The sequence below is a fragment of the Ptychodera flava genome, chromosome 2 (assembly GCF_041260155.1).
Source record: "Ptychodera flava strain L36383 chromosome 2, AS_Pfla_20210202, whole genome shotgun sequence".
Classification (NCBI taxonomy): domain Eukaryota; kingdom Metazoa; phylum Hemichordata; class Enteropneusta; family Ptychoderidae; genus Ptychodera; species Ptychodera flava.
Genome location: NC_091929.1, coordinates 13,725,470 through 13,834,485, shown reverse-complemented (window position 1 = coordinate 13,834,485; position 109,016 = coordinate 13,725,470). Strand labels below are relative to the sequence as shown.

Below are 109,016 nucleotides of genomic sequence, written 5' to 3'. Positions count from 1 at the left end.
ATATCAAGTTCATTGTGATCCAAGATGATTATCATATCTGTATGTACCTTACAGTTGATTTTTTGTATGCCTCAAAGTCATCAGGACAAGAAATCTTATCGCTGAGTATATCAAAAGATTTTGAGCTCTAATTGTGTAAGGCACTGTTAATACATTTCAATTTCATGCAGGGTAACGATGGTATTGTGTAGATTTTTTAACGGAAAACATAGATATATTCACTACTTTACAAGTATCACCATTTACAGGGAATTTTTAATTTTTATGACAGGACTAATTCTTTTGACATTTCCATTGAACTTGTAAGCAAAAAGTGACACAAGCTATTTTATGAGATTAAATGAACTGAAAAGTGGCTCAAAAGTAGAGCTTTTTGTATCAGGAAAATATTTAGTAAAACAAAAAGGTTAGGTTTACACGGTATAATTTGTGTGTGTGTGACAGAAACCACTTTAATAGTATTAGAATTACACACATGTTCTCGATTACAGTAGTGTATACAATTTTCTACATCTATGTTTGCACTTTGGCCAAATTACCTGCACGCAAAGTAGTATGTGCCTTGAAAGCCAAAGACTTCAACTTTTTTCTGAAACTTTTCTCAATTAGACATTAAACCATTCTCCTACCAAATCAAGAATAAAAAATCAGGAGTCCCTCTGCAAGTTTAAGATATAACATTTACTGACACTTGAAATTCAAAATGGCCACCATCCCTGAGAAAACTCTAGGGGAAAAAATTGTATTTTCGATTTTGCAAAAATAAGCTGGTGAAAACTTTCTTCACTTCATGAGCTTTAAAATGGGTCCCTACAAATGGTAGGCAAAAGCTGTTTTGGAAAAGTTTGAAAGTCTGAATATCAGTCCTTGAGGTGCATTCTACCCTAAATATATAAAATGCCACTGCAGAACTACTGAAGTTGGAAAACATGGTGTACTACTGTATATAGGAAAATATTAAAATTGTGGCAAGGCATATCATATTGTTTGCCAGAATATAATCGAACTACTTCTTTACAGTTACACAGTATGTTTGAAGTTGACTGTTAACACAGAATAACAAAATACATATCTTTAGCAAGTGGAAGTTTGAAAATGTCAAACTCATCAGCTATACTTCTCTGCTTCCAAGCCAGCAAAAGGAAGTCACAGTGGTTTGAAAAAAGGGAGTAAGATTCTTCTACTTGAAGTATTTACAAATTACAACAATTATTTATCAATAATGCATATTTCATGATATTTAGATAATATTGCTCTTCTCTGCCATGCAAAATGGACTTTGTGATCTGATGAGCAAGAAGCTCATTGTGTCCATTCCATCATCACATTTTATCAACATATTGCCGTTAAAATGCATATGTAATTTGATCCAAAAAACTAATTTATTCAAACATTTTGAGTAAGAGAATATTTTTTGTATATTTCTACATGCTTGAATGGTATGATATTGGTGAAATTATATCAATGTATCTTAATCTTGCCTAATATTTTATAGCTAAACAATGACATAAACCTATCTTGATATTGGTATCATTATACTCATTTTATCTCTCTTTCACATCAGCCAAGGAAGTCGCACCATCATGTATCAGATTCCCTCAAATAAATACTTTGTATCTATTTTCAAATGATTTTTACCACCTATAACACTTTAACTTTCAGTCAAACAAAGATAAGTCTAGTCCACTGGAAGACTAAAATTTTGTCGATTTTAGGATAGCATATGAATATGTTCACTTTCCCTTTCCTTTTGTAAATATTTTTCTCAAGGTTTCTTTCCTTTTTACCATTGAATTTAATTTCAGACAGATTTTTTACTTTCTGTCTAAAAACTTCAGCAACAGAATGCAACATTTGAATGTTTTTAAACTGTGACAGTTTTATAGTGTTATATTTACCACAACAGGACACTGTCAGTTTTCTAGCGAGATTATTTTGAATTTTAGTTTCGGCCTTTGTGTATGGATTCCACTGTAAATTGTTCATTCTGTCATATATGAAAATCCACAGGAAGACATCGGTTGGTTGAGAGAAAGTCTTGTACTTCTGCACAGTCACAAAAGTGGCATGTCTGAAGATTGGTTGACACAGAGGTTTGGAGATGCACTAGTGAGCATTTTCCTAGGGGGTCTCTATGTAGTGTCCGTACGACTCCCAAGTTATGAACAAAGGGCCAGTGGCTGTAACTTTAGATTTATTTTCACTGATTTTTTGTATTTCAACTACAATTTTTGTTCTACATCCCAAAGCACGTTGAGATACACAGTATTCAGCTTGTAAACTCAGCATGTACATGTACTGGTACGGTATAGACTGCATTGTTATTGTTGACAAATTTATTCTCTTCTCAACTAGAATTCAAATACAAAAAAAACAACTTTGCCTTTTACATGTATAGGCACTGTGTTTACAAGCTAAATAGTAGGCGTTTTAACATGTTTGGGGTGTAGAACACAAACTTAAAACTGACATAGAAAACAAACATTGTACAAAGTCATCAGAAGCTTCAGTCACCAGCCTTCTGATGCAAAACACTGCCTATATGTCAACCAACCTTGACCTGTGCTATGTAGGCTAACAGAGTAGAAGGTGTACGATAGATCAATTGTGTTTTTTATTATCATTCTATTTACAGTCATATTTCTAAAAAATTTACCTGCAGTACTACTTAGCAATAGTAGAGTAACTGCCAAGCTTTTGAGCCTCACCGTTGAATTTCATGTTATGAATTTATGTATTTGAAACTAATTTCTGATAAGAATGGCCCACTTATTCATGAACATAGGTGAACTTACAAGTTATATTTGATGTTATGTTGTATTGAAAGTTGAACTTTTTTGTGCGAGAAAAATTCAAGTATACTCCCCAAAAAGCGGTATAATTGCCAATTAGCTCAGGATTCTGTGTTGACAGCTTGCTCTGGGGGGTTCATGTGATCTAATTATTCATATGGAAGGTCACATTGGGGTCAAATATGTTACCAGGGGGTTGATATTTTATGATTGTCTGGGCTTACAAAAAGACAAGACTGCTAATCTTGAACATGTATACAAGCAAGCAGCCCATTGGTCAATATCATGGCCAATCAGTTTTTATGATCACTGGGGGTATAACAGATTGAGTGTTTTAAGTAGTCGCGAATGAATTTTTAATCAAGTCTATGTTAATTCGGAATGTTAATTCATTATAATACTGGGTTATACTTCTTTCTTCTCTTTTGTAAAAAACTCCACAATGACAAAGTTTTTGCTGTGCAATAAATTACTGAAATATATAACTAACGATTTGTGTTAAGTCTCTTTCATGTTCAGAGCATATCCATCAGTTGATTGCTGTGGAGTTCAACCTCACAAGGTGTTTATACTGTGGCATGCAAAACTATAGTGAGTACGGCATACATCACTTGCATCTGAGGTAATACGTAGGCATGTTGCTCACATTAGTGTAGAATGCGTCTCAGGGACTATTTCAGACTCAAATTTTTACACTAGTTTTTGATGACCTCTTGTGGAGGCTCATATAGAAACTTATGGAGTAATAAAATTTTCAATCTCATTTTTTGTGAAAATCGAAATATTCATTTTTCCCTCAGAATTAACACAGGGATAGTGGCCACTTTCAATTTCAAGTGTGTGAAAATATTGGATAATTTATGTCTAGTACCAAAACTTGCAGAGTGACCCCTGATTTTCATTCTTGGTTGTTGAAAAGGCTTGAAGTTTAAAGTACTGTGATTGATGTAATCTCTTATCAATGTTACAGCTATCGTCCCTTTAATTATATGTTAATTTTTCTTAAATTCTACTTTTGCTTGAAGGAGGTAAAGTCATCTACAGCAAATTAAGGTAGTACAGGGGTATGTACCTCAAAAGTGAAAGCTCACAGTTTCTTCAATGAAACTTAACTATACTCTCACCAAATCAAGAATAAAAATCAGGGGTCACCATGCAAAATTTGGTACGAGCAACACAAATTGCCAAACATTTGACATTTAAAATGGCTGCCAGGCCATAATTTTCAATTTTCGAAAATTAAAATGCATAATTTTTTTTTTTACACCAAGAGTTTAAATGAGCCCCAGCAAGTGGTAGACCAGAAAAGTATTGAAAAAAGTTGAGAGCTTGAATATCTGTCCCCGAGGCACATTCTACCTTATACATGTAGCATTCGTTCCGGAATGACACAAACTCCTTGAGGTAACTTTTTCAACTATAATTTATTTACAAAAATAAAAATTACAGGTCCAGGACAACCCCCATAGTAGCATTTTCCAGTGGGCAGTGAAAAACATCAATTTTTCTAAAAGAATGCCATCAGATATCAAACTTGTCAATACAGTTTCCCTGGCCATGTTCAGATATCAAACTTGTCCATACAGATTCCCTGGCCATGTTCAGATATCAAACTTGTCCATACAGTTTCCCTGGCCATGTTCAGATATCAAACTTGTCCATACAGATTCCCTGGCCATGTTCATCATATTCCTTCCTTGTAACACAGTAATCACTTTCAAAGTTGTCCAACTTGGATAGAATTCCTCCTCCTTGCCAAGCATGTGTTATGGGACTGGGAAAAAAGGACAAAAAAGATAATTTCAATTTTGAAAGAGTACAAATTTGACATTTCCATTCATCAAACAGTGTTTTGTAATCAGTGCTATAGAATCAAGTCTTCTGTTGCTCCCCTGTCATTTTAGACTAGTTAATGAGAAATACTGCCAGATGTTTGTTGCAAAGGGATTTTCAGGGGAGGGGGTGTGATAAAAGAAGTGAAATATTTTTATTATGTAGCTTTCATTTCACGACTTTTGTGTACCTGCCGAACAACATCTTCTCGTGAAGGTTGACTTGTTATTTCATTGCTATCATAATTTTTTAATGACAAACATATCTGAGCCAATGAAAAATTTGAAACCGACCAATTTACAGCATTTCTTTAACCCTTTCACCCCAGTTCCCTGTATATAGGTCCAACTTTACCATAGAAAAGAATGGATTTGGGACAAACCATGGTGGTGAAAGGGGTAAAGGAATATTGTACATGCATGAAAGCTACATGCATCCAAGACTACACACGATGTATGTTGGTACTTACTTGGTTGGCAGTGAAACGTTGACTTCATATTCCTGTGGTGCTAGGGATCTAACATCATCCAAGATTCTCTTCCGGTATCCGGGAAGCAGTGAATTTCCGCCAGTGAGGATGATGTTGTTGTATAAATGAGGATGCATCTCTGAGAAACAGGAGAGACAATTGAGAATTCAGTCAAAACATTAAGGTAGAATTAGCTGTGAATACACGGCAGTGCTGTGGCAAATCAATTGCACTTGGGTCAGGGGTCATTGCCACAGAAACGCTGCATATTCACAGCTAAGTTAGAATGTGCCTGGAGACAGATATTCCGACTCTCAAATTTTTATTCTTTTCTGATCTACCACTTGTGGGGGCTCATTTTAAAGCTCTTTGAGTAAGAAAAATTTTCACAATCTTAGTTTTTCCCCCTGGAGTTAACACAGAGATGGTGGCGATTTTAAATTTTAAATATCAGTAAATTTTAGGTAATTTATTTCTCTAGTACCAAACTTTGCGCGTTGACCCCTTATTTTTTATTACTGATTTGGTGAGAGAATGGTTGACAGTTTCACAAGGAAAGTTTGAGTAGTTTAAATATTTTACTTTCCAGGCACATACTATCTTAATTTTGCCGATGACATCACAGAAACATAAAGGTCAGTTTGGAGAGAAAGATTTTGGCTCCAAAAATACTCCTGACCATCAAAACAGATTGCAAAATTCATAAAGTCAATAATCTCAGACAAACAGACCTAATTAATATTATAAACTCCAATGGCAAACCTTAAGGGATAATTGTGAATTGCTTCTGCTGCAAAATCTATACTTAAAAGAGTTTAGAGGGGTAATATTTAAACTTGCCGACAAATAGCCTGTTGATGAAAATGTGAAGCTACAATGTGCTGAGGGTTCAAGTTGAGCGCCCTCTAGTGTTAAGTCTTTCAGAAACGTTTGTTTTTTAATTACTATTACCACACTTCCATATTTCTTTGTCATTATTCCATGCTACTGTGAGTGACACTGTTTGAATAGTAAGAGTACGATAATAAGTACCTGTCGATCTTTTATCTTTCAAAGCTGTTTACCATATTATCTCTCACAGCTTACCTTCCGGTGTGGCTTCTATTGCATTGACAATTGCTTCCGGTATTCCCATCTCTTGGATACCAATGTCCGATGGATGGAATAAAATCTCCGGAACAGAAAACCTCTCATTATTCATTCTGATTACCTAGAAGAAAACAGTAAACAATTACATATTCATGTATACACTTACAATGGAGTTCTATAAATTGTTGATGCACATAAAGACAGAAGAAAAAGTTTAATGTCCACAATAGACCCTGAGCAGTCCCAGAGATAATTAGTTATTAAGGTCTGTGTCAGCAAAGACGGCACAAGACCTGTCAAAACATTGTTCAATATACACAGAGAAATAAACATATGTTTGAGGTGGGCAGAATTTTCGCATGTGCAAGTGCCTATTTTACATGGCCATATAGAGACTTGTGCAGAATGGACAAGCACAGACTCTGGTAATTTTTCATGGCTATACAAGCATTCTCTTTACTTTATATATGGTAAGTTTTTATAATCACTAGTGAAAGAATAATTTAAGAACTCCTTTTTTTTTGGAAAGACTTGATCAGTTTTCTGTCATTTCTGTACCTGTTCATGTTGCTTTGGTTTTTGGAATGCCTCCTCTTTGACGTAACCTTTCTTGATTTGTGAGAAGTCAGGCAGGACGTAATCCCTGACGATGGTGTTTTCTTTTCCTTTCAGTCTGAAAATAGATGCAATGAAGATTTGTTGGTAACCGTGAAGGTGTCACTAAATAACATTGGTTCATGATGATGAAATTAGCATACTAGTACTCCAATATATTGAAGTACACTTTTCCCATTTGAAAAGGTTTTCACTGAGTTTTTATACTCACCTGTTAGGACAATAAATGTAGCAAATGTAGCAAATGTTCTTTGCTAGGTCTGCTTGTGGGCTGGACAGCCAGTAAGGAAAATCAACCGGAAGTATCATCTTTAAAGGTGAGTATAAATGGTCTAGCAAAAATGTTCTACATTATATATTTTAAATCTATGTATTTTGTGATATATGTAGAAGTAATTTAACAAGTAGCATATGGATATTAACTATGCCTGATCAAATTAATTGTAGGATTCTGGTTTCTTCACAAAGCTATTGGATCCATTGGCTTCACAAAGCTACAGGAGGTCCCCTAAGATAACCAAATTGTCTTCACGCCAATGACTGGGCCCAGCATTCTACAGGTGTACTTACTTGCTTTAAGATTACACAAGAGTCAAGACATATAACTTACTTGGCAATATCCATGTCTTTGTAGAACTGATTGGATACGTAACATAACTCTTCTTTGACTAGGTTGATGACGTATGTCTCGTCCATCACATGCAGTTGTCGGTATGACAGAATCTCTTTAAGATGATTGGTCAGTAGCTTCCCACCAATGTTCATTCTGAAATGGAAAACGTCAGCAGAAAAGTCACTAAATACTCTTTACATATCATAAGTATGGTTAGCTAGATTATTTACGGTAAATGAGAGACCCATTATTATCAGTATCATGTCAGCCTGGGAATATGAAGAAATACTGTGTGATGAGTATTTTCATGGTCGAATTCCAAAATAATTACCTACAAATTTATACTTACTAACTGTAAAATATATGTCACATACCAAAATAGCATTTAAGGTAATAATTGTGAATTGTCCTCTAGATAACAACCCAATCCTTTGAGTTTCCTGCCCAGGTATTGTGACAATTATCAACGCAATACAAACAGATCATTTCATCTTTCCTATACCTATGGATATCAAATTGAAAGAATCAAAATCAGGAAAGTCAGTCAGATTTGGTAAAATCTAGTGATGTTTCTAGGACACAGCAAATAATGCATTTGGAAAGCTCTCATAGAAAATAAAATTACACATTACAGCCAAAGGCATACACCGTTCCCCTGTGAAACACAGAGCATTTTTGTTTGTTTGCAGCCACTAGTACCTACCTTCTAATGCCTTCCTCTACTTTCTTCTGGTTATAAAACGGTGCTATGTATGTAAATGAATAGCCACTGTCTACTATAAGACAACACAACTGTTTTGGGTTGTCTTGTTTACTTGTGTGAGCACTCAGTTCCCCAGCTGAAAATAAAACAAAAAAAATATACTACAACCAATACTGGTATCTGATATTTCAGTATATCAATACTTTCTATTCATCCATTTGCCTCTTGTATATTTTCCCCAATCCATCTACTTTTTTCCTATCATTCAAGTTACTCTGTGCTAAATATCTGTACAATGGTGTCTCTCTACAGTTTTGTCCATTTGTCTCCAATCATAGCACATTCTTTGTCTAAGAGTTTTCAAGTTAAGGTAGAAGAATGACGATATTAGGAGAACTAAGTTTTTAACGATTCTTTTTAGTCTACTGATTGTTGGGGCTCATTTCGAAACTCTTGAAGACAGTAACGTTTTCACAGCCTAAATTTTATGAAAATCAAAAATTAAATTTTTCCCCATAAAGTTACCACAGGGATGGCAGCCATTTTGAATATGACGTGTCAGCAAATGATATGTAATTTGTCAGTACCGAAGTTTGCACATTGACCCCTGATTTTCAAAACGTCCAAAAAAAGTTTCCTAAATAAACAAAGTTGCAGGTTCAGAGTATGTTTAACATACATACCATTTATCCTGCAAATGGATTTGAACTGATACTCTTCGAAGAAGACTTCATTCATAGCTTCTTGTATCGTTGAAAAGTTGAAGTATGGTTCTGCTATTATGATAGGATGGTCACTGCAGTCAATACCAAGCACATCTTTGCTGAAGATATGTTCCCATACTTGTCTTTGGACATCCCAATTTACCAAGTAACCCTAGAATGAAAATGAGAAGCCATAACCCATGTCAAGGTTCATTGCACAGGTCCAAAGCTTTGGATGTAGAGCAAAGGGTGTATCCAACTCTAACAATCGTCAAAGCAATTTCAGTACCAAAACCTCAATGTTTCTGTAAATACTGGTACTGACAAATGACCTGAGTACATTGAGTTACTCTTGCTGCCAATTTCTACAAAGCTTAACAATAAGATCAGTGTTTCATCTAGGTTGTTTAGTGAGGAGAATGTGCGCCCTTGCCAAAATAACTGAGGATTGCAGATACATACACCTGCCATCCAACAGCCTATATGAAACGCTGTATATAATACATGTATCTTCCTTATTCACTGGGATTAAAGCAGGTTTGCTCACTCCTATGACTGGTATAAGCAGAAATGTCACTTATTTCCATGGTGTACCCTTCAAAGCATATCTATCCTTGCTACAAAAGCTGACAAGGCTCAAGGGGTACTTACCTTTTGAAATGGTAAAATGTAAAACAACCCTGACAGATCCTTACATTCATCAATTTGGTTTCCAACAAATTGTTTCCGCCTTTCACTCTTGGCTTTCATGATACAATTTGGAATAATCCTAATAAAGAAAAAACATGATACGGTACATTAATTAGACACAACCATGAGACAATTACAACACTAGATGAATTTATACACCATTTTACTGCTGTCCATCAGTTTACCTTTTGTCTATGATTTCTTTAACTCGTTAAAATGATTTGACAAGTAGGTACAGTTATATATACCTTTCAAAAATGATTGTGAACACCATTTTAAGTGTTTTGTCTACACTTTGAAAGACAATACACTTTGTATATGACTTCACATAATAATAGTAATCGTGGTGCAATAATAATATTATTGAATGTTTGGCCAGTCAACAGATGGTCTATCAGTTCACGTCAGCCAATCGGTTCAGCCATAGAAATTCTGCGGCTTATAGTAAGGCCTTCCGGGTAAAACTAAATTATAATGGGACAACAAGAATTTTACTGTATGAATCAACAAACTCCCAGGGGATCAGGCTCTTCATAAAGCTAGGGCAGTAAAGCTATGGAACTCCGAAGGGGAAAAAAGTAATTTTGGTGGATGGCAAAAAATCACGAAGTTAATCCATGGAGATCTTTCCTTCACACATGTACATGTGTCTCCATGTCCATGTTGAAAAAAAACTGTTAGTTATTTGATCCTGGAGGGACCGTGGTTGTTAATCACAACACTTATTTTACAATTACATATTCATTCATTCTCATTCATTTTATTAATTCATTCACGATTTTCAACAACGACAGCCATCAGCCTTTGATTGACTGTTTTTTAATCTGAAATTTTCTACATAATTATTTCGACCATATAAGACACTTCAACTGCTTATGTGCAAGCATGTGACAACACCCTTGGTTATGCTATGCAACCCTTTTATCATTGCACTGCATTGCATTGTTGACATCGAGCATGCCGACATTGCCCGTGTCACAGTTGCAGCAATGCAACAGCCTGCATGAATACTCAGATGGTCGAACTCTTCATGAAATACCCCGACTCAAATGGAGATATGAATGTTGAAGTACTTTACAGTGGTTGACACAAGAACTTTCCCTACCTTGGCTCGCTATCGTCAGCAAAACCTACTTTTGCGGTGCACGCTCCGGTGTCCAGTGTGATGGCCGCCATCTTCGTATGGTAGAGTTGTCAGTGCGTTAGGGTAGCATGGGCTCTACAAAGTTAGAAAGGTTGGAAATTAAAATTACGTCAACATAAAACTTCCCTGTATCCAACATATTAAAGCTAATAATTCCGAAACTGTGCTATCAAAGGATATAAGAAAAACGTTACGTCCAAATCTCAAGATGTTTCTTGACATTTTCATATCCCATTGATCTAAAACATAGTGCCCCACCTTCAATATAATCGACTTGTCCAAACTCCGCGAATACGTAGTTTTGTTTCAATATGGACACCTTTGTATTGATTGAGACATCTTTAATACCGCAATATTTGATTTTTCAACAGAAAATGAAAACATTGAAGTAATGTATATGTTGCAAAGATAATGAAATGCAAGTCTGGCATAAATCGTGAGATAAATCTTTGAATCCCTACAGGGGATAAACAGTAAGTTAAGGAGCTCAAATCATGTTAAATTTACATCCGTGCACGGTTACAATATGACCTGATCTGCAGTTGTAAATGAGCGTAGATCACGCTATTATATCACCTGATTTCTGGAGGTCTCGTCCCAGAAATCGCTTCATCGTGTAACGAATAGACTCCCGCGCCTTTTAAAGTTTTATCTCGACAGCAGTTTGATTTCTGATAAATTCTGCAAGGTTTGTTTGTTTTGTGTCACCTCACGTCGACGTTCGTCTCTTGTTTACTGCACGGTAAGGCCTGCCTGGACCGTCACTTGTTGCAGACTACAAAACGAGCAACCGGAAGGAGTACGACAGAACCGGTGCAAACGTCGATTTTGAGAAAGATTTTAGGTAAGCAAGTTTCTAAGTGAGACGGCTCACTCATTTTTGCATGAAAATGCAAAAATAATCATAGTCCAAAATTTTAAAATTTCGTGAAGCCTCGCCTACGGGATCCACATAGAAGCTCGAACAGTGTGAAGGAAATAATATTCATAGAAAACGTCCCGGACCCGGACGCCCCTTTATGGCGGGATCCGGTATTTACAATAACATTGTATTGAACATGACACGGTAGCTAGTCTCTAGCTTCTGCCGTTTAAGTACAAAATATTTAACTTTTTTGGGGTTGTTTCTGTCAACTGTGAACCGTTGCTTCTCTGCCCAATAGTATATTCATAGTTTTTCACATCCATATGTATGTTCCACACCGCACTGTCATCTGCAGTGACAGTTTGCCGGAGATCCCGGTACAAGCCCTACCACTCCCAATTGACTGTCAAGTGCTGTGTTGACGTTGGGACACAACCCCTGGGGGCACAACCAATCAAGGCGTAGGGATGGGCAGCGGATTTACAAAATGCATACAACATAGCATTGTCACAGGAATTGGACCATAGTGAGCAAATGTTTTGTTTTGCATTCTTTGCTAACAGGCGTAACGTAATATTATCTTTTGCGATAATGGTGCATTCTTTGGAATAACACAAGTGTCATACTCAAAGTACAGTCAGTTATTTGTCTGTTGTTGTATGTAACTTGTCGTGTCTAAAAACAGCAAAGATGTACCTCTGCTTTACATGTAAGTGCATTGGCTTTTGTGTACACATTTCATCCTTTATCCATTTGTGATGGGAATGCATTTAGGGAAGATGAAGCGATCACGTTTCTAAAAGAATTTTAATCCAAAATTTCTTGTATTGTCCCCATCAAAACGTATTTTGAGAGTGATTAACCCTTTGAGTGCCAAAGTGAGTTTTTGTTGTCTTTATAGAATATAACGCAACCACTTTTTTCAGATCTGGACACTTCTTCAGGTTTTTCCCAAAATTTTGATCAAAAACTGTAGTCTTTGGAAAGATATGTCCATTTGATCCAAACTATCAAAAAAAAATACTGAGAAATTCATATAAATTGGTAAAATGTTGCACTTAAATTTTGGTGGGAAAAATTACAGCTCTCAAGGTGTTAACACCAGAGAATGCCCCAGAACAGTTAATACCCACGTGTTACATATGTAAAAGCACTGATGTATAAAGGCTATGAGGAAATAAACCCATTCTCAGTACATGTACACTTATTTACATTCCATGTTGTATTACATGCACATTTGGTTGAATCTGTACAGGTTCTCATTATACAAAATAATTTAAAACGTAAAAAAATTTTCTCTCTTTAGAAGCACTGCGGGCACATTCATTGTTCATTGTACAGTATGTGCTGATTCACGGAGCATACATATAACTGTATGATGGTTTTTCTATTCCATCTTTACAATGATAGAACACCAATGTTCTCCTTGAGTGAACAAAATTTATAAAGGAAATCGGACTACAGATCATTGCAGAATTTGGCCGTAAATTACAGTGCTGTAAATTAAATCGGTACTGTCCTTGGAGTGGATGAAATGTTTATGACATGGGGGTCAAAGTTTCTTTGGCAGGTAGACCATAGGTTACAAGAAATTCATTCACCCCTACGCGTCCCTTTTTCAATTTGCCTGTGCAGTATGTATCTACCATATCCCTCTATTGAAGGGGAAAAGAAGAGCATTTGATGAATTTAAAATAATTGAATTTGAAGTATTTGAATCAAACAAGATTGATGCTGTGCTTTACACATTACTGACATTAAGCCCTCATGGTAGGAACAACAAATTGAAAGAAAGATTGGAGGTGACTGATATGAAGTGTTTATACAAAGTGTTATACAATGGAGACTACTAGCTGTGCAATAATCTTAATTGAAATTAGAAAAGCACAAGACATGAAATTCTTCACTCCCTAGCAAAACCTGAACATTGTACTTTCACAAATACCAGACAATAAAACTACTATCTTATGAATACTTCATATGCATAATATAGAGTTGATATTTCTTTTTTTTCATAATTTTTCTTTAAATTTCCTTTTCTTTAAATTTTGCAGATGTATATTATATGTCAATGAATGATGGAAAATAGTTGCCTTATAAACACCACTTTGGCATAGTAAATATAACAATATTATTGTATAATGGAAAACTCTATAAGGAGAAGATTAGGACTTCTGTAGAGTAATACTATCAGCAGGAAAAGGCAAATAGCTTGTTTAAGTGTTATTAAATCAAGGCAGTTCTCTGAGGAATAGTGCATTGGTTAATCAGTTAAAAGCTCTCTAATACGGCCTGTACTGTGTAAGTCAAGAGAAATCAATATATTAGGAAAACATGTTCAATGCAAACTTGTCATTATTCACGTCCTTAACAAAATTCATCATGGCCGAAATGCAAATTCGGCGTATACAGCCTGTACAAAGGTGAATATTCCAATATTTCCATTATATAAATGATTTAATGATTTTACACATTCACAAAGCTTTGCGCGGTATATAGCTGAATATTGAAGGAAAAGACCATATTCTTTTTTCCAACACAAAAATAATTTAAAATATAAAAAATTACTGCTGTTATCCAAGCTTTACTGGTCATGTACCATTACACATACCGGGTATTTCAAAATCCAAACTCTCAAATAACCCATTTATATGTACATACCAGGGTCAAGCTTGACATTCAATTTAAAAAATGCCCAGCAAATTCCTTTTTTTTGCTAGTATTTATTCAGTGAGACTAGCAGGTACCTGTAACTCTGCATAATACCAATTTCCATGCATTTACTGTGATTCAGAGGAAATCTTACTTCCTGGAAAGTGAAGTAATAGACTCTGACAACCACAGCAGGGGACTTTCCATGTAAATTCTGCTGGTGCAGTCAACAGGAAAACGTTAATCAACGTATTCAGCCATTATTCAGTCTCTTAATCTGTTCCCCTAGAAACCTGATATTAATGGACATCCTTAGTTAAGATTGACTTGTAACCCTTGACAGTTACCAGGGGCTTTTGTAAGAATCCTTGTGTGACTGTGAATATCTTTTCTTTCTAATGTTCTGAATTGAAAAAATACTCTAGGCTGTGGAAATTATGTGACTACTGGTACTTGAATGCAAAAGTAAACGAATAATATTTTTGTGGTGAGCATTCTTGTGAAAATAATAATATTGTCAGACAATATTACAAACAAATGTGAATCTTTTTTTTCACCCACCAGATATTTTGTATGTTTTAGGGATTAAAATATGAAAATTTTGATCAAATATGTTAAATATGAAGTGATACTTTCTTTAATGTAAGAAACAACAGAAATGTGAATTACTGAAGATGATAGGATGAATTAAAATAGTGCTGGTCATTCCTCATACTAAGACTTTTTAGTATTGATTAACCTTTGACCCCAACGATGCATATTGCCATGACGATTGGTGCTTCACACAGATAACGATAACATCCTGGTACCTGTCTCTTTCAATTCACGTCATTTTCACTGTTTCTCTCAGATCTATGCATTGGCATAGTGTTGATGCTGAAACTCCTGCTCGATAAGATGTCGACCAAGAAAAAGGGAAGTTTGGTGTCGGCCAGCAGCTTGTCTCAGGATGGAGATGAACCCAAAACTGAGAAGAAAGTGAAGTTCACAGTTTCCCCGGATACCTCTCCCAATATTTCTCCCTCACCGTCTTGTGAATCTCTGCCAGGAGGGACAACAAACTGCAATGATCAAGGAGCAAGCACCAGTGATGGAACAGCAACTAGTTCTAGTGGTTTCAACCCAGCTGTATCTAAAGTTAGGTAAGTCTCTCTGACAATAATTTGTATGACTTCTTCAAAAGCTTCACAACTTCTGTACTGCTATTGCATTCTTGAATTGGCGCTTTTTGAATAATATCGACATTATTTTTGTAAAATAAGTATTCAAAGGACTGATATAGTAGATTACCAGGAAAAACATTTACTGTATTTAGGATTTTGTCATAATGTGGAAAAATCCTCTTGAAATCCTCATCTTGCATCAAAAACACTGTATTTATGCGGACATACACTACTATGATCATAGTAGTGTATGTCCGCATAAATACAGTGTTTTTGTTAAAGGCAGTAGACTAGTAAATTTTTCCAGGCTCCTCCAGTCACAGAACTTTTTCCAGTATATTACTGCAATCCTATGAAGGATAACAGTGTTGTACTTAGCTTCCTAAACTTTTTACCGGATTTGCCAAAGCGGAGCAAAACACCGTATTATCTTATCCCTACTTTACCCAAATAAATTGAATTGAACGACAAACATATAATATTGTACTGTACAATTGAACTAATTAATTAGTTCTATGACCTTTGAACCTTGATACAAGTGACTTTGAAAGGTCACTTAGCCAGCCTCCATGGCCAATTGATATAATAATTAATTATGGCATGGTCTAGAGACACAGATTAGATCATCCAATCTCCATTGATAAAAATAGTGTTTCTTCAATTTGATTCAGATTATTGCTGTATTGTAATCCGTTATTTGGAAGTATCTCTTATTTTTATTTGGATGCTGTTCAAATATATGGTACTAGCAATTGTGGTATAGTACATCAATGATAAGATACAAAAAATACTCAAAAGTTGAATATTAACAACAAGAATAATGGCAACAATGGATATCAATGTCCATCCTATGGTGAAAAAAGAGAGAAACATGAGATTTTGCCATATATGTGCCTCTATACATTTGGCCTTTTCTGAATCACAAATATTATCCCAACTGCATGTACCTGGTAACAACACCTAGTACTCAGGGTTGCTACTTTATAGTTTGTAAAGAAGTTTGTACATCTGTTGCAAAATACAAATTCCATTATTGTTAAATGGTCACACAGTTTACACCTGTTCCATGTACATTTATTTTGGAGTTCATCTCATTTGCACTGATGATACAGTGACTTGCAAACGTGTATCAAAATTGTGTCTGAACAAAGTTTTCAGCAGCATGTTTTCAAGAGGTGTTGGTACACCACGCATGAATCCTGACATTTGGCATCGGCATAATTTCAAACTTATGTGAACAGATCTTCTTGCCAAATGTAACCTTTTACTTAGTGACATACACATTACAAGTATTGCAATTTGGGAAGTAGACAACAGAAATATTGTGATATGATTGGAAGAAGGACCTTTTGGTACTTTTCATTGAGACCCAATGTGGCACAGATGCCAAGCCTCACAAACTTGCATGTTCATCGAAAACTGGACTTACACTTTGTACTTTTTTGTTACCTTGTAAATACCACTTTGGGCTTTCATTTTATGCTATTATTTGCAGACATACATGAAAAGTCTTGCACAGAATATGACATCCCTGAATCTGTCTTCATGGTTAAAGAATTCAAGTTGTTTTCAAATCCAAATTGACCCATATAATGTGAAAAGCTGTCATAGAATGTTGCAAGTAGTGTCCAGCCATAATTCAAATTTCTTTGACTCACTGTCTTGTGCAATTTTCAAAGCTTGCAGCTGTGATATATCAAATAGACTTGTTTGCAGTTGCATAATGTTTGCAGTTTCCTACTCAAATTCTTATGCAACTATGTTACTCTGCAGTATTTCAAAGATGTGCTTGCATCCGGAGATTTAATGCAGACTGTCATATCATCAACTACCTTTTAGTATTAATATAAACCTTATTCCTATGCACCCTGTCTGAGTGAAAATCTGCTAGTGTGTCTGCTACCAGAGGTCAAAGTTCAAATGGTTGTGCCTGTTACCAGAGGGTCAGAGTTCAAAATTAACATTCATTTTCATGCAGAATTCCAATGCTATGATCACTCATTCACCACCATGGTGTTGCTCAAACCCATTGTATCAATGAGTCTGGGAAATCGGCAATTAACAGAGTAATGTGTGTTTAATATGTGTTTGTTATAACTCTTCTCTGTTTGTATGTTTACATTCACACTTTTTATCAACATTTTCATTATATGTGCAGAATTTGCATATTTATTAGGTCACACCTGGTGATCACCCATACACGTTAATATTGCTCTTTATTACAGAAAGCTGCATACCTGTAAAAAACAAAGCTGCAAGTATACTTGGTACCGATAGTTTTTCTATATTTTAAAGGGACAAAGTCGGCCATTTCTCATGAATTTTGTTTGATACGAGATACTACTTATATTGTTTGACATGTTGAAAGATACTGAATAAATGGATGACCATGCATATATTCGACCCCGGTTTTAGACACGATAAATGAAACCATCGCGAAAATGAATTAATGGTCATGACCATTAATTCATTTTCGCGATGGTTTCATTTAATTTGTCTAAAACCGGGGTCGAATATATGCATGGTCACCCATTTATTCAGTATCTTTCAACATGACAATATAAGAAGTATCTTGCATCGAACAAAATTCATGAAAATTGGCCAACTTTGTCCCTTTAAGTAGTTACCATATTAATTCTGAATTCTCTTGCACACAGAGTGGTGGGACAGCAAAAGATTGACTTTTCTGTTCAACAATTTTTCTCTCAAATATATAAAAGTTGAGAAGGGAATGAAAAAAAATTGTTTTATATTTCAGACAGGTATTTACAGTTGCTTGGTAGCTTCCACATGTAGAGGTTCAGAATTGTCCTTCTCTCAGTCAAAAGCTCAAATTTTAAATTTCATGTTAATTTATTTTAAAAAATATGGAACTTCAAGGATTTGTGGTTAAATGTGAATTTTCAGAATGGAAACTGTTTGCATTTCATATCATTTCTATTTCATTAGCTAAGATACACTGTATGATGAAATTATTGGCAAACTTGTTCTCAAATCAAAAATACATTATGTGTCTGATGTCAAGTTATTTCAAATTATTCAGGTAATAAGAAGCTTTTCTAGAAGAAATTAACATCCTGTCAAGCCATTTGTCATCATCTGTTTTGAGGAAACAACAGAAACAATCACTCAAAGAAAATTTATGAAATGAAAAAAATTTGAACAGAATTCAAGATAGATTGATAATTGATCAGTTATGTTTTGTTGCAGAAAAATTTTGGATAATACTAAATTTATATAGAAATCGATCAGGCCACGTATTCGTCAAATTCAAATATTAATTTATGCTGGTATGCCCTCTCTTTCCTTTTTCTGGTTTTAAAGCTTTTTAAAAGTTCAGTTCATTATACCAGGTTATATTCATATTTGTTTCCAGCGATACATTTTCTGTGGATAAAGATTTTGTGATATTTTGCACCAGTCATTTGCAGGCAAGCCCTGTGATACTTTTTATGATACACACAAACAATTATGCTTTTTCAATTTCAGTGACAGGAAAAATTATTGCATGACTCAACCATCCCATATAGAGTTTCAACCTTTCACCACTATTGGTCCAAAACACATTGTCATCAATGATGACTGTGTACCTGTTGACCAGTATGGGGTATTAAAACTGTCCATCACTCTTGTGCAGAGAGTTCAGAACTCTGCATGAAAATCTTTTAGTTTTGCCTATAGAGGGCAGTAGTCAGCGTTCCTGTGAATGCAAGCAAAAGTTTCTCTCATTGCACTCGACTTGCCCTCTCACCTCTGGGGTCATTGGAAATGACAATTACATCTGTGAAATCTTGATAGACCTTCTAAAACAAATTTTTAATCATAACAACATCATAGTTGCCCATTTTCTCTTTAAATTATATGATTTATTGAAATTCAGTAGTTTTGCCTGATACGACTACAATTTTCAACTCTGTTAGTGGTTATGTAAATATTACGGCGTAATAAATCTTGATTAATTTAATATTGCATTTAGATGTTCATAGGTTTCAAACGAGGAATGCTCTAGTATAATGGATAAATTTTTATGTTATTTTCAGTATTGCCTAGGGTGCTATCTGGCAAATTCTACTGGGTTGGCTAGTTACGCTGTTGAGATTCTCTCTTTGTATATCAATGATACAATTATATGAGGGAACATTGGAAATGGTGCATAGGTGCCAAATTGTTTATCTATGTACCAATCCTCAGTGAGCAAACACTGTATTCAGAAAATTTACTGCGTTTTACTTTCACTGAAATTGTGCTTGATAAATGAGTTATTAAAGTTTAAGGCAGTACGCAAGTCAAAAGTGATAGACTTAACTTTTGCTAAAACTTTCCTCAATGAAAATTGAAACCATTCTCTTACCAACTCAAGAATAAAAATCGGGGTCACTTAACTAAGAAACATTTACACTGGTATGCAGATAAGAATGGACAGTGAAATTGATCTAAATGTTGCCACACTTGTGATATCAGTTTGTAAAGTTGTTCCAAAACTTGCCATAGAAGTTGCACTGACTTGTTATAACTGCGGTGAAAATCAGAGAGCTTTTATGGACCCATAATAAACACACACCAGGGAGTACACTTTGCAGTGCACTTCACATACACAGACTCATATTACATTCCTCATATACCGCTGTTTTGAGTTACATTGTATCACAGCCAAGTCAGAGTCTAGTTGTCATTAGACTCTCGTTGCCTTTGCATTGTATGAAGTTCTTTGGCAAAAAAAATCACGATCACAGGAAAAGAGGTGTACATACACCAGAAGTAGTAAGTGAGAAAGTTGTCGAAATGTACGGGGATAGAAAGTCAGGAAATCTTTACCCTTCACACACAGACACTAATCAGTGTCTACTTTATTCCTTTATATCAACAATTACAGCAGAAGCCTACTGTGAAACAACACTATCATCCGTCTTTAGTTTGCCGCAACTCAACTAAAGTTACCGATCCTGTAGTAAATTTTGAAACAACTTTACAAACCAATTACACAAGTGTGATAACATTTAGATCAATTTCACTGTCCATTCTTATCTGCATATGAAAGATTTAGAGATATTTGAAATTTAAAATGGCTGCCATCTGGATGTTAACTCTACGGGGGAAAAATAAAATTTTCGATTTGAAAACTAAGGGAGTTTTCTTACTCCAAAGCTTTAAAATACGCCTCCACATGTGGTAGGTCAGAGAAGTATTGGAAAAATTTGAGAGTCCAAATATCTGTCCCCGCGGCACATTCTCACTTTAATAAGTGACTTGAATAGTGCATGTAATAAAGCAGAACAGAAATAAAAATTTGTTAGAAGGCAGGCATTGACATATTGTTCCCATGGGAAAAGGTGAACTAAATTGAATTAAAATTTATTGATCATTAAAATCTAAACAGTAATAATCACAGAATGAAGTGTTAGAGGGAAAAGTCATAAAGCAGTCATGAAAGTGCGTGCTACTTAGGATATAGTGTAGTACTGTGTTTATCCAGATTATTTGAACTCTTGCTGTCACAGGAAGGTAAAGCAAATGTAATCAGAAGCTGAGCTGTGTAATATATTCTCACCGGGTTTGTGAAATATCATGCTACTGCTAGCAACAGAACTCGTATCTACAGTAGCGGTGAGTATTGAACTATGGAAAATGTGAATAGTGGGACTATACTGTACAATAGATTTTTCCTTGAGATACATGAATGCAGAAAGCTGTAATGAAACGTGGTTTAGGCCGAAGATATGTATCAATGTTTCATGCAAGAATTATTGGTTTGGAACAATGCTCTTCAAGAATAGATGCTGCCATGGAGATTGTTCAGTTCATTTCTGTTTTAACCCTTTAAGCACCAAAGTCAATTTTTGTTACCTTTATAAAATAACATCTAGTCAATTTTCTCAGTTTTTTGCCGAAATGTAGATAAAAAACTTTACCCAATGAAATATGATATTCATTTGTTCCTAAATTATCAAAAAACTTCAGAAAAATTCATAAGAATTGGTAAATGTGGCACTTTTTTGGTGGAAAAATTACAGTGCTCAAACAAAGGGTTAGATAAACTCTGAAACATACAGAATCTTAAGTTTTGTCATCTTCTAAAAAACTAAACTTGATTTTCCCCATTGATTTTACCAGTATAATGTTGAATAGCAGCCATTTTCAATCAAATATCAACAAAGGTATTTGCCTCTGATATCTCAGATTCTCAAAATTTCACAGTGACACCGATTTTTATCCTTTGTTGTAAAAGAGAAAGTTTAAGGTGTCCTTGAGCAAGATGTGAGCCAGTGCTATGTTTGCAATTAAACTTTTAATGTTACGACAAATTCTAAACTTATATTGACTTTGAAATACCGACTTTAATAAAGAATTTATATTGATTACTGGTAGTATAGTGGATTTTCTTAGATATCGAGGTCTTACCTGATTTTTTCAGCAGTCGTCCTTCCGATGTTCAAACTCAAGTTCAGCTGTCAGAATATAAGAATTTCGATTTTGAGTTTGTGTTAATGCTTCGTGGTCTTGCTTGTCCAGACTAATTGTATGTAACGCTGTGAAATCTATGATGCTTGCCATACTCTACCAGCACTGCTGGAAAAATTATCAGTGTCAAGTTGCATGCGTAAGTGATACCTCTTGTAGAAGACAAAGTAAGGGCTGTTCCATTTTATATAGGGGAGTATAGGTATCTATATATATGCAAATCCAATATGAAAAAGTAGGCCCAGATGACCATGGTGTTGTAGATGGAATTTACATCGGTTCATATGTGCGGATATGCAAGTTGTAAGTACTCCAAACGTATTTCATGTTTTCTGATCATTTTGTTTGAAGCATCATATTAAGGTATTGAACCTGTACAAAATACTATGCTGAGGTGACAAAGTATGCATTTTAATATGTTTATAATATTGGCTGTCAAGTTGACCATGAAATTCTTCTAGTGCAAATATTTTGCTAGACAAACTGCAAACATAACAAAGTGGAAATGTGTCAACAATATTGAATTTTGTGACATTTAAAAAAGCATATGTTAAGATTTAAAATTCCACAATAGAGCAGTTAGACCATGGTAGGTATGCATGACCTTTCATTGAAAGGAAACTCAAATTTACCTGTTGGTGGCAAGAATCAGTAAAATACAACAGCAACCTACAAGACTTCAGATGACCCCGTCAGGTCTCATTAGCCACTGATATCACGGTGGCCTGTTACCTGACTAATCTGCACAATCAATTGAATAACCAAGGCTATTCCAACAAGAGTTATTGGCGAACCAATGATATATACTGCCACACCGGCTGTGAAATTTGAATGTGAATTGAAATTCGATCCAAGGATAGTCCGTGCAACAGAAAGAATGACGTTAGATGAAAGAGCTTTTGAATGGTTCACTTGAGATCGTACCATTTCTTGTACATGCCAAACGCCGCTCATGCAGGCTTGCCGGTATTTGGTAAGTGCTACCAGTTTCATGAAATGAAATTCATATTTATTGTATAACTGGATGTCATTTCATAATTAGGTTGTGCGAATTATTGCCAATGAATGCAGTAGCTGCCCTAATTTCTTTAAAGAGAGGGATTGTTTTTAGTGTAGAAATTAGGGCAGCTCATGCATTCACTGGCAATGAAATTTGCACTTCCCCCATGATAACACTTGCAACAGAAAAGCAATGTGTATCAAATTTGCACACAAGATGTTCAGCCTGAAGGTCAAAGCAGCATTGAATGACTAAACACAGTCACTGGACAAGTTACAGTGAGTCAAAGGACAACATGTGTGCTTTTTGAAATGAACATGAATGATATCAACAAGTGTTTCATTTAATGTGCTGCATTATTCAGCGAGTAATCAGCTGTCCTTGCAAAATGCTATATCAGACAGTTTATTCTTGCGTGACAAAAATATTGAGATCACTTTGAATAGGATAGGGGTTCATTCAACTTATATCAGTGATGCTACAGGCCCTTTACCAGCATTCTGAAAAAAACCTGTGATTAAGGTCACGGTATAATGCCCTGTGTATCTGTAAGGTACTGAAGAAACTAGATCTTATGTTGCAGTTCACTGCACAACACCTAAATTTCATCCCATTCCAGTCTGAAAACTCAAAGAGTATAGATATTTTTATTTCTGAAAGTTTCACATATAAAATTGTGTTAATCAGATTTTTAGTGACATTAAAATCTTTTTAATGTACCGGTACATGTACTTAGACAGTGCATTCAAAGAGAAAGAAAGTAATAATAATAAAGTAATAGCGATCCAATGTTTAGCATACTAGGAAATGATACTTTACTATTGTAGAATTGGCTCAAACGTACACTTACATTACACCTCAAACAACAGTGAGTGCGTTTTCATACTGTGTAAAATGTCAATTGTAGGTGATATCCTGGGGTGAAAGGGCATTGAAGGCATAGACAGAAGCTTGCTGTTAGTTTTGTTATGATGCATATCATATACAGATGTTATTGTCACTGTTCGTGGCATTTGCTTTACATTGCTTTGCCTAGCTTGTGCTTTCATGGAGGTAAAAAGAATGTCTTTCTTTTTACCTCCATGGTGCTTTGTAATTAACTGCGCTTTTCCACTGAACCAATTTGAAAACTTTAGATTCAGAACTACATGTACATTAGGCCGTTTTGTGTTTATGTTTATAATTCTCACACATTGCTATAAATATGGTCACATCTAAATTATAGGTCAAATTGGAGGTGTTTTAGTCTTACATTTCGATATTTTTTAACTACTTACAAATCCTGATGCCTTGGATCTTGAGTGGACATAACCTTACCAATTTAATATTTGAGTAATCAGTCACAGAAACCATTCAGATTAATATTACAGTTACTGTAATACAACATTTAGATTATAAGTCGATGGTAATACACGACTGTCATACCCCCCTTGGCATTTTTACGCTCCATATATGCATATGTATATATGCAAATGGGAGGTATTCGTATAAGGTGGAAAAATGGCGTCTGTGTGTATGTATGTAAGTATGTATGTATGTCTGTTAGTCCGTCCGAATCAAAAACTCCTAAACCGTAGCACCTACTGTCCTAGTATTTGGTGTACAGGTGCACCTAGGGGTGGAGATGTAAATTTGTTCAAATGAACTTGTCAGTGTCAAAAATATGCAAATGAGGGGGAAAAAAGGAAAAATCCTACAAATGGCTAAAACTCATTAAGCATTGGTCAGATTTGGTTGAAACTTGGTATGCAGATTTCTTTAGGTATTCTAAATTATGTGTGCAAAAATTGGGATGAAATTTGCATGTTTGTATTTTTAGGGTATTTTTTCCGTTTTTAGTCAAAAAATCTTGTTTTCTGAAATCGTTCGTCTGAATGCTATGAAACTTAATATTCATGTTCCTCAGAATGACTTCAGTCATGCTTGTACAAATTGTATTGATATTGTCATATTTGTAATTTTGGGGCAATTTTCCCAAATTTTGATAAAAAATTTTTTAATCCAAAAACTGCTGATTTGATAGCTTTGATACATGTATTTGGTATACAGGTATCTAAGATTAATCTCAATACAATGTATTGAAGGTATGTTGAAACTGGCAATTTTTTATTTATTTTGGGGGCAATTTTTGCCTTTTTTGGTCCAAAAATTTTTCTCCTAAAACTTCTGATCTGGTAGCTTTGATATCTAGTGTACAGGTTCCTAGGGTTTATGTTGATTAGATATATTTAAAATTAGGATGAAATCTGCAATATTGTATTTTTGGGGCAATTTTTCTCATTTTTGGTCAAAAAATTTGTTTCTCAAAATTTACCAGTCTGATTGCTTTGATATTTAGTAAACCGGTCCGTAGGGTTTTTGTTAATAAGATATATTGAAATTAAGTTGAAATCCAGAATTTTGAATTTTTGGGGCAACTTTGCGAAACTTTCAGTTTTACTGGGATATCTTTCATTTTGTATTTTTAAGATTTTTTTTGGTAATTTTATACCTACTGGAACTAAGAGTATATAATGTGGTGATTTAGTAAGCATTTGATATGGTAAACTGTATTTGGTGTTGAATGCGGCAAAAAAATCCTGGCAAATTTTGAAAAAATTCCTAACAAATGCCAATAAAAAAAATTCAGCCAGAGAAGGTTTGACAAAAAGAAAAGGTGAGAGAGTGGGGAAAAAAGAATGTACAATGGATCGGATAAAAAAGATAATGTACAGGTCTCATCGATCTTCCAGACACCATCCCTTATCAAATGGTCCACCCGATGTATTTTTGTGCACAATTAACCATGCAGTGTATTTTAGTTTAAGATGTCAAGTTAGGTAAGGATTTGAAAGGAATAGTCAAGTTCACCACAGTTTAACTTTATCTCTTATGTCATCATCCTTGTGTAATTGGTTAAGTTTGTAAGTTGTTCCAGATGTGGATGTACCAGCTGTTCTGGAAGAAAACAATGTTTACTTTTTCCTGTAGGGTTTCTGAGTTGATGATTGTATGTTGAAATTTCTCCATGTATCTGGTGTATGGGCAAAGTGTAAACATTGGTTGCATGTTATGTATATCAGTCTATGTCAAATATTGTAAATGAAAAATCAAGAACAGTTTACTGTGTGCTTGTAAAAGATAACATATTTGTCAATACATAAACTGCCTTGCAGATTGATTTTCTTAAAGATTATCACAGAAGTAGAAAAGGAAAAGAAACTAATCAAATTGCTGTAACATATTCACCTTCAGTGCCTGTATAGGCCTATACTTAACTATTTTATCATTACATTCAGCTGTATATCTTTATCACTCTCCATGGGCCAAGGCACACTTGGGGTCAATGTCATCACTCTGTGCCAGTCTGTGTATGTCAGTCTGTCTGTATATGTATGTCCATGTTTCATACAATTGTTGACTTGTTTTGATAACTATATGGGAGCGAACAGTGATGTTGTCACTATTTTTTTGCAAGTCATTATCTACAAACTCTCCATATTGAAAGCAAGGGACAAAACAGAGAACTGATAATATTTTCATTATTCTTTTTTCAATAAAAAAAGTAAATTCTCTTCTCCTTCTTAAAGTATATTTAAACAAAAGTATTTGCCACACCACATGATGCATTATGTATGGAATGAAATTGTGCTTGTCTGCAAATGAATTCTTAAATTCAGCTTTCGTTCAGCAATAACACAGGACAATACTATACACACACACAAGTGTGATTTTACCAGCTAAAGAACACAGCATTTCAACATAATTTAATTTTGAGAGAACAAGAATCTGTTTTTTTTCAAACACTAAAAAATAGTGAAAAATAAATTAAAAACTACCACTCATGGAGCATTTACGTTGCAAAAAATTGTAATTTTCATGAAGCAGAGGAATTCCAGTTTTTCTCCAAGGTTGAGTGGGAAAGCATTGCCAGGCTCACAGCAGTATTTGACACATCACTGTCACTGAGAGACATCAAGTAAATTATCTTATGTATTAGATTTACTGGATTTTCCAAGAAAAGTTCAAATCAGGAATTTCAATCCAGCTTTTGTCTGTCTAATGAGATTAATTTTGTTAACTTCAGCTGTAGAGGAGGGTTGCTTATAAAGCATATACATACTGATACATGTATGTAAATGCTTTGCAGCCACATATAGTGCATTAGTATTTGCTTTAAAATTACTGAATTTTGCTTTCTTTTTCACAGTAATTTTCTGTCCCTAAGCTGATTGCTTCGATAGTAGATGTTGGCAATTAGCAAAGCACGCAGATCAAGAATTCAAATTTGTTTAGTTATTGTTTTGTTTTTACAGCATGGCTGGAAAATACATCACGCATCTGGCTTTGTAGTTAAATGCATTCTGCCTATGCATTCTTCGTACATGTTGCTGATTAGAATCGCATGGTAACATTTCTTCACAGTTAATCACATCATCTTTCCATCTTGTCTCCCGAGTTCCTTGTTCCGTCAAATCATTTTCAAATATCAAATTGACTGCACAGTACCAGTATTGATGTATTAAAGGGCCACAATCGTTAGTACTGTTGAAGTTCAAAGGTCATAAGGGTCCCACACCACCAACAATTTACCAAGAATCCTTGAGAGAGGATTTAAAGATATTACAAATGTTAGATATTTCAGAGCTGTTTTGATTTACTCAAACCAAAATATGTTTGTAAACAAGAAAGTTGCCCACGCACAGACCTGGTGACTGTGGGAACAACGGATGACAAGTTGGTGTTTTTGTGTCCATATTAATTTTGATGTATTTTGTTTTCCTTTCTTTCTCACTAGCCATTCCAATCCATTAGGAGCTTCATATCATCATGCTCGCAAAGATCAAGTTCCTGTCACTGAAAAAAGGTTTTCTCAATATTAATCATTAATAAGTATTTTCCATGAAGGCTGATCTCCCTTTATGCATTCCTTATCAGTGTGTCAGAATGAAATAAAAACAACACACCTTTCACATCTCATTATTGATTCAAAGTATACCAAATATCGACGAAGCGCCATAACGGTATAGAGAGTGTAACACTGAATTCAAAATTATAAGTGCAAAAAACTAGCTTGGAATTAATACAACTTCCAGGCAACATGTGTACTGGCAAATTTTAAACTGCAAATCTATGATAGCTGTCAAAAATGAGTGTGCAAGTGCTCAATTTAAGAAAGAAGAGGCACTGTTCTACTGTGACACGTATCACCTCCAATGAAGTTGCCATGTATGATCATGTAGTTGCTGCGTCAGTTTGTACCGGTAGGTCTATCAGTATCAAAAAGTAGGAAGATATAAAGTAAATAAATATTCCCAGTAATATCAGGCTTCCTGAAGGCCATGGTCACTGGTCACATTCAAAAGTACCAAAGGAAACTTTGACTTTTCTTTGCCACATTTATAGCTCATCAGCATCTACAGCTGTTTCCCAATCTGCATTAGAACATGGGCAAAATACATCCTGAACTGGTTGATATAATAAAGGTTTAAAATATTCAAAAGAATATCTCGAAATTTGGGTACTTTTGTTTGTCATTTCTATTCAAAGGTCTGGTATGATTTTAAGTTTTATACCAAAATCCATGATATTGTATCATTGCTGTAAGGGGAGATTTGTCTTCATCTACCCTCTTCACCACCAAACTTTGGTTTAGCCCCATTGTTTTTAATGGTGGAGCTGGACCTGTAAACCAGAATTGGAGGTGATGGGGGTTTCAGTGTTTTTCAACAGATGTGTTAATGTGCTATCATTAAAATTTTATTTTCTCATCCTCCATCATGAATACAACAGCTCGTTTGTGTGCAAAGCGCTGCTATTTCTTGCAGTATAACTGTTGAAAAACTTTTATTTCACGCATTCGTTCTCTTTGCAGCTTGCGCAGCGGCTAAAATACATGTAGAATCATAACCTTTCAATATTTAAGGGACGGGAAAAGGGAAAAAAGTTTGTTAAATTTGTCAACAGATTTCTGTGTTACGCTACACCATACTTCAACATTTTAGCCTTTTGCTTGATGTGCTTGCTGCTATTTAATTCATGTTGAGGCCCCTGGATAATAAAATTTTTTGTTTGCTGTCCTTGAATTTTCCTCAGACCTACCCTCCCGCCAGGTAAAAAAAAACAAACATCGAAATAAAACACAATATAAATACATGAACTAATTTTCTCATATATTTTTGGAATAGGGTAAAGAAAATAGCCATTATTGATTCAAAGTAACTTAAACGTTGTGCTTGTTTTCATCATTTTGAAAGAAAACCTACTTACCCAGGGATGACAAACAAAGAATTTTATTAAATGCGTCTTACCACATTTGATTTTGATAATATTCTCCTTTGCTTCTTGCCAGTTGCTAATGTAACATAGTTACAGACAGTACCAGATATGTTTTCTACAGCCTGCAAACACACTCTCTTATTTGTCCTTCCAAATACATCTGATCAAATTGTCTTTCTATGAATATCCGTACCTTGATATTTTTCTCAAAAAGTTGGTCAGTTGTCGAAGAAACCTGCCAGTTTTTACTTATACTCGTTAAATATCTCTGATTAAATTTCAATAAATGTATCGGTATGTCAGTATTTTCATGTTATTATCACTTTTCGTTTATCACTAGTACTTTGATGTAGCCTATTATGTTGAGATTTCACAGATTTCATTAACTTCTTGAGATCATTTACATTTCAAGTGTTCAGATGTCAAATGCATAGTGTAAATACTAATCATGTATTGAAAAGCTTTATGAACTTGCCTGTTGATATCATGCATTTTCAGTGATTGGTTACTCTTATGAATTATGACAGTTGCAAAGTATTTTGCATTTTAAAAGAATCATACAATTTTTGTCATATTTGTTTTGCATATCAAATAACTTATTTGCATAATTTATGCATGATCTGCACTGCTTATTGGTATTGTGGTATGTTGATAAAGCCGTGTACATCTCTGCTTCCCTGCAGTGCTCAGCTCTAATTGAACAGAAATATTACCACTGTAAGCAAGGACGACAACATGATACCAAGAATAAATCTGGGCTACCCTTTCTAACACTGCTACGCCACATAATCATTCTATTTAAAGATAGTCTAATGCCCCCTAGGAAAACTAGAATGCTTGCCACAAGTCCAATCTGATTGAAATCAGATGTAGAGATGTGCTTCCATAGATGATGTTCTTGCCTTACTAGGCAGGTGAAACCTGAAATGATTACCAACAATCCACACAGAGGAAGAAAACATTAAACCAATCCCTTCACTTTATTTCAAGCAGATTTGTGTAAGGCAGGTTGTGCCTCAACATTCTGAAAGTGCATTCTGAAAGTGTAATGGCTGTATAATATGCTTGTTTGAAAAATTGCCAAATGTTCCTCTATACAAAAGCGTACAAGTATTTCTGTTGATAGCTGATGATGCATCTAGACTTATTTTATCATTTCATGCTCAATTTCTGAAATAGGTATTATTTATTAATGCAAAGTGTATTAATTAGCATTGCTTTCATATATATATATGTGCACTCTACTGGAATATTTTGTGAGATAAATATAACATACTTCAGGTTTAATCTAAAACTTTGCATCGATGACTTTACTTTCCTTGTTCTCTACCTTTCTTTACCACAAAGCCAACTCACATATCAACAGATAAAATAGACTTTTAGACATTTTTTTGTTTACATGTAAAGCATTTTAATTACAAGCAAATCTCAATTTTATTTCAAAGTTTGCAGGCTAGCACTTTGAAATTTCAATAACATACAATTTTGCATTTTACTACATGTACATGTGTCTTTCTCCCTGTGTAAAAGTAAATCTGCCATACTTTATAGTTATTTTGCATTTATTTCGTCTTACATTTAATTGTAGTTCAAACGTGCAACTAACATGAAGTATTTTCTATTTTATTTGATGTAACTTTTTATTGGGTTTAAAGTATTAGAACTGATGTTCTCATAGATTACTTTTTTGCTGATGGATTTGTGATCTCCCTATACCAGTACAGATAGTATTTACAAAAATATGTGTGGTATTTTAATTCTGTGTTTGCCTATTTTTATTGTCATCTTGTTGGCATATATAGATGGATACATATATAGAATTGGTGTTAACATTCAAATGGTCTTATAGATATATTTTCTCAAGTATCAGTAGCTCATCCACAAATATATTGTGACCTTTGCAAGTTCAGATGGAAATTCATGACACTTGATATTCAACCCATGCCCTTTGACCTCTCACATAACATCGATTGACCTCATGACATACGGCATTTCATAGCCTTCAAAACAATTCGCTCGTACCAGTTTCACATTATACCCAGCACTATTGTACGTCTACCACTCTCTCTTCTTGCATGACTTGAATGCCTATCATCTTGTCACTTTCTGCAACCTATTCCTGTTTCATTGAAATGTTTTCACTGTCACCATAACTCATCACAACTAGCAGTCATCATCTACCCTGTTATATTACTGGTACATACATATATTGCTGCCAGGTTGGATAACTCAAAGACTAGATTCAGGTTACCCGTATTTGGTATGTTGTCTCTTAACGCAAATAATGCATCGACCCAAACTCAAAGTAAGGTAATGTGTGCAAAACATTTATCTCCGTCAATGCTTCCATATTTTTTCTTGTTATTTATGTTTATTGTTATCAAATCATTGATTAACTGTCAAATCTTAATTACCACGTACAGAATAAATTTAACCTTATTAACTTAGTGTGTAAAATAAATGAATTACAAGACACTGCTTACTACAACATACTATTAACTGTCTTGCATAATTTCCACTCACTTCGATGTCCATATTTTGTCATCCTTATACATTATGGGCATATATGTAATGGACTCTTGTACACACTGCATGTAAATGGCTTCTCTTGCTGATGATTCCATTTATGTAGCCCGCCATTGCTACAATTTACAGCATGTAAAACTACAAGATATTAAACTTTAATAACACCAATCAAAAAGTTGCAATTAATCTCACTTTAACTGTAAAGTACTTCCCAAATTGTCAGTCAGTCGTTGCGATTGAAAGAATTATGTAAAAATAATACTTTATTGTAAGGGCATCTGATGACGGGATAATGTTTGATCAAGTCTACCATACATGTGTTAAGCAAATCCCATATTGCAGTTTTCAATATCAGTATCAAGATACATGTAAATCCGGCAGCCAAAGTCTGTTTTTGTACTGCTCTTACTCTCTGTTATAGGTTTACTCTAACAGTCATCTATAAGCTGAAATACAAATCCAAAAATTTAAAAAAAGTGTTCTGTGATCCCAGATTTCAGATCACTGACTGTGAAATGATTTGCATATATAGTGGTATTCTCATTATTGATTCAATTTAGGACTGGAGTAAAACTGTTGACATCAGCTCATGCAATATTGGCTTTTTTGACCACATACCATTGTGGTGCAACATTCTAACTGAATACCAGCCTTGTGTCTTTGAGTATCAACTAAGTACAACGCTTTCTTACTACTACTGTACCATATATTATTGGTTTTGGCAGTACAACTGAAATGGGCACAAGTGACTGCTGACAGTACAATCCAAGTTTGCTGTGCACCTGTTTGAAGAACACCACTTACTAAAGTACCAACATTCAGTACTAAAGATAGGTGTTACAGCCGATGGTACTTTTACAGTATTGCTATTGTCAGTACAAGCCACTTGAACATTGTAATCATAACCACAGGGTACTACTACCCTGTCATTGTCAGACTTTGGTCCATTCCTAATTGTTCTAGTCACCAAGGTTGGACCGATACACTTAACAACAGGGTGACAGGGTAGAACAGAGGTACTGGATCTGTTACGTTGCTGGTGACCCTATGTAGCTAAAATAATGGGAAATGATTTTCAAGTTTGTAAAGTAAATTTGAAATGATTTTTACACGTAACATTTTTGAGCTGATTAGGGGTCGGTGGTAATTGAAATGCATGACAAATGAAACTCAATGTGTTTGCGGAGATGTTAGCTCTTTATTTAACATCTGCAAATACTTACTGATGATATGTCACGTTAGGTTTTTGCAGATTTTTGCACTTCCACACTTTTTTTGGCAGGGTCTATGGTTTAGGGACCCCTGCAGGAGGTTGGAAGTCAAACGCGATGGTTGTATTTGCCATGCACACATGTTATGATAATCTGTGGCCCCGTTGTGGATAGCTAATATCTACACTATAGCTGTATTACTGTTGTATTATACTGCCCTCGCAATTTCTAAATTCTCTGTCTTTCGAAAACTGAGTCTGGGAACTATCCTGATGTGATTTCAGACACACCATGTCAGGCTTGAATCTTGTGAAGATAGATGGATCTCAGAGACCGATGAGAAGAAGAGAATCTTTCAAAGATTTCGTCATAGCAACTCCAGAGGAGTATGTCAAAAAGTTTGGAGGAGACAAGGTTATCAATAAGGTGGGTGTAAATATCATCAAATGAACAAAAATGAGACATAATGTAAATATTTTGGTATTGTTAAGAAGTTGATGTTCATTATAAATGTACTTGTTGAATGAGCATGTAGTGTATTCTTTGAATTGCAAAATGAGAAGTGGTTTGGCATTTTGTCTTTATACTGGTGAGTGGTCTGTTATACATGTATGGTCAGTACATATTCATGTATTTCATCAAGGCTGATTTGACACTCGTCATTTTACCATTTATTGTTCAAAAACGAGTCAATATGTACACTGTGTGTTATGGAGATTGGCATACTCGTGAAAAGTATGTGCTAATTTATTATAACAAATGTTATATTTTTCTTCATTATGCTATCAGTATATGTTTATTGAAAGGACTTGATATCCAATAGATGCAATGGCACATTTTTATGGGGTTCACATCTAGGCCCAGGGCCGGCCAGAACTAATCCGGCAGAATGTGAGAAGATAAGCTAATCTTTGTCCGCGTTCACATTACGTTCAACGCTGTCCTAGCCTAGATCATTTGGTAGCGTCTGCAACTGTCCACAACCGAGCCTGCAGCGGGATTTACTGGAGGTCTGCTGCCAATAATCTGGCTAAGTTCTTCGTAAAACATACAGGTCTTTCTTCCCCGACCGATCAGAAACGTTTTTGAATTCATACTTCAAATGTTTCATCTTACGTTTGCATTGATCTGGGCTACGATCAAACCCATGCTCTGACAAACGCTGTGAGATGATATTGTAGGCGATTCGATCCCTTGCGGTCCATCAGATTTTTCACCATATCTTCGTTCCAAATGCCTAAAAGACACTTGATTTCTTCCGTAGCCCAATTGACTACTCGACTTGCCATGTCTAAAATGATACTGAATCGTCGAATAGGTCAAAGACTACACTGCATGTCAACTACAGAGGGCGTCAACTGGGACCTGAGTCGGACAAAACGCGTTCACATACGCTGTTTACTGCTCGGCCAGAGACCTGGGTCGGCCACAAACCACCCCTCTCGACTAGGACAGAAATTGTCGGCCGGCCAGAACCATTCACACCTGTTTTTTTGGTCGGCCACGAACCTGGCTAGGACAAGGGCCGAGTCTTTTTGGCTGATGTGAACGGCCCTTTTCTTACTGTGTAAATAACTTTTGTGCTAATTGCTATGGCTTGTCAATGAAGAGTGTTATAGTGAATAAAATATTGGATCAGAATTTCAAAATTTTTCTGAAAAGCAAAATGTTCTTTTGTCTGTTGAATCACAGGTTTTGATAGCTAACAATGGCATTGCTGCTGTCAAGTGCATGCGTTCCATCAGACGGTGGGCATATGAAGTATTCAAGAAGGAACGCGCCATTCAGTTTGTTGCCATGGTGACACCAGAAGATCTCAAAGCCAACGCTGGTAAGCTCTGACTCTCATGTCTGGTGCTGACTATCCTGAACAGATACTTCTACCTGGGTAGTATCTACTGGTGTATTCGCAGAAATTTATTTGTATGGCTCTCTTTATTGACATTTTTGAGCATGGTGCCTCCAGTGGAGGCACTGTAGGGTAGTGGGAAAGGTAACAGACTCACTACCGTAGGATTGTGAGTTCGAGACCCGGTAAGTCCAGTGTAAAGGACTCACTGTTGGAGGGTGGTGAGTTGGAGACTCTAACACGGTGTTGTAGCAAGGCACTTTATACTCCTCATTGCTCCATTGGGTAGTGCGAAATGCCTGAATACCAGTTCATTAAATTAAATTATAAATTGGAAAAATATTTGCTCAAGTCTTGGTATAAGAAACAGCTTTGGAAGAATGGTTATATTTAAGCTATCCTTTACATGTGTTTGCTATGTGGTACCATGACAAAATCAGTTGAAATTACTTCAAAACAAGTAGCATTTCATCTTGAAAAATCTCTAATAAAGAGTCAATACTTGAAGTTGATGCAGCACCCAAAAGATGTCTTTGGTGATGAGAGACATATATTTGTAAGATATTTGAAAATTATCTTGACAAATTACTTTTAGGGAAAAGTAAAAATTACAGCATTCTTAGTCAAAGTTTGCTGCTTATCAAGTTGTTTTGAGTGGTTTTAAAAATGACAGACTATATTCCACACGGATGCCAGGGAAGGTACATGTGTTGTATTTCTGATTGGTTGATTGAGTGATTGATTGATTGATGTTCTTTTGTCTTTCAGAATACATCAGAATGGCGGATCACTACGTATCAGTGCCAGGTGGTACCAACAACAACAATTATGCAAATGTTGATGTGATTGTGGATGTTGCCAAGCGTATACAAGTACAAGCTGTGTGGGCTGGTTGGGGTCATGCCTCGGAAAATCCCAAACTGCCAGAACTCTTGCACAGGAATAACATTGTCTTCATAGGTTGGTTGCATGATTTTTCTTGTCAACTGTCTGTTGATCTTGAGACTCATGTCAGATATATGAAAGCAATTTGAAATACCACAGTGAAATACTTGTTTGGCTAAAATTGTATTTTGCCTTAATTGTGCAAAAAAGTTAAAAAAGATTTATTATGGTGCTGCGATAATCAAGATTGGAGATGAAAATACAATATGTTCATGATAAGGTAGTATGTGCCTCAAAAGTGAAAGAGTTAAACTTTTGCTCAAACTTTCCTCAATGAAACTTTCAACCATTCTCTTACAAAATCAATAAAAATCAGGAGTCACCATGCAAAGTTTGGTATTAGAGAAACAAATTACCTAAAATTTACCACTATTTAAAATTCAAAATGGCCAGATCCACTTTAAAGAGCTTTAAATTAAATGAACACCCACAAGTGGCAGATCTGAAAGGAGTCAAAAAAGTTTGAGAGTCTGTGTGTAACAGTTAAATATTGCACAGTCTCCACAGACTTGAGTAGAAGTTGACAAGCTATCATCTTGGCATTTATAAATTCATAAGACTGTAATACACAGTGCGTCTAATGAATGATCTGCAGGGTGTTCCATAAGCATGCAATTCTACATACATTCATATATACCGGTAGTCTTCGACCAAGATTAGTTTATAAGCAGCTTATATGATATCTTATTGTGTCACACACTTCTACATGTAGGTCCTCCAGAGAATGCCATGTGGTCACTTGGTGACAAGATTGCATCTTCCATCGTGGCCCAGACTGCTGGAGTGCCCACTCTACCATGGAGTGGCTCTGGATTAAAAGTGGAATGGAATGAAGACAGTGCTGATGATAAGAAGCTAGTCACTGTACCTGATGAGATCTACAGACAAGGCTGTGTTGATTCTATTGAAGATGGCTTACAGGTAGGATGGGATGTGTAGACCTTTAGTTCAGAGGGTCAGACCATTGTTACCTACGGGGGTAGTTCCAATTCAACCTATTTCAAGGGATGTCTCAGATCAGAGAACACATGGGGGTTCTCTTAGAATACACAGTCCACAGAATACTTTTAACAAGTAAACGCTTATTGTATGACTTATTATAGAATCAGAATGTGTATCGGTATAAGCAGTTTGCCTCTAGTTAGTTCCCGCCTCAAAAATGAAAGATTTAAAATTTTGCTGAAACTTTTCTCAACCAAACTTTTGACCATTTTCTGTACAAATCAAGAATAAAAATTGGGGGTCAGTTTTGAAATTTGGTACTAGAGAAACATAGTACCTATACTGATATTTGAAATTCAAAATAGCTACCATCCTTGTGTTATCCTGATTTGCACAAAAGTTTACCAGTGATCACTTTTTACTCAATAAGCTTCAAAATAAGCCCCTACAAGTGGTAGACCAAAAGAATATTCGTAAAAGTTTGAGAGTCTGAATATCTGTCCCCGAGGTTCATTCTGAAGAAGGCACAAATTATTTTACATACATTTTGAAGTGAGACAAGTAAATAATATTGTGTCATTCATACTAGGCTGCCCAGAAAATTGGTTTCCCAGTGATGATCAAGGCGTCTGAAGGTGGTGGAGGGAAAGGAATTCGTAAAGTTGAAAACCAAGAAGACTTTGCAAACTCATTCAGACAAGTACAATCAGAAGTACCTGGTTCCCCCATCTTCATCATGAAACTAGCCAAGAGGTAAGAAACCCTGACTCAACCCATGCCTGTACTGTACGCAGTGTGTTTTATAGTATTATAGCTTTGTCAATGCCAGTGAATTTTGTGACGTCATCCCCCCAGATTATCACTTATAATGTAACTATTATCCAGTATTGTGGCCCAGATGTTTCCTACATCTAAATATTTCCTGGCATTGCCAAAACTATAATAATAATAGCAAGCAAACTTAATGTACTTAGTTTCACCTGTACATTATGTCGTGTAAAGTTTGCTTTCATTTTAAATTAACATTTTGAGTTATGGGCCAGCTATGGAGCAGACGAATACTTTATTACTTTCACTGGGCACAGATACATCATAAGGACAAAAACACTGCACTTACATGTATAGTGGTAAATTTTGTTTACCTGTCCAGCCCACTGAACCATGCTGAAATGTATTGATTGATTGTACCACAGTGTTTCTTGGTATAATGAATTCCTGCATTCAAAAACTTAATTCACTTAAACTTTTGGTACTTACCAGAAACCATAATGTCTGTGTCTTACTATAAACATTAGTCCCAGACAATAGCAGCTTCAAAGAATAAAAGCTGTTGATTTCCACAAAACATATTCCAATAAAACAATCAGCATTGTAATTAGTGAGTATATTAAAATTACACAAAACGTTTTAATGGTTTAACGGTTTGTAGGGTGGTAAATGTGTATGATGTTTTTTCCACCATATTGTCTTCTCAGTGCCCGTCATCTGGAAGTTCAAGTCCTCGCGGACAAATATGGTCAGGCCATTTCTTTATTTGGTCGGGATTGTTCAATTCAGAGAAGACACCAGAAGATCGTAGAGGAAGCACCAGCAACCATAGCTGAATCAGATACTCTCAGGGAAATGGAACAGGTAGAGAAATATCCTGTCTGAAAATAAAAGTTTTAAAACTTACGGTAATGTTATCCTCAATGAATCGCTAAACTTTCCTATTTCATAGACACTAAAATTTGGGGGTGCTGTGTTTTAGGTGAACAAAACAAATTTCGTCCATTTTGTTGCTATAATTTGAAATTCAAAGGGACTGTAAGTCTAACTCCATAGGAAAATGTTTTTGGAGGTTGCAATAAAAACAGGACGATAGAAATCACTTTTCTCAATAACTTTAAAGTGTGTCCTCAGGAAATCTGTCCCTGGGCCACAATTTTCGCAACAAAAGAATTTGATATTAGTATCATTGGTCTTCTTTCCTGATCCAAACTTAACACATGCTCTGACCAGCCAAATCTGACACCATCTCACTCCTGTTTTCCTGCAAAGTGATCCAACTTAAGGTAGTATGCGCATTGAAAATGAAAGACTTCAGATACATGTTAAGAATTTTCAAATCAAGGATAAAAATCAGGAGTCACTGTGAATAGTTTGATACTAGAGCAAAAAAATTTACTGGTATTTAAATTCACAATGGCCGCCATCCCTGTGTTAACTCTATGGAGAAATATAAAATTTTCGAATTTGAAAAATTAAGCTGGTAAAAAGTTTTCATACACCAAGAGCTTTAAAATGAACCTCCACAAGTGGTAGATCAGAAAAGAATTGTAGAAATTTGAGAACCAAAGTCAATTTTTGTTGCCTGTATAAAATATAATCCAAAAATTTTTTATGTCCAAACATTTTTTTTGATTTTTCCAAAAATTTTGACCAAAAACTGAAGTTTATGATAAGTACTGTCCACCTGGTCCAAAATTTTGAAAAGAATTACAAAAAAATTCATAAAATTGGTAAAATGTGTCACTATAATAGGGTAGTAGGAGTAATTGGCAGAAAGGATACCATATCAGTGTCTAATGTCATGATGGATAATTTGAGTTGGATTTGTTCTCTCATAGGCTGCTGTTACTCTGGCAAAGATGGTTGGCTACATCAGTGCAGGCACTGTGGAGTATCTCTACAGTGAATCTGAAGGATTTTACTTCCTGGAACTCAACCCTCGGTTGCAAGTTGAACACCCCTGTACTGAAATGGTAGCTGACGTTAATCTGCCTGCATGTCAACTACAGGTAAGAAGATTCTAAACCATGTTACCAACACTGAGATGAGACCAGTTCAGGGTTGTGCCCTGATCATGTTGACATAATGTACCGGTCAGGTTATTCACAAAATACCAGAGTTTATGTCCGATTACATCATCTAGCGAGGTATTGTCTGAGACATTGTATGAGCATATAAATCCCTGTATTTTTTGACTAACATTATTATTATTATTGACTTTTTTAGACCAACTTTACCAAAAAAAGTCAAAATTATGGTGTTTCTAGTATTCCTGTCATGACGGAACACACTTAGCACATCAGCTAAGCTCACAGAATGAAACTTCAGCCCAAGCAGTGCAGTGCATGTGGTAGATATTTTAGTTCAGCGGCATAATTTCACTCAGATTCTCAGGTTTTGGACTGACCATTATTCACTGCATATGATACTGAATGTTGAGATGTCCATTTTTAGTAAAAAATGTTAAATTTTCTCTTGTCTTTCTGTGAAGGTTTTTTTCGGTAAAAGTCAAATAGTGTGCAATAGCACATACCGGTAAGTTATTGTACTCCATGTCACAATTATTTACTCGACATCCTCTGATACCGAAACTCACTGTACAACAAAACTCCATAGGTCACAGAGGCAGGTGTATGTAATGTACCGGTAGTGTCATTGTAGATTGTACAGCCACACGAAATGATTCGTTTACACTAACTTCTGTTCTAATTTTCAGATTGCAATGGGAATACCTCTTCATCGAATCAAAGACATCCGTAATCTATATGGACAGCAATCCTGGGATGATACTAAGATAGACTTTAACGAGTATGTATGTGTTTCATTTCTAGATTAGAGTTAAAGGGACAATGGCTGTAACTGTTGATAAAATTTTCATTATTATATTATTTTTGTTCTTATTCATCTCCCTGAAATATGTTGAAACACAAAGTATTATCCTAAGAAACACTGTGTATTGTATAATGTTATTATTGACAAATGTGTTCTTGTCTAGACTAAAATTCAGTTGTCAACAATAACACTGGATATTTCACTTATACAGGCTATGTTGACAAATTGAACACCAGGTATTCTGACATGATTCAAGGCGAAAGCAAGTAATTATATTTTGCAACAAAACAAAAATAACAGAAAATACATCTAAAATTTCAGCAAATGGAAGTTTAAGGTAAAAGTATGCCTTAGGGACAGATAATCAGACTCTCAAAGTTTGAAAGTTTCAGTTAAAAGATAAAGTCCATTTTTGGACTACCAAGTAAGCAAGTCCAATTGATGCATTCTTTTCATAGGTTGTTTTTATTTTGCCTATTCAGTCTGAAATTTTTGATTTGCAGTTTTTTTTTCGTTTCAGTCCTAAAATCGAACCAACACCTAGGGGACATGTTATAGCAGCTAGAATTACCAGTGAAAATCCAGATGAAGTAAGAAATCTGTTGTGCGATTTTTGAAATAATGATTTAATCAATCAGTGTAACGTGTTTCAATACAAGTATGAAGAGTCAATATCTTAAGCAATTTATCTCAGAAGTGCTTAAATTTTAATAATGTACATTATATTACCATGCCCTGCCTGTCGCATTTTGATTGGTCGAGCTGAACCACGTGACTGACCACAAATACACAGTAATGGTCTGTTTACATGCCCGTGAATATGAATAATAAGATTAACAACTCAAAGTATCGTAACTTTACAGCTCAAACGTAAATCATAATCAATCACAAAATAAAATGGAGCACTTGTGGACCAAGTTGAGATACTTTTTTCTGAAAATATCTCCGGATTTGCCAATATTTTACAGCGCGCATGACAGTGCGTCACGTATTGCTCAGTTCTGGGGCCCAGTTGTCGTTCGCTCCGAAAATTTTCACAAATTTTGTCGGTTTTCTCTGGTTCGTTGATAATATAATGGAAATAACAGACTCCACTCTGACCATTAAGGTAAAGTGCGACGAATTCGGAAGCGCACGCGCTTTAGAACGTTTCTGCGCAGATTTAACTCCAGCCTGCCGCAATTTGAAGCGCATGTATTTAACATCCCCTGTCATTGTTAAAATTGCACTTTTACCTAATTTTTGACCCAGTCTCTTAGAAATACATGTGACCTATAACCTTGTCATATTTTGACCCCCTAGGAAGCTGGTTTTTATTCAATATGAGCGCAAAATTAACATTTCTCTCCCATTATCATAGCGCATATTACCAATTCACCTGGAGATATTGTAAAAAGTAGCATGGTGACACCCTTTTATTAAAAGTGTAAACTAAATGGTATTATGTTAGGATTTTATTCGCCAAGTTTGGTCAAAATGACACCATTCAAAGCGACAGGAAGAAAGTTAGAAAATTATATAATGATATAATTTCGATATCGTCATTTTGTAATCGATACTTATGTTAAAATTTCTTTACAAACATCATGAAAACTATACATTCGATAGATATTTATTATAATTAACTCATTTGCTAAGCGTTATATAATTGCTTTCTTTAGTTTAAGTGAATTATATCATTTTTATTTATTTCTAACGACGCCATTTTAACGTCCGTTTCCATGGAAACGTGCATGGTGACCCCAATTTTTTATTTCATTTTTGCACTTGCAAAACTTCCAAGAATATTTGTGCAAAGTTTCAAGAAAATGACACCACAACCTAATTTTGACGTAATTCGTAGTACTTCACCTTAATGTTTATTTACGGGCGCGGGCTCAAGGAAAGCCAAATTAACGGGCTCAGCAAGCCTCGCCCGTTAATTTTTGGCTTTCCTCTCGCCCTTGCCCATAAATAAACGTTAATGGTCTGCGCGTCGCCCGTTATTTCTATATTATTTGCCTCCAGGGAAAAAAAGATTATCAATTTATATTTGAAGCTTTTCACAGCAGATGCTTGTCAAATGTCACAAACATACAGATGTGAAATCCAAACTCACAAGCAGTCTCCTACCGGTATATGGCAGTGTTCGCAGTGACTTTTTTCTCCTCGCGTACGGCATACGCATTAGTCTGCTAAAATTGCGTAATGGCTGGATTTGAGTGCGTAATTTCACTTCCGCACTCGATTGATGAAAAAACTGACTGCAAAATACAATGTGCCGTTAAATAAACCTACACTACATATTCGGATTGTACGATGTAACATTATTTTAATGAAAACAGTTTAACGAACAACTTGAACAATGTTGAAACGTAACAGCGAAGGGTATACATGCGACCGTCAAAACACATCGGGCAACCCAAAAGTTAGAGTTATGGCAGCTTATCGAGACACTTCTGCAGTGTTCAAAATTTATCGGGATTCTGACGAGCTCTACCGATGAATCATTTTTTTCACGGACTCGTAGAGCAAAGTTGAAAGAAAACAGATTTGTCTGCTTCGACGCCATGCTGCATGTGTGCTTGATCAAAATTTGGGAACAGCGAGACGCGATGATCGTGCAGGGTTGGCATTTATATAATTTGTCGCAACATTTCTGTCAATCACTCACTTTGTGTCATAAGTTTCAGAAACTATCGCTCGCCTGAAAATAAGCAACGTAATTCATCAGCACATGATAACGTGCCTGTGAACTACGATGCCGATTTTTCAGACAACGCCCAGAGAATCCGAACTTTCCACACAAAGTGAGTGATTGACAGAAATGTGTTGCAACAAATTTTGTCTGGTTGTCGCCTAAGCTCAGTCGTGGGGAGTGCTTTCGGAAACATTTTACTGTTATCCTTTGCGTATAGAAAACATAGAAAACGCACAACAATGAAAAAAATGCGTAGAGAGTCAATTTCAGTGCGTAAATAAGCACGATTTTTACGTAAACACGAACTCTGTATATGGTGTTTTTATTTTATACTTATTTATACAAGGATATGTATTACTGTTTTCTGACAATAAGAGTTTAATGAAATTGTCCCTCAGCACTGTGTTGATTGCTGAACTTCCTAATTCATCAAGACATCTTTTTTTACAGGGTTTCAAACCTAGCTCTGGTACAGTACATGAGTTGAATTTCCGCAGCAGTAAGAACGTATGGGGTTATTTCAGTGTTGCTGCATCTGGTGGCCTGCATGAGTTTGCTGATTCACAGTTTGGGCATTGCTTCTCCTGGGGTGAAAGCAGAGAAGATGCTAGGGAGTAAGTAATTGATGTCCATGTTTCTCAGTGTCTATTGGATCCAGCCATACTTTGATACTGTACGATGTATTCCTGTTGTCTTGATTGAAGACCTTTAATGACTGGTTGAAAAAAGTTGTGCTTCATACCACAAACACTGAAATGTTATTGTAGCATCGGTGAAGTTTGCATAATTCCATACTCACTGACCCCTTGTACAAAGTATTCTAGACAATAACAGGAAAACAAAATTTCTCTTTCAATTTTACTCTAGAAAAATATTATGTAAAGAAATACTTGTACAAACATACTTCATCAAAAAACCTTAATTTACAGACATCCATAAAAAGAAGCATACAGAAATATTCATTAATATTAATATCTACCATGCCAATGTTATCCCATATACCAAAGACAATGTGAAAGCATACATGACCTTGCCATAATTTTTTCCAGCACTCAAAGTATATATAGTCATTCAATATGACACTGGAAATTTCCAGCATCCAAGGAAGTCAAAGGGTTCATGAATATTAATATGACCCATCTCCAGCATTAGATGAGAATATAAAACAAGAATTATTTTTGTTTTGTGCAATTATTAGAAATATGGTTGTTGCACTGAGGGAACTATCGATCATTGGTGACTTCAGAACAACTGTGGAGTATCTGGTGAAGATTTTAGAAACAGAAATGTTCCAGAACAATGAGATTGACACTGGTTGGTTAGATCAGCTGATTGCTGAAAAAGTTCAGGTTAGTAATTATCAGTAAAGATACAGATATGATCAGTATTGCAATGGGCCTGTTTCGCAAGTTCTGTGCTTGTTGGCTTAAGGTAATGTGGGTCTCAAGGACAGATATTTGAACTCTGAAACTTTTACAATTCTTTTCTGATCTACCACTTGTGCGGGCTCGTTTTAAAGCTCTGGTGTGAGAAAAATTTTCACTGTCTTCGCTTTTTGAAAAGTGAAAATTTTGTTTATCTGTATAGAGTTAACACGGATGGCAGCCATTTTTGAATTTCAAGTATCGGTAAATCTTGAGTAATTTGTTTCTCCAGTTATAAAATTTGCATGTTGACCTCCAATTTTATATCTCAACATGGTTTGAGACTTGAAGAAGAAACTAAAGGAAAACAAAGTATAACTAACAACGGTTCTTATTATATAAATTCTAAAATTGTTTTTCTTTTTTCAGGCTGAAAGGCCAGACATTATGTTAGGTCTTATATGTGGATCTGTACACATAGCTGAAAGATCTATCACCAACAGTTACAACAATATATATAATTCCTTAGAAAGGTTGGTACATTTCTATCATACTGTGTGTGCATAATGTTTTTACACTTCCGTGCCATGATTATGTTTATTGTTTCAATTTGTATGTCATTGTAAACAGGGTAGTCTGCAATCCCTGGTTCTCACATAAGTAGTTGTTGATATTGACAGTTTGTGTGATTCAGTCCAGTGTTTTTCTTTGAGTGTTATGCTCAGTTAGTCAATGGGATTTTAATTTGCTGCTAAAAAGAAATTGCTTTCTTTTAGGAGCACTTACAATGAATTTTGCAATTGAGGACGAGAACAAAAAAACTGGTTGCCATTAAAAGCAAACATAGTGAAAAAAACAAACACTTAAAGTTACAGCTATACTGTCCCTTTAATAAACTGACTTGTCAGCAGTGGAATACAACAGTATTGCTATATCAAAGGGTAACATAACATTTCGTTTTGATCTCAGAGGACAGCCGATATCACCAGCTGAGTCAATAGCCCTGAACTACATACGTGACGTGGAACTGATCTATGAGGGCACCAAGTACTTTATACAAGTCTCCAAGCAAGGACCCAACAACTACTTCCTAGTGATGAATGACTCCTCTGTTGAAGCTGATGTACACAAGTGAGCATGCTCAGTTCAATTAAGCTGATGACCAATCAGAAGAGAGGAAAGTTCTGTAAAGTGTGCAGTTGACGAATGAGAAATTTCTGTTTTAGAATGAAATTCAATAAAAATGGTCTGGATCATAATTTCAGTTCTCGTTCCGAAATTTATCAGAAATCTATAGATTGAAAAGTACCTTGGCGAAAGCAAAACGAGGAATAATGTAGTGTTATGTTTGTATCTGTATGCAGTCTTTATCAGAAAGAATGCCAGTGTGTGATAAAACAAAGGGGGCGGGAAGAGGGGTGTACAAAGGGGCTGTGAAAGAGATATCAATATATTATTATCTTGTTGTTTTTCTATTATGATTATTGATACTTTGGATTACATACCATGTCTGTATACAATTCAGAGTAGAGAGAGTACAATATATATTCTGATCACGGAGAAAAAAATACAGGTGCTCGTGGATATATATTCAATACGTACTAGGGTAAGAATGTTAAAAATGTTCTGCAATTGTTTGTCTTTTTTCTCTGTAGACTAACAGATGGCAGTTTGTTGATATCACATGATGGTCATAGTTATGCTACTTACATGAAAGAAGAAGTTGATAGGTGAGTTTGTGTTAACCCTGGAACCATAATGGTCTGGCCCAAAATAATTGTTATTAATGGTGATGATGGACTGATTTACAGGGAATCGGGGATGCATTGGATAATATGAAAACAAACTGCACTCTAAGATATGTATGCAGTGATTTTAGTCTGAGACTGTATGAAACTTTAGTTTGGCGGACAATAATGGTGTTTGGAAGATCACAAAAGAAATATTGCAAGGAGGTATCAGGTGATGTGTAGACAGGTATAATAAATTTTGGTATGTGGTATTGGAAAGCTGTATCTGATGGGACTTTAATGACACCATTCCACTATGCAAAGTTTTTGAATATTTTGTGTAACATGCTCGTTTCTAATATTGAGATTTTTTAAACAAGTGGAGAACACATTTTTCTTTTCCAGTGTTAGTTTGTTGTACCTGCTCACTTGTTTTGAAATGAGAATTGAAGTTTTTATCTTCGGTCTCTTTTTCAGTTTCAGCTCTTTCAATTTCCAACTTTTAACTATTTTGGCAGTTTCCTGTCTTTCATTTCATTCATGCATTTTGGTAGTAAAACTTACTGAATCACATCCCAACTTGACTTCATCTTGCAGATACCGAGTTGTGATTGGTAACAAGACATGCATATTTGAAAAGGAGAATGACCCCTCTGTGCTGAGATCGCCCTCTGCAGGCAGACTTTTGAAATACCTGGTTGACGATGGTGCCCATGTGTTTGCAGGACAAGCCTATGCTGAGATTGAAGTCATGAAAATGGTGATGACTCTGAGTGTTACTGAGAATGGATGGTAAGAACTAGTGTGTACATGGCATCTTACAACCCCTCACCACAGACTTAAGTATTATGTCTCTATTGTTTCAACAGGGTGGTTGGACCTTGGTACTGGGAAATAGGGGTGACAAGGTTATCAACTTTGATATAGTTCCACTAAGCTACCACTGTCTGAAATGAAATATTTTAGGACTAAAATATTAGTGTGATAGGCATATCCTGTACTGGTATTGTAGACATAAATGGTTTCGTTATTTGTACAAAATGCCTACAGAAGCAAATTTCAAGGTTTGGTGTCAGTACACATAAACTTGATAAATTAGATGATAATGACTTGTTTTATTGAGCAAGTTGGCCATTTTTCTGAAGATTACTGTGCGCAATTTTGTGAAAAAGTGATTGTATTTATTATTTAAATTTTGGTCAATTCATCCATACAGTGAAATACTCTACCATTTAAGAAAGAATACTGAACTTTGGGGATTTGGGGATGAGACAAAGTTGTGCAAAATACTAATGCCAAACAATCCTATGGTGTTTCAAAAAGCTACATGTAGAGTGAAAATTTCTATTATTTTTTTGTTTTCAGTGTTATGTATGTGAAACGTCCTGGAGCTGTGTTTGATCAGGGGAGTATTGTGGCAAACTTAAACTTGGATGACCCATCTAGAGTACAGAAGGTAAATGGTGTTTTTCTGTTTCCTGTTTAGTGTACAGTATAAAGTCATCAACATTTTCTGTGATGTTTTGTATCACATTTTCAAATTCACCAACAAAATAAATTGAATATTGTACACTAATGCTCCACACTCTCAAGTTCATGTTTTGTTAGTCCCCACGGACACCGTCCGGGGGACTTATAGGTTTGGTCATGTCCGTGCGTCCGTCCGTGTGTGCGTGCGTCCGTCCGTCCGTTCACCCAGATATCTCAGAGGCGCCTGGAGCGATTTCTTTCAAACTTGGTTCAAGGATAGTACCCTACCTCATACAGATGCACTTCGATTTGGTTTACAATGCGATCAAATTTGGCCGTGTAGAGAACTTTTTAGTTTTCACCTCCATAGACCCCCATGTATAAGGCAGTCCATAGACTCCCATGTATAAGCACAGGCAACCCATAAAGTATTACTGAGATTTTCACACTGGCACAGGCAACCCATAAAGTATTACTGAGATTTTCACACTGTTTTCTCTATCATTTTTAGTCCCCACGGACACCGTCCGGGGGGACTTATAGGTTTGGTCATGTCCGTGCGTGCGTCCGTGCGTGCGTGCGTGCGTCCGTGCGTCCGTCCGTTCACGCAGATATCTCAGAGACGCCTGGAGCGATTTCGTTCAAACTTGGTACAAGGATAGTACCATACCTCATACAGATGCACGTCGATTTGTTTTACAATGCGATCAAATTTGGCCGTGGTAGAGGACTTTTAGTTTTCACCTCCATAGACTCCCATGTATAAGGCAGACCATAGACTCCCATGTATAAGGCAGACCATAGACTCCCATGTATAAGGCAGACCATAGACTCCCATGTATAAGGCAGACCATAGACTCCCATGTATAAGGCAGTCCATAGACTCCCATGTATAAGGCAGACCATAGACTCCCATGTATAAGGCAGTCCATAGACTCCCATGTATAAGGCAGTCCATAGACTCCCATGTATAAGGAAGTCCATAGACTCCCATGTATAAGGCAGTCCATAGACTCCCATGTATAAGGCAGTACATAGGCTCCCAAGATAAATAAAAATTTAGTTTCTCATCGTATTCATATTGCAAAAAGGATGCAGTGACACAGTTTTTAGTCCCCACAGATAAAGTCCAGGGGGCTCATAGATTGGGTCATGTCAGTCCGTGAGTCCATCCGTTCACGCAGATATCTCAGACACTTTGACAAAATGTCATGTGACCTTGGTGACCTTTGACCTCGAATATACATATTTGTCCATAACTCAGTAACCACAAGTGGTAAACCTTTCATATATGGTATGATGGGACACCCTATGACGCCACATATTGTACCTCATTAATTATGTGCATATCTAATTTTGAGCGAGCCAATAGAGCTAGAGGTCAGATTTTTGGTATATATGGATAACTTAGCAATACAATTTTTTTGACAAAATGTCACGTGACCTTGGTGACCTTTAACCTCAAATATACATATTTGTCCATAACTCAGTAATCACTAATGCTACACCCTTCATATTTGGTATGATGGGACACCTTATGACGCCACATATTGTACCTCATTAATTATGTGCATATCTAATTTTGAGCGAGCCAATAGAGCTAGAGGTCTGATTTTGGTATATAGGATAACTTAGCAATACAATTTTTTTGACAAAATGTCAAGTGATGTCAATGACCTTTGACCTCAAATATACATATTTGTCCATAACTCAGTAACCACAAGTGCTACACCCTTCATATATGGTATGACGGGACACCTTATGACGCCACATATTGTACCTCATTAATTATGCACATATCTAATTTTGAGTGAGCGAATAGAGCTAGAGGTCTGATTTTTGGTATATAGGGATACCTTAGCAATACAATTTTTTTGACAAAATGTCACGTGACCTTGGCTCGTTAATTATGCCCATATATAATTGTGGGCAAGCCAATAGAGCTAGAGGTCTGAATTTTGGCATATATGGATTAATTAGCAATACAATTTTTTTTTCAAAATGTCACGTGACCTTGATGACCTTTGACTTTGAATATGTATATATATGCATAACTCAGTAATCACAAGTTCTTTACGCTTCAATTTTGATAGGATAATAGACCTTAAGATGTCACATCTTGTACCTCATTTATTATGCACATATGTATTTCTTGGCTGGCCAATACAGCTAGAGGTTTGATCTTTTTTCCCGATTTAGAACCATAACTTAGACATGCCTCTTGTTTCAAATTGGGAACAATGACATAGACCTATGTGTCCATAGATCTGAACATATACACTTTAGTGATACTTCTTAATGACCTCATTTCCCTGCCCCTCAAGACTAATACTCCTATTACAAGTGGGGACTATGTCATTGTCAGTGACTTGTGTGTTAAAGAAAAATGAAAAAGAAGTGATCTTGACACAATTTTACAAACTCAACAATGCAAATTTATTCACTCTTAGAATCTGATTGGACTGGAAGATCTGTCACACGAGGGCACTGCTTTCGTTTCATTACTTGGGAGTGTAAGGAGCACCCTAAAACACCTGATCTTCCAATCTTCAGTGCGCCGAAATTTTGTTCTCATTTTATCCCATAGGCACAGCCATTCACTGGAGGATTCCCACAAAATCAATCTGAAAATGAAACCCATGGAGCCAAACTGCATCAGATTTTCCAGAAAGCTAGGGAGACTTTAAACAATATCATGGATGGATATTGCCTGCCTGACAAATTCTTCAAAGCCAAGGTAAGTGTTCCAATACAAAGAGATCAACCATCAAGTTCCATATCTTTCATATCACTGAGGAATAAAATGTTGAATGCGGATTCAAAATGATATATAAAATTATCTTTCTTTAACATTTAGATTTCTCCAAGTGAGAGCAGTAAAGCTTGCAAAAATGTTGTACAGAAATCCCTATGATAAATTTAAATAGGAATCTAAGTCAACTCCACTTGCCTAACCTGGAATTTGCTGGACTTTAGTGACACTTTGATTGTAGTACTATTTACGTCCTGTTGTCCTGTCGAAATCCCCAGCAATCCTATGCCGGAAGAATTCCTGGCAATGTGGAAAGAGAAGTGAAAAAGTTGTTGACATCCTATGCCGTTTCATGATAATCCCATAAAATTCCATTTTGTACGGTGTAGTACAGCAGTCTACCGGTATATTACAGAAATTTGGTTCTCTTGGAATATAGAGGAAGTCACTGTACATTTTGAAGCAAGAATGTCATATCATATGCAAGATGATAAATTCATCTGATTATTGTTTTGCTAGCAAATTATTCAGAAATTTAAGATAGAAAATTGTTATATCAACATTAAGCATACCCTTGCAAATACTATAAAACACTCTGAATTAGCTGCCCACTTTTTTAGTGTTTTCAAATTTTCATTGCAATCAGCAGGTTTTTAATTTTGCTGAGAAGACATCCTAACCATGGTAACTATAGGAAAAAGTGTAAATTAGCTGAATCTTAAATTGGCAAATGGACAGATTAACCTGTAGCTAAATTTGCTGAAAATGGATGCTAGTGAAAAAGACATGTTTTACAAGTACATCCAGGACCATTAAACACTCATGATTTTATTTAGTCTTCAATCTATCTTTCTATAGTGTTCTGAGACTGTGGAGACACTGATGAGATCATTGAAGGATCCGTCAATACCACTGCTTGAGATGCAAGAAATGATCTCATGTGTCTCTGGAAGAATTCCTGGTAATGTGGAAAGAGAAGTGAAAAAGTTATTGACATCCTACAACAGCAACATTACATCAGTACTCTGTCAGTTTCCAAGCCAACAGGTAAGGGCAGAAAATTGTACCATCGGTTATCTAAACTGGTTTGAACCATTTTGAATAGGTATACACCAGCTTTCTCGAGTAAGACTTGTATGAAAACCTCAGATTTAACCCTTTGCACCCTGACCCCCTAGTACTCTATGACGTCATAGGACATTTCTGTCCGAGCCGGGTTCAAAGGGTTAACTTGATTTAACCAGTATGTCATCACTTGGTGTGCAGTTACTGTGGTAGTAACATGACATACAAGAACCGTACACCCAGTCAAGTACTGTGAATATGTGATGGTCACAATCTGTAGATTTCTGTATGCATCGCAAACTGCAGTATACGCCTAACACTGATAGTAACTGCTTTGAAATGTTCACTGCCAATAATGTAAACAGGCCCACAGTCACCATTCATAATAATGGGTTTGGGCCAAACATTGTGATAAAAGGGTTAAACTGTTGTTTGTACTTTGCCTTGGCAAACATTTGTTTTCATGTCTTAGTTGAAGGATCACTATGCTAATCGTGGATTGGAGAAGAAGACAACCTCAAATTTACCAGTGTCATGATTTGAATCCCAGGGTTAAGTTTTTCAGAAAAATGTTTTTACTGCCTTGACACAAAATGGTGCACAGGGTACAATTTTTATTGCAATTTTTCAGCAAAAAGGGGAAAATAATAAAAGATTTTAAAGATAAGAAAATTCTTTAAAATTGACTACATCAGTTTCAAACTTGAAGTGAAAGCTGTCAGTGAGACATAGAAAGCTTTGGTTTACTCTTTGATATCTCTTCAGCATTTGATATCCTATTTTTGCTAATATTTTAAATTTCAGATTGCCAATGTGATTGACAAACATGCAGCCACTTTGAACAAGAGAGCAGACCGTGAGATGTTCTTTATGCACACACAGGGTATTGTACAACTTGTTCAGAGGTATGTACACAACTCACATCAAACCTTTACATCATCAACAACAAAAGTAGTTTATCTGACAATTTTAATAAACCAGAGGAATGAATGGTACATTCTACTTGAAGTGTATGTGCTGATCTGTTAGAATATTTCCTTAAAAATTATAGTATTTGAAAAAAAAAATTGAAAAATCTACTCAGCGAACCAAGCTATTTGCGGCAATGCCACATTATTGAAGAAAGCGTATTACAACTGTCTCTTGTAATATGTGTAAACTTGGTTTAAAAATAGCAAATCTATTTCATACATCTGTTTATTCAGAACTTGATTATCTTCTTTAAGCAGGGTTAGCTTGTACACCCCAATTCCCTGTAAACAGGTCTACTCTCACTATTGATAACATAGAGTTTGGGGCCAAACTATAAATATTCGTGGAGGGGTTACCATTAACAGGCAGTCAGGGAAGAGAGGTAGTTGACAGAATGTGCATCCCCTGTTTGTGGATGAGAACTTTGATGGGAAAACAAAATCCCAAAATCAGTGAACAGCTGGTCAGTTTGTTTGATGTCTGGCTAAAATGAATACCAATTTATGCTAACTGGCCACAGAAATTTCACAGATGTTATTCCCAGTGAGGTAAGAATTCATAATAACTAGCTTGATTTCATTTGTAGTCTCTGTAAAGAATCTCATGTAATGAAGTTTTCTATGTCTTTTCATGAACAGATATCGCAATGGAATCCGTGGACACATGAAATCCATAGTACAGGAACTACTACGCATGTATCTCAAGGTGGAGATGCAGTTTCAGCAGGGTCCCTATGATAAATGTGTGATGGCATTACGTGACAAACACAAAGGAGACATGTCCACCGTGGTCACACACATCTACTCCCATTCACAAGTAGCAAAGAAGAATATGCTTGTCATCATGCTTATTGTAAGATATAGTCTGATACTTTTACTCAATCACAATTCTGTCAGGTCATGACCTTTACCCTTTCACCTTTCTAATGATACAGACAAGTGCAATAAATCAGAAAATGAAAACAATCAGTTGAGTTTTCAATTTACAGTATTGTGGCGTCCAGTGAATATTCATAGTTTACATATTTTATGATTACAATATTCTTAGTGATTTTCCTATTCTCTTCATGTAACTCTGCAATGCCTTTAACCCTTCACCCCTATTACCACCGTACTCAGGTCTTTATTTAATACAAGTAAATAACACATCTGAACCAAACAATTGTAGTGAAAAGGGGAATATGAACCCTTAACATGGATATTGTTCAGCATTTATCATTGTGATTATAAAAAAGTTGAATGGCCTGTCGTAAGGTGTTTTGAAACAAAAAAGAAACAAAACATCAAGGTGCAGTGCCTACCTAGTTCAGGTATGGTATATTATGGCAAATAATATTAATTTTGTATATATGTTATCCCAAACAGGATCACATTTGCGGTAAAGAGCCAGGTCTTACAGATGATCTGAGTGGCATTTTAAGTGAACTGACAACATTGAACAAGACTGAGAATGCTAAGGTTGCACTCAGAGCCAGGCAGGTGAGTCTTGCTGTAAGATTAGAGTCATTTTGTCCCTAATAATGAAAGCCAAACTTTCCAGGGCCAGTAATGCTAACTTTTGATGATTTTTGCATTGTTTATATTTTGTGTGCCGATTGCAAATTCTTATTCAACTCCCAATAGAGTGTTGAAACACCCACAATATTTAGCTTATCAACATTGCATCCATATGTGTAAAATGCACTGTGTTTGAATTCTAGTCTGGACTAGAATTCATATGTCAAAAATGGCAACACAGTTTACACATGTAGCCTACAGGCTTTAATAGCTGACCAGTGTCTAGTAAAAATAAAAACACTGATTTCACTAAAATATTTTAACAGAAATAGCAGGCTGAAATTTGTGAATGGCTGTTCAAATAGTTGTGCGTCCAGCTAATAATGGACATACTGCATGAATGAAATTATTTTTGATTGAAAGTACAACCCTGTGAGTGCTGTAATTTTTCCCACCAAAATTTTAGTGCAACATTTTAACAATTTTTATGAATTTTTCTGTAATTTTTTTGATTATTTTAGACCAAATAGACATCACATTTCATTGGCTACAGGTTTTCATCAAAATTTTGGCAAAAATCTGAAAAATTTTACTGGGGTGCATTTTATAAATGTAACAAAAGTTGACTTTTGCGCTCAAAGGGTTAATATAGTGAACAGGCAGTAATTTGCCCTGTATCTTGTAAAAACATGAACACGACTGCACATGATATATTCATGAATTAATGGCCAATAATTACGGTTTATTTTTGCAGGTACTTATTGCTGCACATCAACCGTCATATGAACTACGACGCAACCAGGTGGAGTCCATATTCCTGTCAGCCATTGATATGTATGGGCACCAATTCTGCCCTGATAACCTCAAGAAACTCATCATGTCTGAGACGGCCATCTTTGATGTGCTTCCTGGGTTCTTCTTCCATAGCAACATGGTTGTCAGGATGGCTGCATTGGAGGTATGAAATTACAAACTGTTATTTTCTGTGTGATTTACTATAACCTTTAGCCCTGACTTCTATTTTTGTTTTTGATGGTACCTTTTTATGGAGTAATCGTATGGTGCTATAACGCGAACACATTCTCTGAAGAAAGAATCAAACAACTTCAAATATTGCTGAAATGAATGGTTTGACAAAAATCGTGCTAATCGTAGAATTCAGCAGATTTTGTCTGTTACATTGTTTATGACAATAATCCCTATGCAGGGAAGCTCACCTTATTATATATTAATGTAACTATAGTACTTTGAAGGTTGCAAATTGTACATGAACAGGTTCAGCTTGGTTTGACAGACAGGCTGAATATAGTGAATGGTTGGACATTCAAAGATACATGTAAGCAATGGAGAGTACAGACATATGTTATAATAAAAATCATTCTGCTGGATTTTTATCTTTTCAGCGTAATTCTATCATTCTCAAATGTTCAGGTATGACCTCCTCAGCATCATATAAAATGCAGATCAAATTTTGCTGCCAGAGGCTTTGTTAATTAATTTACCAAAGAGAACTAGATTTCAACAACTTTCCAGTATTTTGTATCTTTGTAGCAAGCCATATGATTTTCTATGCTTTATCACTATCAGGTGTATGTAAGACGTGCCTACATTGCCTATGATTTGAATTGCATCCAACATCATCAACTACAAGATGGCTTGTGTGTTGTGGAGTTCCAGTTTATGTTACCTACCTCACATCCCAACAGGTAAGTCACAGTAATCCATGGTGAACAGAATCACATACCATGCGACCACTACATTGTCACAAACTCTCATTTAATCCAGCAGTCAGTAAATATTGTGATTAGACCCATCAATATGAGGTTGACATTTCTCTGTGTGGAAACTTACTTAGAGCCAAGTTTTATTCACAATTTTTTATAACACAGCCAATGCTGCTTTTGGCTCTACTGAAAACTTAAATATGAAATATGTGTAGTACCCATACAGTTAGATTAAGATCAAGTCCATTTTCTCACAATGTTATTCCCATAAAGACAAAATTTGTCATTTATGACATAGAGGGCGCTACTACAGAAAGACTAAATTGTTCAAGTAATCAGTAAATTTTGCCAACACTACAAAGCCACATGATGTGAATTGATTATGAAATTGGAATTTTTAAAACAAAATCGAGTAAAAGTCACTCAATGAAACATATGCATGTACTTTGCATCAAAAACAATCACAAAAACATACACACTCAGTTTAAGTTATGAAACCCCTGTAAATTGCACACCATATTATGTATTAGACATTATGTACCATAATATGTAAAATACTTCTTTCTTAAACCTTACTGGATTCAAACCTATTTACTAGTTAACTGTTGAATAATGACAAACATTACTAACCATCCTAGAAGTTTAGACAAGCATCTCCATGTATTTTCTAAATTCTGTGTCTTTCATGTCCATAACTGTCTTCACAGCCAAGCTACATTTCCTCGACTAAGGTATGATAAGTTAAGTCTGTAATGGTAACATCTTGATCACATTCAGCACAGCATGGTGTAGACTTTCAAGCTAAACTAAATGGGATACCACTGATAACTTCCTTAGAAAATTCTGAGCGTTTGGCAGACTTTTTAGACAAATTTATTTTTGCATGCGTGGCTGTTGTTGCAGCTTGTAGTCTGAGCCATGAATCAATGTGACTTTTAGTATCCATTGTAACACTAGCAGGTTTTATTTTTGTCATTTTTGCAGAAAATGCAGACAAATATTTATTTTTGCATATCAAAAGAAAAATGACGTCATTTGCAATCAGCGCTATTCTAAACTGTGATAGCAAATTTTAGATCCCAATTTATTTCATCAAGAGATTTGCAATATTTTGTAAGGTTGTGCTCCATGTTGCAAATGAGTTGAGTGTTCCGTTGAAAGCGGGATTAACATCACCTTCATTCTTAGATGTTGTTGTGTTGTGTTTTTTGTTGTTGTATTGTTTTTTTCTGTTCTTGTTCACCCCGTGTTGTCAATGCTGTAATACTAACCCAATGAAATGCAAGTTTCTTACAATACTGTTATCAGTGGTATCCCACACCAAATATCAACTGCTATTGCTTTTAGCCATTGCTAGTTCAGCTGATTGAGAAAATGCACATTTGCACATGATTATCTGATCAGTTAATTATTTATATTATTATTATGATATTTATTTTATATCTCACGGTTAATATTCATTCTTGATTCCATAAATTGATTTGCCCTGTTCTTTTCTATTAGTAATATCCATAACTATATTTTAAGAATTGCTGTAACATTGCATGAAATTCCTGTGAAAATTTATTTCACAGTAGTGACTTGTTTATCAGCCGAATATTGACATGATATTCTTTTTTGTCCTTTTTACATAACGTACATGTATAAAGCTACACTTTTCTGCACAGAAATATAATATGGACTGATGTAAATAAACTTAGATGGTGAAATGGCCATACCAATAAAATTAGTTTAGTTTGGTTACTTTATCAGCAAGCACTACAGCAACAGATATATTTCAGACTGAAACTACCAGTATATACAATTTTAATGTCATTATGTGTCCTAAAAAATTTTGGTCACTCATGTTTTTGATAGCCAATCTGTGATTTCCAGTTCAGGATACAAAAAAGAATGCCACCAAATTTGTATAGTACTTCCAATAATCCATGCATAAACGTGCGGATGTACAGTATGTATATGGTGATGGCGTTAATAAATACCTTGCTATATGTAAAGCTGAGCATGAATATCAGACAAATCATGGAACACATATAAGTACCGGTAGTAATGCTAGAATTCTTGCAGTTAAAATCTTTAGTTTCATAGAACATTTAGATCTCATCCCCTGAATACTATGGATTTTGACATGTGCATGGTCGATGTTGCAATTACATGACTTGTCTATTTTTAGAGAAATATTTGTCCAATATTGTACCCTAGATTTGTCCAACATTATACCCTTCATCACAATATCAGGTTTGTTTAACCTCTATAGATCCTCATAATTTTAGATTTACAAATAAAACTATCTGAGAGTGCATACTTGGAAAAGGTATTTCTTGTCCTGGTTTCCAAAGCAACATTCCTTTTTAGCTCCGCTGTCAGCGACGCGGAGCTTATCAAATAGGTTGATTTTCCGTCATCGTCTGTCGTCCGTCGTCGTCCGTCGTCGTCGTCGTCTGTCGTCCGTCGTCCGTCGTCGTCCGTCAACAATTGCCTTCTCCTCTGAAACCGCAAGTTTAATTGCTTTGAAATTTTATATGCAGTTCACTTAAGGTGACCTCACTTCAGTTTGTTCAAATCGTGGTGAAATTTGCATATTTGTATTTTTGGGGCATTTTTTGGTGTTTTTGGTAAAAAAATCTTCTCTGAAACCGCTCGTCCGATTGCTTTGAAATTTGATATGCAGTTTGCTTAGGGTGACTTCAGTCAGATTTATTCAAATCGTGGCGAAATTTGCATATTTGTATTTTTAAGGCAATTTTTGTCATTTTTGGTAAAAAAATCTTTAAAAATCTTCTTCTTCAAAACTGCCAGTCAGATAGCTTTGATATTTGGTACATAGGTCCCTAGGGATGATCTATTTCAGATTTGTTCAAATTGTGCAGAAATATGCAAATTTGCATTTTTAAGGCAATTTTTGCCATTTTTGGTCAAAACATGTGTTTCTCAAAAAGTACTGGTCTGATAGCTTTGAAATTTGGTATACAGGTTTCTACAGATGAGCTAAGTAATATATATTGAATTTCTGATGAAATCTGTAATTTTGTATTTTTGGGGCAATTTTTGCCATTTTGGTCAAAAAATGTGTATATTCAAAACTACTCATCTGATAGCTTTGAAATTTGGTATACAGGTTTCTACAGATGAGCTAAGTAATATATATTGAATTTCTGATGAAATCTGTAATTTTGTATTTTTGGGGCAATTTTTGCCATTTTTGGTAAAAAAATGTGTATATTCAAAACTGCTCATCTGATAGCTTTGAAATTTGGTATACAGGTTTCTACAGATGAGCTAAGTAATATATATTGAATTTCTGATGAAATCTGTAATTTTGTATTTTTGGGGCAATTTTTGCCATTTTTGGTCAAAAATGTGTATATTCAAAACTACTCATCTGATAGCTTTGAAATTTGGTATACAGGTTTCCATAGATGAACTAAATGATATTTATTGAAATAATGATGAAATCTGCAATTTTGAATTTTTAGGGCAATTTTTCCTATTTTTGGTCAAAAAATGCGTTTCTCAAAAAGTACTTGTCTAACAGCTTTGAAATTTGGTATACAGGTTTCTATAGATGGACTAAATTTGATCTTTTGAAATTATGATGAAATCTGCAATTTTTACTTTTGGGGGCAATTGTTGCCATTTTTGGTCAAAAAATTTATTCTCAAAAACTACTCATCAGATAGCTTTGGTTGACATGTTCTTAGGGATGATCCTATGTGATACATTCAAAGTATGATGAAATCTTCAATTGCATATTTTTGCAGCTTATTTTAGCCACTTTTTTCTGGCCACTGCATGGAGCTATCAAAGATTTCCACCCTTCTTCATCAACATGTGTCTAAAATAGTTATTCTCTACATAAACACAGCGGAGCTATATCGGCCGCTAGGTCGCTTGTTTCCACAATATTGTACGTTCTATGTCAGCATGTTTGATTGCAAGGCATGTAAAGTTCTAGTTACTTTTGCTTTTCAATGATGTCAAAACAAGTTATATAGTTTTGTTTACTTTTCAACACTTTTCTTTGTTTGTGTATTTGTTTGTTTATGCCTTAAGATTGGACAAAACGTCTCTTCTAAGGTCTGTGACCAGTGCAGACCGCCTAACTCATAAAAATTGGTAGGGAACAATCATGTCAGTGTTTGCATGCACAGCTGACATGTAAAATCACCATATTCTACTTTGCCATTTCTTATTATATTTTGGCAATGATTGTTCATATTGCAAGGGCATTCTTTCATGCCACGGGTGGCAAAGTTTTAGTATCATGAAAATCATCAGCTCTGAGTCCTCATGTATTGTTCAGTAATATAGGATTAAATCTCATCATTGCAGCTGCTTATTTCCTCAAGTGGAATGCTGGCTTGAGTGATAATGAATATTTATTTGCTTTTAGGTGATATTGTCATGCCTAAAATCAACATATGCAGCATTTTATTTGGAGCAATTTCAATATGCATGCGGTGCATACATAGGAACATCTTCAAATTCTGATGATATGGTCACAGGAATTAGAATCAGCAACATGAATCAGTTGTCATTTCCATTGATATTTTAGATAACATACTTTATGAGAATGTTACTCTCCAGTTGTGAATACTTGGCATGGCAATAATTTAATCGCATAGAAAGGTGTTTAATCAACTGCAGACTTTCCCTGTAATAGTTTTGTTTCATGACTACCTGGTTATTACCTACATTGTACGCACATTTCATCATAAGTCTTGTTTGATTTCTACTTTTCTCTCTATGTTATCTTGCATGATCACAGTACCTGGTTTATACTTGTACGTGAAAACTTGAAAGAGAGAAAAATGCACGTTGTCGTATAAGGGTCTGACAAATAGGCAGTGGTTGATGACTTAGACACCAGAAGTCAAATTTGTCTGTGTCATGCCCTCATGTGTGCTGTTTTGATTTTTAGACATTTAGTCAAATTTTGTGTTGAAAATCCATCACCAGCATAGCTTTTTGTTTCCCCAAGTTATCTTAGACAGAGCCATCTATTTTTTTTAAATCAACTACCCATGATCAAAAATAGTGGTCTTGATATCAGCCATCTTACTCAATTTGACTTAAAGTGTTAAATCTATCATTGTATCATACCGGTATATTGATGGTGCAAATACAGCAATCTGATTGGTTGAGACATGAAAATAAGTGTGCTTCATGATACAGCACAGTTGGAACAAACATGAGCTCTCAGCTAGAGGAAAAGTCCGTATTGGAAGTTTTGTGCCAGAATTACAATATACTGTTATGATGTAATAGAAATAAACCACCTTAGCAATTGGTATACCTCTAGGTTTTGATAATAACTCCATATTTGCACTTACTAATGCTCATGCATATGTGTTTTGAATCGGTCAAAATCTTGCGGTATACCCTAAAGCTGAAATCCAACAAGAAACAAGTGACCCATAGTTAAGGTCACCATGAATACATTTGCATGCAAAAATTTGCATAAATCAAACTTTGCATGGCAAGCCACCAGCTCAAAACTTCCACACCATCGACTGCATGTCTATGCATACATATACCTTGTTATTCAGTCTCTTTTCTTTCCTTTAAACTTAATGATCTGATTGTATCCTTGATTTCCTACTTTTTTCCAGGATGATCCAGCATCGGCGTCATGAATCTCCGCCACGTGTTGCCAGCATGAGTGACGACATGGTAGATATGGAACATCTACCTCCTCCGTGTCAAAGAATGGGTGTTATGTGTGCCTTTGATTCAGAAGAGGACTTCCAAAAGTAGGAATAAACTTGAATTTATCCGATAAGTCAGAAAAATATCATAATCTGTGGAGTATTGTAAGTTCTAAACAATGGCACCAATATATGATGCATCGTAACCTTTTTACAACTATGGTTCGGTCTGAAACCCATTGTTATCAATGGTGACTATGGACTGGTTTACGGGATTCAGGGGTGAACAGGTTAACAATCTTGTTAATGCTTGCTTATCATGAAAAATGTTCCTAAACAAGACCTGCTTTATTAAATGCGGATGATGTGAATTGGAATTTTACTATAGTCTTGATAGATACGGTAGTTTTCAAAGATCAGTTTTCAAAATTTCCAAAGCTTCACATTACAGCCATAAGTGATGCTCAACAGCTCAGAATTTCTGAAAGACATCCACAAATTCTTGAGAGAGAAATCACTTTATTGTTTTCTATTCCAGACGCTTTGATGAAATTCTAGCAATGTTTACCAACAGTCCTCCAGAAAGTCCAAAGTTAGGGGACTCCAAGAGAGAAAAACTCTTTGAAACACAACAGGTATGTCATCATCTTCTGAAGTGCAACCTTTACACAACCATGCTGAGCTCAAGTGTTGTTTTAATTAAATCAGTGATGCTGAATTTGAGAATGAATCAAGTATAAATAAATGGAACACCATTACAACTGGTTGCCAAGTCTTTTTGCGGGTAACACTTATCAAAATCATCAAAATGAGTGCACCAACATCAAAAGCATACATCTTCTTGGTAGTTTCAGTATGTATTTAGTATTAAATTTGAAAAAAAAGACCATGTCATTTTATTTTATCAAAAGTAAAGGATTTCATCACAATAAACAAAATCAGGTAAAAATAAGGTTAACTTATTAGAAAAATGCAGTACAACATCATTAAAAATCATATTTTTATGGACTCTTTGATAATGTTACATAGTTGCATGTTTGTGCTTTCTTGTTCCGGTAACTTGTAATAACCTGACTCTTTTTAATATGTAGGGTGATCTGTGTGCGTCAGATGAGCCAATACATATCCTGAACATAGCAATGAAACTGGATAAATCAGATGACAGTGAACTAGCTGAACAGTTCCATAAATACTCAGAGTCCAAGGTAAGACAGTTCAATATTGGTTTAGATACTTCTTAATAGGCCAAACCCGGAATTCGAATCGACCACGGTACAAACAAAGCCATGTGCGCAAACGCGCATAGACGTACGTGTATTTCCATACGCGTTAGTACACATGTGGGTTTGTTTGTACCGGCATCACGTGATTATTTGGGCGTACTGAGTCTGTAGAACGCATCACGTCCTTTTTATTCCGGAGTAGAACCTTCTTAATTTGAATTCATCGTGATATGTGAAACATCTACATGCTATATGTTCTCATGGTTATACATAGTTGGAAAAAGAAAATGTTCAACTTTAGCTGATACTCCGTTCAACAAAACTACAGTCTGATAATAAAGAATAAAAGTTAAGGGTCATCACAAATTCTGGAAGGAAACTACGTACATTGTAAGATTTAAAAGTGATTCATGTGTATTAAATTCAAAACAGATATTTTTACACTTTAAGTATAGGTGAAAAGTTGCTGTTTTGTGACCAATCTTAAATAAGTCTGAACAAATTCAATTGTTAAATTTTGACGGCAGAAATGTTTATGACATATATTTTACATTATACCCGATACAATTGATGAAACTTAGGTAATATGGGCCTCAAAAGTGAGAGACTCAAACCTTTGCTCAAAACTTTCATCAATGAAACTTCCAGCCATACATGTACTCTTACCAAATCAAGAATAAAAATCAGGTGTCACCATGCAAAATTTAGTGCTAGAGAGACAAATTACCGACGATTTCCCAATATGCGAAATTCAAAATGGCCACCAACTTTGTGTTAACTCTATGGGGAAAAATAAAATTTTCGATTTTAGAAAAACTAGGAGGGTGAAAACTTTCTTACACCACGAGCTTTAAAATAATCCCCCACAAGAGGTAGATCACAAGAGAAAATTTTAAAGCCCAAATATCTGTCACCATGGTTCATTCTACCGTAAAGATGCCATGCTCAAATTGAATTTGCAGAGAGAACTCTTATTCCAACATGGTATCAGAAGAGTGACCTTCATAGTACTGCAGAAGAAAGAATTCCCCAAATACTTCACCTACAGAGCAAGATTAGATGTGAGTATTATCCTACATTGTATGCCTGTCACCATGTCTGTCGTTTGCCATGTGTATCCATGAGTGAATTTACTCACAACTGGATACTGGGGACATACACTAATCAGATGCTTGCCAATAACTTTATTCAATTTTATAGAATCAGCATGCTGACTATTATCAGGATTACTTCAATTTAAAAAAAAATTTAAAGGGCCAGTAGCTTTAACTTATGGTGATTTTTGCACTAATTTGATTTTGCTTATCAACTGCAAGTTCTTGTTCTATTTCCTATAAAGCATGTTGAAACATCAACTACGTAGCTTGTCAGCACTGCGTTTATATGTGGAAAATACACTGTCAGTTGTGTGTCACAGTTTACATTTGAATCCTAATCCAGACCAGAATTCACTTGACTGTCAACAATAACAATGCAGTGTACACATGTACAGTCTGAGTTGACAAGCCGAATACTGTGTATCTTAACATGCTTTATGGAGTAGAATAAAAACTGTAGTTGATATTAGAAACAAAAATCGTGAAAAACTCTTCAAATGTTAATATCCCTTTTAATCAATATCTGTATATTTTAACCCTTTGCACCCTGACCCCCTGGTACTCTATGACGTCATCGGACATTTCTGTCCGAGCCGGGTTCAAAGGGTTAACAAAATCTTGTCCCCTGCAGATAATAGAGAATTTCATCTTTGAGTTGTATTTTAACCCTTTCAGCCACATTTCTGTATGTACAGTACTGATCTAAGCTTATTGAAAACAATGAGACTGTACCGAAATCTGGCATTGAAAGGTTCAGCCTGTTCAATCACCATTGATAACAGTGATTTGGGCTAAACCATGGTGGTGAAAGGGTTTATATGCATTGAGATTGCTGCAACCATGCCAATAGTTACAACAGACAACAACAAACAGGGAACCTTTCATAATTTTCAACTTGCCAGGATCAACATGAAAACACCTCTTCTTATGGAGTAAACCAACTGCATGCCATAACTGTATTATTTATTTTATCTGTTACTTTCTAGAGTTTGAAGGAGAAATATTCCTATCTCTTCTCTGACACAGAAAATAATGTAGAATCTGAACCCAAGGTACACCTGATAAGTAACATGAACACTCCTTGCATGTATTTTTTCCTACTTTTGGTTGTGGTTTTTCTCTTTTAATACTAATATTTCTGTCAACATTTTCCTATTACAAATTTGCAAATGAAATTCATGTCCACATCACAAATGATGGTTTAAATTTTACAACTTGCAAAATATTATATTGGATACAGAAACTTCATTTTCTCTTGCTGAACCAACTTATTTTGTAGCTGTGGAAAGTTTTAGAGTCGGCATGTTAGAGATAAAACTAGTTAGCAGTATATAGCACGCTTTTGGCATCCAATGAAGAATACTGGGCCAGACCCTCAAGATAGAATACAGTTGTTGTTTGAGGGCGCTGTTGATTAACTCCCACTGACAGAGTCCAGGGGGACTTATGGTTCTGTCTGTACCGGTGCGTCAGTCCATGCGTCTGTTCATGCAGTTTTCTCAGAGCAGACCAGACCGATTTCTTTCAAACTTGGTACAAGGATTACTCCCTTTGTGATACGTAAGCAAGTTGATTTGTTTTGTGATACAATCTGATATGACCATCAATATATGGACTATGTCATTGACAATGACTTCTTACAAACAAATACAGGTATACCCCCTAAGATCACGCTAAGTTGTACTACAGCTTAACACTGGCCCACTGTTCCTCAGTTGTGCCTTGCTGGGCCGATCCATAAAGTACCGGTACACAGCCTTGTCTTTTTCCAGCTGAACCATGGGCTTGTTTGACACTGAGCTGAGCTAGTGAGCACATAACAGAAATTAAATACAGCAAGAGAACAAAGATACCAGAGAGTGTAAGATGGCAGAAAAAACATTGTAAGATTAGAAATCTATCCACTTATAGCAAGTTTTCTTTCGTACTTGTGGCATCCCCAAAAATATGAAAAATTTATGTTCAAAAGAATTACCATAGTCAAATTATTGATGATAATTGACATTGAAGAGATGACTTATCAAAAAGGAATGGAACCTACACGATTGAGTTTAATATCCAAAGTCAAGAAAAATTGAGTATACTTTCAATGAAATCTGCTATCTTAAATGTCAACTCCTTGAAGTGATAGTTTTGTATAGAAGTGGTGTTTGCACATCTGATTACAAGAATGACATTTCATCAGCAATACCTTATTTCAACGCCATAGAAACCATTGAGCAACTGATAAAATTTTTCTCGCAGTGAAATCAAGGATATTCTATACAGTGTCACACACAATTTATTTCAAAAAAATATTTATGTGATACTAAAATGTTGACAAGTGTGTTTTCTTTCTCTACTAACTCTTTGTTAATTTTTCCGTACTAACGTTTCATTTAACATTTTTCTTTGATATTTTCCATTGCCCTACAACTCAGTATATAAGTATATATAGGCTTCACTGAATTGCATTTTCTTAAAATTAAGTTCAAAATGTTTTGCATGTTTCAATTTAATATTTACCTGTCTTTGCTTTATTGATAACTCATTTCTCTGTGGGAATAATCTTCAAATGAACAATTACCCCCAAATATATTCTTCTTTCTGTATATTCCTCACAGCATATGCATATCAAATAATCTATACATTCATATCAAACCAAAAGGGCATATAAAAAGAATAATAATACTATCGTGATTAAATCTGGCATTCTCTCCAAAAATGTAGCTCTACTTTGCCCTGGAGTTCATACACTGAACTACTTATACCAGAAACAAAGAAAAGTGAAAGTTGCTTGAGTCCTTTTGTGAACTCTACAGCGTTTTTGGGTTTTTTGGAGTTTTTTCATTGATAGACACTGGTTTTCATTGAATGACACTGATATTTTCCCCATTGATGGGCACTGACACTACTTGTGTGAAATTTCTGTCTCTCAAGTGTATCACAGATTTGTATATTGGGTAACACAGTCTCTGTCTTGATAATTTGAAATGAAAGTTCTGGCTCATTGTAAACTTTTTGTGCTTTGTCACTGCCAGAAATCATTCCTGTGACATCTACATCACAATGTTTGATCATTGCAGTTAATTCTATTTAAACTTTGTAAATGACCATTTTTGGCAAAACAAGAAATACTGTCGTGTCAAAATATGTAAGATTAGGTTATAATCCCTCTTTTATTTATGCATGGTAAGTATTTGTTGTATGAACAACCATAGACCAAATTGTGCAAACACTCTGTTTGAAATGCAGTGTCCTCATAATTGTTGAATTTGAAATAATTATATCTAGCGAAAATAATCATTATACACTATAAGTTTTGCTCTTGAAAGATGATAATTTTGAACAATTTCACAAGGCATTGTCAAAATATTTTCTGAGAGTCAGCAATAAGAAAGGATGGGAATCCTGAACAAATCCAAACAAACTCATTGTACGGTATCTTACACAAATCAATTAAATACTGAGTTGGTATCATTTGCCAAACATTTAAAAAGCAACCAGTCTTTTTTGCAGTCTTACATTAGAAATGTAATTGTTTTTTCTAGAAATACCAAAGTAAACGTAAGCGTAAGCTTGGCTGTGGTGTGTAAAATAGTATGATAGATTATACACAGCAGCATGATATATCTCTCATCTTTTTGTCACTGCTTTGCAATTAATAGTCAAATTAGCAATGAAACGGAATATTCTACTTGCAACCATATTGTTGTTTTCATAAAGGTATGTACTAATTTTCATTCAGATAATTAGAACAGGAATTTTTGTGTTTAATTATGGATGAGATTTTATCTTTTGTATGTTTCATTACTTGGTGTACAGTTCATGGAAGATCGTATATATCGTCATTTGGAGCCAGCCTTGGCATTTCAACTTGAAATCAACCGGATGAGGAACTTTGACCTGCAAGCCATCCACACTCAAAACCACAGAATGCATCTCTATATCGGCTCTGCTAAGGTAAGGCACACTGGTGTAGTGTCTCCATGGTGTTTGCCATTGCACAATGCAAAATATACCAGTCCTCATAATATTTCATAATAAATGAGCAAGACCCAATATGTCATATTGTTTCAAGTGTGTATGAGATTGGCTAAGCTAAATCTTGTCAGATATTTAAACTAGCCACTCCCCACATGTATATACCGAGGCCATCCACAGCTTCCATTAGCCCAACTGAAGTCAACATTTTTGCAAGTTTTGTAGAAAAAAATCACTCTTGTAAGTGTTCTTTGAAAGATTCTCTTCATACCAACACTGTGTTGATTGCAGTGAGTATAATAAATTGGTGAAATTTTCCTCTCATCATTTTTGTTTGCAGCCAAAGTTGCCTGCTAGTCCAACTAGTTTTAGCAAACATTTTCTCACCCAGCCATCAAGACTGCCAGTCATTTAAATGGGGCAATGAATTTGCTTGCGCCTGGTACAAGCCATGCTGTGGTGTACGCACATATACTGATTTTTTCTATTCCATTAAAACTGCAGTGTACCCATCACAATTGACATTCGGTTTTGCTCATCTTTGTGACATAGGTTGAACAAGGCCAAGAAGTGACTGACTATCGATTCTTTGTACGGGCAATCATCCGTCACTCTGACCTGGTGACCAAGGAGGCATCATTTGAATACATGCAGAATGAAGGAGAAAGAATGTTACTGGAGGCACTGGATGAACTTGAAGTGGCATTCTCACACAGTCTGGTGAGTTGTCAGTGTTAAGCAATGAAGGTGTAGTTTGTATCACTTTTCTGTACGTATGTGCATGTGTAAATTGTAGCTCAGTCCCATTGAATTAATGTCCTGAAGAAAAAATATCCCTTCTGCAAGTAATTCGTCCTGCTGGTTTTCCTATTCGCAGGCCAAGCGTACAGACTGCAATCACATATTTCTGAACTTTGTACCCACCGTCATTATGGACCCAGCCAAGATTGAAGAGAATATCCGTTCCATGGTGTTGAGATACGGTGCTAGATTGTGGAAACTTAGAGTCTTACAAGCTGAACTGAAACTGACTGTCAGGTGTGTTGTGACATCATACAATGAGCGTGAGACAGATGAAGCATTGTTGTCATTCCTACATAGAATTTCCCCATACTTAAATGAAGTGCAATTCACCTCAGGGACAGCTTTTTATAGACAGCCAAATTTTTACATAACTTTTCAGGTTTTCCAATCTGGGTATTGTGTTGACTCATTGGACGTCAGTGGTATAAATGATGTTCACTGTGATGTTTTTGTGGAAACAGAAAGTTAGCGTAACTTTTCCCTGTAGAGCTAACATGGGGATAGCCACCATTTTGAATTTGAAATGTTTGTAATTTATAGTGCTCTGTTTATCCAAATGCAAACTTTAGAATGTAATCCTTGTTTTTTGTTCCTGATCACGAAAAACAATGATTTAAACTCACCATTAGGAAAGTTCTGGCAAAAGTTACAACTTTATGTTTTGAACCATAAGATACCTTATTTCAGTTTGGTCACTCAAATAAAACTTCTCATATCATTAATCAAATAGAAAAGCAACTTTACATTGTTACATTATAACATGTTATTCATCAGTTTCATTGATCCACCCCTTATGCAATATTGATATACTGCTGTATTCAAAATTCAACAGTTTGTGAGAATAATACAAATTCACGCCAGAAAATACTGATAAGTGACAAGCACAATGGTAAGTCAAGACAAAGTCATTTAATATTGTGGGCTTTTCCAGATAGTTCAATTAAATACATAATTTTGGAATTTCTCCAGGCTAACAGCCTCTGGAAAACCGATCCCTATCCGTGTATTCCTGACTAATGAATCTGGATATTATTGGATATTAGTCTTTACAAGGAAGTCACAGACTCCAATACCTCACAGGTAAGAATATGATTTTTTTTCAAGATGCAAAATGATGTCATTATTTATTTATTTATTTATTATTTATTTATTTATTTATTTATTTATTTATTTCAAAGTCCAACATAGATACAGTTTAAAACCATATACATCCACACTAACAAGAGAATTTTGGTAAAAACAGACAAAATGTGGTTACAGAACATTACATCATGAAAGACTAATATGAAAAGAATGAGCAAGTGTAACGTAATATTCATCATCAATTTTATGTTGTAAAACAAAGTACATTTTTCATGGAACATGGTTTCAGGCTGTATACAGCGTGTTAAACAAATTAAAAACCGAGACACTGCTTGCCATGCATCAAAATCTTATTAAACAAGCAGTGTAAAAAGCTTTTCAAATTCCAATAGACAGTTTTATCATATTTTCAAAAATATTGTTTTCTTCTAATAGTCCACAAATGATAATGATGTAGAAGTTTGGAAAAAATATAAAAGCTCTAGTGCATATCCAGTCATGACTGAAAAGGAAATTTTTCACTTTCTGATAATGTTTTCTCAATGATGGTACAGTTATTGGACTCTGTAATATTGAGATTTTTTGTCCAATTATCTGCAGATAATGTTCCATGCATACGGAGCAAAGCAAGGACCTCTCCATGGATTACTGATCAGTACACCATACATGACTAAAGATCATCTACAACTCAAAAGATTTCAAGCCAACAAGGCCATGACAACTTATGTCTATGACTTCCCAGAGATGTTCCGAAGGGTAAGTACAGCGCCCTCTATCATACGTATCCAACTGTGAGACTCTTCGAATAAGCTGCATTTGGGATTTTCATCGCAATCAGCAGGGTCTTAATTTTAATAGTTAAATGACATCCCAACCACAGTACATTTAGGATAGAGTATAAATAAGTGACATCTAAAATTAGCAAAGGGACATACTTAATTAAATTCACTAAAAAGGGTGCATATTTTACACTTTATACAGTAGTTCTCCCATGTTCACATAACAACATTTTACTTCTAGAAGATGTGCACTGTTGTATCTGCTCTTTCTTTATTACAGGATATTTGTTATTTTTTGGCAAATACAACTTATATTGTTTTCATGCAATGATTGGGCATTTAAAAAGAGAACTTTCATTGAAAATATTTCCTAACTTTGTGAACTGTTTTTTGATAGATAGATCATGATGTCATAGGTCAACAAGTGTCAAGGTTCACCCTGGGGTCAAGATTCACTTTGCTGACCACTTTCCCTGCCTTTAGTGTAAAGAAGATAAATCGTTTTCCATAGTTTCTGTACTTAATTAATAGTCCATTGTCTGCTATCTTTTAAGTTTAAATGTCTACTGTACCTGTTATTTACAGGCAATGAAGCAGCTCTGGGATGACTACAACACAAAACATTCTACAGAATTCCTGCCTTCTGAGCTAGTAAGCAATGTGTTATCATTATTATAGATTCTTTGTATTACAAACAGCATCTGAACCTGTATGAGTAATATTACTGTGAATGATTGTACCATTCAAATATATTAGAGTAAATATGAAACTATGAATATTAAGGAATGCTCACCACATTATTTATATTTCCAACATTCCCTCAAAACACTTACAAAATGATTTCTGCCTGCATTGATTCTGTAGGTGAGTTGTATGGAGTTAGTTCTTGACAGTCAAGATGACCTTGCCCCGATGAATCGACTCCAAGGTGAAAATCAGATCGGTATGGTTGCATGGAAGATGACCCTGAGAACACCGGAATATCCAGACGGCCGGGATGTGATCGTCATTGCCAATGATATTACTTTCCTTATTGGGTCATTTGGGCCACAGGAAGACTTACTGTTCAAGGTGTGTACAAGTAGATGTTTTCTGTCAATGAAAAAACAGCCCAAAATCATGCTGTGCTCTTTACGGCAAGACTGCAGCATACTGATATTGGGCTATTAACAATTTTACAAATTATCATTATCCTAGGGGGTCAAGTTGCTTTATAAAGCTATGAGAGGGCACCCTAAAGCAACACTTACCAATAATTACCAATACCAGACCCAGTCTTCAGGTGTGCCCTAATTACATTTCAAAATGTCTCTTTTGAGATATTTGTCTGATTTCCATGGATAAAGTTTACTTGTACAAGAATTATGGCAACTTTGAGTTTTGTTCAACTTGCCACTATCTTTAATCTGTGAGCCTCCTTTATAGGAACAGTGATATAGAGTAACTGCTGCAGTTTATGGACTCCACACAAAAAAAAAAAATCATTATTCACAAAAGAAACATATTTCTGTATTCATGTAAGAAGGGCTTTGTCTATATCAATATCCATTGAACCCCTGGTTTAACGTCGCAACATCTATTATTACATGCCTTGATGTGAGTGCAAATCAGTGCTTTGATTTGAATAGGAACATCCGGGATGTTAGCGGGCCGGTGAACGATGTACTGACCGGTTTCCATGGTTACCCGGTCCAGTGAAGCCTTTCGACGTTTTCGACGTCAAAGTAGACGCTTAACGCTAGATGTAAAATATCCATGCACGCACTGCTATTTTAACTTTTGTTAAAATCTGTTTGATGCTGGTCGATAATGGTAAAATTGTTTGAAAATCCCCTGCATGTAACTAAATGTTATATAGCATTAACTGTGAAGGGCATGTAATAAAAATATTATTGCCTGAATACATGGGCTTATGTGCCCTCGCAGCAGGAGACAATTTGCCCTCCTGGCGTCGGGCAAATTGTCACCTGCTCTCAGGCACATAAACCCATGTATTCAGGCAATAATATATAATATAATGTTTATCCTGAGATATACCCAGTATGCTGTTCTCATATAAATATTTTAACAAACTTTAGGAAGTAAATGAAGTCTTTGTCTTCTTTTTAAACTCAAGATTAAATACATAAAATATGTGGAAAGTGATTTTCTTTCTGTCATTTCTACATAAAGTGCAAGGTTTCTATATATTTATTGTATTTCAGAAAGCATCTGAGATGGCACGACAGCTTGGAATTCCACGTATTTATATAGCTGCCAACAGTGGTGCTAGGATAGGCCTGGCGGAAGAAGTCAAACATCTCTACAAGATAGCCTGGCAAAGCCCTAATGAACCAGATAAGGTAAGTCTCATGTCTCCATGACAACTGCTGCTGTTGGCATGGCATCAGTGCTGGTAGGTTAGGTCAGGCTGAAACAGTCAAAGTTCGCTATAAAATAGCCTAAGAAAATCCTGATAAACTTGATAAGGAGAGTCTCAGGTCTCCATGACAACTGTTGTCATGACAACAAGTGCTAAGATTTTGGTAAATTCAGATACCTGTAAGAGTTGTGTATTTCAGTAGAATGGTGTTCATACATGTAATGTTCATTTAAATTTTATTCTTCATTTCCATGAATAGAAGACCAGTCACTACATGTACCTCTAGAGTCTGTCTTAAAAACTAGCTTATTTACTGAAATTACTTTAGTCTGAACACTGTAAGTTTTGTGGAAATTTTGCCCAGGGCTTCAAGTACCTATATCTAACACCAGCTGACTTCAAGAAACTTAGTGCATCCAACTCAGTACATGCAGAGTTGATTGAAGATGAAGGAGAATCCAGATACAAGATTACTGATATCATTGGTGAGAATGTTACATGTGATCTGATTGGTTAAATACAACCTATTGTCATGTGTGGAAAATGTGATCTTCCATGTGATTGGTTGAAAGTGAAGCAGTATGTTATGGGTGATCCAATTGGTTGTGTATGGAAAATGTCATCTTCTATGTGATTCGTTGACATCAAGGCTTTAAGACATGTGATCTGATTTGTTGAGCATAGCTTATTGTAATGCATGGGTGATGTTATCTACTATGTGATTGGTCAAGAGTTGGGCAGTAATTGCCATGTTACTGATAATCACCAATGGTTATCATATTGGTTTTGACATATCTCAACAGTTGAAGTAATAAGGCTGAAATTGCATAGTATCAGTATGGTTACATCAAGAGAAAGTACTCTGATATATCTGATGCTTGAAAGGCAATATAATTATGGTCATACATGCAAAGTGTATTGTTTAAGCTGCTCACCCCCAATCCCCAGTAAAACAGTCCACACTTACCATTGATTACAGTGGATTTTGACCAAACCACGGTGGTAAAAGGGTAATTCTGCAAATCTGACTCATCATCAAAATTGCATATTCATGTACTTCAGCTCCTGCATTCTGTAGTATCACAGCAATAGATTCCTATAGTGAAAATAATTTGTACACTAATGCTTTACATGTGCATATGTGTTGACTGAGAACTATCTGTTAAAGGTCGTAGTTTGTATATTCTATTCAATCTATTTTGTATGTGATTGGTTGATAAATTTCATTGTATGTCTTACAGGTAAGGAAGATGGCCTTGGTGTTGAGAATTTAAGAGGTAGTGGAATGATAGCTGGGGAGTCCTCATCAGCTTATGAGGAAGTTATTACCATAAGTTTGGTAAGATTTCAATCTTTTAGAGATTAATAAAAATATTAAAAAACTTATTGTACAAGACAGGCTGGTCAGCAGTCAACCAAATTGTATCAGTTTTGTACGTTGAAATTGTTCTAATCTCCATTAATATGTGTGAGCTCTTGGCCAGTATGCTGCATCTATTCATGCAATTATACAATCACAATACAAACTCAAGGCTCACACTAGTCATAAGCAAATACTGATGATTACTGATGATATTGGTGATTTCAACTTTGCATCTTAAAAAATAACTATGATTTTTAAGTGGTGTATGAGACATTGAGCTGTGTGTTTGTGTCTTCCCAGGTTACCTGTAGAGTTGTTGGCATCGGTTCATACCTGGTAAGGCTTGGACAGCGTATCGTTCAAGTTGAAAACTCACCAATTATTCTGACTGGAGCAACTGCCCTCAATAAGGTTTGTATGTCAGCCCAGATGAAAATCACTGTAGTATGTGCGTTAAGCAAGATTGACAGAAACTCACTTGGACACATGCTTGTCAGTCCCTTGAAATCAACATTTTGAATTCTACAGTGGACACGTACACCACACATAACAGAATTGCTTAGGAATGCTAAAGTTAAAAAAGTTTATTTCATACTCTCTGGTCTCAAAAGTCAGTGAGCACCCACTAACAAATGATGATGCTGAACTCTTTGGTCATTTTTGAAGTTCCCATGAATGCGCCCTATACCATTACATGTAAGATGTCAAACATTCTTGATCACATATAACTATTGTAAATCAATGCACATATAACTATCGTAAATCAATGACACATTAGTGCAGCATAGAGGATGCACTGACATCAGCATTCTATTAGTATGGGTGTAGTTTCAAGGCAATGGTGAAGAATTTCAGACACAAACCCTTGGATACAAACTACCAGGGTTTTCCTTGGGCCCCTTAGCTACTGTAATGACTCCCTATGTTACAGGTAATTAATCCAAAATGCTGTCTATGTTCACTAACTTTCACTCTCGGCATTTTCAATCAGGAATAAAGTGATTATGATTAGCCTCACAACAAATATCAGTCCAATTTTGATTATTCCATCTCATGTTGAATGCCTGAAGAGTGACACGTACCAAAAGTTAGTTATAAAATTGGTAAGAATAGTCTTTTATTGTGAGGATTCTTTCTGTACAGTCAAAACAAGTGATTATGTTCTTTTATTTGGACAGGTACTAGGTCGCCAAGTATACACCTCTAACAATCAGCTTGGAGGGGTACAAATTATGCATAATAATGGAGTCACACATGACATTGCCAAGGATGACTTTGAGGGCGTACTCACCATCATAAAATGGTTATCATACATGCCCAAGGTTAGTTGAAAAAAGCAGTTTTGTGCAGAAAAGTTATTTCATACTGAATTCAAACATATCTGTGCTCAGAACAGAATGTGTATTATGCTGTAGGCCAACAACTCTTTTCATCCAAATAGTACAAGCACTTATAATAGCAGTGATGACTTCAAAATTGTTGAACATTCCTTGATCTTATCATATCAGAAAAGTCGTACATGGCTACACACTGTAATCTGTATAGTCTACCAGCAGGGCGTGTTCTAGAAGAAATTTACATACTACATGCAAGTTGGATAACGTTTCTGTCCTGTTTTTTTGCACTTAAAGACTTACTAAAGCTTAAAGTGTATTAGCCAGTGAGAATTTTCTGATTCAGTATGCTTAAAATGCTGTGACCAACCTTCCAACCTTGCTGTTGTTATCAGATTTTCAACACTTTTAGGATGAAATGGTAGACCATGGTATGTAGAAAGCAAAAATCACATTACTATGCACAAACCAAGCACAATACAAAGTTTGCCATACTCCAAGTCCAGAGTTCATGACTCTATTTATTTTGAATTGACAGGATCACACTGCATTGGTACCAATTACACCAAGTGTAGATCCAGTCGACAGGGAAGTGATCTTCTATCCAACCAAAGAGCCATATGATCCCAGACACATGCTGGCTGGCAGACTCAACCAAGGTATCTATAGAAATGGCAGATTCTTTGAATAAAAAGTGAAGTGTAATTAGACTATTTTAATTTTGCAACCTCAGTTACCAGGACCGACTCATATCTTTAAGTTACCTACCCACCTATCAATCAATCAATAAATACACAAATCACAAAAATATATATATATATATATATATATATATATATATATATATACACACACACACACACACACACACACACACACACACACACACACACATATATATATATATATATATATATATATATATATATATATATATATATATATATATATATATATATATATATATATATATATGGTTTTCTCTCGACCGAGCTATTGCGCAAATTGCACATTTCAAACTGTCGTCTGCCCTGAAAAAGTTACTGACAGCGTCGAAATTGCGCACAAAACACAGCAGCAAAGACGTCCACATATACTGATACATGAGGGTGTGATCGACCCACGGGGATTAATGCTTATATTCCCAGGACTTTGTTATGGATTTAAACCCCTAGATTCGGACTAAATCATGTCCAAGGGAACAAATACATCAAATTATGAGTCAGGGAAACTTGCGGGTGATAAATTGACAGAAGATGGAGAGCAGCCGAGTACATCACAAGCTGAAAAACATCATGATGTCGATGTTTAGTACGGGTCTGACCATTCTTAAAAAAAAACAAGATTGTTACCAGTTTATAAAATGATTATGTCATATCACATTTCTTGAAGTTGTATTCTCCTGAAGTTTGTATGACTATTTCTCTTTCCCAATTCAGATAAAGGAGGTGAATGGGAGAGTGGGTTCTTTGACAGGGATTCTTTCATGGAAATCATGGCTCCATGGGCACAGACTGTGGTCTGTGGAAGGGCAAAGTGAGTACTCTCAACTTTATTCCATTGCATCTTGAAATCCTGAAAATATTTGCAAGTGAGTTCCTGAATCGCCAATTGATGTTTTTTGCAGACAACAAACTTGCATACAAAATATTGTGTAACAGATGAGTGACAGTTGTGTCAAAAAATATTTTGTGGTGATTTAGGCTATTCCATCATAACAGGATAATGACACTCATATAACATAGTTGAATATTACTGTTATACCTGAAAGTCCTGACCAAAGGTGTAGTACACCAGGAAAATCTTGGAAATGTCAATTTTGTCCAAAAAATGTGTAATAAATATAGTGAATGGAAAGTGTATTGAAAGTTTCTACATATGTCATTTGGATCACCAATGATCTTTTCCTAAGTATATTCCCAGAAGCTGCCAAAAAATTCCTGTATAATTTTTGAGTTTTGACTACCTTTTAGCATTCCAACCTTACAGTGTATAAAAAGATATTATCTATTGTTGGACGTTTTGGATCTGAAACGTCTTCCTCCAAATGCGTCATATGTTTCCATAAATTATCATGTTATTTTCAACATTGAAATTGTCCAAATGACATGTACATGGCAATATTGAATTATTGTCTCTATTTTAAGATTGTACAATTTGACTGTTGACCACTGTACCTGTGTTCTCTGTTAGACTCGGTGGAATACCTGTCGGAGTAGTTGCCGTGGAAACAAGAACTGTGGATGTTGAAATTCCGGCAGATCCCGGCAATCCGGATTCTGAAGCCAAGTTGGTATCTCAGGCAGGTCAGGTATGGTTTCCAGACTCTGCTTACAAGACAGCACAGGTGATCAAAGATTTCAACAGAGAGGGCCTACCATTAATGGTTTTTGCAAACTGGAGAGGATTTTCAGGTGGCATGAAAGGTAAGGAATTGTAAATTAAATCTTCTGTATTTTGTACTTTTATTGTGTTTGCTAGAGTTAAAAGAACAACTATCATTTGAGGTTTTTTACATTACATATTACTGAAAGAAATTCATAAAAGCATACAGTACTCAGTAAAAAACAAAAATATTATTTGTAAATTTCTGAAGCACTGGGTTACTAGCATCTCATCTTTGAAGTTACTATAGTCAATGGACATATTACAGAATTAGAATGGGCTAGGGGTTGGTGGGAGGGCAAATTCATCAAAAATTGGACATTCTTCAACACAATCTCGCAACTGTAATAGCTTTGGAGAACAAGAATGTATATTTGTCACCTGTGTTGATCTTTCAGTACCACAGTTTAGCCCAAATCCATTGTCAATCCAAGGTTTAATTCTTGTAATTCTGTTCATGAAGTGACTTTGAAGAATGTCTGGGTGTTCTACACGTTCTTTTCTTTCCTATGGTGGACATGAAAGGTCTTTTTGATGCTACTGATCCAAATGTCCTTGTGATAAAACATACATGCAATATCATACCCATGAGTTTCTCTTGTTATTTGCAGACATGTATGAACAGGTGTTGAAGTTTGGTTCCTATATTGTGGACGGTCTGTGTGAATACAAGCAGCCTGTTATGATCTACATCCCACCCAATGCAGAGTTACGTGGTGGTTCCTGGGTTGTCATTGATCCTACTATTAATAGCATGAGAATGGAAATGTATGCAGACCAGGAATCAAGGTTGGTATCTTACATATTGTACATATGTATTCTGTATACCATGTACATCCTTTAGATATATTCTATGTATCCTATACATGAACATCCAGTATTTGTATCCTGTATGTATGTCTTGTGCATCCTGTGTATCCTGTTACTCTGTATGTACAGTTCATCCTATACATCCCATACATGTATTCTACATGCTGTATATCTTGTAAATCCTGGACATGTGTACGCTGTACTTGTATATCCTGTATATCCTGCAGTACATGTACCAATATTCTGTGTATGCCCTGTACGGTACGTGTACACTGTATGTACTGTACATATATCCTGTTCACAGCATCCTCTAAATTCTGTACTTGTATCACATGTGGCTTCATACATGCCTTATATATGTCATATATAAAGACAGAATATTTCTGAGTCTTCATGAACTTTTCAGAAAAAGACTTGTACATAATCAATCAATGCAATACATAGCAACCCCAGAATTTTTTCTTTTATTTTGCTGTACTTTTATCAAGTTTATAATGTATAACATACTACGAATCTATTGTCTCGTTCACCTTTTCTTTCGATTGACTTTTCTGTCTTTCAGAGGTGGAGTTCTAGAAGCAGAAGGCACTGTTGAAATCAAGTACAGGAAAAAGGATCTGGTAAAGACAATGAGAAGATTGGATGCTGAGTATGGCAAACTAATGGAAGAATTATCACAGCCTGAATTGCCAGCTGAGAAGAAAGCTGGTAAGTGTTCACCAGGGATGGCACTCATAATTGCAAAAGACATTGCCAATTCCTGTGATGTAAAAAGAAAATTCCAACCTTTTAATTTGTGTAATGTATGAGAGATGTCTGATGGCAGTGTAATGTTGTAAGCGTAACCATGCTAATTAGCGACTTTTCAATTTAGTTTTGCATTCCCGATGATTTTGCTGCATTTGTTTTCTCAGCAACATGCTTATAATTTTTATGAAAAATTAATTTCTCTAGGAGACGACTATTCTAAACCTCATTCTACCCTTCAATTAAATCAGCTGATGATTTTCTTATTTTTGAATTTTAAGAAATCTTTGTCAAGGTGTCAGATGAAATGTGAAATAAGACTTCAACATTTCGTTCATGTCAGGAAATCATAGCAAGTACAGTGCTTCTTTTAATGGAGCAAACTCCATGAAATATCTGATATCAAAAATGTTTGCTAATTTAAAATGATACTTTACAAAGTTGCTTGCTTAAATTAACTGTTAAACATCAAGAAATCTTCAAAATACTACACGTAATATTGACTATGTGTAGAAGTGTCGTTGCTGTTAAGAATGTCTCTGCCACACGTATGCAACGTCAGGTTGTCACACGACAAAGACATCACACCTATTTTGTACATCCATACACATCTATTGCCACTGTGTTTGTATTTGATAGATTTGGAAAAGAAGGTACAAGAGAGAGAGGAGAAGTTACTGCCAATCTACCACACAGTGTCAGTTACATTTGCTGATTTGCATGATACAGCTGGCAGAATGCAAGAAAAGGGTGTCATTACAGTAAGTTTATTGATACGGTTTCATTGCATATTTGTTCCAATCATAGCCTAGTGTGCCTTATGTTGCAATGATATTTTGTAATTTTTAATTTTATTCCTGTCAGACTAAAGCATGTTCATCATGTACTAATTTTCGAATTTTTCACTAATTCCAGAAGTTGCCAAAAAGTATTTTGAAGAAGTACCGGTATATTATTTCTGGATTTTTCACTAGCATCAAAGTAATAGACCATAGTTGGTACAAACAGTCAAGACTGACCATCAAATTCTAAAAGTTGTAAAAGTTGTATCATAAGATAATTATAATTCCAAAAATGACAGAGTCATTTTATTTAAATTTATTGAAAACTAACAATGAGTGTATATTTTGTACTCTCAGGACATTTTACAATGGAAAACATCTAGGAAGTTCTTCTATTGGCGCCTAAGACGATTACTTCTAGAAGATGGTGTGAAATCACGGATCATGGAGGCCAATAGGTATGGCACAAATAGAACAAGCAGTGTTCAGACAGTTTTCAAATTTCTCTGACTCGGTTAGATTCTAAGAATAATGAGTCCTATGACCATTATTTGTGAACATAACGAGTTGCAGGTGTTTTGCTAGATTCTACATAATAGCGTTTCATGAGATCGAGGTCGATCACCAGACACAGGTGACAATACCTTCCTGCACATGCTTTTGTCACATCGTACATTTCTACATAGTTATATTTGATTCAAAGATTCACTCTCACTGTGAAAAATGAAGTATCTACATAGAACGTAACTGGCAACTTCATGTAAATACACTCTTGAAGCAAGACAACCTTCCAGCCTGAGTGAATTCAGTGTTGTCATCCTCCATATACCGGTAATTATATAACAATGTCAACTCTTGATTTTAACTTCCATCACAGTGAACTAAGTCAGGGTGAAATTACCTCAATGCTAAGAAGATGGTTTATTGAAGCCAAGGGTACTGTACAGGTAAGTGATCTTTGCCTGTCCCTAAGGCCTATGTCATAGTACACCACACATATTATCCAGAAATTATGTAACTTGCTAAGACTCACACTCATGATGTAGAGGAAAAAGTAATGAGACATGGCTTGCCTGATGTAACCCTGTCATGTACGGTATACTTATATTGCCCTGTCATGTGCATTGATATTGCCCTGTCATGTGCACTGATATTGCCCTATGGCATGCACTGATATAATTACATTTATAACACACAATAGCAAGGGCAAAATCACAATTTGTTACCTACCCTTGGGTTGGTACTCATGACAGTACTGGTAATTTTGATGATACCATCATCTTCAGCTCAGGTATCATCAATATTACCATCATGATCATCATCCCATTGGGTGTGCAATAAATGATCCAGCTTTTGCTATCATGTGTTATTATTTAACTATTATCATAATGATCTTTCTCAATCATAATCACTGTATCTTATATCTGTAGTATCTGTTCTTTCCTCTGACTCCTAACCACTTTCCTTTCGACCCTCCCTCCCTCGTCCCACCCCCTCCCACCCTGCCTTGACAAACTTTGCCATAGTAAACAAAGGGTCATATCAAAAAGTCAGGGATGAGGGTGCTCTGAAGTGAGGTAAAACATTTTTCAAAATAAGAACATTTTTTCCATGTATCCTGTATTGCCCTGAGAAAAAAGTGGATTGTTCCATTGACTGTGGTAATGTTGTTTTTTACCCTGTAGGGTTATTTATGGGACAACAATGAAGCCATTGTTGAATGGCTGCTGGACCAAAAGAAAGAGGAAGATGAGACTGGCCGATGTCTCATCATGGATAATCTGAAATGTGTGAAAAGAGACAAAGCTATACAACAAATCAGAACGTAAGTTTTCAATCATCTATGTCATATCTCAAGATTCACACTCAAAGCCGCGACAATGATTTTAGAATGGATTACATCATGCTCATTAAGATTCGAATGTATGTTCCTGAAATATACGCATCTTTACTCAGACTATAGATGGATGTGGGATGGATAACAAAAATTAGGCAAAACTTTTTTAAGTGTTTTTTAACTTGAATTGTAATGTATTCAGATGTGTCATAGGCAGAAAACAACTTCAAAAGGGATGAACTCGATTTATTCATTCATTCCCTCATTCAGCAATTCATTCATTCATTGATTCATTCATGTATTAATTTATCCAGGCATTGTGCTAACTGTTGTGCTTACAACTGAGTGTAAGTCACTTCAATCAGATAAGTAATTTGGAAAACTCTGACTTTTGTGCCAGGGATCTTTATAAAGATATGGAGTCATAAAGTAAAATATGGAGTAAATGCAATGCTGGTTTCATTTGTTAGCTAGGAATTACCATAATTTGTTTCCTTTTTTGTCCTCAGTTTGGTGCAAGACAATCCAGAGGTTGCCATGGATTCTATCGTTCATATAACTCAACACATGACATCAGCTCAGAGGAGAGAAGTCGCACACATTCTGGAAAGCATGGACCATGAACCAGCAGATTAATTTCCATCAGTGCGCCCTCTATGCTAAGCTGACATCCCATTGACTCAAGAAATATCTCTCTGATGCAAAAACAGTTTACATGTTATGTCACACGTACTGCTGTAGAGCTAACCCAACGAAATTTCAGAAATTCAGAAATTGATGCAAAGAAGTTTAAAAATATTTCAAATCAGAAGGCACGATATAGCAACTGAAATATAGAAAGATTAGAAATACCCTCCCCATCCCCTGACCCCCACCTGTCTATAGATAAAAGTCAAAATCAGTGTTCTCTACGTCAATGGGGGCCTCGCTTTGATGCTGTATACCGTTCAGAAAATTAAATTGTACCTGTATTGTAGAACTCTGAATATAATATCAAAACAAATAGGAGTTTTGAAATACACTTTTGTCAAAATACAACCAACCAACCACTTGAAAATGAATTATATCTTTACAGTGAATTTCTTTTGTATTTTTTTAACACTAACTTCAAAGTCCAAAAGCGCAACATTGAAAATTTTGATGAACACTCAGTGGAACACAGGGAATACTTCACATGGCCATTTCAATTAAAAATGCACAAAGAATTCAAAAGATGTAACAGGAGACTGAATGGTGGTCAGCAGAATATTTTAATGATATTAATTGGATAGTTTATATCGGAATTTGGCCTGTAGAGTGTGTGTTAATTGACTCAAACCTGAATTTACAGTGATTGGAGTAAAACAAATGTATACCTGCATTTGATTGACAGATTGTATGTACATATGTGAGATGAGTGGATAATATATGAAGACAATATGTGCAATTTATTCAGTTCCTGAAGATTCAGATAAATAACATGCTGTCGAAAATGTCAATGAATAAATTCACTAAAATTTTAACTGGAATTTCTTCGCAGGAATTGTAAATATTCGATTATTTTTACTTTGAATGATTGGAAAGCCAAAATGGACAAAGTTGTTTTTGACGCTCTTTTGTTAAAGTTTTATTGTTTATGAGAAGTCGTATTGTTTGCAGCTTATGTCGTGCGTTTAAGGTTAGATCGCACCTCGAAATTGAAAGACTTAAAACTTTTGCTCAAATTTTCCTCAATGAAACTTTCAACCATACTCTGACCAAGTAAAGAATAAAAATCATGGGTCACCATGCAAAGTTTGGTACCAGAGAAACAAACTGCCTACTATTTACCAATATTTTCAATAAATTAAGAATGGCCACTATCTCTGTGTTAATTAACTCTATGGCCAAAATAATTTTTTTTTCTGTTTTCGACAAACTAAGATTGTGAATATGTTTCTTTCTCCCAGAGGTTTAAAATGAGCCCTCAAAAAGTGGTAGACAAGAAAATAATTGTAAAAATTTAGAGTCTAAATATCTGTCCTTGAGGTGCATTCTACCTTAACCCTTTCACCATCATGGTTTGTCCCAAATCCATTGTTTTCTATGGTAAAGTTGGACCTGTATACAGGGAGCTGGGGATGAAAGGGTTAAGGCTACTTACAATAGATTTTTTGCAGCTGAACTCACAGACACATAAAATGAAGTGACGGAGAAGATAATTTTTGGGGTGTACAAAGCAGAAATCCATGCTTAGCCTAATGAAGTAATGGGTTTTCTTGCAACTGCCAAACTCCACACAAAATACAGTATGGTTACAAGCTATAGCTTTTTATAACATTTTCATTATTTGTTCTGATACCCAAGTAAATAATTTCTTCTTAAGTATGTTGAAATGTAACTTCAGTACTAAATAATTACATCTGATACTACACAAGTACAAGTTTCACTGACATATTTAACAGTATAAAGCATTTCAAAAAACATTTGGGAGTAGATGAAGAAACTCTATTTCTCAAACTGAACAGAAGTGCAGGAGAAAAAAATCAAAAGTTACAGCTAACAGAGCCCAACATAGAGACGTAAAATTATGTTACTTCAGTTGAAAGTTGGTTTTCAGAATCACGTTTTCTGTTATCATAAAAACAATTTTCATTTCTAGATACAATTTTGTCCTTTTGAAGCTTTCTTGACCAACAAATCAACTTAAATTTTTTGTGTTAACATCATCCAAATGTTACAGTGCATGTATCACATCAGTTTGTGCTTGTCCAAGGGTCATTTTTACCGTTAATAAACAAATATTGTCTGGTAAAGAAGCCTTGTTCATGTAAGTCTTATTTAGCTCCCTTCTGCCATATGTAAAGGTAGCAGTGGGAGGTAGTATAGGTATGTCTGTATGTGTGTATGTCCATCAGCAGCAAAACTTAAAAAGTACATATATCCCCTCTTACCATATTTAGCTAAATGTCAGTGAAGTGAGAGTGATGGAATTGAAAGTTCAATTGTAACTGAAAGCATATTGTAACAGTCTTTTCTCTGCTGACTTTTGAGCCAACTGTATGAAACATTGTAGCACAATGCATTTTGGAATTTCTACTCTTGAGTGGCAACTCTCGTCTACACCTTGTGTGGAATTTTTTAACATTTCAGAATTTGAAGAAGCACCATCCTTTTGTAAAATCTTTAAAACATTTTTAGTACCAACACTATACATTTAACCTTGCACTAATGTATGGATCTCATTATATCAACAAACACCTAAATCTAGTTTGCATTCTGATGGCTTACACAATTTCAAGTTACAGAGATCAAAGATTTACCAATATCAATCTCTGAAATGAGCTAAGAAGTAAAGACACGTCTCAGATCCAGTGAGATTTTGGTATTTAGGTGTACTTGCATGCGCCTTGCTAATTGGACAACCTAGAATATTAGTGTTACTGTTAACTAGTCCTTTCACATACATGTACTCTCAGAACATGACTCTTTAAAATAGGAATTGGTCATGAGACAAGACTCTGAGGAAGGTATCGGGATCCTTTTCCCCCAAGTTTGCTTGATCGACCATCAACGTTAGGGTCAATTATAGGCCAATGGCCTCAAAATATTGCTTGTAAAAATGTCTTGAACAGTTTATGCCACTTTAAGGTTATCAGCACTTTTGTTTAGGTGAAATTGGGTTAATTAACAAAGAAAATGGCAGTATTTTTAATATCAAATATTTGTAAATTTTGCTTCTTGATGTAAACAGTGATCATTATTTTTTTATTTTTTGAAAGAAGACGGTCAATCAATTCTTTGAGCAACACATTCCTTAAAACTTGGATTTTCAGGATCTTTAATGATTAATCATGTTCTTTTTCTTTACCTTTGTGCTTGTAGCTGACCCATATCTCCCCACCACCTCCCTGAACAGCGCTTAGGGGGAAATCACATTTAACCAAGGTTACTGAAAACAAAGTTGGACATCACTTTATCAGCATAAACTAGGAAAAAATCACACTTCACAACAGCTACACCATAAACATTTTTCAAATTTTAATTCTTAAACTGTTCAACTGTATTTTTACAAGTAAGACCGTGACAAGAAAAAGAAACAATTCTTTACATAATTGGCAAAACTTTTCCCATCAGAATTTTCAACAGCCACATTGCAATTCCAAGCACCAGTATTTACATTTTACATGGTAAACCAATTGGAATAAAATCTGGCAAATTCTACCCACATAATGTTGATGTTTGACTTGTTAAAGGTACAGCAGCTATACAACAGATTTATTTGAACGTTCTTGTACAACTGAAATTGGTCAACCAGAAACACCATAGGTTGCACACTGCCAATGCTACGACTTGACTAAATTGAAGGGCAACATAGTGCTGCAAGTTTACCAAAGTGAAAATTTAATATTTTCATAAGCAATGAAGGGAGTGTGCATAGTTCTATGGTTAATTTTGTTCCACTGATTTGTCACAGTGGTGTTGAATTCTAACAATCCCTTTAAACTATTCCAGCTAATTTTCACATGCGTACAGCTCAGTCAAATATTTAGCTATGCCTAAATATCACAAACTAGCTTGGCAAAATCTATCCTTGTGTACTTGTTCTTATTACAACAACAAAAATTCTGAGATTACAACAGAAATGAACCGACAATAACCCTTTCACCACAATGGTTTGGTCCAAACCCATTGTTATAAATGGTCAATTGTGGACCTGTTTACAGAAATAGGGGTGAATAGGTTAAAACAAGGCACAAACACTATTCAGGCAAGAATTATTAAACATGTACATGTAAATGAACAGATCCTTTGAGATTTGCAGCTTTTTTCCCCAAAGCAATACGACTTTTTATACCTGCGACAATTACTTATGTTATTGTTGTCTTTATTTTGCTAATCTAGCTTCAAAAATTCACAGAGCATTCATTTCTCTATTAAATCAAGCAATTTTACAGCAATGTGCTACACTGTTTGCCCAACATATTTCTAATCAACATGCTGGAAAATCTAAGTGCTCTACATTACTCTCCAATGATACAATATGACCTACACATGTTACTGCAGACCAGTTGTTGAGTAACTGACCATGATGCCAGTCAAAACAAATAAACAGGTATCAGAAACTGTTTACAATGTAACAAGTCACCTGGGCAGCTGAAGGACAATTTTATCCCGATAACCAATCACAGATATTGTACTGTAAAGTACACGATATACTTGTTTCTTTCCAACTGGATCAAGATAAGAGTACTATATCACCTGAATGTATGTCAATTAGTATTAAAGTAGAATTGCGCCTCGGGGACAGAAATTTGAAAAGTATGAGTGGTACGTCTCTCCCTTGTGATAGAAATATACTTGTCCTGGGGGGACTTTCATAATAAATAAATGCAAACTACCCCTTAGGATAATGTTGAATCATAATATGGTTCAGCAGAAACCAGACTTTTGTTTTTGTCATTAATGCCATCCGATGTACCGTAATATGGGTATATGGGGGACGTGAACTTCCATGAAACTTTAAAATATCAGAAAACAGCAAAGTTGTACCACATTTCTCATTTTTCCTGTTACAAGATCATAACAATTGCCGACTGCTTTATCGCTGTTAAAGTTGAAAAAAAAAATGTGGTGAAATAGACGTGATAACTCACTTGGTAATGTGACTACATGATGCAAGGTGAACATGAATCCTCTATTGAGTTGAGGGCGCTGTTTGGATAAGGAATTATTTCTATCTGGCCATAAGGTGGCGCTGTTCGGACGACCATTTAATTTTCACTGACAATTTCAAACTACTTGTTTAGATCAGCAAAAAAATTTGCCAAAAAATTATATCCTGCAGCTGTTTAGATATAATGTTTCAATTAGACTCTCTTGGATTATTTTAGTTATATTATTGCAAAAAAATATTATGAATATGATTTTATATTTAAATTAAATCTATATTATGATTCAACATAAATATAACTCTGACCAAAAATGCTATATACACAGAAGAAAGACTACTTAGGAAAACGCTACAACAGAATTTTCTCTTTAACAAATTGGTGAATATTACATCTTTTATATTTAGTATTGTTTCAATTGAAAGTATCATTATTGTGAAGATAATTTATTTTGAAGATCTGTCTATAAAAGTATCTTATGGCCCCATATCAGGTGTGAATGTGCAAAGCATGTTATGTGGACAATGAAAGGCGTTGAGTATGTACAGCCATCACCCGTAGGAAGGGCAAAGGTGACGCATTATGGAAATTTTTGCCTCAATGACATACTAAAAGGGCAGCTTTTATGTTTTGAAACAAAACAAAATTATCGGTCAAATATCATGTAGGCATTGGGAAACATTAAAGTTGATCAATATAGGCACCAAATGTTGGATTTTGCCGTGGCTGAGCACTGAGTGAAGTCATCACTTGGGAACAGAAAGAAACAATGTGATTGCACCTGATTATGGGCACAGCTAGACTGAAAGATCCATCACAAGAGGGCGCTCTCTACCTCCCCCTTTGAGTGTAGAGAGTGCCCTAGAGCAACAGATCTTTCAGTCCAGGGGACAGCTATCGGTGCTCTGTAAAGGAGCCAGTAATTGGGCTTCATTCAAAAGATAATGCTGCAACTTTCCATTTCGCAATAACTGTTCGATCGCACGGTGTAGCTTATCATGAATGTAACATAACCATTCCATATAAATACCAAATCGGCAGTATTATTTCTATGCAATATCAAGCATGCTTGCAAAAACTGGAATCGTATAGAATACATTTTCCGGTTTTCTCAGAGAGCGGAAAACGGATAACCAGCGGTACAAACGTGTAAGTACATCTGGAGTGAAACATTTACATCATAGATGTCTCAAATTATTTTTGTGAAATATTCTGCATTAGTTTGTTTGGAGATCTCTGGTGAATATTTCAGCATGGTGATCGATCAATATTCGTGTGAAAGTGTTGATATGACCCATGGCGGCCAGAGACGCTGCTTCGTTCGTGGACCATACCAAATTCGGGCCAAAAATGATGGCTAAGTTGATTGAATTCATTTTGTTGATGTCTTCCTTTGCCACAACCTGAAAACAAAAAATAAATAAAATGTTTGCATCAATGACATAATGATGGCAATACAAGGATATATCTCAGAGTCTATGATGGGAACAAGCACTCACCACTTCAAGTCACCAGAAATATTGGGAACATGCATATATATTGAACTTTAAAAATCTTAAATGAAGTCAAAAATTTCATGCCCAAGTGCCAGTACCTGTAATGTTTGATAATTTTTTCACTATTTCTATTATTAATGACAAACATTTTTTTTGTGATAGTCCAAAATTGAGATACACAGAGTTTGAGTTTGATAACTCATTCTGTACATGTGTAAACTGCGTTGTTATTATTGACAAATGAGTTCTAGTCCAGACTATAATTCAAATATAAACAATAACAGTGCATTTTACACATATAGACGCTAAGTTGACAAGCTAAATAGTGGGTGTTTCAACATTCTTGGGGAGTGGAATAAGAACTTGTAATTGACATACAAAACAAAAATAGCAAAAGAAATAAAAATTTACAGCTACTATGCCTTTAATTCATTGGCATACAATAAATTCTTTGTCTGGAAAGGATTATCAGTGCCATGCTGTGTTTGAATATGATTGTGGAAGAGCTGTGTTGATATTTGAAAACAAAACCTTTGATGTCGTTATCATAAATTAATCTCAAACAAACATTTACAAACATTTTTCACACAGAAATAATTGAAATTTGAATACTTCATACCACCAAAACCACTATGCATTATTAGGACAGCTTATTACATTATCAGGTTTATTTTTCTGTCTGGAGGAAAATGGTGAGGGGACACAAAAATGAATACAACAGCATCCTACCTGAAGAAGGAAGTCAAATAGATACTTCAAGATGACATAGTTGTCTTCTGGTAAACTTTGACTGACAATGGCTTCACAGCGTCTGACTTGACTTTCTTTGTCAGTGACTCCTGATGTAAAACACAAATAACAGAAAAAAATACAAGAGTTGGCGCTATGAATATCAGAGGACTTGTAAAATCTTCCCTACATGCACATAATATTATCTGCTGGTATATTTTGGTGTATTGTATATTGGAAAACAATTTTTACAAGTTTCATACATCAGTTTCACAACAGCATTTGTACTGGAGAAAACTATTTGGTATATTCGTTTCGCATGACAATGTTGTTTCCTGGTGCAAATCATCAAAATTCATGAAAATCATTGTTTTATTTGAGATGTTTGCCAAAATAAACTGTCTATTTAACTCCCAATATGATCACATCTGACCTGCAACTCATTCATACCAACATACAAGCGCTTCCCGTATCGTTTGTTTCCTGAAAGTTTCTTTGTCTTATAATTAGTAATTAGATAATCAGTGATATCACTGTCAGATTCAGATTCGTACTCACAACCCTTAGAACTAATACATCCAGCCAGAAAGCTGTCTGGCAAAGAGTCAAATGTTTTAGTCAAAATAGAAGTAGGTAAACCCAACTTCTGAGACATTCATACAGCCTGAAAATTTTCACAGGTCATATTTTGGTGGGAAAAGTAACAGTATAAGAAAATTTCACATAACTGAAAATATCCTATACAATTATTTCAACAACATAAAATTATCATTTGTATTTCACCTTTGACCTCCATGATGTCATTATACAGTCTGAATGTCATCAACGGTTCAGACAGTTCTCGTAGAAATGTTTTGAGAATCGCAGCTGGTATGTGAATGTCCAACAGCGCAGCATAGTCCACAGATTCTCCTGTTAAAAACAGATTTTACATTGGTGAATATCAGAATATATCAGTCAAGTTCTCAAAAAATGCAGAGATGAAAGGGCTTTTTGAGAAAATGTATGAATGGAGGATTGCAGAATGTTTTTGAAACACTGATCTGTACAACCACTGAGAAATTTCAATATCGCAATGTTGTCTAGACTGGGGATCCATTGTTTAAAGGACACCCAATACAGTCATCACTCACTGCAGGAAGCGCCCTCACACAACGGATCTTTCAGTCTATTTGTCACAATTCTTGTAATATAAGACCAATAGAATATCACTGACATTCATAAACTTGTAGAAAAGTGGACCCTTACCACTCACTAGTTGAAGTCCAAATACATATTTGATTGAACTTACAGCAGTTATTAACTTTGGTGAGGAACACTGTTTTCATTTAATTAAGAAATATTTCATAGCATAGCAATATTTCAACTCTGAATGTTGAGTACACCATAATTTCAATATATACACATGAATCGATCATTATCTCATAAGGAATGTAATGAGCAAATATTCTTGTGACAAAGGAATATTTGTGCAACAAATTCCACTTGTTTTCCTGTCTCTATGAAAAATTGTCCAGTATATACATGTATGTTCACACAACTTTATACATGTAATCCCAAACATGAGCTTTGTTATGATCCTTGATTTGAATTCGTTGATTACTAACTGGTAAAAAGAAACAATATGGACTCATAAAAATTATGATTGACTTTTATGAATTTTTTATCGCATCCATTATCTTTTACTACAAACTAAGTGCATTTTCACCTACTCCAGTCTCAAGTATGTTGAAATATAAAGTATTCGCCTTCACAGACATTGTGTGAAATTATACAAATATTGTGTAATTTGTTTCTCTACTGAGTATCAAAATTTTGATGGTGACTACTGATTTTATTCTTGATTTTGAAAGAAAATGGTTAAAAGGTATCAAATTATTCATGATGCATTAATGTTTGACCAAACACTGAAATTAGATTTTATGAGTTTTGTGAGGGTAATACTGATTGTTGTCTGCTTCCTGGTTCAAAGGTCATCACACATGACAAACCGCAGCTTTTGTCTCGTGTGATAAATCACGTAAACACTCAACACAAGAAGCTGACTGAACAATAGCCTTGGTGACAATTTACACTATCTACACTGACCAATGTTTCAAGTGATGCAATTGAGAACTGTTAAGTAGGTCGTAATTCTGGAATGTTTGGGACAAGTTCCTACAAAACAGCAAGTGAGCAAACAACACTTCAAGCGAATAAAGGTTTAATGAATGTTTACAAAGAAAAATGGAACCTAAAGTCCAGAAATTTGAACCAGATCTGTGTCAACTCTTTCAATTTGAAACTACACCTATTCATGGACTATGTTTTGACAATTCACTTCCTTACAGTATATTGATTTTCAATAGGGTGGGTTCACTGTAGTCTCGGAAAATTCAATTATTTTTTGAGAAGTATTCGAGGGCAAAATTGGATCATTTTTCTGGTGTGACTGCGCAAACAATACACCATGAAAGTCTCTGAATGTGGCACACCAATTCACTTCAGCTGACATACCTTTGTTGTATCTGTTTTGTACATCTCTAACAACTGCTGTGTTTGGACATCTCCTGAATATACCCTCCGTCTCCAGCCCTGTGTGATCAGAAAAATTTTGATCAGAAAATTAAGACTAAAACATCTAGTTTCCTGACTTGAATAATTACTCTTTTTCTATAGTAAAACAATATATGTGATCCGAAAAGGCTAAACATGATATAGAACTTGCTTGATTGGAACTTCAAGATGACCTTTGACTGAAATCAAACCTGGCATTGACATAACTTTCAAATGTTAATTATGAGAATCTGATTGGCTGATAACCTTGAAATGATGTTTGACATCAAACTCAAATTTGAGGTGGCTTTGAGTATAGACCTCGAGAAAAACAAATTTGTTTTTCTCGAGGGTCTATGTACAAATTAACACAAAATCAATTACTGGTTTACTGGTTTTTCTCGAGGGTCTATGCTTTGAGTTGTCAATTTTGAGAACTTCAATTATGCAATTTTTTTTATCAGAGCAAACTAGCCGGTGCTGGAATATGCAAAATACAGATATAAGACAAGTACATGGCAATATTTACACTTATACTCGCGGGCATAATTTAATAAGCTATGATCCCGTTTCTCAATGATAAAGCAAAGTCTCACCTTTTTCTTGGAGATACGTGATGGTTTCTGTCATGACTTTTGGTAGAACAACACCATTACTGTGTTCTTTCAAGCTGCAAAGTCAAGGTACGAGAAAGTTTACACAAGCATGCAAAAGTCTGTATAAGCATGTGAAAGTCTGTACAAGCACTACACTGCTCACATATTGTGAAGATGTTTCATCATTTCCAAATGATTTTTGTCAATAACTTTGCAAAATAAGCCATGACACATCCAAGTATCTTCTAGATCAATCTATCTCAGTTTTGTCATAATTTGACCAAATGTGAATGAGATAAGACACACTGGTATTCAGGAACCAAATTCGAAAGCAATAGGATGGGTAGATTTGAGACTTTTCAACAAGAAATAAGAATGCACTGGCAAAATTTTTCATCAAAGCTTGAATAAATTTGAATAATAAACCTGCGTAAGAGGGAATGAAGATGAGTGGACACAAACGGCCTTCTTGTTAATCACCAGTAACCTAGGGAGTCCCTATAGTTCAATGAGGAGGAATGTAAGTATATTTCCATACACCAATCAACACTTCTGCATGTCGCTGTTGGTTGAAGTGAAAGGTCACAAGGCCAATCGTTCCATGATTGTGATAACAGCAGTTGATGAAAAAGTGCCATTCAGCACATTGAACTGCAACTCATGTACACCAAATATACAACTGAGAATCCTTGACAATGTTGACTTGAATTGAAAAAGGATGAAGAAATCAAATGCCCTGCCTAAGATTGCAGCAATTTTGCTATTGCTTTGGAAAAATTGACCCTGTGACCTTTCTGGAACTGTAGATTTATGTATTACCCGGCCATCATCATTTAAGAACTTCTTTTATATTTTTATGGTGAGGTATCCACCAAAAAATAGCAAAATTTGGCAAAATCATGCATCATTTTTAAAATTGCAAAAAAGTTTAGGCTAGGATTTTAAATCGGGTAGCTCAGGTCACTGGAAACACTATTTTGACACATGGAACCTGTACACATCTACAGACCCTACTGGATGCCTTTAAATTTATTTCACTCATACTCTAAAAGTATAGCAATCTGTGAACAATACTTACAATTGCAGTGAAACACCAAACTGTTGAGTTGGCAAAGGTTGTGATGTCTGTGGTGCCGGTGACACTGTACTTCCAATAATCTTAGACTGGTATTTTGTCATGACTCTGTTGTCATGCCTGTATAAAGTACAGAGAGGACATTTATCAATACTAACATTACCCAATACCACAATGGTTTGACCCAAACGCATTGTTATCAATAGTGAGTGTGAACCTCTGTACAGGAAACTGGGGGTGAACAGGTTGAATTTTCAAAATTACCATGTATGAAATACAATATCATTTTAAAATGGTTTTCACAGAAGGTGCATCAGATTAAATTATTATAGAAATAACGGGCGACGCGCTAACCATTAACGTTTATTTGTGGGCAAGGGCGAGAGGAAAGCCAAAAATTGACAGCCTCGCCCGTTAATTTGGCTTTCCTCGAGCCCGCACCCACAAATAAACGTTAATGGTCAGAGCGGAGTCTGTTATTTCCATTATATTAACAACAAACCCAAGAAAACCTTCAAAATTTCCGAAAATTTCAGGAGCGAACGACAACTGGGCCCCAGAAATTGAGCAATACGCGACGCACTGTCACATGCGCTGTAAAAAATTGGCAAATCCGGAGATGTTTTCAGAAAAAAGTATCTCAACTTGACCTACAAGTGCTCCATTTTATTTTGTGATTGATTATGATTTACGTTTAAGCTGTAAAGTTACGATACTTTGAGTTGTGTATCTTATTATTCATATTCAAGGGCATGTAAACAAACCATTACTGTGTATTTGTGGTCAGTCACGTGGTTCAGCTCGACCAATCAAAATGCGACGGGCAGGGCATGGTAATATAAACAAATTGTTACATGCTTACTAAAGGAAAAAATGCTGACTGTACATGTACCAATGTCATTAGAGTGGTCCGTTTGTCATTATGTGAGCACAAGAAACAAGTGTGAACAAAAACAAGTTTTGAGATATCTTTATGCATGGATTGAAATGGCAGCTCACTTTCTAGACACAAAATTATTACTTTCTCTGAATTCACGATCCACATTACAAAGTTGCCGAAATTCTTGGCACTTCTTTACAGCAATCCTCGCTACCTTAAATAGCTTTTGTCTTGTGCTAAGGGCTCAAACTTCATGATGTTGAAATGCATTGTGGGTAAAAAGTCGGCTTCTCACCACAGCAAGAGTTTGAGACAGTGATCCGTTAAACTTACATGTATGCATCTTTTCATCTTTTCAAGTATTTCTGGTGAGAAATTCCTGTATGACCTGAAACTTTACATTGGCTTCTGTAATCTTATGTGTTTTGCATGTAGAAATCCACCATGTTGAAAATATGGTTAATCGCCTGAGACTTTTACGACTCACTTAGGTGGCAAAATTGTATTTAAGGTACTAATAATATAAAGTGTTAAAGATACATGTTTCTGGTTTTGAGAATAATCACATACTCTTTGACAGGATCTGGTATGACAAGCTGGTCTAAGTGGACACCACTCTCCAGTTGTTTCAGACAGTTCACATATTGCACTTTACGTCCAAATTTTACCGATATGAAAGGCTTGAAGAGGCCCCATAAAATCTTGATAAAATTTGTTGGATGCACCAAATACATGGCCTTTAGATTCTTCTTGTACCTGGAAAGAAAAATAAATAAATAAATAAATAAATAAATAGTAAATAAATAAACAAATAAATATAAATAAATAGAGTGTATTTACCAAAATTTTGGAAATGTTGTCAAAAAATGATCTCTACAATAAAGAGATATTAATAGAATATGCACGAACTAAACAAGTTTTCCACTGCTTGGAAAAACAGAGGGGTTGCCAACTTGCATATAACTTTAATTTCATAATGATGCATAATTTGACTATTCTTTTGTTGTGAAAATGTATTCTTTTGTATGATTGTTTACATATGAATAATGTCTGGAAAAAACAGAGGGTTGGGCCACCCCTCAAAATCACCATGTATAGAATTCTGTCTTTTATAGACAGTTGTACATAATACACAGGTAAACTTCTATTCAACTTACAGCTTTGAGCGTGAAAATGGGCCTAGAAATGTTTTGATTAGAAAAGTATCCATACATACAGCTTTCACTGTACATCTTTCATTTCTTGAAGTTGACATTTGAATATCCTGTTTTGTGAAAATTAGCATACGCCTCATTTCTGTTGTTGTCTTTTCCAACCAAAACTGATCAGTTTACAGGAAAGCCAGTTTCTCACCATAAAACCTGACTGTACTGTGGGTTTTGAAGAAACATTGGACATTTTTGGGTCAAAAAATTTTGAAAAGTTATCTAGTTCAATATTTGTTAGGAGGCTATATAATTTTTATTTATTGGTAGGTATACCGTATTGTAAAAATTGTCTTGCTATATGCCGAAACAGTAGTTCATAAAACATTCATAACATCTTATAAACACGGAATTCCATAAAAACAAAAGAATTATAAATAATAACTGAAATATCACTTACTTTCTGTCAAATTCTCTGTATGCTTGTCTGAGCCATCCAAAAGACGGTTTATTACTACGGTTCAATCCGTAATGAAAATAAATTAATGTGTAATCATTCTCTACATATTTGTCCAGCGTAAACTTCAGATACCTGTGTGGTGGGCATGAAGGTAAACTCAATTCAATCTCAGTTTAAGGTAGAACGTGACTCGGGACAGATATTTGGACTCTCAAACTTTTACAACTCTTTTCTGATATACCACTTGTGGGGGTTCATTTCAAAGCTCTTGGAGTAATAAAACTTTCTTACGTCTTAGTTTTTCAAAAATTGAAAATTTTTTAATTTTCTCCCTAAAGTTAACACAGGGATGGTGGTCATTTTGAATTTCAAATGCAGCAATGTTAGGTGATTTGTTTCTCTGGTATCAAACTTGGCAAGGTGACTCCTGATATTTATTGTCGATTTGGTAAGTGAATGACTGAGTGAAAGTTCCATTGAGGAAAATTTCAGTGAACGTTTAAGTCCTTCACTGTCGAGGCGCATACTACCTTTAAGCATGCCATGAAATTATCTAATATATCTTCAATGAAAATGTCAGAAAACCTCTGTTACAATGAAAGGTAACACGACAAGCAGAATGATCGCTTATTTCCCCTAGCTTTGCCAATTGTCAGTTTCTTTAACCTTTTCACCATAAGACCTTGGGACATCCCAACTGCGTTCAACAGGATAGTTGGATTCGCTCATATTGAAACGGGGGTGGCAGGGTTACAGTAAAACATACCTACCTTAAAAGCCTTGTATGGCTTATAGTGTCACTAGGCGGCAGATGACAACTATAAAATGCAATTACAGGTCGACCTAAACTATCAGCACCTGAACAAAAAATAAATGAAAAAAAAAATATGTAAGAAAATGTTGATTCCTCTTTTTTATCCATTGATCCATTGTCATCTGTTGATAATTAGAAAACCTGCATACAACCTAAGATGGAATTTAATAGCATAGCATGCTCTACTTTAAGCTATGCATTCATGTAGAATGGTCGCCTTATTCAAATAAATTCTACATATGAAATGAGAAGAGTAACCTTCAAGATACAAAAAATAAATACCAGCTGTCTGAAACATTTTGATAAAGAGATAGCTTGATGAATTAATGAACAATTTTCCAATTTTTTTCTTGTACACCATAGCAGGATTTCTAACCCTATACTGTTTGATATAATTTCCTCTTTTACCATCCTTACATGAAAATCTGGGGAAATTTGCATGTATTTGGCAGGTTCTACCGCAGTAGAAAAGCAATTATTTTTGTTTATGATCTATTTACAGAATCAATAAACTCTCTATATAACCTGCTGTCTTTTCAGTGATCTTGTATAACTAGACATTACCAATCAACAACAGAGAACTATACAAAATCTGTGGCAGAAACAACTGGGTACTTGGCAGTTGCTAGGTAACAATGATATCTACTTTGACCCTTCTGGAAACGGAATAATCAATATCCGGAAATGAGGCTGGGGGTTGGAATAACGGACAAGAATGCTAGATTTTTCCTGATCAGATCTCACATACTGGAATTACATACACAGAAATTGAATTTAGTTGCTAGTACGAAAACTATTCATGTAAATGATTGATATAAACGCATCATTAACCAACATTTCTGCTATGTGGATGATCATAGCCAAACCCAGTAAATGTAAGCATATACATGTATTCAGGGGCAAGCAAATTCAAATCCACAAACCCCAGGACTAGTAGTACATTGTAGCTCTGAAAAAGTACAAGTCGACAGTCGGAACTACCCCAACAGTCAATATAGTTGTAAATTCTGTGCAAGTAATACAGTCAAACTGATTAACCATCATCAGAAAGTGTTGAATGTTTGAAATATTTCACTAATATGCTGAAGATTATCTGGCAATGAAAAATGCATTTTGTGGAAAGGCATGCTGTAGATGTTCTTTTTTCTCATCGATTTCCCAAATTCACTGGTCTGCCTCTCTAGATGTAGTGCCAGCCTAGCAGAAAAACTACTAGCGCATTAGGTCAGCCTGGTGAATTTGCCACTGTATCATATTCTCTACAAACTGAGTGGCTGCCAACTTGCTACAACTGTCATCCTATGTACAGCAGTAACAGGTGGCATAACCCCATGGCCAAGTCAATAAATCCTCCATGATCGTTTCAACACAGGACAGCCGTAACAGCTGTGACACTGTCCTATGAACGATCCACTGCAAGGTTGCTGTCATTGCTATAAGTCCATGCGTCATTTTCGTGACCCTAAATGACCTCACATCCTGGTACTTTCATGAGTTCATCGCAGTCAATGATAATCACATTTTAGCCAGCAAATTTTGATTCTCAGTACAGAGTACAGTAGATATGGTTGGACATTAAAATGTATTCAGTCAAACTGGTAGATTCATACACAAAAATACCAGGCTGTAAAAAACATGGCAGATGTTATCATTATGGAGGGGCTATGCTCTAATGCAATAATACTTACCCCTAGTATTTTCACAAAACTTCCTCATGATTAACCCTTTGAGCTCCAAAGTCAATTTTTGTCACCTTTAGAAAATATACTCCAGTCAATTTTTTTTCAGATTTTTTTGTCAAAATTTTGATAACGAACTATAGCCAATGAAATGTGATGTCTATTTAGTCCAAAATTATAAAAAATTACAGAAAAATTCATAAAAATTGGTACCCCTAGTATTTTCACAAAACTTCCTCATGATTAACCCTTTGAGCGCCAAAGTCAATTTTTGTCACCTTTAGAAAATATACTCCAGTCAATTTTTTTTCAGATTTTTTTGTCAAAATTTTGATAACGAACTATAGCCAATGAAATGTGATCTCTATTTGGTCCAAAATTATAAAAAATTACAGAAAAATTCATAAAAATTGGTAAAAATGTTGCACTAAAATTTTGGTGGGAACAATTACAGCACTCAAAGGGTTAAGTGGTCGGACAACTAACACACACAGTATGCACACTAACACTCACAGAAACAACATAATCAACATCTGGTCTGTAATTACAGCACCAGGATTATATTACATTACTTACCCGCAACATCAATAATTTTATACTTTGCAATATCTTCAAAGGTATCGGCATCAACTTCGTCCGTCTCATTGTCAACGTAGTTCGGTGTTGTTGGAGTGGTCGTCCCTGTCGTACTACTCGCTGCTTTGTCGCTCTGGTCCGCATCGCTGTCAGACACCACGGTTAATTTCATGTTTTTAAAATCTGAAAGGTACACATGTACATTACATCAAATAATGTCTAGATGATCAGATTGGTGTTGAACTCACAAATATTTACAAAATGTCGTTGCATTTCCTGGTCATATCATAGCAAGAATATTAATCTAAACTGACTCACAGTGAGCCCTTCAGGGTCGATACAAACCTCAATGCTCTGAAACTCTTTGTGTTTTTATAGTAAAGAACCTTGTAATTTGTTCTCATCCACAGACACACAGACAAACATCGTAATTACCAACTTCAGTTTGAATACCTGGAATGCATAACCGCAGTAATGGAAAAATTCCTGATTAAAATATCAGATATTTTTTAAAGTTCGAGTCTAGGGCGGTAAACAGTTGAATTAAAAATTAAATAGTGCTACACACTTCCCTAGTTGTTTGTGCCGAGTTCCTCATGCTATTTCAAAACAGCTATTATGGGGAAGAGAAGAAATATCATCGTGGTTCAAATTCTTCTACAGGTATGTTCACTGACCTTGACAAAAAGCTGTGTTTTACACTCTTTTCTTTACACAGAGAAACACAGACAACACAGACTGTAGTACTGTAAGTGACATACCTTGATTTGTAGGCTGGCTTGCAGAATTTGAAACGCATACAGAGCCTGACTTGCTACAGAGAGCCATGTTTACAGTGTGTTGGCAGACAACCTAATCTACAACTCAATAGTCATGCTGGGCTCTTTAAAACGGGGCATTACAGAACACAATCTAGGTCAAAGGTCAAGTTTTGAATAGGTTGACTGAGCGGTAACAAAAATCAATACTGGATCACCATACTCTTCCTCCAAGACTGTCTGTCAAATACTCAAGTCTTAAGAGATATACAAAATATCTGTGAGTGAATTTGCCATTTTCAAACACCAAAGGACAAGTGATAGATTTTCTGCACATTATAGGCAATGTGAGTTTAACTAACTGTTGAAACAACACCATTGGTTTGTCAAGTGTCTATTCATTTATGCTCAGTACTGAAATCAAACACACATTCCAAATGTCTCTCTCTGGGGTGAGTAGCCGTAAAATTTTACTGAATCTAGACAAAAGTCAGTAATCCTCTTGAGAGGGCAGAAACAAAACGTAATTGTCCTAGCCTTGGCCACACTTTCCTCAGTGACCTTTGGTTTCACCCATTGTTTTCTTTTGTGTCACTGGACCAATGCACTGTCAAGCAGGGGGTTTTTTAAATTTACAAAGATAGATCTAGTGCATGGTGGTTCATCATTTTCATGCCAATTTTTCATTTGCATTTAAATGTTTTTGTCCTTTGTTTTCTCAGAGGGGAGGGGGAAGGGAGGGGGAGGGGAGTGTTACCTTTACTCTATACACTTTGCAGGATATGCCTTTGATGAAAGCTTTTGATTAACTGAGTGAGTTACTGAGAAAAGGAAATGAATAAATTACGGAAGGAGACAAAAAACACATAAAGTAAAAGATATCCCTGACAGGTGGCGTGTTGCTAAAAATACAGATGTGACAAATATATTTAAAATCTAACATTTGATTTTTTAAAACAGATTTAAAATTTTTAAATTAAAACCTTTGAAATTGAAATAAATAAGTAAAAAATAAAACAGTATAAAGTGTACCAAAGTGAATAAAGAAAGTTAGTTGAGAAAAGGGAACTAGATATACATTCTATTTTATGATTATAACGCTGTAAGGCTTGAACAACGCGAGTATTGTGTATGTTAGCAGAAAGTCAGGACTGAAAATGGTATACTGAAGGATTATAGAGAAAATACCGTCAATGACGATGTACCTTCTCTAATGTGTGGCCAGGTCAGGTAATTGGTTGTTGGCATGGAGTTATTGGTAAATAGTTGATGATGTAGGGCATGAGGTGAGATATGGACCCAAAAGACCCAAAAGATGATTAAATCATCAATCAAAAAAAATTCTAAGCTACAGTATAAACTGCCTAAAGATAGTTCAGTGTGGAAAAAAGGTTAAATAATTCAGAAATAAGAATTAACAGTCCAAATAGTAATGACGCACTTCCCTACTGACCTGAGTGCATGTGAAATACACAACCTGGCATCTGTAAATTAAATGTATACCAAGTGATCATTTTAAGTCACTTTTAACTGTTTTTAAGGGATATTCCAAAGAGTCCTGTGGAAATGATGAAAACGCTTATCTGGTCTTGTGTTTGTAAAACCTCATGGTTGATAATTGTCATAGTATTCAAAAGAATTGAAAGTGAAGAAATTGCTGTTTTTAATAGGCATATTTTCCTTGAAATACATGATCGTGTAAAGAATATATGCTAAAAGTGTTTAAGAGTAAATTTCTTTTCAAAAAATAATTTAATCTGTGACCAAAGGATTTTTATTCTTTGAGTTTACAAATTCAAACATTGCAATTTGTTCAATCATCTTGTGCAGTGCAAAATTTATAAAATGACTGAAAAATAAAAAAAATTAGCAGAATTACAGTCTTTGTGATGTAAAATTATGGGTTGACATCACGATAATTGTTAATCTGTTCGAAGTACTTTCTATAATTTAAAAAAGAAAAGTTCATGCAGAAATGGTAACATATATTGTCAGCAATGTAGTGTTAATTTTGACTTTACATCAAAATATGCCTTTGCTGGATACCAAATATGTAGGGCGAAATATTAAAATCAGCCGTGTTCAGCAAAATCCACACAACAGCATTGATCCTTTTCTAATTTGATTTGATTTGCTTATGTTATCCTTGTATGACAGTCAGTACAATATGGAACTTGAACACAACACAGTGAATAAGTATGCTGTAAATGAAATGGTGTGGCTGCATCCACATGCATCCACATAGGAGTGCCTTTGTCTCTCACCCCTCATTTCCAACCTGTCCCATCCCTGAAAAATAGTTTGGTCTTATATTTATAATGTTAATAATTTCTGTATTTGTTAAAATGTGCGCATCTCAAAACTTTTGATCATAAACATTTTCATTGTTTTTATAGCTGACCAGTCAGTTAACCTGTTTATTTTGAATATTTGCGCATTTTTTCTCAGTATTTGACATTTTCGGAATAGCTTCTTATTCAATTTGTCATTTTCTAAAAGTTAAAATGCTCCTTTGTGTGGTCAAGCTTTCCACAAGCATCAAATGTTGTACTTCATATAGGAAGGTCTGCCTCTAGAGGGCGGGCATCATGAATAGTGTTTGTTAGTTATTTCCTCCACATAAACTTCTGATTGTACTGTAAACATTGAACATGGCCGACGTCCGATTTTCCTGTCTAAAACTTTCACTCATTTTCGTTCATATGACTCTGAAACTCAAGGAAACGATTGGAAGAAAGAGTTATCTTGAAATATTGAGGTACTCACCGATATTTTGCAAAATTAAATGAGAAAAAATGCAAGGAAAATGCCGACAGGCTTACACAACGACCGTTTTCAGACTCACAGGCATATGATCATCTGCAGATTATGCAACAGGCCCATATCACGTGAGGCCATAAGGGGATATCCACGCAACTCAGTACCAACACTAGCGCACACAGGGTGAGCAAACACAAAGTGAGTACCCCTAAAGTCAGCTCAGTAGTCTGTAATAGATCGTAGTCAACTAAGAACCTTGGAGAAAGGCTTACATGTAACACTGTGGCTTATGCCACTAAGTCCTTTTGATTTTTGTCACAGCTCAAAATCGTTCTCCTGCACCTCAACCTGAACCATGAACACCCCCACCAGTTTATGATATGACCCATCACAATGGCATAACGTCAACGGATCTTGACAGATGGAAGTATTGACAGACGGAAGTAGTTGACACCAGCGTACTGGTTTTCAACTCTAATACCTTCTCTGTCTATAAATAGACACGAGAAGGTAATAAGTAAGGTAAAAAGCTGTAATGAAGAACAAATTGAACTATTTTCTTAACCCTTTGAGTGCCAAAGTCAATTTTTATCATCCTTATAAAATACACCTCAGTCAATTTTTGTCAGATTTTTGCCAAAATTTTGATAAAACACTGAGACTGATGAAATGTTGTGTTCATTTGGTCCAAAATTATCAGAAAAATTACAGAAAAGTTCATAAAAATTGTAAAATGTTGGACTAAAATTTTGGTGGGAAAAAACGCAGCACTCAAAGGGTCAATCTCAGACAGTAACAATATGGAGGATTGAAAAACTAGGGAAGCAGCCTCTACGGACAAAATAATAACATATACCAGTAGTAATATAGAGAATAGAAATATACTGGCACGTTTTCTTCCAGTCCCACAACATCATACACTGCCTGTCTGGTGAACAGTTCATTGCATTATGCATTTTATCTCTACATGTAGCTTGCCAACATGGCTTATAAGCTGCATCGACCAAAGTCGACAATTTTTCATACTTTGTCGTGAAAGCACCATAAATCAGTGTCACAAATAGTGCCCTTTACACGTTAAAAAGAAAAGCTGTTGTTATTCATCCTCTCACTTATCAATCTAGATCAGCAGTGTCAGCCATTTTTTTTCTGTCTGCTTGAAATCAAGTTAGGTAGAAAAACAATAGCATGTAATGTGAGGCAGAATATGTTGATATCTGCAGGATTACGTGTACTTAGTATACTCAGGTATGAACTCATGTGACACAGGTCTGGACAGTTAATAACTTATTATCATCTAATAGTGTCACAGTGCATCATGTCGATAGTTGGACGCTGATAGTTGGACTTCATAAGCTCCAAAAAAGGAAATAAAAAAGCATCATCACGTAAGAGTAAAAGGGTGAGAAACGAACCTGTGATTTTTTTGTGTCTGTACTGGTACGGTACAGTACTGTATACCGGTAATACATGGCAGTACCCGGTATGTGCCTCTAAAGTGAAAGACTTAGACTTTTGCTCAAACTTTCCTCAATGAAAGCTTCAACCATTTTCTTCCAAATTGAGAATAAAATCGGGGGTCATGGTGCAAAGTTAGGTACTAGAGAAACAAATTATCCAACATTTACCGATATTTGAAATTCAAAATGGTGGCCATTCCTGTGTTAACTCTATGGGGAAAATAAAATTTTCAATTTTTCAAAAACTAAGAAGACGTAAACATTTTTTTTACTATATACCGGTAAGAGCTTTAAAATGAACCTCAACAAGTGGTATATCAGAAAAGAATCGTAAAAATTTGACAGTCTAAATATTTGCCCTTGGTTGCATCTGCCTTAATAATGAAACTCCTTTAACGGAAAAAATACCGCAATAATACGGTGTCGCTCAAATTTGATCAGAATTGGTACATACCAGTATGGGTACCAAAGATCAACAATAAATGTTGTTTCTATCTGTTCAGTGCAGGAAAATTCTACGTTGATGTTATGACAATGATTTCTGCACAGTACAACCAGAAAAACAACAAGAAATATTTAAACCAGAAAAACAAGAATGACAAAAGTAATTAAGGTCTGAAACTTTAGGTACTGGAGGTCAACTTTAGCAACATGCATAGCAGAAAGGCAGCTAGCCCCCCTTAGTTTGACCATAGACGGTCTTCCTCCCCTCTACTGTCTATGGTTTGAGCAGGTCTGTTAATATGTAACAGTTCATAAACAATGACAGGAAATGATTCAAGTCAGTGGAGTAAGCCTGTTTCAAGCCTGTTTCAGGATTTCGCTTTTTCTTACCTCATTTGCACATTTTTGACACTGATGTGTTCATTTGAACAAATTCACATCTCAACCCCTACATCTACCTGTACACCAAATACTGAGACGGTAGCTTTGGCGGTATGGGAGCCTTTGTGTGTGACGGACATACATCCGCACATACCCACAAATATACAGACATACAGACGCCACTCAGACTCATCATAATAAGCTCTTTTTGGTATTTATATATAAAACCAAATATGAGCTAATAAGAGACCTTCATGTTTTGAAAGTAGAAATATATTGTACACGTAGGTGTGCCATTTAATTATTGTATCAGAATATTAGTATGTATTTTAGATCAAGGTGACAGTTTTCTTTTGAAAAATGTTTTGTGCAAGCACTCAAACTCTACCAATGTCTACAGAGTATTAAAACACAAGAAGTGTGATTTTTTTCTAGGCAATAGACACAGGCCCCAGAGTCACTAAGGTCTATGCAGTAAAGCATGAATTATAAGGTGACACCACTGAGAGAATTTAAATCCTTCCAAAATAACCTCTCCCTTTTCATCGATCATCAAATGTATTGATTCAAACAACCCACATAAAAATAATAACGTAAGACCATACTGTAGTAATAGATGGGCTTACAAAACCTTTCTCAATCCATATTACTTGTAGTTCTCTCTCACCACTATAAAACAATGAGTTTGGGCAAAACCATTTTTCGGAGGTGAATCAAAAAAATTTCAGGAATTTGAAATTTGTTATGAGAAACTGTGTATTGGGTTATGAGTACAAATGTTATCAATATGTCTTGAAATAACTTGATACACATGATCCTTTTGTGATTCTTTTTAGGTAGGCTGACAGAGTTGCAAAAATTTTCGTTTTGAATACTGTTCAATGTATACCTGGTTATAAGGCTAAATTGCATATCTTGATTGGCTGTCACACATTACACTAATGAATGCAGCAAACTTTGCCAACAAGCACACTTATTGTTTAGATTGTCTTGGTGTGGTTACAGTACCTGTGAGAGAACCATTTGCAAACTTTCATTATGAATTATGTTAAAGGGGCAGGTCATCCATCAGCTGTATCTAAAAGTAAATATTTCAATGGAAAACAAAGGCCTGACATCATGTACATACCAATGTAAACAATCAATAATGTGAGAACCAGGGATTGAAGACTGCTCCTTTAAAGAGACACACGATTATGATAAGTTTAATTTGCATTTTACTAAATAGCCTTCACCTATTCATCAAATCATTGCTACAAATTTTGCCACAATGTGCCCGGTAATTTTAAAGTATATCTTGTCTGGGTGTAAAAATTGTCCTGGAATGCAACCATATAGCAATTCAGACATTCTAAAATGAATGATTGCAGACAGAATCCTTTCAATTTACCTCTCATTCAACTCTCACCACGTACATGCAGTACATCAATTTTTATGTTTTAATCTCTTCTATATTTTTCCAGACAATCACATTACACTAAGCACTGAAAAAACACCTGTCACCATTACAGAGACCTGGGAATAAATTCATGTGGATATTTACATGTTTATAAGAGATTATAGAAATGTTTTCACACCATTTTGATCAATCAGAACAGAGCACGTCACAGCTGTACCAATATAGCTAGCACATCCAGAATGTTAAGAATTGGGTACTGGAAAAGCTTTGTGTATACTGTGTCTGTGTTAGCATTGTGGATTTTCATATTTCAGACTATCAACACACATTACAGCAAGGTGTATTCAGAAATACTGATTCATCTTCATTAGCTAGAGACAGAAAAGACAAACGCATTCACTTCCTACAAAGATTTAGCCATTGGGCGTGGTACATGTGTACATGTAGCTGTAACATCCATTACATCTACATGTAAATGTACTGACAAACCACTGAAGAGAATATTTATTAAGGTGAATTATCCCTCTAAAAATCAAGCAAATAATTGCACTAAATAGTCTATTCATGAAAAAAATGACATGCTGTTCTGAGAATTATGATAAATAAATCTAAACACCAAGACAAGTTGTTGGTGTTGATAAATTTTATGAACTACAAAATTTATTACACAATCACTTTATTGCACAATTTTAAGCGCTCTTAAATATTTCGTTGAATTCGCGATAGAAGAAAAATATTAAACATTAAACTACAGCATACTATCTTTGACCAAGTTTATATAACACTTCCTTTTGGACAAAGACTAGTCACATGGCTGTATGAAATTCCTGAAGAGTAATTACGTTGATTCAATAACAATCTCATGTAAAGCAAGCTGGATAAAAGATGTGTTCAATGACAGATTGAATTTACTACATAGAGCTTGAGTTTCACTATAATATAGATTTGTGCATGTAACAGTTATTTGCAAATCACCACAAAGCTAAATATTTGCATATTAAATTTCGAAGTATTTCAATATTTGTCACACTCAATGTATTGGATACATTGTAATTATTGACAGTTTTGTAAAACTCAGTACCGGTGAGTGAGATCTCTGATCCACTTTGATGTCAAAAAATATAAACAATGCAATGACATCACTCACATCACGACGTTCATGCTCTAAACTTCTGCTTGTTACATACAGGTACAATACATTGAGTTTTTTGAGCTTGATGTTATAGTTTAGCTTATATGTACCGTACATGAGTAAACATTGCTTTAGTTAGTGATTCTTGGCAGTTCATTCTGATATCAATCAATCTTTATTATACTCAACTCACACTAGCAGACAGTGTGGTATGGTTCATTCCAAAATTGGACAAAGTACAAAACTGAACACTTTCAAGAGGACAACAAAGTATCCAAGTTGTACAATAAACAAACTGTTTAACAGTGGGAAGGCTACTGGAGGGTCAGCACAAATCAGTGTTCTTCCAGAATATTGCAAGATCTAGAAAATTAAACTCCCATAACCCTTTTAAGGGCCGTTTCTTTTTGTGTGACACCGGAAAAAGTGGAGCAATCTATTTCACTTTCCTACACAAACACATATCAAACACATACAGTGGGCGTGGGCGTGTTTGCTTTTAATTTCATACTGTGAAATATTACATTTTTTACGGTAATTTTTATAAGAATTTTAATGTTACACTTTTTCAAACTTGATTATCCTACACAATAGACTGACCTTTGAACTGAAGAGCCTTTAAAGTTAATGTAGTAAAACTGGAACTTGACCTTCGTATGTTTTGGTCGAATCAAACGTGTTTATACAAACACTGTCCGACTCAAAGCACTTGATGAAGCGAGACTTATGAACTGCGCTACACGTGTGTGTTGTACTATCAATAGCCTTTCATATCGCGCGGAAAATCACCGATAAAAACCACTCGATATGATCTTGAACATGAAAAGTCATCGTGTGATTGAGTGACGCCACAGCCTTGGTACTAGTCATACTATAGTATGACTAGTAACCCATTCGTGCGTACGGGTACGTAAACACCTCAACGCCATCCTTTACAAGACGAGACATTTACCGATCGGGACTCTTACCTTCCTCCGAAGCCTTTTCCCATTCTTCTGTGTCTGTCTCGAAATAGTGGTTGTTAGCTTGATCTTCCTCTTCTTTTCCTGTATCGTTTTCATCCTTAGTCTGCAGCGGATTAGCGACCGCGGAATTATTTTCTGCGGTGTTTGCGTGTTCCGTTTTAACATCGTCCGCCATGCTGTTCGACTGTTTGTAATCTGTGATCTCCAATGAGTATTCGGGGTCAACTTAGGTTAAGATATTCGAGTAATTTCGAGACCAGAGTGTCGTGCCGTAAGGCTTTGGTCAGTCGGTGAATTAAGGTAGGATCGTCTTATATAGACTATAATGATAAAGCAAATTAAAACTATCGCTATTTCGCATGTAAGGAAGCTGTCATTATTTACGGTCGGGGGTCGGAGGAATGTGAAGGGGTTCACTCAAAACATTGAAAACTTAAGGAGGGTTGCTCAAAATATGGAGAAGAAGAAGGTGGGGTACTTAATTTTTTGTGCGAAATAAATTGAAAC

General features: G+C 35.4%; 3 protein-coding genes across 4 annotated transcripts; 1 reads left to right on the top strand and 2 right to left on the bottom strand.

The window, feature by feature from the left end:
- Positions 1–4,197: 4,197 nt before the first annotated feature.
- Positions 4,198–10,752, bottom strand: LOC139115259 (actin-related protein 6-like). Its single transcript, XM_070677246.1, has 9 exons — positions 10,614–10,752; positions 9,470–9,587; positions 8,798–8,990; positions 8,115–8,250; positions 7,409–7,564; positions 6,742–6,856; positions 6,181–6,304; positions 5,095–5,233; positions 4,198–4,566 (listed from the first exon to the last, which is right to left on the bottom strand). Exons 1-9 carry the CDS (start codon positions 10,682–10,684, stop codon positions 4,434–4,436), a joined length of 1,185 nt encoding a protein of 394 aa, XP_070533347.1. The 5' UTR covers positions 10,685–10,752; the 3' UTR covers positions 4,198–4,433.
- A 446-nt stretch (positions 10,753–11,198) lies between these two features.
- LOC139115237 (acetyl-CoA carboxylase-like) lies at positions 11,199–84,372 on the top strand. Its single transcript, XM_070677213.1, is given in 56 exon segments — positions 11,199–11,496; positions 15,020–15,311; positions 17,558–17,599; positions 27,569–27,637; positions 33,071–33,212; positions 34,479–34,617; positions 35,404–35,595; positions 36,293–36,501; positions 37,112–37,275; positions 37,998–38,154; positions 39,132–39,302; positions 40,010–40,101; positions 40,646–40,715; positions 43,256–43,419; positions 44,004–44,154; positions 44,599–44,702; positions 45,139–45,300; positions 45,825–45,899; positions 46,497–46,691; positions 47,265–47,355; positions 49,957–50,106; positions 50,980–51,168; positions 51,991–52,091; positions 52,797–53,010; positions 53,523–53,636; positions 54,409–54,612; positions 55,242–55,360; positions 56,086–56,109; positions 60,991–61,131; positions 61,565–61,661; positions 62,118–62,231; positions 63,212–63,310; positions 64,333–64,398; positions 67,151–67,288; positions 67,862–68,029; positions 68,187–68,347; positions 69,083–69,144; positions 69,147–69,193; positions 69,797–69,952; positions 70,561–70,626; positions 70,840–71,046; positions 72,180–72,317; positions 72,702–72,822; positions 73,579–73,676; positions 74,001–74,111; positions 74,879–75,022; positions 75,573–75,693; positions 76,474–76,570; positions 77,228–77,460; positions 78,031–78,208; positions 78,792–78,937; positions 79,616–79,737; positions 80,116–80,216; positions 80,636–80,705; positions 81,444–81,583; positions 82,105–84,372. Coding segments are annotated over 55 exon segments (7,242 nt in total). The 5' UTR covers positions 11,199–11,496; positions 15,020–15,042; the 3' UTR covers positions 82,232–84,372.
- A 1,200-nt stretch (positions 84,373–85,572) lies between these two features.
- On the bottom strand, positions 85,573–108,703 carry LOC139115247 (rho GTPase-activating protein 8-like). 2 transcript variants are annotated; one of them, XM_070677225.1, is made up of 11 exons: positions 108,513–108,703; positions 99,211–99,393; positions 96,912–96,999; positions 96,142–96,273; positions 95,107–95,292; positions 93,660–93,776; positions 92,582–92,655; positions 91,947–92,024; positions 90,234–90,362; positions 89,451–89,560; positions 85,573–88,628 (listed from the first exon to the last, which is right to left on the bottom strand). In XM_070677225.1, the coding sequence occupies exons 1-11, from the start codon at positions 108,682–108,684 to the stop codon at positions 88,443–88,445; spliced, it is 1,455 nt and encodes a 484-aa protein (XP_070533326.1). In that variant the 5' UTR covers positions 108,685–108,703; the 3' UTR covers positions 85,573–88,442. The 2 variants fall into 2 exon arrangements, with proteins under 2 accessions (XP_070533326.1, XP_070533334.1); XM_070677233.1 differs by lacking the exon at positions 108,513–108,703 and adding an exon at positions 99,972–100,098.
- Positions 108,704–109,016: the final 313 nt, after the last annotated feature.

Excerpts from the sequence above, each read along its gene's own strand:
- LOC139115247 (XM_070677225.1), bottom strand. The coding sequence starts at position 108,684 with ATGGCGGACGATGTTAAAACGGAACACGCAAACACCGCAGAAAATAAT. Across the intron at positions 93,777-95,106 it reads ATACCAGATCCTGTCAAAGA|GCATGACAACAGAGTCATGA; the intron begins GTATGTGATTAT and ends TACTTTATACAG. Across the intron at positions 92,656-93,659 it reads TTTGGTGTTTCACTGCAATT|CTTGAAAGAACACAGTAATG; the intron begins GTAAGTATTGTT and ends TTGACTTTGCAG.
- LOC139115259 (XM_070677246.1), bottom strand. The coding sequence starts at position 10,684 with ATGGCGGCCATCACACTGGACACCGGAGCGTGCACCGCAAAAGTAGGT. Across the intron at positions 8,251-8,797 it reads ATCCATTTGCAGGATAAATG|CTGGGGAACTGAGTGCTCAC; the intron begins GTATGTATGTTA and ends TTTTATTTTCAG. Across the intron at positions 7,565-8,114 it reads GTAGAGGAAGGCATTAGAAG|AATGAACATTGGTGGGAAGC; the intron begins GTAGGTACTAGT and ends TTTCCATTTCAG.